General features: G+C 42.5%; 3 protein-coding genes, 1 long non-coding RNA gene and 3 pseudogenes across 4 annotated transcripts; 5 read left to right on the top strand and 2 right to left on the bottom strand.

Annotated features, from left to right (window-relative positions):
- Positions 1-26,877: 26,877 nt before the first annotated feature.
- Esx1 (ESX homeobox 1) lies at positions 26,878-32,918 on the top strand. The gene is made up of 5 exons (XM_040743772.1): positions 26,878-27,047; positions 27,209-27,343; positions 27,567-28,254; positions 29,752-29,797; positions 32,416-32,918. Exons 1-5 carry the CDS (start codon positions 26,963-26,965, stop codon positions 32,767-32,769), a joined length of 1,308 nt encoding a protein of 435 aa, XP_040599706.1. The 5' UTR covers positions 26,878-26,962; the 3' UTR covers positions 32,770-32,918.
- An 18,061-nt stretch (positions 32,919-50,979) lies between these two features.
- Positions 50,980-60,666, top strand: LOC101829716 (annotated as a pseudogene).
- LOC101833605 lies at positions 60,637-62,232 on the top strand (annotated as a pseudogene).
- Positions 62,233-73,904: 11,672 nt separating this feature from the next.
- On the bottom strand, positions 73,905-103,977 carry Fam199x (family with sequence similarity 199, X-linked). The gene is made up of 6 exons (XM_005076710.4): positions 103,509-103,977; positions 89,114-89,333; positions 84,789-84,938; positions 84,131-84,292; positions 82,271-82,537; positions 73,905-80,814 (listed from the first exon to the last, which is right to left on the bottom strand). The coding sequence occupies exons 1-6, from the start codon at positions 103,703-103,705 to the stop codon at positions 80,644-80,646; spliced, it is 1,167 nt and encodes a 388-aa protein (XP_005076767.1). The 5' UTR covers positions 103,706-103,977; the 3' UTR covers positions 73,905-80,643.
- Positions 97,055-97,926, top strand: LOC106021639 (annotated as a pseudogene).
- Positions 103,978-105,599: 1,622 nt separating the features above from the next.
- LOC121140017 lies at positions 105,600-113,013 on the bottom strand. The gene is made up of 3 exons (XR_005876840.1): positions 111,119-113,013; positions 108,310-108,410; positions 105,600-105,773 (listed from the first exon to the last, which is right to left on the bottom strand). It is a non-coding gene; the product is annotated as an uncharacterized LOC121140017 (long non-coding RNA).
- A 1,001-nt stretch (positions 113,014-114,014) lies between these two features.
- Positions 114,015-140,731, top strand: LOC121139780. The gene is made up of 6 exons (XM_040743770.1): positions 114,015-114,189; positions 114,399-114,512; positions 114,834-114,884; positions 117,413-117,618; positions 130,977-131,094; positions 140,628-140,731. The coding sequence occupies exons 1-6, from the start codon at positions 114,015-114,017 to the stop codon at positions 140,729-140,731; spliced, it is 768 nt and encodes a 255-aa protein (XP_040599704.1).
- Positions 140,732-144,179: the final 3,448 nt, after the last annotated feature.

Genomic DNA, 144,179 nt, shown 5'->3' with positions numbered 1-144,179 from the left:
CACACCGTACCAAAGTCCATGGTATGATGCATAGCAGAGAACAGGTTCTGTGTGCCTTTATTAAATAAGCTTATTTATTGTAGTCACCTCTCAATGTTCATGGAGTATTGATTCCAGGGATTCTTTTTATTTAAATTAGAAACAAACTTGCTTCACATGTCAATCCCAGCTCCTTCTCCCTCCCTTTCTCCCTCCTCCCCCACCAATCCCCACTCCGCTCCCCAGGGAGGATGAGGTCTTCCATAGGGGATCTCCAAAGTCTGTCATATCATCTGGGGCAGGGCCTAGGCCCTCAATTCCAGGAATTCTTGCAAATACCAAAATATTTTAATTCTAAAGATCCTTATATATAATGATGTAGCATTCATATATAACCTTTGTGTGTTTTCCACAGACTTATTTATCACTATATTAACTAGAACACCTAATGCATTATAAAAACTATGTAAATGATTATTATACTGCATTGTATAGAAGATTATGACAACAAAATGTCTATACAGGTTCAGCACATATGCAATTGTTTTCCAAATATTATGATCCCAAGTTTGCTGGAATTTGTGGATTTGGGATGTACAAATAAGGAGGCATACTGGGCAGTGGTGGCACATACCTTTAATCCCATCACTCGGGAGGCAGAGGCTGGCAGATCTCTGAATTTGAGGTCAGCCTGGTCTACGGAACAAGTTCCAGTACAGCCAGAGCTACACAGAGAAGCCCTATCTTGGAAAAAACAAGGAGGATGGACTATATTGTTGATAGTCGTCCTATTTATAATTGAGTAAATTTACTATTTATATAAAATGGGTCCTTTATAAGAATAGTATTATGTACCATCCTACGGAAATTTCTTTGCTTTAATCTGCTGAAACTTTGATCTGGTCTTGTATTGATGTAAATTTTTCCTTCCTAGATTGACATAAGATCATCTATTTAGGCCATAAAAACATTTGTGCAAATACTGGAAAATAAGATTGCCTCATTGTGACAGTTTAGTCTGATTAGATATTGCGCAGTGTTGTGAAAGTAAAAGTTGGAGATTATAAATACACTGTCAGAGATATTAATAAGGAACCAGATATCCGTTCAGGCTGCCATCATACTTTATCAGCAGTCAGAAGCGAGGCACATCTTTAGATAATTGTCTCCAAAGTCATATTGCACAGGCACAGCTGTGAAGATATCCTAGAAATGCAAGTTTTTATCATTTCATTTATTGATATTGAGGGAGGGCAGTGTCCCTGTGTGTGTGGAGATGAGTTCTCCCCCTCCACAGTGGGCTCCAGGGAACCAGTTCAGATCATTTGGCTGTATGGAAAGCACTGTCACTCGATGAGCCGTCTCACCAGCCTGCAATTGAGTTTTAATAGATTCAGAATTTACATTATCTAAAAATGGACAACCAAATTGAATGTGAAATAAATAAAAATGTCACATGCAGTCAAATACCAGCATCCAGAGAGGAGTGGCTGGTGCTATCACTTTAAAAACCATCTATCCACATCCCCAAAACATCTACAACTACAGAATTTCTCCATTTAAACAGTGAAAGCTTACATCTTTGTTATCAGTGACTGAAGTTATGTGACCGGTTTCAGATCTTCAAGCCCATTACAAAAAACTGCATATGAATGTCTATGAGTTGTCTAGCACTTACTTGTGAGTTAACAGTCAGAAGGATATATGCAAACATGGTAGACTGATTCTAGTAGATTTCCTGTCGGGAAAGGATTCAGTTCAATTAGGCAGCACAACGACTGTGCCCCCCTCCTTCTCTAGCCACTATCTCTATACCATCTCCTTCCCTTATGAATGACCATCATTTTCCACATTATACAATCAGCAAAGCAACTGTCTAGTTATCCCCTAGAGTCACTTAGCAATTACACCAAAACCTCAAAGACCCAGCATCTTATATGCAAACTGTGATTACAATAAACAATCCTGGAGAATATATGACCCAAAACTCATATCCCTCGCCCCATATTCCACAGTGTCTCATTTCAAATATCCTCCACCCTCCACACAACATTCACACAGCTGATCAAAGGGCAGTGGGTGGTTGCTCCAGCTCCTTGATTTTCTTATACCAAACTAAAACTCCATGAACCCACAGAGAATGTGACATTATTTGCATTTGTAGTTTTCCACATTAATTATTCTGAAAACCTACATGTCAACACATGTGGTCCAAACAAAGAGGCATTATGTACACAGAGACGCACATAACACTTGCTATCTTGGAAACTTGAGAAACTGAGGCAGGAAGGTTGCGGTAAATCCCAGGCCAGACAAAGCAACAGTGTAAGTCTCTATCTCAAAACAGATATATCCAATATAGAGGCTGGAGAGATATCTCAGCAATTATGAGCACAGATTCAATTCCCAGGACCCTTTTGGCAGCTCATAACCATCCAAGTCCAGGGGATTCAATGCCCTCTTCTGGCTTCTTTGGGCACTGCGTGAATGAGGTGCACCAACAAATATGCAGGCGGAACACCCATACACATAAAATAAAAATGTTATATATAACGTATCCTATATATATTATAATGGCAATGATAATAACAGTAAGTGAACAAAATGTAACTTTTGTGATTATTTATTATTTGTAAATAATATAAATGTAATCCTGAGTATACATCAGTCAAATTCAGAGACATTCTCACAAAAAAAATACTTAGCCTGTAGCTTTAAAAAAATCTTATTTTGCATACCAATCCCAGATCCCACATCCTCCCATCCTCCTGCTCCACCCACCTAATCCCTACCACACCCCATCCTCTATCCACTCCTCAGAGATGGTGAGGCCTTCCACGGGGAATCATCAAAGTCTGTCACATCATTTGGGGCAGGACCAAGCCCTCTCCCACCCCACCATGTCATGGCTGAGCAAGGTATCTCTCCATAGGGAAATGGATCCAAAAAGCCAGTTCATGTACTAGGGATAGATCCTGGTTCCCCTGCCTGTGGCCCATAGACTGCCCAAGCCCCCAAATGTGACCCACATTCAGAGGGCCTAGTTTGATCCTACCTATGCTGGTTCCCCAGCTGTCAGTCTGTAGGCAGTGAACTCCCACTAGCTCAGGTCAGCTGTTTCTGTGGGTTTCCCCATCATGGTCTTGACCCCTTTGTTCATCATTCTCTTCAACTGAACTTCAGGAGTTCAGCCCAGAACCTGTAGCTTTTTTAATGTTATTGCTTTATTTCCTCCTTCTTTAACATCTCTTTTTTCCTTCTCATGGCCCTATTTCCAGTTTTATTTACCAGAAAATTCTTAGCCAAAATTTTGCACATTTAGTAATGAGAATGAAATCTCAAGACAATAGTTTTCAAGTCTGGTGAATATAAAGATAACCCATTATTTTTAAATATGAAAATCTGAAGTTATTTTAATATTTTGTTATTATTTTATATGTATGTGTGCTTTGCCTACATGTGTAACTGTATACTGCAAGCGTGCCTGGTATTTGTGGAGACTGAAAGAGGGTGTTGTATCCCCAAGTACTGGTTGTGATCCAGCATGTGGGTGAGAATTGAACCTGAGTCCTCTGGAAAAGTAGCCAGTGCTCTTAACCACTTATCCACCTCTCCAGGCCCCCTGAATTTTTTTAAATGTCATGGTTATGAAAGACTTCAGATTAAAGAAGGGTCAGAGAGACATAACAACTGTGCACATGGGAGACTTCAAATAATAAATAAAATATCACTGAATGTCAATAAAAAGAGACATAACAAAGGGGCTGAAGCTATAACTTACCCTTTGAGCATTTGCAGACAGTGTGAGTCTCTGGAGCTCTGTGTGCATCCTCGGAGGGTGGGGGGACAGTTCAGGACGCTAGACCAGACCTTGATTTCTATCTATAAAGGAAGGCCTTAGAGAGACAATTTAGAAACTGGAGTAAAGTCTGTAGATTAGAAAAGAGTAGTGGTAATGTTCTAGTTTGCATAATTGTACTGTGGTTTTATAAGCCTATGTCTTTGTTTATAAAAAATCCATACTAAATTAGGGATAAAGGAGAACTTATTCTCAAACAGATAAAATATACACATTTATAATTAGAGATAATTATAAAGTAAATGTGATGAATATCAAAATGAGGAGAATCTGTGCAAAGTTTACCATGGAAAATGTTTTCACTACCTTTGCAGGTGTTCTGTAAATCTAAAATTACTCACAAGTTAGGTTCAAAATATCTATGCTCATCCCTCCTTGTTCTTCTAGGCTGTTTGTCCCTCCTATCTTAAAGAGCACCAAATAAGATTTGAAGAAGAAAAGTAACTTCACTGTGATTTCAAAAATAAACCTGGCAAGATTCTTCAAAGTCTGCTACCCCAAACATCTTAAGGACCAATGCCATAAAGGGAAAAGCGACATCTCCACACAAGCTGCCTTGTTGGCTGCCTACCCATGTGAACGCACCACTGCCTATTCTGAGATATCGGTAAAGCATGCCAGCTTCCATCAAAAGCCATTGCCAGGTCGGGTTCTGTGGCACACACTCAGGTCCCAACACTCAGGCTACTCTCTGTGAGTTCGAGTGCAGCCTGGCCTACAAAGCGAGTTCCAGGATAGACAGGACTGTTACAGAGAGAAACCCTGTCTCAGAAAAAAAAAAAAAAAGGAAAAGAAAAATCGTTTCTGCAGGATGCCGTTTGACCACATGAGGGCGTGCTAAAGTTACTTTTTTTCCCCCTGTAACTTAACGAATTTCCAGCGCCGTTGGAGGAAGGCGCGCGGGAGTTGCGCCACTGAGATATCTATTTTCAGGTTTCTCCTCAGCTTCCTGATGGAACAGAAAGGAAAAGACTTAGCAAAGTGCTGGATAGTAGTGACGCACGCCTTTAATCCCAGTATTCGGGGCGGCAGAGGCAGCCAGATCTCTGAGTTTCAGGCCAGTTTGGTCTGCAAAGTGAGTTCCAGGACAAATGGGCCTACAAAGAGAAACCCTGTCTAGAAAGATATAAACGAACGAACGAACGAACGAACAAACAAACAAACAAAAACGTAGCAAAACTCCAGCTTTAGTGTGAGTTGCATGCATTGGCAGCTCCCCTTACCCTATCAGTGAAGCGCATTCAACTCCCTCACACCTCTTGTTCTTGTTGAGCTCTGCCTCCTTCCCCCAGCACTTTGGCCCAAAACAGGAATTCCCACTCGTGGGTAAGACTGATGTCCGTGATAATCACAGCAACAGAAAATAGAAGTGCAGTGAAGCTGAAGCGGTGGTTCAGTGGTTAAGAGTACTGACTGCCTTTCCAGAGGACCTGGGTTCAAGTCCCAACACTCACAAGGCAGCTCACAACTGTCTGTAACACCAGCCCCCAAGGGATCTGATGCACTTTTGGCCTCCCGGAGCACCAGCCACATGCCCGGTACACAGGCAAAACACAATATATTTGCATAATAACTAAAGAATATGTGAAAAATTCAAGACCATCACAAAGTAAGAAGCTGATAATGGTGACAATCGTGCTGGCGGAATGTCACCTCCCTCAAGGGAAATTTGAGCATCTTACCAAACTGCTGACAGAGGATATAGGAACCTTCACTACTCTCCTGAAATCACACCACAAATGCCTAATGGGAGCCTGGCTTCCCCAGTATGGCAAGGAAACAGAGTGATTGGAAGATGCAAGGGATGTGCAGAGCTAAACACTAAAGTTTACAAAGGCTCCCACTAAAATGTACCAGCTGAAAAGGAGATGGAAGGGGCTAGCTCAGAGATTAAGGAGATGGCTCAGAGGTTAAGAGCACTGACTGCTCTTCCAGAGATCCTGAGTTCAATTCCCAGCAACCATCCATAATGAGATCTGGTGTCCTCTTCTGACCTGCAGTCATACATGGAGTATTTATAATAAATAAATAAATAAATCTTAAAAAAAAGAAATGAAGATGGAAGAAAAGGGATCATACACTTCAGGGGGCTTAGCAAGCCCCCGGGGTTATCACAGCCTAAGAAAAATAATTAAATCAAGTGGAGGATATCCATGCACATCTATCATTCATTACTTTGAAGGCTGGCTGGTCCAAACTCAAGGACCACCAGCGATACACAGTGAATTCAAGGCCAGTCAGGAATATACATGGAAAAACCTGTCTCAAAAGAAAGTAAAACGTTAACACAATTGTAAAGCAAGTTGCTTACTCTTTTGTAAGTGCCTTTACTCCATCTCTCCAAAACATACTCTTCCCTGTTTTAAAGAAGAAAGGAGAGATATATTAGTACTCCTGGAATAATTGGCACTACCAGAAGTTCAAATGTATAAAGAGAACTTAATCAGAATAGTACAATTAAAATATCTGGTGCCCATCATTTATTTTAAGAGAAAGTGACTACTGATGTAATTACAAACTCACTAACTATTGTTTCTGTGAGTCACATGGGGTGGTAAACACCAGTAGCTGAGGGTGGAGGTGAGATGTTCTAGGTTACAAACACCTGGAGGGTAAGGAATGTGTGTCTTTCATCAAGGAGCCTGTCATTTGTCTACCTGATATTGCACGTTTCTAGTGTGTGTTTTGAAGGAGGAAATTCATAATTAATTATAGGTTGAGTTAGTCTAAAGGATTTTTAAAACAACATGCCATTTCAAACTGACAAACGTCAATCACGCACTCGATTCTGTAATTCAAAATTATTAGTTAGTTCCAATTAAAACCACATTCCTTAAATTATGAACAAATAGCAACAAACATTACACAAAGACAATCTTTGTGAATGAACTTTCTTCTACACTAGTATTTGACTTATCCTATGGCTTGTCCTTTAATTAACATGAAAGACTTAGGTCTGTAAGAAATGCACTATAGGCATTGGTTCATGCAAAAAAGCAGTGTGCTGTAACAAACAGAAACATCCACATATTGCCAAAAGTATCACAATACTATTTATAGCTAAGCAAGATTATTCAGTTCCTGTCTACCAGGACGTCAGCTTGGTTTTCAAGACTAAACCCCAGGGTTCCACTCCCTGTGACACCTTTCTCTTTAGAGACATACTCCTACATTCCAGTAGATCCTTCCAGTATTTCTCTCTGCCCGGCCCCCTGCTTTGCTACTTCTACAGACATCAGCCATGTCCAGAGCATCCATTTGCCCTCACCCTTATTTCACCACTCTTCTGCAAAAAGATCCTGACTGTATTTGACCCTTTAACTCTGTATTTGATAACCTAACATCCCTTGGCACACGTCTGTATATTCATATTCTTCCCTCCTTTTATGTTATTTCTGCCCACTTGTTGCTCCTTTTCATTGTAGCCTTGCAGCTGATTCTCCGGTGGCATTTAAAGTGCTTTCTCCATCTTAGAATCAAGGCAGACGCTTGAAACCTTGTTGTCCAGTAGAGGGCGCTTCTGATCAGTGCAGGGTGAGTCTGGCAGCTAACTTCCCCAATATTCAGGCTGGCTGGCTCTCAGCTTGCCCGAACACTACACCCTGCTCCTCAAGAAAACTTGCCTTTTGTCCAGGTCAGCACAAGCAACTGAATATAGCAGGTGACGGTACATGTCCAGCTACAGGTGTCCTCCCAACAAGATATATATTCAGTTCATAATCTAACATATAAAAAGGATAGGAAGATAGTAGCATCTGCAGCACGTATTAAATGAGGTGCCAAAATGCCTCCAAAATAGAAATTCCTTTTCCAATTATAGAAAACTTGTTGTGAGCCCTATGCCAAGTGCTTTATCGTTGCTTTAACTTTCTAAACAGTCTGTGATACATGTAGTAGCCATTACTTTCCTCTCTTCACAGATAAGGAGCCTGAGGTTCAAAGACACTAACAAAACTTTCCTATTCCCATAGGTAATATTCAAACTCGATCTTAGTTGATTCAGAACCGTACACCTGTCTACTGTGCTGTACTGTTTTTTGTATAGAAATGCCAACAGCCAGAGGCAGGCGGATCTCTGAGTTCGAGGCCAGCCTAGTCTACAGAGAAAGGCCAACAGCCACTCTCTGAGGATGAGGACGGTAAATGTGGGCTGGCAGGATGGTCGACTGGTCGGGAACCCTAGTCACCTTCCATCCCCAAGACCCACATGGTGGAAGGAGAGAGCTCTGTCCTCTGATCTTCTGTAAACCATGGCATGATCTGTCTCTCCTCTAAATAAACAAATACAGTTTTAACATTTTTAAAAGAAGAATAAGAAATGTGCAAAGTATGGTGGTGTAAGCCTATAATGAAAACACGTTTGAAGGACAGAGAGTTGGTTTAGCAGATAAAGCAGTCTGCCACCAAGCCTGAGCGTCAGAGTCCAATCCCCAGGACACACATGGTAGAAAGAGAGAGGACTGACTCCTGTACATTGTCCTCTGACCTCTCTAGCTGTGTGCCAAGACACAATCACATATGCAGAGAGGAAAAGACATGACATGAATGTAGTTTAAATTTTTAAAATAGGAAATGTGGCCTACATACTATGTGGGAAACCAGGCCTAGTACTAGAAACCAAAAGTTGATGAAGTCACGGACCTTGGCGAAGTACCTACAACCAAACCAGCATAATCTGTAGCTACACTCTAAATATTTGTCCTTATTCCCATAGGTAAGTGAAGACCTCACCTCTCATCAAGGAAACTTTAATTTGCAACATATGGACACCATTCCAGAAAACCACAACCAACCATAATGTGGAGTTGTGCAGTCCAGCGGTAATGAATAGATATATCTACAAAATAACTCCTGCACCTAAGGTCAGGGAACATTGCAGAAGAAGGGGGAAGAAAGATTGCAAGATCCAGGGTAGCAGAAAGTTTGCTGTGAGATGGTGTCTTCTAGGGATGTCACACATCCTCCCCCCATAGAGTCGCACCAACACGACTGCCCAAATATGAGCTGAACAAGGATGACAGCAACAGATATGTCAAAGTAGACAGGGAAAAACCATAAGAACTCAGCCCTGCACAAAGAACTAGAGGTAAGTAAGGAATGTTGCGAGCAGGAGAAAGTCTTCCCCAGGGAAGATCATGCCGATTGGTTATCCAACACCAAATAGTGAGCCCTGACACATGCATGCAAGTAACATTATACAGACTTTGTGGATTGTATCTAGAATTATGTATGTATACACATATGCATATATATATGCATGTAACAACAATAAATGGAAAAGAAGCTATAACTTTGAAAGAGAGGAAAGAGGGGTATACAGGAGTTTGAACACAGGAAAGAGGCATTATATTATGATATCATAAAATAAAAGACCCCATCTCAACAAAAGGGCCAAGAAATATGGTCAAATAGGTTACAACAACATGAGTTGGTTACTGGGCGGCTCTTATTTTTAGAAAGCTTGTTCATGTGTCACCTAATATTGTATTTCTTGCTACATGTGCGTATGCAAGTGTGACTGTGTGTGTATATAAATGTGTGTATGGTATAAATGTGTGTGTGTGTGTTGTGTATGGTATACATGTGTGGAGGCGTGTATATGTGGTATATGTGTGTGTGTGGTGTGTGTGTGTGTGGTATATGTGCATGTATGTGGTGTGTGTGTGCACATGTATGTGTGTGTGTGGTATATATGTGTGTGATATATGTGCATGTATGTGGTGTGTGTGTGTGTGTGTGTGTGTGTGTGTGTGTGTGTGTGTGTGTATGAGGGGATGAGGTCAGAGGATACTGGATGTCCTGCTCTTCCTGTCTCTTCTTATTCCCTTGAGATACTGACCTCTCAATGAACCCGAAGCTTGCCATTTTAGCTAGACTGGCTGGCCAATGAGCTCATGGGGTCCATCTGTCTCCACCCTACAGTGTTAGGGTTACAGGAACATATGGCCATGCGAAATTTTTGTGTGGTTGCTAAGTATTCAAACTCACATACTCATGCATGCACAGCAAGCACTCTTACCCACTGAACTATCCCCTCAGTCCTTGAAATTATAGGACAAAGACAGTATTTGTTCACAAATTAGTGAGTCTCTCAACATTAATTTGAGAAGCTTTTATTTGCAATAGATAATAATTAGCACAGAGACTCGCAACTGGCCAAGCTGCGGAGAATAAGAGACTGTAGAGTGCTCACCCATTAGGGAAATATATATTTTGCCCCTACCCAAGGCTCAGATATCATTGCAGAAGATGGGGCAGAAAGACTGTATGGTCCAGAAGCACAGACTAACTATAAGGAAATGTCTTTGGCAAATATCAGGGTATAAACCAACAGTGGTTATGACAGCATGCCCAAAAGAGTTGCAAGCCCAGGTCAGACCAAATCCCAGCAAGGATAAGGGAGTTGAGCACACAATTCCACCCCTAATCATGGAGCAGTGTGTTTGCTGGCTGATGGGAAGGGATGGGTTCATTTTCTCTGAGACTGTGGCCCCTGGGAGGTCAACCATGCTCCTGTGAAACACCACATATACAAGTGTATTTGGGGCAGTACATATTGGTCCTGACTGTTTTTTTAAAGGACACAGAGTTGGGTGAATAAGGAAGGAGATTGGATCTGAAAGTAGTAGGAGTGAATATGGTGAAGACAGGTTGTGCAAAATTCTCAAAGAACTAGTAAGATAAGTATGTGTTACTTCTTGTTAAGACAGTCTTTGTGGCATAAACCTGTAACTCCAGCACTGAAGTAAGATCATGAGCTATCTAATGAAACCCTGTCGACTAAATTAAAATAGCCTTTCATAATTGTCTTTCTAATAAACCAGAGGAAACAGAAGAGTTCCTCCCACCCAGCTCACTAAAAGAGCCTGAGCACCCTGTGTATACAGCCTGAAAGGAGTGTTTGTTTAGACCAATCACCATAGTTTCTTTTAGATCCATCACAGCCTTGCCAGTAAGCACTAATCCCAGTCATCAAGGCTTATTTTGTACCAATTACAGCCTTATTATTACACTAATTACAGCCATATAAAGTTTGTGTTTAAATCAATTACAGTCTTTTGTTTTGTTGTTTTCTGGGACCAGGTTTCTGTACAGCCCTGGCTGTCCTGAAACACACTTAGTAGATCAGGCTGTCCTGAAACTCAGAGATCCACCTGCCTCTGCCGCCCAAGTGCTAACATTAAAGGCATGCGCCACCACACCCAGTTACAGTCTTGTTTCTTAGTGTCTGTCACAGCACTCTATTAGTCAACCAAGGCAAGTGCTTCTCCCCAGCCAAGGTGAAAATACTTGCAGGGCCATGTAGAACTCATTGAGGCTTATGATGGCCAGAAGTCAGGTACAAATAGTCTTGGCTAAATATGCTTGCATACTTGTCTCCAGGCATCCATGGAGTTCTCAAGACAGCTGTTGATAGCATAAGGGCAGTCAGGCTGGCTGTTTTGACTAACAGTCCTTTTGTTCAGCCAGCCAGGGTAGCAAGAGAAATCCTAACAGCTAATAATTAAGGAGCCAAATTACCCTATTCCCACATCTTTATTTGCTTATGGGAAAACTGACACCAAGATTGTTTACAAATATCAATGTAAAGAACTATCTTTAATATTAGTAGTGACAAGCTTTACAGTTGCTTGGGAGCAGGGACAGTGAGATGGCTTAGTGAGTAAAAAGCTACTTGATGCCAAGCTTGTCAACCTGAGTTCCATCCCTAGGACTCACACGGTGGAAGGAGAGAAACAGTTCCTGCAAGTCATTCACTGACCACACGTGTGCCTTGGCTCATGTACACACACACACACACACACACACACACACACACACACATACACACACACATGAATGAATCAGAAAGGTTTACAATCAAATTATTGCAGTTCTCAAAAGCCTGAGTCCTTCTTCTCCTGACATCCTGACAATAAGAGCCATTGAGATGTCTCTAAGCTCTCTCTCTCTCTCTCATGTGTGTACATAAGCACACATACACATAAATGAGCACTTGCACATTTTCAGTTTTTATTGTTTTAATTTTTTAGTTTATTCTTCTCTCATACAATACATCCAGACCACAGCCTACCCCCACACGTCCCCTCAACTTTCTTTTTTTTTTTTTTTTTTTGGTTTTACGAGACAGGGTTTCTCTGTGCTAAGGAGCAAAGTGTCTTATTTTTGCTTGCCTGAGAGTAGCTGTCCTGGCTCTACTGCCTTCATATACAAGTCATCTACCTAGCCTCCAAGGGTAGCTAATTGTGCTGCTATATAATTTCACCTCTGTGATGTCTGAATCACATTCACAGTCAATCTCTTTTTTTACTTTTTATTTTACATACCAATCCCAGTTTCACCACCCTCTTCCCTATTTTCCCCCTCCCACAGGCCATCTGCTCCTCAGAGAGGATAAGGCCTCCCATAGGGACTCAATAAGTCTATCCTATGACTATGTTGAGGCAGGCCCAAGATCTCACACACACACTGTGTCTAGGCTGAGCAAGGTATCTCTCCATAGGAAATGAGCTCCAAAAGGAGAGTTCACGCACTAGGGATAGAACCTGGTCCCACTGCCAGGGGCCCCACAAACTGTCCAAGCCATCTACTGTCATCTGCACTCAGGGGGCCTAGTTCAGTCCTATGCAGGTTCCCCAGCTGAACAGTCAATTCCTTATGGAGAGAAGGAAAGCCACTGAGAAGAGCCTTCTGTGTTCCTAAGCAGGGCCCCCATGAAGACATTTTGCAAGCCTTACAAACCCCACTCCTTCAAACAACCTAGCAGAATATAAAGTCTTGAGTAGAGGCTTTTGCCAGCCCAACCAAAATTAGGGCTGCTTTTGCAGATGATAGAACTGTTAGTCCCCACCCCATTTCTGAGTGAATCCTGGTACAAGGTTACACAGCAAACCTTACCTGTGAATGCATATTTCGGGGGCTTCTTGCCTGTGGTTACTGATGAAAATGAGAGAGCTTCAGTGAGGCTGCATACCATGCCCACTGCTTCTGCTTGGGAGGCTATCCTAAAAAGCTCAGGTTCAAGGAGTCCTGGGACACGAGACAAAAGCAAAACTGGCGCTGCAAACTGCGATGCCATGTATCTGAGTTAGTACAGGGGGCAAATAAAATGTAATTCTCATGATATTTCCCCCTTCCACGTTAGAATGTCCATTGGTATAGTTATTATCCAGGTCTCGTTCGGGCAGTTATAGTGTAAGGTATTCTTGGGTGCTGCTTCCCTGTCATTTGTAGGAGACACAACCGAAGCAGACTTACTTCTGCTTTGGGGCTGCAACCTGTGGCCTTATTGGTACCTAGGAGCTGTGGTGCCACTAGAACCATCCCTATCTGAGTGGCCAGTGCTCCCATTCAGGGGCAGGATGTCATCTGTGACTGAGTTGCTGCAGAGGTCCCTGTCTGGGTCCATGATTCTGATGCAGCTGGGGTCTGTGTTCATGTCTGTGGCCTTTGTCACCTCAGTGGGCATGGAAAAAATGTATGATGAATCAAAGGACCATGCTGAGCCGGCCCTGACCTTCACTGGCCAAGGGATAGCTGGTCCTGTCCCTGGCTGGATACGCAGCAAGAGAGCTGGCCCCAATCCATCATGGGAGAGCTGGCTCCCCAGCATTCAGAAGAGATGGCTCCAGCCCTCACCACAGGTCGTGGAGAGCTGACCCTGATGGCATGGGCATATGGGAGCTAGCACCACCCCTCACCTGAAGGGGGTGGCCCCAGTGGCCTGGACTGACCAGCTCAACTATCACTCAGTCAGGCCTGAGGTTGGCCCACCCTAACATCTACCCCATCTAGGAGCCGCTGGAGCTCGTGACGGGACTGCTCCTGTGAAATGATAATCACAGGATATCTGAGAGGAGTTTCAGTGAGGATCCAGTGACAATGGTGTAACAGAAACCACAGGCCTTGAACCAGACCAGTGACTCACTGCAGTGAACAAGTGCAAGAAAAGCTGATTGGTGCAATGGAACCGGTGTTTATCCCTAGTGCACGAATGGATTTTTGGAGTGTATTGCCTATGGGGAATACTCTCTCAGCCTAGACACATGGGGGAGGGCCTAGGCCCTGTCCCAAATGATGTGACAGACTTTGATGATCCCCCATGGGAGGCCTCACCTTCCCTGAGGAGTGGATGGAGGATGGGATGGGGGGTTGGTAAAGGGAATGGGAGGGTGGAAGGGAGAGGGAATTTAGATTGGTATATAAAATAAGATTGTTTTTAATTTAAATAAAAATTCATAATAAAGAAAAGCCGATTAGACAAAAGGGTATACTATGTGACACACTGCGGCTCCCAACGCCACCAGGAGGAACGAAGAGGTGTTGGAGAGTCGGGAAAGATGGGGGAGTAAAGGAGCCTTTTTGTTTTGCTTGGTTGGTGGTGGTTTGGTTCTATTGTTTTTTGTTTTGTTTTGTTTGCTTGATTATTTTTGTTTGTTTTGTTTTTGCTGTTGTGGTTTTGGTTTTTCAAGTTAGGGTTTCTCTGTGACTTTGAAGGCTGTCCTGGAACTAGCTCCTATACACCAGGCTGGTCTCGAACTCACAGAGATCTGCCTGCCTCTGCCTCCCGAGTGCTGGGATTAAAGGTGTGCACCACCACCACTAGGCTTGTTGTGATTTTTTTTTAATTTTCGTTTAGGGGTCTGGTGCGGTGGGGAGAGAAGGATATGGGGGGACAGGGAGGTAAGTGGAGTTGGGGTGCATGAAGTGAAATTTCCAAAGATTCAATAAAGAAATTATGTTAAATAAAGAGAGAGACTTCTCTTTGCAGAAAACAGAGACTGTTACAGAAAATCACAACTGGTCAAATGCAGAAGGTAACTGATTGTGGGACATCCAGCTTTAATTAATACACCTACAGCACAACTCCTGCACACGAGGCCCAAGGAACATCTGAGAGGAGGGAGTGGAAAGACAGTAAGAGCCAGAGGACCAGTAACCTTTGGTGGCAGCACAGACTTGGCTGCAGTGGGACCGCAGACCCAGACATGGTCCTTGGCAGCAGCTGGGTCTGGATGTCCCCATTACCCCAGGTGGCAGTGTCGACCACTCAGATCAGCATGGCTCCAGTGGCAGCATGGCTCTCGGACACTAATGTGGTCCCAGATCTCAGGCATCCATGTGACCTTTGATGGTAACAGGAACCTAGGAATCAACACAGACCCTGGTTGCAGTAGGACCACCGACCCAGACATGGTCCTCGGTAGCAGCCTGGGTCCTGACTTCACCATGGCACAGGCCATCCAGACTGGAAGGGTCCTAGCGGCAGTTCAGCCCTCAGACACCAACACCTGAGCTCCAGGTAGTAATGGCAGCCCAGACTCCAAGCCTCTGAGTGGCTTATCACTTTGGATATCACCATGGCCCCAGGTGGCAGCACAGGCCACCCAGATCAGCATGGCCCCAGCAGTACCATGGTCCATGGACAGTGAAGTGTCTTTGAGAAATGAAAGGTGTATTTATCTGTGGAAAGGAGGAGACTACACACTCTGCAAAGAGGGAAAGATGATTCACACTTCCTCGGGTACCAGTGCCAAAGTTTGCTCCCACCTGACAGAAACCTGAGGTTTGGTTTCTCTTTCAGCACAGGGAGGTAGAATGATGGGGCCTTTATTTTTTTCCTGCCCCTTCCCTCAATTTTTTTCAATCCATAAAACCAAGCTAACCAGATACTATATTTGAATTAGCGTTAGGTGATTCCCAAATTCAGAAAACAAATGCTTACAGGAAATAAGTTGCCTAGGTAGTTTCAAAAACAGTCATTTTCTTCTTTATTACATGTTTATTGTAGAAAATTCATAATCCAATCATATATACATATATATATATTATAAAATCACTGATAATCTCCATTCAGGTGCTTCATTTTTTCCTATGTATGCAGTGTTGTCATCACGTTCTATAAATAAATGATAGCCTGAAATCTGTTTATATTCTTTTTTTGACAATATGTCATATTGCAGATATATCTTTGACAATCATCCAACTTTAAGGTTTTTTAATGGCAGTTAGGAGATATAGTTTTAAAATCTATGCTTCATTGTGCCTTGGAGTAAGAAATAGTGTTTTTTAAAATATCTGTATCTTGTGTGAATGAGTATTTCCCTGTATGTATGTGCACCATGTGCATGCCTGGTACTCTTCAAGGCGTGAAGATGGCATCATATCGCCTGCAACTGGAGTTACATACAATTGTGACCTGTGATATCGGTCCTAGGAATTGAACTCAAAGAGCAGCAAGTGCTCTTAACCTGTGAGTCATCTCTCCAGCCCAGACAAGGTGTTCTTTAATGTAATGTGTAAAGCATTGTAAATGTGGAGAGAAGATGCTTTTTATCAACGTCCCCCATAAAGCTACCTTTTTTCAGCACAAAGGATTGGAAATGCAAGACAATCACTCCATGGCCAAGTGACATCCTTATGTTTTATTGAGAAATTCATACATGCATAAAATTGGTTTTGAACAAAACCCACCTGCATTCCCTATCTTTCAGTTTCTCCCCTCTTCTCCCCTGACATGCCTTCAACTTCATATGCTCTCTTTCTTTTAACCCCAAGTAGTATGTGCAAATGGGTGAAGAACCGTCTACCAATATTGCCTTAAAGACAAAGGAACAAAAAATAAAGGTTCCCCAGACCCAGAAAGATAGTTCTTTTACCTGTTGAGACATTCCCCTGGCTCCTCTTTACATTTTTTGCATTTGTTATTTTCTATTTTTTAAACTAATGTGATCTTGGTATAAAATAAAATTAAGATTAAAAGTTTTTCACCTTTTTGATTTTAAAAAATGGGATACATTTATGTTCAGTGAACTCTTGAAAACTATTACCTTGAGAGTCCACCCTAAGTATTAAATATCTAAAACCTTGGCTAAGAATTTTCATCATGCACCTAAAACTAGAAATAGGCACTTAAGAAGAAAAAAAACAGAGATCGTTAAGAGAGGGAGAGGATAATGAAATGCATTTGACATGAACATAGAGTTGGTAACTGGAGGAAAGAAGGAAGTGACCAGTTCTTTCCTTTCACCTTGGGATCAGCAGATCAAAGTGAAGGGTTTGGGGCAGGGGTTTAAAGAAGGGAGTGGAGGTTCAGCAAAAACAAAAAGCACATATGAAAATTCCAAAATGAAAACCAGCATCTTGTATGTTAACTAAAATAATAAATTTTAAATTGGAATAAGTCTCCAACCTTTAATCTCTCTGAGGTCAAGGCCAGCCTGTTCTACAGAGAGAGTTCCAGGCCAGCCAGGACTGCACAGGGAAACCCTGTGTGGGGGAGAGCTGGAAGAAGAGAAGTCTCATGTAGGACTGGGAGTTTGGCCCCTGCCAACAATTTCAGTACCCAGAGCACCTAGGGGTATGAGGCAGGAGGATTGTGTGAGTTTCTGAACAGGCGGCTGACAGCTTGCATTACAGAGTGAAATCCTTTCATAAGAACAAAAAATATTCATTTGCCATTTAAAAAGGAATTTTTTAGCTAAAAGAAGTATTTTAGGGTTCCTTTTTAGAATATAAGAACTGCCAACATCATTCCCTTTGTTCACAGGGAGCATTATTTAGTAAGAGTTACTTCAATATAAGCACTGAGGTAACAGGAAAAAATATCCTAATAAAACGAGGGGAAAATAATAGGGTGGGTCCCCCCCGCGTCCTCCCCGTGTCTGTTTCACTGTCTTTTCTATGGCTCCAGTTTGCACAGGAACAAGGGGAGAAATTAATAGAGTGGGACCCGAATGCATCGTGTCTGTCACCACCGCCCCCCCCCCGCCCCGTGTCTGTTTCACTGGCTTTTCTAAGGCTCCAGTTTGCACAGGCACGAGGGGAGAATTAATAGGGCAGGTCTTGAATGCATCATGTCGGTGCCCGACCCCGTCCCCGCCCCGATGTGTTTCGCTGGCTTTTCTATGGCTCCAGTTTGCACAGAGAAATAATTATTAGGACGTGCCCTGAACGCATGGTGTCCGCCGCGCCCCTTCCCCCGCCCCGTGTCTGTTTCACTGGCTTTTCTACAGCTCCAGTTTGCACAGAAACAAGGGGCAAAACTAATAGCGTGGGCCCCGAATGCATCGTGTCCGTCCACCGCCCCCCTCCGGCCCCATCCGGCCCTGTGTCTGTTTCACTGGCTTTTTTACAACTCCAGTTTGCACATAAACGAGGGGAGAATCAGTAGGGTGGGCCCTGAATGTATGGTGTCCGTGCACCCCCGTCCCGTGTCTGTTTCACCGACTTCTCTATGGTTCCAGTTTGCACAGGAACGAGGGGAAAATTAATAGCGTGGGCCCCCAAATGGATCGTGTCCGTCTGTCGTCCCACACCCACACCCTGTGTCTGTTTCACTGACTTTAGTTACCTTTGGACACTGTTGAAATTCCTAAAACAATTCATGAATTGTCATTTCTGTGCTACTCAGAGTATTGTGAGGACAGTTTGCACTCTGGCTGGCCACCCATCCTGGGATCTGGGATGTAAATTATCCTCTTGTGGAACAGGTCCCTGTAAGCTACCTGCCTACTGAATGCGCAGTGATTGTTTTATTAGAATGTGTTTTTCGATAAGTCAGTGCTTATGTTGAAGAAACCCTTAATATATCAAATAATGGTCCCAGCAAACAAAGGGAGTGATGTTGGCAGTTTTCAATGCAAAAAAGGAACCCTAAAATGCATCTTTTAGCTTAAAAAAGGTGGTTTTAAATGACGAATGTGTTCATTACACTTTATAGATTGAATATATACACAAATGAAATTTAGGTATAAAACTCCCCAGGCATTTAGATAATTGCATCTGAAGAAGCCAATTCACAAGTCTTCTGAGTTGGTGTGGTGTGGTAGTGAATGTAATTCCAATATTTGAGAGGCAGAAGCAGGAGATTCCCGAGCTCAAAATCAGCCTCTGCTATACAGTGCTTTCAAGGCCTGAGCTTCGGGAGATCCTCTCAGAAAGAAAGAAAAACAGAAAGACAGAAAGGAAGAAAGAAAGAAAGAAAGAAAGAAAGAAAGAAAGAAAGAAAGAAAGACTCTTCTATTTCCCCAACTTCACATTCCTTAAATTATATTTTTTTAAAAAATCAGATTGTTCTGATGTCAAGTTACACACTCAGAAATGGAAACCTTACTTGTCTATACGAACCTTTTCACAAGATAGGTAAAGCTCCGTGGCGGAAGACTCCCATGGATGCAGCCACTGTTCAGTTAAAAAAAACATCACGGTGTTTTCCCGGAGAAAATTCTTGGAGATTTTCTCCTTAGAAGACCTACCTGTGGAGGGAGAAAACAGGCCAATGATCCCAGAAAAAGGGAGAGAGAGGAAAAAGAAGTGGTGGTGAGAAAGACAGGCAACCTCCTGGTTTTTAGAAATTGTTGGGTGGACCCTATGTGCCTGAGGAGCAGGCTTCTACAAAGCAGCTGTAAAGAGTCAGTAACCTTGCTCCCAAATGGGCCAAGTTCTAGAAACCAATGGGAGGGACCGTGTAATAGAAGCATTCTTGGGGGGGGGGGGATCATTAAGTATTTATTTACACACTCTGCCGCTGGGTTTATTAAAAAGAAAAAACAAAAAGAGGCTCGTCTTTTTTTTTCCATTTGATTTTTTCGTCGAGGAACTTGAGCTCAACTCAGAGAAAGTCCTCTAAACCTAGATTTTTTTTTAAACCACTACTGCCTGTTTCAAAGGGTGAGAACAGGGCAGCCTCCACTAGTAAGTCGCTTAGTCCCGAGGGTGGTGGCCCTTTGTAGTACCCAAGGCAAGAAATAATAGCAACTTCGCGCTGGGCGTTGGTGGCACACGCCTTTAATCCCAGCACTCGGGAGGCAGAGGCAGGCGGATCTCTGTGAGTTCGAGGCCAGCCTGGTCTACAGAGCGAGTTCCAGGACAGCCTCCAAAACAATACAGAGAAACCCTGTTTCAAAAAAAAATAGCAACTTCGCTGCTGAAGCCTCGACCATTTCCCCACTCCGAGTGATGAACATCCCGGTTTATATGGAAATTGAAATAGCTTTGTTTTCCTCCTTTACTTTTCAGTGGGTCCCGTCTGTCTTTACTAATAAGGAAAGTATATGAAACAAAGCAAAACATTACAACAAGAAAGCCTTTCTTTGAGCCAGGATCTCACTCTCAGACCCACACTAGCCCAGAACTCACTATGTAGAGTCAGGCCTCTACTTCTGTAGATTCATCTATCTCTGTCTTCCGAGTGCTGGAGTTACTGCGTATTCAGTAGACAGGTAGCTTACAGGGACCTGTTCCATAAGAGGATGATTTACATCCCAGATCACAGGATGGGTGGCCAGCCAGAGTGCAAACTGTCCTCACAATACTCTGAGTAGCACAGAAATGACAATTCATGAATTGTTTTAGGAATTTCAACAGTGTCCAAAGGTAACTAAAGTCAGTGAAACAGACACAGGGTGTGGGTGTGGGACGACAGATGGACACGATCCATTTGGGGGCCCACGCTATTAATTTTTCCCCTCGTTTCTGTGCAAACTGGAACCATAGAGAAATCAGTGAAACAGACACGGGGTGAGGGAGAGACGGACAAGATGCATTCAGACCCCATCCTAATAATTATTTCCCCTCTTACCTGCGCAAACTGAAGCCATAGGGGACAAAGGCCAGTAAAACAGACTGGGGGGGGCGCACACGATGCATTCAGGACACATCCTATTATTTCCTCTCGTTCCTGTGCAAACTGAAGCCATAAGGGAAAAAGCCAGTGCAACAGACAACGGTGGGGGACAGATGGACACGATGCATTAAGGGCCCACTCTATTAATTTTTCCCTTCATTCCTGTACAAGCTGGAGCCATAGAAAAGCAAGTGAGCCAGGCCTTTAATCCCAGCACTCAGGAGGCAGAGGCAGGTGAATCTCTGTGAGTTCCAGGCCAGCCTGGTCTACAGAGTGAGTTCCAGGACAGACTCCAAAACAATACAGAGAAAACCTACCTCGAAAAAACAAAAGAGAAGAAAAAAAAAAGAAAAGCCAGAGAATCAGATACGGGCAGGAGAGGGGACAGACAGACACGATGCATTCGGGGCTCACGCTATTAATTTCTCCCCTGGTTCCGGTGCAAACAGAAGCCCTTAGGGGAAAAGAAGCCAGTGAAACAGATATGTCGCCCGGTGGGGGGCGGCGCGGAGGGACCGACACGATGCATTCAGGGCCCACGCTATTAAATTCTCCCCTCGTTCCTGTGCAAAATGGAGCCCTAGAAAAGTCCGTGAAACACATACCGGGTGCGGGGGTGGAGAGATGGACTCGATGCATTCGGGGCCGGTCCTAATAATTATTTTCCCTCGTTGGTGAGCAAACCGCAGTCGTAGAAAAGCCAGTGAAGGCCGGGCATTGGTGGTGCATGCTTTTAATCCCAGCTCTAGGGAGGCAGAGAAAGGCGGATCTCTGTGAGTTCCAGGTCAGTCCGGTCTACAGAGCGAGTGCCAGGATAGGCTCCACAGCTACACAGAGAAACCCTGTCTTGAAGAAAAAAACAAAAAAAAAAAAACAAAAAAAAGTGAAACAGATGGGGGGACTGACAATATGCATGCATTCGGGATGACAGCTATTAATTTTCCCCCTCATTCCTGTGCAAACTGGAGCCATAGAAAAATCAGTGAAACAGACACGAGGCAGGCGAGGCGGTGACAGACACCATGCATTCGGAGCCCACGACTTTTAATTTCTCCCCTCGTTACTGAGCAAACTGGAGCCATAGAAAACCCAGCTAAACAGACACGGGGGAGGGGGGACACGAACACGTTGCATTCGGGGCTATTAATTTCTCCCCTCGTTCCTGAGCAAACTGGAGCCATTGAAAAGTCCGTGAAACAGATACCTGGTGCAGGGGTGGAGAGATTGAGTGGATGCATTTCTTCCCTCATTCCAGTGCGAACTGGAGCCATAGAAAAGCCAGTGAAAAGAGACACGGGGGAGGGGGAGTGAGAGATGGACTCGATGCATTCAGGGCCGGTCCTAATAGTTATCTCCCTAGTTCCTGTGCAAACTGAAGCATTAAGGGAAAAAGGCCAGTGAAACAGACAAGGGTGGGGGACAGACGGACACGATGCATTTGGGGCCCACGCTGTTAATTTCTCCCCTCGTTCCTGTGAAAGCTGGAGCCATAGAAAAGCCAGTGAGACAAGTGGTGGTGCGCGCCTTTAATCCCAGCGCTTGGGAGGCAGAGGTAGGTGAATCTCTGTGAGTTCGAGGCCAGCCTGGTCTACAGAACGAGTTCCAGGACAGCCTCCAAAGCTACACAAAGAAACCCTATGTCGAAAAAACAAAACAAAAGAAAAGCCAGTGAATCAGACACGGGCTGGAGGGGCGGCAGACGGACACGATGCATTCGGGGCCCAAGCTATTAATTTCTCCCCTCGTTCCTGTGCAAACAGAAGCCCTAGGGGGAAAAGCCAGTGAAACACTTATGGCGCCGGGTGGAGGGACGCACGGAGGGACCGACACGATGCATTCAAGGGCCCACGCTATTAATTTCTCCCCTCGTTCCTGTGCAAAATGGAGCCCTAGAAAAGTCCGTGAAACACATACCGGGTGCGGGGGTGGAGAGATGGATTCGATGCACTCGGGACCTTCCTAATAATTATTTCCCGTCGTTGGTGAGCAAACCGCAGCCATAGAAAAGCCAGTGAAAGCGGGCATTGGTGGCGCACGCCTTTAATCCCAGCTCTAGGGAGGCAGAGGCAGGTGGATCTCTGTGAGTTCCAGGCCAGTCTGCTCTACAGAGCGAGTGCCAGGACAGGCTCCACAGCTGCACAGAGAAACCCTGTCTTGAAGAACAAAAAAAAAAAAAAAAAAAAAAAAAGTGAAACAGATGGGGGGGCGGACAGGAACTGTGCAAAGTGGAGCCACAGAAAAATCAGTAAAACAGACACGAGTGGGGGCGGGGACAGACACGATGCATTCGGGGCTCACGCTATTAATTTCTCCCCTGGTTCCGGTGCAAACAGAAGCCCTTAGGGGAAAAGAAGCCAGTGAAACAGATATGTCGCCCGGTGGGGGGCGGCGCGGAGGGACCGACACGATGCATTCAGGGCCCACGCTATTAAATTCTCCCCTCGTTCCTGTGCAAAATGGAGCCCTAGAAAAGTCCGTGAAACACATACCGGGTGCGGGGGTGGAGAGATGGACTCGATGCATTCGGGGCCGGTCCTAATAATTATTTTCCCTCGTTGGTGAGCAAACCGCAGTCGTAGAAAAGCCAGTGAAGGCCGGGCATTGGTGGTGCATGCTTTTAATCCCAGCTCTAGGGAGGCAGAGAAAGGCGGATCTCTGTGAGTTCCAGGTCAGTCCGGTCTACAGAGCGAGTGCCAGGATAGGCTCCACAGCTACACAGAGAAACCCTGTCTTGAAGAAAAAAACAAAAAAAAAAAAACAAAAAAAAGTGAAACAGATGGGGGGACTGACAATATGCATGCATTCGGGATGACAGCTATTAATTTTCCCCCTCATTCCTGTGCAAACTGGAGCCATAGAAAAATCAGTGAAACAGACACGAGGCAGGCGAGGCGGTGACAGACACCATGCATTCGGAGCCCACGACTTTTAATTTCTCCCCTCGTTACTGAGCAAACTGGAGCCATAGAAAACCCAGCTAAACAGACACGGGGGAGGGGGGGACACGAACACGTTGCATTCGGGGCTATTAATTTCTCCCCTCGTTCCTGAGCAAACTGGAGCCATTGAAAAGTCCGTGAAACAGATACCTGGTGCAGGGGTGGAGAGATTGAGTGGATGCATTTCTTCCCTCATTCCAGTGCGAACTGGAGCCATAGAAAAGCCAGTGAAAAGAGACACGGGGGAGGGGGGAGTGAGAGATGGACTCGATGCATTCAGGGCCGGTCCTAATAGTTATCTCCCCTAGTTCCTGTGCAAACTGAAGCATTAAGGGAAAAAGGCCAGTGAAACAGACAAGGGTGGGGGACAGACGGACACGATGCATTTGGGGCCCACGCTGTTAATTTCTCCCCTCGTTCCTGTGAAAGCTGGAGCCATAGAAAAGCCAGTGAGACAAGTGGTGGTGCGCGCCTTTAATCCCAGCGCTTGGGAGGCAGAGGTAGGTGAATCTCTGTGAGTTCGAGGCCAGCCTGGTCTACAGAACGAGTTCCAGGACAGCCTCCAAAGCTACACAAAGAAACCCTATGTCGAAAAAACAAAACAAAAGAAAAGCCAGTGAATCAGACACGGGCTGGAGGGGCGGCAGACGGACACGATGCATTCGGGGCCCAAGCTATTAATTTCTCCCCTCGTTCCTGTGCAAACAGAAGCCCTAGGGGGAAAAGCCAGTGAAACAAATATGGCGCCGGGTGGAGGGAGGCGCGGAGGGACCGACACGATGCATTCAAGGGCCCACGCTATTAATTTCTCCCCTCGTTCCTGTGCAAAATGGAGCCCTAGAAAAGTCCGTGAAACACATACCGGGTGCGGGGGTGGAGAGATGGATTCGATGCACTCGGGACCTTCCTAATAATTATTTCCCGTCGTTGGTGAGCAAACCGCAGCCATAGAAAAGCCAGTGAAAGCGGGCATTGGTGGCGCACGCCTTTAATCCCAGCTCTAGGGAGGCAGAGGCAGGTGGATCTCTGTGAGTTCCAGGCCAGTCTGCTCTACAGAGCGAGTGCCAGGACAGGCTCCACAGCTGCACAGAGAAACCCTGTCTTGAAGAACAAAAAAAAAAAAAAAAAAAAAAAAAAGTGAAACAGATGGGGGGGCGGACAGGAACTGTGCAAAGTGGAGCCACAGAAAAATCAGTAAAACAGACACGAGTGGGGGCGGGGACAGACACGATGCATTCGGGGCTCACGCTATTAATTTCTCCCCTGGTTCCGGTGCAAACAGAAGCCCTTAGGGGAAAAGAAGCCAGTGAAACAGATATGTCGCCCGGTGGGGGGCGGCGCGGAGGGACCGACACGATGCATTCAGGGCCCACGCTATTAAATTCTCCCCTCGTTCCTGTGCAAAATGGAGCCCTAGAAAAGTCCGTGAAACACATACCGGGTGCGGGGGTGGAGAGATGGACTCGATGCATTCGGGGCCGGTCCTAATAATTATTTTCCCTCGTTGGTGAGCAAACCGCAGTCGTAGAAAAGCCAGTGAAGGCCGGGCATTGGTGGTGCATGCTTTTAATCCCAGCTCTAGGGAGGCAGAGAAAGGAGGATCTCTGTGAGTTCCAGGCCAGTCTGCGCGGGAGGGGGGGCGGGGAGGCGGGGGAGCGGGGGTGATAAATGGTCGGACAGGTTGCATTCGGGCCCATGCTATTAAGTTCTCCCCTCGCTCCTGCACAAACTGGAGGCATATTAGAACCAGTGAAACAGACACAGGCGGGAGGGGGGGTCGCGAGACTTGTTGAATTCAGGGCCTGTCCTAATAAATATTTCTCCTGGTTCCTGTGCAAACTGGAGCCGTAGAAAATCCACGGGATGGGGGTACACAATGCATTCATCCCCCCCCATTATTTTTTCCCTCGTTTCTGTGTAAACTGGAGCCATACATTGGAAATCCAGCACTACTGGATCCCAAACCTCGGTTCAAAGCGATTCAGATAAATCTCTTGTGTGAAGGGAAGGGGACTAGACGGAACAAGAGCCTCAGATCCAGGTTTGAAGCACCTGCACACACACACACACACACACACACTGCCTGAAACATCCTTATTTACACCTTTAAATTAAGGCATAAGTTATAAAGTGAAGACTTTGTAATAAAACTTCTAAGTTGCCTAGCCTCTTGTGAAAGAAGGGCTCTCATTTGTGTTTAAGAAAAAAAAAGTGTACATGCTAAGAAACGTGACTGTAAACGTAGGATAAATCGTGTGGTGCCAAACACAGGGACCACAATTATAAAATAGTTTAGTATTAAGAATATTAACACACTGTGAAGCTTTTGGGTACATCTTTTGGAAAATTATAAAGCCCTTTTAAATTTGACTCGCCATTTTCTATACAGGGGGCGGGGTGTGTGGAAAAATAGTCCCAGAAAAAGAGTGAGAAAGAGGCGGGAAGGGCGAAGCGGGAGGCAGAGCACTCTCCTGCCTTTAGAGTTTCCATACTACAGAATTGGAATTTGGCGCGCTTTAGGTTTAATCAAGTTTCTGCAATGAGTCCTGCACTAAGAGCAACCTGTCTCTTCAAGGGTTCCAAATGCCAGGAACCTAAGGAAGGCTCCTCTAAGTATTCTTGGGCGCATTAAGCATTTGGCAGATTTCTTTATGTATTATGGCGCTGGTTCATTCAAAAAACAAAACAAACAAACAAAACTAATGTCTGGGAGCATTTGAAGAGACCCATAAAGTTTCTTGCAAGGTGTTTTTGAATGGCGCCACCCCGAATTCGCTGCATGTTCGTCTACAGTTCAAACTTGCTATGCTTCAAAAAGCTTCGTGAAACCTGATTTTAAATCCACCTCAGATAACCTCCTACTTAAACATAGGTTCAATTCACAGACTGGAAAGTGAGAGTAGTATAAAACCAAAAGTCCTAGTTATCAGTCACCGAGTCCTTGGAAAGAATGTTCCAGCGCTCAAAATAAATAAATAAATAAATAAATAAATAAATAAATAAATAAAATACACGAACCTATTTTTTAGGATGCCCATGTCTTTTCTTTGAGGGATGTTAATGAAAAGGGTCCAGTGCATGCATGCTTCAGAATACTGAGAATGGAATTAGGAACATTGGGTAAATAGTTCGGGTTATACGAGCTCATGCGAGCTCGTAGCAGCTAAATTGGGATCTACCAACCCTGCAATGCCCCTTCCTGCTATTGGGATACCCGTACAGAGTTCAGAAGTTAGTTGGCTGCAAATGGAAACCAGTCTCAGTGCGCGCAGTGAGCTCAAAGTCCGACCGGCACTAACTAATGCTCACTCAGTAACCAGTACACCCCCTACAGGTCCACCCACTCCTAATCGACGTACTCCCATTTCTTACTAGACGCGTCTAGCGGAAGCATACCACGTAAAATCTGAGCCCTACGCCCGGTGACACTATAAAAAGGGGTGTGACTCCTAGAGGAGCGCCACTCTGGTTCGGGAAAGGCTGCCTGCAGGATCTCTAGCCTAGCTCTCCGAAGCAACCGCAGCAGAAGCCAGCAACTCAACCCGCAGCACTCCAGCCATGGAATCCCACACCAATTGTAGGTGCCCCTACTGCACTGACTTTAACAACTTGGAAGGGCAAGTGAAGGAGGAATCATCTCAGGGTCAGTATCTCGACGAGAACTTGGGAAAGAAACCTTCTTTTGCGCGCCCTCAAACTGATGAAGCTCGCCACGGCTCCTTTAGAGTGGTCCCCACTCTTCCTGCCCTAGCACCCTGGACTCCAACACCCCAATTTTTCTTTTTTGCTTTCTTCCTTCTCTAGATTCACAGACTAGCTTGAGCTCCACTATTTTGGCAGGGGCCGACTACGGGGGAAATACAGAATTAGATACAACTGACTACTCCAACTCTGGAGCTGGCAAGGAGGAAGACTTGCAGATAATGAGTCAGTGCCTGGGTATGGGTAGATTTCACTGCAAACTTGTAGAGCAAAGTTAATTCGGGCTCAGCCCGATGTCTAGGACGTGCTCGCAAAGGGCGGGAAGGGGGGAGCGAGAGGCGCGCTACTGGAGCAGTCACCATCACCACTCTAGGGGGAGCCTCTCACCTTTTCCTTGCCGCGCACGCGGTTTGAGCGCCAACGCACTGGCATTTTGTTTGTGCTTTTTCCCTTTCTCCAGATTCTCAGATCACCTTGGCCTCGACATTTCTCGAAGGGACAAACGACCAGAAAAGTGCGGGATTGGAATCCTCTAGTGAAAAATCAGATGTCCCTGTTGCAGAAGCAACGCGAGCCTGGGATGAGGTCGAAAACCTTGGGCGTGGAGACAGCTTTCCGGAGCCCAACATTCAGCCGGAGCAGAAGGCGGCTGCCCCCGTGGCGCTGGCCCCGATGCCACCCCTGCCGCCCATCCCTCTGCTGGCCCCGCTGCAGCCCCGGCCGCAGCCCCCGCTGCAGCCCAGGCCCCAGCCCCCGCTGCAGCCCAGGCCCCAGCCCCCGCTGCAGCCCCAGCCGCTGCCCCCGCTGCAGCCCCGGCCGCTGCCCCCGCTGCAGCCCCGGCCGCTGCCCCCTCTGCAGCCCCGGCCGCTGCCCCCGCTGCAGCCCCGGCCGCTGCCCCCGCTGCAGCCCCGGCCGCTGCCCCCGCTGCAGCCCCGGCCGCAACCCCCGCTGCAGCCGCCGCCGCAGCCGCCGCCGCAGCCGCCGCCGCAGCCGCCGCCGCAGCCGCCGCCGCAGGCCCCACTGCAGCCCCCACTGCAGCCACTGCCTCAACCGAAGCGCCGCCGCTACCGCATCTCCTTCACTCCGCTTCAACTGCGAGAGCTGGAGGCCTATTTCCAGCGCGCCCAGTACCCCGACATGTTTGCTCGGTGAGCGGCTTTTTTTTTTTCCTGCGTTGGCGCCTAGTTCGTTGGCGGGCTCCAGGCTTTGCTGGGTCGTAGGTCTCCAGAGGCGGGAACCACCTAGGGGGCGCCAAGAGCCTGGGGTCCATCTTAGATCTGTCCACTGTGGCGAGGCAAGTGCGCACCACCAGAATTGGCGGGCTGGCGGGAGAGGGTGGGGGAAGGGACGGGAGGACACGAGGGGGGAGGGCGGCGGGCGGGGGAGACAGGGGGACTGGCGGCGAGCCGGTCGGGAGGGCCGGCGGGGGGGAGGTAGGCGGGGGCGGCTGTGGGCCGACCGGGGGGAGGGGGTAGCGGAGGGCCGTCGGGGGAGGGACAGGTGGGCCGGCGTGGAGGGGGGGACGGGGTGGCGGGGGGGGGACGGTTCAGGTGGGCGGACATGGAGTGGGGAAGCGGCGTGGAGGGGGGACGGGCCGGAGGGGGCGGGACGGGCCGGAGGGGGCGGGACAGGTGGGCCGGCGTGGAGGGGGGGACCGGCGGGGACGCGGCGTGGGGGGGGGGAGGATCAAGAGGGACGGCAGGGACGCGGTGGGGGCGGCGAGCCGGCGGGAGCGTGGGTGGCAGCGCGGGCTGGAGGGAAGGGATGAGCATGAGCAAGGAGCTCGCGGCAGAACTGGAACCCGCTTTACTTAAATCTTGGTAGTGTGTTCAGCATAAATTTGGGTCTTTTTGTTTTGTGTTTTGCAGTTTGGCATTTTAAAAATCTTAGAGTAAAAATTGACTTTCCTCATTTAGTGAACTTAAAAACCCTTTGATTTTCCACACGAGTTGAGCACTACAGTGGGTGCCAGCAGGGTGCCGCTACACCTAGGGCTCTTCTCCCACATTGCAAAGTGCTGGAATTTCCTAAATCTGTGATGCTCTGTAGTCCTAAAGCTGTAGGGGAAGGGCCTACTTATTCTAGCTAGGGTGAAATCAGGGGCTGAGATTGGTTGCTTTACATAATGACGACAGAGCCCCACTCTGACTTTGTGGCACTCAGCCTTCAAATTGGGAAGAGAAAAAGAATAATTTCCATTGGGCACACTTGGGTCTAAGTACTCTTTGAGAGTTTACCTCGTCTTCTTAGAATAAATGGAAATATTCAGGTCCAAAGCACCAGTTTGGGGTTGGGGATTTAACTCAGTGTTAGGAAGCCCAAAGTGAGTCCCAAGAATCAAGGTTGGGGAGGTGGGTAGCCCTTTATGGGCAACTGACATTTTGGTTTTTGCACAGAACAACCTCTCAAGAAAAATATTTCGAGGGTTATTCTCTATTGTTCCACAAACAGAAAAAAAGTTATATTTAGTTAGCTAACTACCAGACATTTTCACATATATTCCCCTTTTTAAAGTTTTAAATTGAAGAGATTACTTGTGAATAGGAAGCCACCCCCTAAATCCAGTTTCTCTGTGAATTATAGTGCAGTTTTCTTTTTAGCCACAACTCCAATACTAACCATTACTTTTTTTTTAATCCCACCAGAATGAATCTTGCCCAACGTCTGGGTTTGCCTGAATCCAGAGTGCAGGTTAGTGAATTTTTGAAAAACAGTTAGGTAAGGCAGGTACTCTAAAACACATTTAGGTTATGTTTTGTCCTGGGCATTCTCAAGTTGGTATGTTTCTGTTGTCTTTTCTGTTTTGTGGGAAATGGATTATATATTTGGACTCTGTGTGTGTGTGTGAGAGAGACAGAGAGAGAGAGAGAGAGCGCGGGAGCGAGGGAGAGAGAGAGAGGGAGCGAGAGAGAGAGAGAGAGAGAGAGAGAGAGAGAAGGAGGGAGAGAGAGAGAAGGAGGGAGGGAGAGAGAGAGAGGGAGAGAGAGAGAGAGGGAGAGAGAGAGAGAAGGAGGGAGAGAGAGAGAAGGAGGGAGGGAGGGGGAGAGAGAGAGAGAGAGAGAGAGAGAGAGAGAGAGAGAGAGAGAGAGAGAGAGAGAGAGAGAGAGAGAGAGAGAGAGAGAGAGAGAGAGAGAGAGAGAGAGAAGACTGGATAGATGCATGCTGGGAATTGAATGCTGAGTCTCCCAAATGCTGCTTAGCTAGCTACATCCATGGCATTTTCCTAGTATATATAAGGTTCAGACTCATCCCCAGCCCTGCAAACAAATAAAACTAGAATCGACAGTTTTATATTCTTTCACTGGAAAAGTTATAAATATGTGGTCTGAGATAGGTATCTTTACAGATTCCATTCAACTTCAAGTTTATGAAACTACAGTTCAAGTAACTTTTCTATTCAGAAATTTATTTTTTCCAGTTTTAAAGAGCAAATTTGATTTTTTAAGTTTCCAGAAAAGCTATTAAAAGTCCAAATGTGCCTGTTTTATTTTACTGTGATGTTCATTCTACTTAATGGTGACCTAATTGATCACATGGTCAATGGTTGCAGAAATGATATTGAAGTAAGTATCTAGTTATTTGGATTTTCAAAGAGCCAAGACAATTTCTTACATCTAAGATTTTGTTTTCTTTTTTGGTGATTTTTTTAATGTAAGTTTTCTGAAATCTAACTGGGAAATGCTCTCTGTCTATCTTCTTATCTGTTAATGTAAAATACCTTTTCCATTTATTCAGGTGTTGACAAAATTTCTATTTCATGAAATAAAAAAGGTGACTATGTACAGTTATGGGGAATGTTTAAAACATAATTGCATTACATAAGTATTTAGTAGAAAATCAGGATAGGCTTCTTTCGTCATAGAGTGTGTATGTGATGGAAATAGTTGCATATCTGTTTGGGTGACATACAGGAAAAAATGTCCTTAATAAAGCTGGCCACTGAACTAGGGCATCTTGATGACACAGGCTGGCCTAGCACAGGTTGAGAGGCCAACAAAGCAGATTCCAAGGAAAACAAGTTTTTCTGAGTGACACTCTTCACACAAGCATAAAAGCAAACACACTAGCTTCCACATCTTAAGAATTACCAGAAAACCGAAAGTAAGGAGAGAACATGTTCTGAACTGCTTGGAAATTCACGGCTTTAATTTTCTTTTCCCAGGAAACTTAGAATCCACACTGTCTTCCTTTTTTGTTTGTTTATTTTGCAGTAAAGTAGACTTGCTTTAGGAAACCAGAATTGAGAATATTGACTTAAATATGTCCTCAAAACAAATTTTTCTATCCATTGCCTTTGGTTACATTTAGGAAGATTTGATGGTTGATGCATTTGCATCTTTCCAAACAGACTTTATACTGGAAAAAAATTGAATCCTGAGATGAGACAGTAAAAGTAGTTTTGAACAGTAAGAGGCTTTTGCCTCAATTGGAAATTCAGGTTCAGAGCTTCCAAAAAGAATTAAGTCATTAAAAGCTCCGCTATCCAGTTTGCTAAGAGTAAAAACTAATTGAAGACTTGATTGTACATTTAATGGTTAGCAAGTCTTTGGGGACGAACCTTTTTTTTTCCAACCCTCATTCCCATTGTTGTTTAACACCTTAAAATGTGGATTTGGTCCTTCCTGCTTCTCATTGCGGTATTTTTTGCTAAGGAATGAGACTTGCAGGTCCTAGGATCCCTGCAACACTGTGCAGCAGTTGCTCTTATACGGAATTGCAAAACGAGCAAAAATTAAAGGAAATGACAAGCCACAAAACTTCCAGGACTGTGTGGCTGGGTCTCTTTGACTTCACCACCAACTGTTTCATTTTCAAGTGTTTTTAGAGGACAAACGAACCCTTAAACGTCCTTGGGGGAAATGTGACTAAAAGATCAATAATCTCCTAAGTACTAGTGACCTCAGATTGAAGATAGTAGTTTCTTTTAAACACAGAGTGGTTCTGTTCAATATGATTTGAGTCAGACCTTGCCTTTTTAAACAAGCGTTTTCACCACCATAGGGGCGACAGCATTCCTAGTACAAAGGAGAAGCGGATAGTTCTATAACTAGTTTAACACTTCTTTACCTTGTTTATTAGATATTAGCATTACCAGCAAGGACCTGGTACAGCTCATCAGCTGCACCTCCATCTAAGGCCCAGAAAGTGGTTAAAAATTAGTAACGGGAGAAGAGAAATACAGCAACATTTCAAACTCTGCACCAAGCTTAGTTCACTAGATTTAATTTCAGCGGCATGTATGTTTTTTTTCCCTATTACAACATTAGTTGTCCAATATCCTAACCAAATCTTTTTTCCTCTGATTGAAGATTTGGTTTCAGAACAGAAGAGCCAAGTGGAGACAACTTCATCGGGCGTATATATACAGAAACATGATTCCAGTGGCCATGAGTCCCCCTGTGGGCGTATACGTGGATGGCAATTACGGTCCCATCCCTATTGTGGAGGTTATTTGGAAATATCACCCTGTGCTGCCGCTGCCAATGGATCCCAACATTCTGCCTCTTCCACCCCAGCCCCCTCCACTATTCAGGGTGCCTGTACCACCTAGGCCACCCCCTCCACCTCCATTTCCCTGGCCACCTATGCAACCTAATGGTCAAATTCCAAATGTAGCTATGGGATGCAACTGTGCCCGCAATGGCTACTTTGCAGGTCACTAAAGTGTACATCAGTTTTCCCAAAGTGTTTTCCAATAAGATTTATACTGTTCATAGACATTGTTAAGAGTTACTTACCAGGGCTGGAAAGATGGCTCAGAGGTTAAGAGCACTGACTGCTCTTCCAGAGGGCCTGAGTTCGATTCCCAGCAATCACATGGTGGCTTACAACCATCCATAATAAGATCTGGTGCCCTCTTCTAGTGTATAGACATACATTGAGACAGGATGTTGTATTCATAATAAATAAATAAATCTTTAAAAAAGAGTTACTTATCAAATACCTGTTAAATGAAATTGTATACAAAGCTAGTGCCTTATCCTCTGTATAAAGTTATGATTTTGTGTTCAATAAAAGTTTGGTTTAGCAGCATATTGGCTTTCAGAGTTATACTGTGTAAAGGGTATGAGTGGAAATTGCTAAGGGAATGAAATTTAAACATAATATTGAAGAGGCCTCCATTTATAAAATAGTATCCCTGGGTTACTTTTTGTTGTTTGGTTTTTTATTATTTTTATCTAAATTAAAAACAATCTTATTTTACATGCCAATCCCAGTTCCCTCTCCCTCCCATCCTCACATTCCCCCAGCAACCCCCATCCTCTCAGGGAGGATGAGTCATCCTATGGAGGACCATCAAAGTTTGTCACATCATTTGGGGCATGACCTAGCCCCTGCCCCATATATCTAGGCTGAGAGAGTTTTCCTCAATGGGGAATGGGCTCCCAAAGTCCATTTGTGCACTCGGGATAAATACTGGTTCCACTGCCAGAGGCCCCATAGACTGCCCAGGCCTCCTAACTGACACCCACGTACAAGGGACCTGGTTCAGTCTTATGCTGCTTCCCCAGCTGTCAGACTGGGGTTCCTGAGCAACCACTTGTTCAGCTCAGCTGTTTCTGTGGGTTTCTTGACCCCTTTGCTCATCACTCCTCAACTGGATTCCAGGAGTTTGGCTCAGTTCTTAGCTGTGAATCTCTGCTTCCATCAGCAACTGAATGAAGTCTCTAGGATGGCATTTAGGATAGTCATCAATCTCATTTTAGGGGAAGGGCATTTAAGGTAGCCTCTCCACTGCTGCTTAGATTCTTAGTTGAGGTCATCCTTGTGGATCCCCAGTAGGATATGTTTATCATGAAAATTTCCGAAGTGCCTGAAGCAAGTATACATGGAGTAACACATGTCTCTCTATACATCTCACCCTCTCCGTTTACATTACGATTTTGCTCGGGTGAAAGCATATGCATGTGCCAAGTTATTCAGGAGTGTTTCTGGAAAGGACGCAGTCATTTCCAAGCAGGGTGGTGTTGCAGTGAATCAAAGGAACTCACGACAAACCCTGGACTTGGGAAACATTCTAGAAGGTTACTCATCACTCTTTAAGGGGGGATAGCAGTCAATCACCTGAGCAATCCCCTAATTTCATAAATTAATGTTTTCTAATTTGTGGAGAGGGTGGAGACTGGAGTCATTCTGGTCCCATAGTTCTGCCATTTGAGAGTAAGGAGAGCTAGCTCATCAAGACTGGAAAAGGACCGGAGAGTTAGCTCAGGAGGTAAAAGCATTTGAGATGCAAGCCTGATCACCTGAATTTGATTCTTGGAGCTCCCAGTGGAGGGAAAGAACCGACTCTCCAGATTTGTCCTCTGACCTCCACTCAACATACATCACACATGCAGATATATAAATAAACAGACCATAGACTGGGAGTGGTGGCTCATGCCTTCAATTCCAGCCACTTGGAAAGATGAAGCAGGCAGTTCTCTGATTTTGAGACCAGTCTAGTCTATACAGTGAGTTCCAGGTCAGTCAGTGATGCATACAGGTCCTGAACTTTTTTTAAAAAAGTAAAACAAACTGGGCATTGGTGGCACATGCCTTTAATCCCAGCACTCGGGAGGCAGAGGCAGGCAGATCTCTGAGTTTGAGACCCGCAAGAGCTAGTTCCAGGACAGTCTCCAAAGCCACAGAGAAACCCTGTCTCGAAAAACAAAAAAAGTAAAATAAATTTAAATAATCATAAAATGTTATTGTTCCCTTTCCTTACTCACAGGCAGAAAAGCTGGTTGCTATAGATTTCCCAGATAAAAAGCAGAAATTTCATCAAGTATATATTTTTCTATGTACTTTTATTATTCTTTTAAAAAATCATTTTACATCTCTGTAAGTTCGAGACCAGCCTGGACTACCAAGGGAGTTCCAGGACAGCCTCCAAAGCCACAGAGAAATCCTGTCTCGCAAAAACCAAAAATAAAAAAATAAAAAAAAATCATTTTACATTCTAACCAAAGTTCTCCCTCCCATCCCTCCTCCCATCCCCTTGCACCTCCCCATCCCATATATATTAATCAACCTGGACAGAATCCTAGTTCCTACAGGTGAAACACTGGAAGGAAATCTGTTGGTTTAATGCTGCTCCAAGCAAAGGATGGTATCCTGGGTGATGTTTTAGAATAATTCTTGCAAGGCAGCAGTCATGGATAGAGCAATAAACAGAAAATGGCAGAGCATGCATGAGGTCATAGGTTCTCTTCTCAGCACTGAAATTCAAAAACGATCGGAATGCTGTTTTTTCTATACTGTCATTATGCCAATCTACCCAGGAAGAAAACAGCAGAAACCAAAAAAAAAAAAAAAAAAAAAAACAGCTGAAACCAAAATGCAGCATGGAGGACAGGGAACAGACTCACGGATTTTTGTTTGTTTGTTTGTTTTTGAGACAGGGTTTCTCTGTAGCTTTGGAGCCTGTCCTGGAACTCATTCTGTAGACCAGTCTGGCCTCAAACTCACAGAGATCTGCCTGCCTCTACGTCTTGAGTGCTGGGACTAAAGGTGTGCTCCACAACCACCCAGCTCACAAATTTTAAAACATTTAACTTTGTAAAGTAAGAGATCTATATTTGAATGATTGCCAGTTATTTTATGAACATGATTGTACTATGAAGTTATTGTAAGTCCTTCAGATAAAAGTGTTGTACCTATACCAGACTTCCACTCACAGGAGGTAGAGACTATCATAGTGGTGCATGCCTCTGTGGCCAGCATTTAGGAGGCTGAATTCTAGAAGTCAGGAACTTGCCGAGACAACATAGTGAGCATAGTAAGACTCCTTTCCAAAAAGAGAGAGGAAAAAAGAAAAGTAAGAGAGAGAGAGCCAGTAAGAGAAAACCAGATAGAAGGGGGCTGTTTGTTCAGGAAAACATACAGTTTAGTGTTTTAAATTCGTATTTTATTTATTTATTTGTTTGTTTATTCATTTATTCATTTATTTCTCTCTCACACACAAACACTCATGCACATACATGCACACATACACACACATTCGAACACACATGCACACACACAGACACACACGCCTTGGCACTTAGTGGAGGTCAGAGGACAAGTTGGAGGAATCAGCTCTCTCACTATCTGTGACTATCTGCTGAGCTATCTCACCCAACCAAACCACAGTTTTCGTGGCTCACCCAATGCTTTCATTCCTTTGTTTCCCTCCACATTGTGGGTTTCAAACATCTCTTAAAGCAGTTGCCTATCTAATGTGAAACTTACAGCAAGGATAGCATTACTGTACCATAAGTTCCAACCCATTTAGAGGAAGGAATACATGCCCATGTATGTCCATTGTTGTCCTTTCCAGGTGATTTTGAAATCCAGTCATTCTAATTTCTTGTTGTCTCCCCTCTGAATCATGGGATTTTTGTACAAATAAAAGTTTGAGAACCCCATCATGCCTTGATATTTTCAGGCCCAAAGCCAAACAGTATCCAACAAAAAATTACCACTTTTGGCCTGAAGGGATGGCTCAGGAGTTAAAAGTACTGACTTCTTCCAGAGGACCCAGGACCCATGTGGCAACCCACAATTATCTGTAACTATAGCCCCAGGGAATTGCAAGCCTTTTCTGACCTCTGACAGCACAAAGTACATATGTGGTGCAGATATACATGCAGGCAAAGCATCTATATATATATACATAAAAAGAAATAAAAATTAAATTTTCATAACTGATTCTCATATCCAGTCTGAAACACACAAAGGTAAAAGTTATTTCTTCTCTTGGTAGTTGGGAGAGTAAAAATTTGGATTCCCTTTCACATAATGTATAAGGGCTTCGAGAGATGTGCACACAATTTTTTTAAAAAATCATACAAATGTCAGCAGATGAATGTTATCTTCAGTCTAGGTTTTGAGTGTTCATCATCATCATCATCATTATTATTATTAGTGTGTGTATATGTGCCATAGCACATATATGGAGGCTAAAGGACAGCTTGTAGGAGGTGGTTCTCTCTTTCCACTGTGTAGGACTCAGGTCATCACACTTGACAGTAAGTGTCTTTACCTGCTGAGCCATCTCACTGGCCTCAAACAAGGTTTTGACAGATAGATGTTGTGCCAGGCACAGTGGCACAGCACTGTGATCCCAGCATCCAGTAAACAAAGACAATTGTATCACAAGTTTGAGACCAGCCTTTTCTGCATAGTGAGTTCTAGGCCAGCCATGGGTATTTAGGGAGACACTTTTTTTCCCAAAAGAAGGATTGGGAAAAAGTATTCTAGAATAGCCTCATATAAAACCTTCCTCTTAGAGTGTACTTCAAAATTCCATAAGGCATAGATCAGAAATACATCATCCTAATATAAGGAAATTATTTTTTAATTGTTTAGAAACTAATCATCTTATATTTATCAGTAACAGGTGATTTGTAGGTGTTAGTTTGGACTGAAAAGTTACAGACAGGACCTCAGGAGAAGTGTAAAGACTTGATAATTACACTATCATCTTATAATTCTGGGTGTGCAGACTGATGGCTGAGTAGACAGCATGGGACTGATCAAGACCCCCTGAATGTGGGTGTCAGTGACGAGGCCTAGGCAATCTATTGGGCTTTGGGTAGTATTTGTCCCTGGCATACAAATGGACATTGACTGCCCATCCCACAATACAGGATGCTCTCTCAGCCTGGACTCTTGTGGGAGGGCCTAGGCCCTGCCCTGGATGAAATGACAGACTCTGGAGATCCTCCATGGAGATCCTTACCCTCCCTGGGGTTCAGAGTGGAGATCCTGGGGGACTATCGGGCCTGGTGGGGAGGGTGGAGGAGGAGGGGAGGGAGAGGGAGCTGGGATTGGCATGTGAAACAAGCTTGTTTCTAACTTAAATTTAAAGAAGGAAGGAAGAAAAAAAAGAATAAAACCAAGACAGGAAAAAAATAATTCTGGGTGTGCTCTTGTCCTCTAACGGAGTTTCACACTGAAGAACACAGGCTGGGAAACTCTCACCAGCAGTAATTGTCATCTTCAAAATTTTCAAACACTAGGTAAGAAGTGTTTGAGTAGAAACGACAAGCTTTTAATTATTAAAATTAGATGTATATAACCTGAAAAATTTTCCAAACCGAAGAAATCAGAACTTTGGAGCTCCTAACCTGAAAGTGATTAAGAATCAAAATTTTAAGCTATCATTTAAACTGCAAGTAATTAAGGAAGAGGAGAAAGAAGGAAGAACAGAGAAATGATTAATTACCTATGAACCAAAGATGTGGCGTCTGGAGGGATATCTCACCAGGTGAACAAACATGCTTACTAACAACCTTGACAACCTGAGTTAAATCCCATGCATGCACACACACACACACACACACACACACACACACACACACACACGCCCCCCCCTCGGGAAACACCTGTGCATGCATGCCCACATGTTAAATCAAAATCCTAAAGAAATGTTAAAAAAGAATAAACGTAAAGTGCCTCCCTTGAAATAGGTGGGAAGATTATTACTTAAGGAGGGAAATTACTGTAATTATATAAAAACCAAGAGGAGCCAACCTTGTTTTGAATTGTTTTCAAAGAATAGCCATTTGTCTTGTGCTGTAATCGTGCAGCATTGTGCCTAATATTGGGAATACTGTGGGCACAAGTTGATCTGCTGGAGATTTTTATCCAGTCATTTAGGCCTGGTTTGATTACTTTCACAGTTGTTGAGAATCTCAAGGTAAAGTACAGTGCCTTAACTGCGCTTCCTGACTGAATATTCAAGTTGGCCTCATTGTAATTGCTGTAGCTCAGGGCATCCCATTAATGCAAGAGGAAAAGTTAGTACAAACTGGCCCATACAGTTTGACCAGGAGTTCTCAAACTGAGTGAACAAACTCAGGGGTGGAAACTGCTATCTCAACACACATCTCATCATAAACCCCCTTTTCCCCCAAAACCGTGCAAGATATTTCAGGAAGGAGGATTTAACTGAGACTTCCCTACTGCCCTTCTCAATTTTTCAAGCCATCAGAAGAATGTGCCCTTAGCCCAGCATCTCTTTCCTGGCAAATGTATTCTCCGTTTCTTTTGGGGTACCTTCACACAAGATTACCTTAATTTCTCCTCTGAAACAGATCCTCCTGAGACTCTTAGGGAAAGGTTGACACCAGGACTCCAGCCCTATTGTTTCACACCAGTCTTTTAAGAATTGCTTTTTTTTCTGCTGGGAGACACCTGATTTAAAGGAAGAATTGCAGGGGCTTTAAGTTACCCAGTATCCTCCCATCATTTTATACAGGAGGGATCATGGGGGCGGAGGGGGGTGACAGGGACAACACAATGGTCTGTGTTAGATAGCATACAAATTTCTTACCATAGAAGGCCAGCGTCTGTGTGATCATGTGCTTCCCGGGAGCCAAAGACTGCCCATTGAGGAACAACACACCACAGCCCAGGCATAGCTCCTCAGTGCTTATCCCCTCCATCTGGCCAGACCGCTTTCTTGAAAGAGATTGGAATCTCCTCCTCAAGCTTAGTCACCTGGCCACTTTACCTCTTGGAAAAGTAAACAACTTCTCCTGAAGACATGCAGTATCCTGGTGTCTGTTGTCCAGTTCTGGACAGTAGGGGCTTGAGAGAGGGATGCAATTTGTACCCTCCTCATTCAAAAGGCTTAGCGTGCTCATAATAGTCCTCACTTCCTCCAATCCCCTTGGAAAACTGTGTCTCCAAATTGGCACCACAGCACATAAGCAACAGCCCTTTTGCGCTGTATTAACTGTTTTTGTAAAGTGGACTAGTAGTTTGGAAACTGTCCTTATACGGTTTGTATTTGCTTTGAAATGTGGTTATTTATGCTTTGCCTTAATGAATGCCAGTCTCTCCTTTTCAGATGACAGTGTGGTGTAGTGGAACCAGGACTTAAAGTACAATTGGTCGAAATATAATTTTCAACTGCACCCCTATGGTCTGCATGGCTCTCCATGCAAAGCATAGAGCATAAGGGGTCTGGATTCCCAACATTTACATGCAAGTATTTGTAGACTCTAGGAATACAAAAAGACTTATGAAAGCACATTCCATTGTGCTTCACAAACACAGGGATACAAGCGATTGAAGAGGTGGCATACAGACATGGGTAGCATAAGTAATACACCTAGACCCTTCAGAAACATAGCTACCACAGAAAACTAGGGCTTCTGAGGAATATAGTGTTCAAAGATAATTTTCCATTTCAGGTCTAAGGATTGTAGGTCTTGGTTTAGGGACTAAAGAACAGATAAGATTAAAAAACAGTTTATCCAGTTATCCTTGTACAAAAGATACAAATAAATAGAGCAGAAGTTGTGTTGATCCACCAGAGAAAGGGATCCATGTTTGTGGCTGGGTTTAGGGAGCTCTGTGGTGAATGGGCATGGTCACATAGTTTCTGTCTCTTGGAGGTAGATGATGCAGGCCAGGGAGGTATCGGTGGCCATCTGGGCTTAACAAAAAGGGAAAATGACTCAAGTTCATATACAACCGGGTCCTTGGTGCCTCGTCCTCCACCTCCAGACCCTATCAGAAGGTGGTAGCTCTAGGGTGCTATAAATGTACAGAACTGCCATGTTATATATAATCCACCACTGACCAAACTGTCATCGTGTAGCGTGTGATGTAATATCAGATTTCAATATTTCAATTAAATAGAATCACACTTGTCAAGAACACAGGTTCATCGTGTATTATTTTTAAAAATGCAAACCACCAGGAGATTCTTTTTCTTTCCATTTGTGTCTTTTTACATTTTGTTTTTCATTTATTTGCTTTTGCTGCTCTTTACACTGTGTTGAACTTTGTACCACCATTTAGACAGGAGTTGGCTCACTTCATTCAGACTGCCTATATCTTTTTCATCCACTATTCTAGCAAGGAATCTGTATCCATCCTGAGTCTGTAACACTGCAGTATCATCATAAATAGCCATTCCATGCTCATTTCTGACCCATATTTGGCTTGTGATATTCTGTCCTTGTTCTTCTTCTAGTGAATTATTCAGGTACTGCCTGTTTGGAGCCTGCCTTTTCTTTCACACTCTTCCTGTTTTCTTTTCTCAAGCTCACTTACCCAGGCATCATCTCCACCTCACAAACCTCATGAATGCTTGAAGTATGAATCACTTATTTGATTAGAGACTTCACAACTCACAGCATCCCACTGGAACTTAACTCTTTAGTCAATATATTTTTGTGGCCCTTTTTGTAGATTCCAGGGATAGCCTTTGTTGAGTACCTTAGTTCTTTATCCTTGCTCCCTAATAAAAGTTGTAAAACCAATAGCCTCCGAAACAATACAGAGAAACCCTGTCTCGTAAAACCAAAAAAAAAAAAGTTGTAAAAGTTGGGTGCAGCTGGGCATGGTGTCACATGTCTTTAACACTAGCACTCAGGAGGGAGAGACAGGCAGATCTCTTTAAGTTCTAAGACACAGTGACATTGTCTCAAAGACAAAAACCACAAAAAGTGGAATGCAGAAGTACATTATACTCTTATTCTGTGATAAACATTTAAAAAGTTGGTAGCAGAGTATTCGTGTGTGTGTGTGTGTGTGTGTGTGTGTGTTGGTGTATGTGTATGGTATGTGTCATTTGTTAGGAATAAGGCACGAGGTAGGACCTTTAGCGGGTCCTGTGGCGAGTGAGGGACAAATGGCAGGTGGGAGACAGAGACCTAAAGACAAAGCTTCTGTGGAAAATGGAAGGCAAGGGAATAAGGAGAGAGACTCGAGAAAAAAAGGGAGAGATAGAGACCAAGGAAGACAGAGTTGCATCCTCAGAGGAAAAACAGCCAGAGAGAGCAGCAGTGAGCGGAGCTTGTCTCTTAAAGGGCCAGAGTACTGCCTGCGGAAAGCAAAGGGGTGGGCGATGCTCTGTGCCAGGTTCCCAAGGGGCAAGGCCAGGTCTGCCTGGATTATTACATTGTTTGTATGCGTAAATGCATGCACAGATACTCCTCACTGTATTTATAGACATCAGAAAACCTGATGTGTTGGTCCTTGATTTCATCTTGTTTGAGACAGGATTTCTTTGTTATTAGCCACTGGATATACCATGCTATCTGAAACACAACCTTGCAGAAATTCTCCTTTCTCCCATCTTGCCAGAAAGACACTAAAATTACAGATGCAAGCTACTACAGTTGGCTTTATGTGGTCTCTGGGGACTCAAACTCCGGTTGTCATACTTGCAGGTCAAGCATACTACCCACTGAGCCATCTCCCCTACTCCAACACCCTTGTTTTGACTGCTTATTTATCACCCAGTGTTTCCAGCCAAGTGTCTAATCTTTGCTGGTCCCCCATTGTACATATAATCAACAAGAATAATGATACTGGTAACAACTTTTTCTGAAAGCTGACAATATTCCAAATCCTGTCCTAAGCAGTTTGCATGAACTATGATTACCACTTTTTTATGACCAAGAAAACGAAGATTCAAAGAAGTTAAATAGCTGGGCCAAACCACAGCTGAGACAAGTGACTCTGAAAAACCCCAAAGCAGACCTTCTTACCTTGATCTGTACATAATCTTTGAGTCAAGCACCCCATTCAGTTTGCTAGACTTCTTAACTTTTATAGAAAATGGACAATTTTCACCAAAAAGATAAAAATGAACAAAAACATACACTTTCAACATTGTGCTTTGTTGTTACTTGTTTCCCTTCACCCTACCCTTCCTTTGTTAGTCCCCTTTCTCCCACCAAGTAGTCTTTTCTTGTCCCGTTTACTCCATCACCCTCTTCTCTTTTCTCCACTTCTTCCTCCCTTTATACCAATAGCCCCTTTCTATTCTACACATACCTATGTACATACAAACATAGAGATTTGAACCTATAACTCATATATGAGAGATATCATTCATATTTATCTTTCTGTGTGGGGGTTGTTTTGCTGAACATAATGATTCCTAGGCACATCCATTATCCTGAAAATGCCATGGTCACTCACTCAACTTTACAGCTAGGTCCTCTATCATGTGACTTTGTAGTCTGCCATGCGTATTTCTTTTCCCACTCTTTGACTTTCAACTCAGTCATATGACTTGCTTTCACACTTAGATTCCGAGCAGAAATGACAGCATGCCAATCTCAAAGCTAGACTTTAATATGCAATGCGTGTTTCCGCATTTGAGATATAATTTATATAAACTACAATTCATCAATGTACATTTGCTTCTCTCTTCTCCTCCTTTCACTACTTCCGTCTCTTCCTCTCTCCTCTGCCCCACCCTAGCCGGCTCTTGCTATATATCCCAGGCTATAATTCCAAGTGTTAGGATTACAGGTTTGCACCATCATACAGGGTTGCACAGCATGGTGACAAACTATTTGACATTGCTACAGCAATTTATTTTTCCACATCTTCATCAATACTTATTCTTTTTAAAACCATAGTAATGCTAGTATGTGAAGAACGGTATTTTAGCCGGGCGTTGGTGGCGCACACCTTTAATCCCAGCACTCGGGAGGCAGAGACAGGCAGATCACTGTGAGTTCGAGACCAGCCTGGTCTACCGAGTGAGTTCCAGGACAGGCTCCAAAACAACACAGAGAAACCCTGTCTCGAAAAACCAAAAAAAAAAAAAAAAAAAAGAACGGTATTTCAATGTGCGTTTGCATTTTACTTCTCTAATACATAGTTACATTAATTTTGTTTTCCTGTCCTCACTGACCATATTATCTTTTGAGAGCTGCCTATATAGATCCACTGTTCACTTACCTTATGTGCCTCTGCTATGTTTATCAGAAGAAAATCCCCTGAACATCCAGTTCTTCATCACCCTGTGCCCCAGAGTAATCACACCTAGAGAAAATTTAAACCAATCAACAGCAGTAAAGGAACTCCATACATAGCTTAAAGCACGGTCTCCTAAACTAGCTGCTTTAATCAAACAGCCCGTAATTAATGTATAAAACGCTAATTGTTGTGTCCAATTGAATTTTGTACTTGATTGTTATTCAGCATTAGTTGCCTAACCCTGGAAGGAAGGAAAGTAATTCCATGCCTGTCTGGACTACAGAGTAAGACCTTGTCTTAAAGGCAAAAAAACACACACAGAAAGAATAATTTATTGAGTGATCATTTCTTTGGTCCCTAAGATCACCTGACAGAAAATGGGGATGACAAGATCTCTAGACATAGTTAATAAAATGGAAATACAATCTCCATGCAACATAAGGTACACAGTAAGCAGCTTCCCAGAGCCTTTATGTTTTTAAATTAGCCCAAGCCTTCACAGAGTATCAATTCTGTCTATACAAGGAACGTTGCCAGGGATAGTTAGTCACCCCTGTAATCCCAGCACTTGGAAGACTGAACTAGGAATGCCTTGCCCATGATGCCAGCCAACCTGAGATACATAGTGAGTTCCAGGCCTAGCATGAAACTCTGTCTAAAAATAAAAACAAAAACAAAGATGGAATATTACTCTTTCAAAATCAACAACCAAACAAGCATGCCTTTAAGTTTAAAGATCGATCTCAAGAACTTCTGAAGTTTCTGGGGTACTGTTGAAACGCTAAAAACTCAACTAAACTACCAAATTAGCAGGCAAAAAAAAAATCCAAACCAAAAAACCCCACTAGGTCATCTTAAGTAGAAGAGAAAGTACTTTATTAAAATCTAACCTCTAAGCCACAGCTCCTCACGATGCCTTTTGGCTTAGGTGGGCAGAAATAAACCAGCAGCCTCCCAGTGCCTCTGGGCCAACACCATTATTGTGAGTGAGTACAGCATGGGGAAATAAATGGAAGAGATAAAGAGGCAGAATGGTTCATGGGCTGGGGAGAGAGGCAGGTTTTGGGCAGTGAGGAATGGCCCTCATGCAGCCATGGGGGTCTGTGTTGGTGTCTGTAGCTACCGTTACCTCTGAGGGTCCTGCAGATGCCTGGAGTCTGGACCCCCACCTGTGACTACACTGGTGTCTGAAGAATGTGACCCTACAGAGATCATGCCCATCTGAGAGGACTGCACTGCCCCCGGGGACCAAGGTGACATCAGAGCCAAAACTCTGCCAAGGACCATTTCTGGATGTATGGTCCAACCACAGCCGGGGACTGTTTTGATATCCTTGGACCATGTTGCCATCATGAGCCATTCGTAACAGGGGTTCAGAGTGAAGGCTTACAGCAGGCAGACAGGCGTTTGCTAAAAAGTTCTGATCTGAGGACCGAAAGGAAATAAACTGGCTCACACACATGTAACTCTCATGGCTCTTTTTTCTTCAAAGATGAAGGCTTCCTCCAAAAAAGTTCTCTCTCAAATGCTCTCTTTAAGATTTCTCTCTAAAAGTTCTTAAAAATTCTCTAAAGTTCTTTCAAAAAACGTCTCCAAAATTCCTTCTTCTAAAAGTTCTCCTGAGGTCTCTTTTATCCCACAGGGCTCCCAGTTTTTTACCCCCAGGGCACATTTAACCACTCTCTGATAATAGAGCATGCATATCTCTCAGAGCCAGGAAGCAGGGCCAGCAAAACAGGTGCCTCATGTCCCTCCCCTGGCTGTGACTTGCAAAACTTCCTGGCAAAGTTAAGTCTCATGGGGGATGTGACTTGTAACTCCTGCTGTTAACTGGCTAAAGGGGGCTTCTCTCAGTGCTATATCAAGGAGAAAAACGGAGGCTGTGTAGTGAGCGATCCGGAGAGGAATTCCTTTCTCTGGGGCCTATTTAAGAATACAAAGCACCCAGTATACATTCAATATACAGCCAAATTCATAGTGACAAATATTCTGGAGCTGGTACCTAGAATATTAATTGCTAATTCTGTAATAAATGATAAAGGCTTTCAACACATACGGACGTCAGAGGTCTGGGCTGCCACATAGGGCCATGATAGTATCCGAGGGCTGTCCCTCTGTTTGAGCCCTATAGATCTGAGTGGCCCGCACTACCACCCAGAGCCATGGTGTCATCTGAGCCTGGGTTACTGCCAAGGCCCAAGTCTGGGTCGGTGGCCCTGATGCAGCTGTGGTCTGTGTTGAATTGAAGTTTGTGGCTCCTTTTAACACTGAAGGCAATGAAACCGGGGCCACACCGAGTTGGCTCCGCCTCTCTCTGGTTTCAACACTTGGAAGAACTGGTCCTGCACCTCCTCACCAACTGAAGCACCTAAGGCAGGAAAAGGTGGTCCGGGGTCACGAGAGTGGGAGAGCTGACCTTGCGTTTCACAGGCTGTAGATCGGTAAGGGGGGAGGGGGAGCTAGGTGATCCAGCCTCGAGAACGTGTGTAGGAGATCTAATCCCACCTCTTAACCTGGTGGAGTGGGAGAAGGAGAGAAGACCTCCCCACTTCCATTCCCCCTCACAGCCTGTGATAATGACAGAGCTGGCCCTGAGGTCATGAGAATGGGAGAGCTGGCACTGTCCCTCACAGGCTTCAGCACACAGGAGAGCGGGCCTGACACTTCACCTGGGCAGCTGATCCTGTTGGCTGGAATGCAGGTGAGCCGGCTCTGAGCCTGTGAGAGCAGGAGAGCTGACCTGCACCCCTACCCCCCCACCCCGCGCATATGCCCCCCTACAGCAATCTGGAGGGCAGGCCCTGTACCTTGCCTGCGGAAAATCTTAGAGCTGGCCCTGGAGGGGTGAGTGCAGGTAAGCTAGACCAGGGGCTTGAGAGCAGGAGAACTGACCCTGCTCCTTGCTACCTGAAGCATTGGGTGAGCTAGCTCGAGAGCTCACCCTGGTGTTGATGATGAGGGAGAGCTGGTGGGCTGACAAACCCGGCTACCACTCAGGCCCAGAACCAGGGCTATGTATGGGTTAGCCCAACCCAACACCCAACTCATCTATGAAGGATTGGAGCATGTGAAGGGACAGGACCTCCAGATCTAAAACTACAGGATCTCTACAACACAGGATAACAACAGGATATCCAAGAGGAGTCTCAGTGAGGGCTCATTTTCGATAATGCAGCAGAAGCCAGAGACCAGACTAATAACTCATAGCAATGAAAATTTACTTACAAGTAAAGATGAATGGACAAAAGGGCAAACTGTGTGACACACTGGACCACTCTATAGATTCCACACCAAGAACTGTGTGTGTGTGTGTGTGTGTGTGGTGTGCATGTGTGGTATGCATGTGTTTGGATTTTGCTTGTTCTTTAAATTTTGTTTTGTTTTGGGGGGGTTGCAAGGTCAGAGAGCAGATGTGAGGGACAGGGAGATGTGTGGGATCTGGATGCATAATGTGAAATCCACAAAGAATCGATAAAAAGTCTTTTTAAAGAATAACCTGATGAAGAGGGAAAGAAAAACAGAAAGAGACTTAAAATAATTCTTATTGCCCTATAAAGGAAAAATGTGTGAACAAAATTAGACAAATACAAAAAGGGGAATAAAAATATGAAACCTTAAAAATCTAACCTTTATTTTAAATAGATTTCTAGCTAGTTTCTTTGTTTTGTTTTAAGACAGCTTCCTCATTTTGTAGTCCAGGCTAACCTAGAATACAGGTGTCCCCTTCCCATGTCCATCTCCCAAGTGCTTCAATTGCAGGTGTGTGCCAACATTCCCAGCTTCAAATTCTACTGGGCTTTTTCTCAGGTTTACCTACAACTTGCTGTGCAACCCTGGCTGTCTTTGAACTTGAGATATTTTCCAGCCTCAACATTCCAAGTGCTGGGATTCCAGGAGTATACCACCATCCCTGATTCAAATTCCATTTTGATTCTTTTTAAATCTTGTATTACAGGAGTAGATTATAAATTCCATTCAGTTACTGAAGGACAACTCTGAAAAGCAGTTACTAACACATTACCAAAGTCGGGATGATTTAATTCATTATCACGGGAAGTACAGGGGTGAAGGGCCTAGGCCCTGCCCCAAATGATGTGACAGACTTTGATGATCCCCATGAGGCCTCACCCTTCCTGAAGAATGGATTGGGGGGTGGGGAGATGGGGGGAGTAATGGGATGATGGGAGGGAGAGGGGACTGGGATTAGTATGTAAAATAAGATTGTTTCTAATTTAAATAAAAATTAATTAAAATAAAGATCCAGAACTCCTCTGGCTGGAGACTTGGCTCAGCGCTTAAGAGCACTGGTTGCTCTTCCAGAGGATTCTGGCTCACTTCCCAGCACCCATATGGCAGCTCACAACTGTCACTTCAGTTCCAGGGGATCTGACACCCTCATACAGACAAGACACCAATGTAATGAAGTAAAAATAAATAACTTATATTTTAAAACAGATGCAGATCTCTCTGACTAGCTTGCTCTGTGTCAGCATTGATATCCTCCATCACATTCGATACAACATAAAGCCATCCCCAGATGCAGAGCATACTGTCTCCAGAACTGTGAACTAAGTACACCTCTGTTCTTGTTGAATTACTGTAAATATTCTGTGACAGCAACAGAAAATGGACTCCAACACAAGAAGGCTTCATACCTTCTCTGCCCCTGTTTCTGTATAACAATATGATTCAAGACTGGGGATGTAGCTGGTGTACCAAGCATGAACACAATCCTGAGTTTGATCCCCAGTGCCATAAAAGCTGAATTTGGTGGTGCATGCCTGTAACAGCCAGCACTTGGGAACCAGGAGGATGAGAAATCCAAGGTCATTCTCAGCTACATAGCAATTTGGAGGCCAGCCTGAGAAACACGAGACCCTCTGTAAAAATGAGTGAATAGATACATGAACAATTTTTTTGGTTTGAGGCACCCCAGCAAGATCAGTTTTGTTGCAGTTCTACTTTCTCAGTCTGTACCTTCTTGGTTCACTCTCTGAAGGAGGGTCAGAATCCTGCCTATTATTGAGTCATCTTGCAGTTTCAACGGGACCATATATGTAGAAAACCATATACCACAATGTATACATAATTAAACCATTTAAGTCAAACCTACTGGTGTTTACTGAAAAGACAGGCAGGCAAACTGACCTAAATTTTCAGTGTTTCCATCGACATGAATCTGCTTTGTACATGCATTGAGCAGTTGAAAGAGAAGCATGATGTCTGACAGGTTCTGAAAAGCGGCACTTTCTGGGAGTAATTTAAATTAAGCACCATCATCGTTCACAGATTTATGTTGTATTAAATGAACATAAAAGGGCTTCCAGGCTATCATCTAACACTAATCACTTTTAGTTCAGTCACTTCTTGTCATTTTGTACTTTCCCCGAGCTGTGTCTTAGGCAGCAAAATATTTAAATAATCTTTAAATAATTTACATGTTCTTTCTCTACTCCATCAAGTTCAGCAGCTACAAACGTGTTATGACAAAAGACTTTGAAAAGGGTTGTCAAAAGTGCAAGGGGAAGATGAACTAAGAGATCAAGAGAACCAAAAAACACACATACCCGATTTCAGAAGGAAACTGCTTTCTCTCTTCTTACTGGAGATATTCATTATTTCCATGCACTGATTGTATTTTACTTGGCTCGGACTTTTATGCACAGCCTACAAATGCTTTACCACATTTGAACTCCATCTCCAACACCTCAACCTGGCATCAAGTCTGGGTTATTTCACTTTGAGAGGTTCTCTTCCTCTTCATCCTCATTTTTTAGAATCAAGATCTCAATATGTAGCCCTAGCCTTTAACTCACAGAGATCTGCCTGCCTTTGCCTCCTGAGTGCAGGGATTAAAGGTATTCACCATTCCTGGCCCCTCTTTCTTTTTTTGAGATAGGATATTGACATACAGGCTTTGTCTGCCCAGAACACACTATATAGACCGCACTGGTCTTGAGCTTCAGTGATCCTCCTGCTTGTGACTCACAAATGTTAGGATCATGGATGTATGCCTCCATACCTGACCTCTTCTCTTCTTTCTGTGTCATTTATCTCAAACCAGACTAGTAGCCTATTTCCACTACACCCTATAATTTCCCTTATGCTCACCGTCACCTTTAACCTCTGGGAAGAAATCTCAACATATTATAAATTCTCCTTTAATTAATTAATTCTGATTAACAAATTAAAAATGTCTCCTCCTCTTTCACAGCTCTTAATTTAAATACAATCTAATAAGAAATGCTAGATTCCCAGGACTTTTATGCACAGCCCACAAATGCTTTACCGCATTTGAACTACATCTCCAACACTCAGCCTGTAAGCCTTTTATCATCATGAAACATTTGCTTTATCTCTGATTCAAGCAAATGCCATGATTTAGTATCCATCCAATAAAGCAAAACAATGCAATGAAAAAATAATGTGAATCAGGGATGTAGAATTCACTAGTCATCAAAACTTTAAAAACTAAAGATAAAATTAAACTACTCTATTTTAATTATTATCAAAATATCATGAAAACATATAATAAAATCTTTTTACTTTAAAAATTGTTTTGTCTGCATTTATGTTTGTTTACTACATTCATGCCTGGTGCCCATGGAGGCAGAGGTTGGAGAGGGTCTCACAAGGTTCACACTTGGTTGAGAAACTATTGGCAATTGGTAGAGGGAGCACTAGTTTTCTTTGTATGTGGCCCTACCATGTGTAGGAAAGAGTCCACAAAGTTGAGAGGGAAAATTGGTTGGGTGAGCTATAGGAATTGGGGAGGAGGAAGAAGGGATGGGGTTGATGAAAACACAATGTTTTCATGTATGAAAATCTCTAGCAATAAGGTTTTTGTTTTTATTTTGTCATTTTTTCCTTTTCTTTTTCTTTCTTTCTTTTCTTTCTTTCTTTTTTTTTGTTATTTGTTTTTCGAGACAGGGTTTCTCTCTATAGCTTTGCAGCCTATCTTGGCACTTGCCCTGTAGACCAGGCTGGCCTCAAACTCACAGAGATCCACTTGCCTCTGCCTCCTGAGTGCTGGGATTAAAGGCTTGCTGGGATTAAATGCTACCACCAGGCTGTGTGCAGGAGATTGATGGAGAGGGGAGGTGAGAGGGGGTATGGTAGCTTGCCCGGACTGGTGCCTTCCTGGACCCTGTGGTCGCCAGATCTGATGACTCATGGAGGACAGCAGCTGGGAACTTGCTCCTCCCTCCCTTCCTCCCACCGCGACCCACTGCTTTGCCACAGCCCGCGGGTGTCCCTCTTTCCAGTCCGTCCGGCCTTGCCACTGTGTTTCATACAGAGGTGGCGCCGGTTCGTTCGCCCCGGGGGGAAGAGGAGAGCACCTTCGGTCTCCCACCGCCCCTCCCCCACGGGATGGGTGTAGCTGCGCGGTCTTCCCTCCGCCTCCCAGCGTCCACTCCGCCCTTGTCCGGGTACCTAGCTATCGAGTTCTAGCGCTTAGGTCCGGGGTCAAAGTGGGGGGCGGGGGAGGGGTTGGAAGGTTCGTGGGGAGTGCCTCGATCCTAAAGGCTGGCTCTCTTGGACTCCCAAAACCTCTGAGGACCGCCTTTCCCTAGTCTTGCCACGGTCCGGGAGCGGAAGATTCTGCCCCCCGCAAAAAAAAAAAGAATAAATAAAAATAAAAAAAATAATAGTAACTCGACATCTTGAAGCTGTGAAGTTTAAATAACTTATCACGGGAAGCTGCCGATGGAGAAAACAAAACATCAATTTTAGAGCCAGACGTATATAGCTTTAAATTTAGATGAGCAATTTAGTAGTTGTGTGACTGTTGGTGGGATATTTTTCCTTTCTAAATACTGTTTTTTTAGGCTTTATCTTAGTCGTGTGTGTGTGTGTGTGTGTGTGTGTACACGCGCATGTGTCTATGTAGGGGTATGAATATGTGAATGTAGGTGCCCTGAGGCCAGACACCAAATCTTCCTGGAGCCTCCTGGAGTTACAGACTGGCATGAGCCACTGACATAGGGGCAGGGAACTAAGCTCAGAGCCTACTACAAAGAGCATTCTTGTCTCTTTGCTAAGCCATCTCTCTAGCCCAGAATACTTTATGGTTTCTTTATGATATGCAAAGACGTGAGAAATAATACATTTCATTCTCTTGATAAACATTTGTTCAATGCTAAGCACTGTACTCCATTTTCAGATGAAAAGCTAAATAATCATTGTTTTTAAGCATCTTACATCCAGCCGGGCTGTGGATTAATTCCAGGCTTTAATCCCAGAAATAAATGCAAGTGGATCTTTGTGACTTTGAGGCCAGCCTGATCTACAGAGTGAGTTCTAGGACAGCTGTTACACAGAGAAACTCTGTCTTGGAAAAAAAAAAGAATCTTGCATCCAGTGTCAGTGACATATGCCTGAAATCCCAGCACCTGATAGGCTGAGGCAAGAGGGTTGATAAAAAGTTTGCATCTAACCAGGGCTGCTGAATAAGTTCTAGGCCCACCTTGGCTATAGAATGGACTCTTTCTCAAGAAAAGAGAGGGAGGAAGAGGAGAGAGGGAGGTAGAAAGGGAGACTTACATTTTTCTAGTATGAAATGGCAGACACAGACATTAGTGCAAGTACTATGCCACAACAGGAAAGGAGTTGATGACGTGACCTGAGGGCTGAAAAGAGCAGGTAGGGAACCAGGAGACTCAAGTTAGATATTTTAGGCATCATATGAAAAGTGGGTTAAAGTAGGTTTAAAATGCTAAATGATGTATAGATTGTTAGTGCTGGCCTGCCCTTGGGGTTCTGCTAACAGCACTGCCTGTGTGCACTTACTATGTTCCCCTTTGCCTCTCCTTCTCCCTCCCTCCTTTCCTCCCTTCTTCCCTCCCTCCCTCCCTCCCTCCCTTCCTTTCTCTCTCCCTCTCTCTGTTCCTTTCTCTCTCTGCTTCTCTGCCTGTCTCTTCCACTCTGCTGCTCCTGTCCCCAAAGGCCAGGAGGCCAGTCTCTCCCCTCCCCCCTTTCATGTTCCATTTCCCCTAATTAAAAAAAAAAGCCTCTCTACATGAACTCTGTCGCATGACATCTTTCTCTGGGGTGCCACTTTTTAAGTTACAACATTGGGTCCCTAACCAGGAAAGGCTCTCCTGGCACTTCCTCGTGCCTGAAGTCAGTATGAGGCACGCTGAGACCCTGAGCCCAGTTCTCATAAGACAGCCTTGCTTCTCTGGATCTCTGCGTCCCTCCATCCCAAGCCAGCATGACTGGTGAGCCACTCCCTCTTTCCTACCTCTGGCTATTTCCCAAGTGAGGACTCATTTCTGGAGAGTGGTTTTTCACCTTTTGGCCTTGTGAAGCCCTAGTACCAGGCAACTACAGCTCATTCAAGGGATCAGAGCCCTTGGTCCCTGCCCTTTGTGTGAGGACTCTCTGGGCAGCCTGTGGCTGTCTCAGACCCTGGGTCGTTTGGCCCCCACCCCTTGAGTGACTGAATCACCCGGTGGCTTGTTCCTTTCTTTCAATACTTGCTTGATAAATAGCCATTGAATTTCATTCTGCCTCACTCATGGGGAATAAGCCTACCAAAAAATCCTCTTCCGAGCACTTTATACCTTAATATTTAATGGGAACATTGAAACTTTCTGCCAGTGATCCTGATAGATGGTATTGTCCTTTCACTCCGTTTTCCCCCTCCCCCAATAAACCTCTTACATTAACTCTGTTTGCATGCAGCATGTTTGCTTAGTGGCCGAGCCCACCAAAAGGTAATTCACTTCACCCTGGGACCCTACCTGCTCCACTCTCAATACATCTGCTCGCTTCCACTTGCAACAAATCTGCTTTCTCTTTCACTGGCGGCTTTGCCGTCCATTCAGTATTGGCAATTGGGTCCTGAATGTGAGGCTTCATTTCCTCAGCACAGTAGTCTTCTGGCCTTCTGGCTCTTCTTGAAGTCCTGCTAGTAGGCGACTGTGTGTCCCCCGGGCTCGGAGCCCTTTGCCCCCTGTCCTTTACATGCTGACTCACTGGGTGGCCTGTGCCTGTTTCGAAATCCACTGTCTGAATTCCTGCAATGCTAGGAATTGCAGACCCATGGGTCTTACTTCTCTGCCTCACTCATGGGATCTGTGTCATCATCTAAACCTCCTTGCTCCCATTGGGATGGTTTTTGGAGATCCACTGATTAGCTGTTGCTGCAGGACTACCAGCTGTTGGCCACGGGCTGGAGGTGCAAGACTATCAAACATGTATGGGTGATGGAAAAAGGATCAGGTACTTTAAGCCCTAGGAAGTGGACTTGGGTCCACGTCAAACAGCATTTTGCTACGTCCAGGTGGCACCTGATGCTTCCACAGAACGTGGGCAGTGAAGTGAAACATCCATGCACTCGAGGATGTGGCCAGTGCCCCACCTTTCCCAGGTCCCCCAAAGATGAATGATGCCCTCCAAGTCAGCAGGGAGTAGTCTTGAGAACACAGTGTCCTCCTGTCAGCCTTGCCTGCTACCCCCTTTCTAACTCCTCGCCTTCTTATAATAAATAAAAAGGAAGAATTACAAAGTTGTAATTTAAATGTGGCAGGAGAGAGACCCCATGAGACAGAGGCCACCTGGAGGGTTTTTTTAATTAGGGGAAAGTGAATGGAAAAAAGGAGGGGGGAAGACTGGCCTCTGGTGACAGGGGCAGCAGAAGAGAAGACAGAGGTATGGGGGGGGGAGACAGAGAGGCAGCAAAAAAGCAGAGAGACAGAGACAGAGACAGAGACAGAGACAGAGAGACAAAATGGAACAGAGAGACAGGCAGAGAACCAGAGAGGGAAAGGAACAGACAGAGAGAAAAGAAAACTGGGCAGGGCCCTTTTAAAAGGGAACATAGTGAATGTGCCCAGCTGATGCTCTTAGTGGCTGTGGCTGAGGACATATCCTGTCAGAACACCAATGGCAGGACAGTACCAATGCCTGCATACTAACAGATGATATTTCATTTTTGTTTGCTTTCTTTCTTGTGGTGCTTGGAATTGAAACTAGGTCCTGGCAGTGCTAGGCAGAAGTCTACCATTAGCTATATCCACAGTCCTCTTTTTACTTATTAAGGCAGGAGTTAACCATTTTACCCAGGCTAGACTTGAACTTATTTTATAGATTCCTCAGTCCTTGAAATTGAAATCCTCCTGCCTCGGGCCTTTGTAGCAGCTGGGATCACAGGTCTGGGACACCAAGTCCAACTGAGATTTAGGTTGTTTTTAGACCAAGTCTCAAATTCTTGGGCTTGGTCAATCAGTCCTCCAGCCTCAGCTTCTCAACTGCCTGGGAATACTGTGCTGGAATGCCTGTGCTACCCTACCTACCTATTTTATACAGGTATAACACATACATAAAGGTACAGAGGAAATAAATACACATTTGAAAGGATTGCCACAAATTACAAATGTGTAAAGCACCATGAAGTCCTCAGCAGCACCCAAGGTGTTTCCCTAATACCCACCCTCATTACTATTCCTTTCTTCTCCAAAGACTAGCACCATCTTCACCTTTCAAAATAGTGGCCAGGAAGTCAGAGATGACTCTGTGCTTAAAAGCACTTGTTGCTCTTCCCAAGGACCTAGGTTCAATTCCCAGCACTTATATGGGGATTCATAACTCTGTAACTCCAGTTGCAGGGGTCCTGGCAGCCACTTTTGTTCTCCATGGGTACCAGGCACAAACGTGGTGCACAGACATTTGTGCAGGCAAAACACCCATACACACACAACGCTGAAATAAAAATAAGAAAGATAATAATAATAAGAGAAGCCACAGAAAATAGATTCCATGGTTTTGCTCCTATGTGGAACCTCAATTTAAAATCATACAGACACATAATTGTATAGGTAATTTAAAAATTACATAATTTTAAATTTAGTTTCCGTGCGTGCGTGCATGCGTGTGCGTGCGTGTGTGTGTGTGTGTGTGTGTGTGTGTGTGTCTGTCTGTCTGTCTGTCTGTAGGCAACAAAGCTGGTAAGGACATCACGAGAGGGAAGGATTAGGTGAGAGTGAAAACATCTAATATGAAACACAAGTTGCACTGACTAGGACAGGAAGGACATCAGCATCAGTGGAAGGAGAAAGAGGGGAGGAGAGCAAAGAAGCAGTAAGGGTACAGTGTGGTAGCGATGGCACTGCACATGCAGAGGTCATAATGAAACCCTGCCTTTTACATGCTAACTTAGAAAATAATCTTTTTAAAAGCAGAGACTAGTTGTGCCTGTTCTTGAAACTCACATATTATAAATGGAATTGTACACCACATGCTCTTCATATCTAGAGTATTTTGTTCCCACTCTAACTGTGAGATTAATCCACGTGGTCATTTTCATTCTCCATGGTATAATATGGGACTGTTCTGAAAATGACTGTCTTGTAACTTTGCCAGGGTAGATGTAAGCGTTTCGGGATGGGTCGGGACAGGATGGAACAGGAGTGGGTCAGGTATTCTGGCACTCGGGAGTCACAGAATACTGAGTGTTACACAGCTCAGATGGAAAGGTATCCTGGAGCTCGGGAGCCAAGGACCACCACAGGTTGCAGTAAGCTTGGCAGCTTACAGCCTTGCCTCAGAGAAAGGCTTCTCCGGTGTATCAGCTCAGCTCCGGCAGGTATTAGCTCAGCTCCGGCAGGACAGGGTCTTCCAGCTGCCTAGTGTAGCAGTTTTGCTAGGCAGGAGGTTTCTCGGGCGGAAGTTGCTACAGTTCAGCTCTGCTCCTGGAGAGCTGAGAGCGGAGAGCCGGGAGCCGGGAGCAGAGTGTAACAACTCAGCTCTGCCAAGGAAGGTTTCCCCGGGCAAGTGTTACAGCGCTGCTCGCTCTGCTCTGCTCTGCCCTGCCCATGTCGCAAAAGAAGATCTTCACCCGAAGCTCATCCAAAGGGGTTTATTGGAAGGCAGCTGGACCAGCCAAGCTGAACATACACAGGGTTTATATAGGGATTCTTGGGGTTGGGGAAGTTTTTCCACAGTAGGGATTGGTCCGATTTCAGTGCTGAGCTCAGACTGGCTAGAGCTCTGCTCCGGGATTGGTTACTTTTTTACACAGGATTAGGGTCAGATTTGGCTCTGGTTTCAGGGCCAAAGTGTGTTTCTTTCTCTGGTCCTTTTTAGCCTTTTGGCTCCAATTTTAGGGCCAGGGTACATTTCTTTCACTGACTCTGATTCCAGGGACAAAGTGTGTTCCTTTGGCACTGGTTTTAGGATCAGGGTACATTTCTTTGGTTGTGGTTGCAGGGACAAAGTGTGTTTCTTTGGCTCTGCTCAGGGTGTGTTTCTTTGACTGGTCCCTTTTCCCTACAGTAGATATGAACAAATGTCTGTTCAAGCCAAACAGGCTGACAACAGACCATAAATATTCCAAGTCCAGGTTGATAAAACAAGGGATTTATTGGGCTTACATCTGAAACAACTGCATCGAAGAAAAGCCCCACTGTAACACAGGTGACAATCTCCCCAAAAGCTAAGAATCCAATATAAGATACTATAAGATACGAATGTCGGTAGCCAGGGGCTTGGGCCCTGAGGAGCCTGAGGGGGTGGGGACTTGGAGCATTGGTTCGCACCAGCCTCTGGGGCAGATAAGACCCTGTTGCGCTGTGGACGTGGGCCAGAGGGAGGAGAAAGTGCGTGACGGGGCTGTGAGAGCTGGTGTGGCCAGTGCTGCACGCGCTGCTTGGCTGCACCGCAAGCTAACCTCCAGGCTCCGCGTCCGCTGAGAGCCCAGGAACTGGATCTGGCGGTGCTGCTGTCGCTCCGCCTCCACCGCGGTCCTAGTGCTGCTCGGCTTCACGCCGCCCCTGGCCTGGCACAGGAACCTGAGCCTTCACCTGCACCCTCACGGGGACCCAGGCCGGCCGCCACCCATCTCGGGCTGCTCTGGCACGCAGGGAAGGCCGGTCCCTGAAGAAACTACCTGTGCACAGGGGTCTGGTGATCACCGAGGAGGAGCTGGAGCCCAGCTTCTCCGACAGCCTCACGGTGTGGTATATATCCATAGGAATCTCCTACCTTAGCATCTCCGACCAAGGTATTTTCAAGAGAAATAATTCAGGATTGAAGGATGAAATTTTTAAACAACAACAGGAACTTTTGGACCTAGATTGTTCCAAATACTCACCAGAGTTTGCAAATAGTAACGACAAAGACGATCAAGTTTTAAATTGCCCCCCACACCCAGAAGATGGAAAAGCAGATATTGTGAGAGATGCCCAGGACTTCCGCCAGCAAAGACCCACAGATTTGGGTCTTTGTAGATCTGCTAGATGGTTTACTTAGTTCACATTGTTTCCCTGATCCTGGTTTAGTGTTGAAGTTTGGTCCTGTGGACAACACATTATGCTTTATTCCCTGGCAAATCAGATTGACTGAGAGCGTCTCACCTAAACATCATTTATGAGGACTTTTTCTCAGCCCTTTATCAGTATGCTGCTTGTCAACAGTGTCTGGGAAAGCTGTGGCTCCTGGTTGCATAATATGATGTTAGGCTTTTGCGGAAAAGGACCCAATTGCCTGCGATGTTTACAAAGTACATATAAAACCTTGCACACACCTAGTTCATATTCCTCATAATTTATAACAAACATAAAAAGTATCCTACTTGAGAGTGGATGAGTGTGCATGTATGTGTGTATGGAAATAAATTTACAAATGGGGGCACACGGGAGAATGGAGTACAGCTTTATTCATCAACCAATAAGAGAAACATATATTCACAGCATACAGAAGGACTTCCCTCATCATAGACCTACAGTTGCAGCAAGTAGGCCAAGTCTTAGGAACTGAGAATTCAGATGGAAAGGCTTCAGTTTTTGTGGAGAGTGGAGGGGCGAGGAGAGAGAGCTGGTGGAGTTGTTTGTGGTGGGAGGGGATCATTTTTGTTCAGTCTTTCCTAGTGACCAAACTTTAATTTTTAAGAATAATATATTGCCTTATTAGTAGAAATATTCTCATTGTGAGGGACATTTGGAGATTTGGGATTGTTCATGTTGAAACTTTGCTCACCTACGGAGCAAAGGCCTCCTCAGCTCTCCGTCCATTTCATTTCCACATAAACAGTGGTACTTGACAGTACTGGTCTGGTGTCTGGTCTGGGTTGTAAAGATCATTTAAAAAATCTTACAGCATTGGAGTACAGAATACAAAAAAATTTTATCGAGTTAGGCTGTTGAAAAACAAAAGTGAGTAAATGATAATGTTAAAGATGGAAAATTTCCTAAGGACAGTTTTGATTTCCTTGTGTGATGAATAGTATGCTATATAGTGCCCAAACCATTAAAAAAGTTTCCACTAGCTTTTTATTTAAAATAAACATCTGAGAGAAGTTAGGCAAGGCAGCTTTTTCCCTCAAAAGTAACCTGCTCCTCTCTCGAGTGCTCCAGTAAATTTCAGGGATGACTTCGTATAATGATTAAGTAGGATGGAGGCCTGTATTACCAAAGTCTGTGAGCATAGTTTAATTTTTTCACTTGTATTCTAGAGAACAGCACTGCATCTGACAGAATTGAGTTCTTGATAACATTTAACGTTTTTCCACTGATAATCTTTGGATGGAAACCATTTTTTTATATTTGATGGACAGTTTTCAGAAAACTTTTATCAGCAAGTGTACAGTTACTGATAAACAGTGCAGTTTAAATACTAGGCCTCTGAAAAATAGCAAAGAACCTGGGTTTGAAAAGTATGCCTGGAATTGCTTGTCAGACTCTGAAGAATACATGTTTCAGCTTTGGATTACAAACCCCATTTATGATTTTTGCAATATACTTGAAATAAAATGATTAAAATGAAAAAAGATATGCATGTCTTCAGCGATAGTCAATATTGTTAAACATTGTTCACCCCAGTTGGATCTGTCCTATTTTTGTTTTGTTTTGTTTGGTTTGGTTTTTCAAGACAGGGTTTCTCTGTATTGTTTTGGAGACTATCCTGGAACTAGCTCTGTAGACCAGGCTGGCCTCGAACTCACAAATATCCGCCTGCCTCTGCCTCCCAAGTGCTGGGATTAAAGGCGTGCACCACCAACGTCTGGCGGATCTGTCCTATTTTTAAGCTATGTAAATTATTGGTTGCTTTTTCTTGAGACAGGGTCTCTCTAGTGGAACCAGTAATTTATTCCTAGTGCATGAACTGGCTTTTTGGAGCCCATTCCCTATGGAGGGATAACTTGTTCAGCCTGGATGCAGGGGGAGGGCCTTGGTCCTGCCCCAAATAATGTGACAGACTTTGATGATTTTCCCATGGGAGGCTTCACCTTTTCTGATGAGTGGATGAGGGTGGGGTTAGATGAGGGTGGGGGAAGTGGGAGCAAGGGAGGGGGAACTGGGATTTATATGTGAAATAAGATTGCTTTAAAGATAAAAAATTTTAAAGGCAGATTTTGAATTCACAGACATCGGTTTGTCCCTGAGTGCTGGGGTTGAAAGCCTGCACCATCACACTAGGGATTTTTTTTCTTCTTTTAAAATAATTCCACAAAGTAAATACTTTAAAAACTCTGTATGCTTTAGATTCCACCCATATTTTCCTCTTGGGGATCTAGGCGACCTGGCAGCCCTGATAATGTCTGGGGACTCCGGGGGACTCTGGGGGAACAGCCAGTGTTGCTGCTTGGGAGCCTGGCGCCACCCACCACTAGGAACCCCGCTGCTTTCTCCCAACGAAGGAGGGGGTCGGAGGGAGCTCTGGTCTCGCTCCGCCCCTGTGTTTGTTACTGCGTGGGCGAAGAGCGAGGGTTTCTTCCAGGGGGCGTGGCGATCCGGGAACTTGAGTGCCCTCTCGTGCAGTGTCCCCGTGGCGCCAGGCTGCGGAGCGGAGGAGCGGAGGTCGTGGCTCTTGGATGCGGAGGCGGCAGTGGCGGCGGTGGCTACGGTAAGGAGCAGTAGTGGCAGGATGCTAGGGCGGCAGCAGCAGCAGTTGTCTTCCTCGGCCGAACTCATGACCGTGACCGGAGAGCGGAGCGAGCTGCTCGCCAGCTACGTGGAGGACTACCTCGAGTGTGTGGAGTCGCTGCCCCAGGACATGCAGAGGAACGTGTCGCTGCTGCGGGAGCTGGACAACAAACACCAAAAAACTTTAAAGGAAATTGATACTGTCTTTGAAAAATACAAGAAAGAAGATGGTTCAAACCAAAGGAAAAAACGCCTACAGCAACAACTGCAGAGAGCGTTAATCTATAGCCAACAATTGGGAGATGAAAAAATTCAGATTGTCACGCAAATGCTTGAATTGGTGGAAAATCGGGCAAGACAAATGGAGCTACACTCACAGTGTTTCCAAGATCCTGCTGAAGGTAAAGGAGCCTCAGACAAAGCAAACTTGGATTCTAGTCAACCCAAAAGATTTTCTAGAAGACTTCGAAGAGAGCAAATGGGTGAGAGCCCTGATTTAAGTAACGGGACAAATGGGATTGAAGGCTGTCATGATCAGCCACCAAACGAAAAGAAATCCAAGTCCGCTAAGAAAAACGCTCCAAGGCCAAGCAGGAAAGGGAACCCTCGCAAAGTGGTATTGCCCAAAGAGCAGGGAAGACAACAAGAAAACAATGGACAAAAGTACTGAAACGGCAAAAAAAGAGAGAAGAGCAAGGTAGTGAAGCCATTCATGTTTGAAAACGGTTGTTTGTCTTTTACATAACTGGGTTACTTTCAGAAAATGTTTTAGGGTAAATGCATAAGACTATGCAATAATTTTTAATCATTAGTATTAATGGTGTGTTAAAAGTTCTTGTACTTTCTCTGTGACTTTAATTTCCTGCACTAAATTACCAAGTATTTTAAGCCAGGTAGCCTTGAGGGCACCTGAAGAAAGGAGCAGGAAACGGGGCGAGAGTGGTATGAAGGAACTTCAAGCAGCTTCCCAAACCACACCTATTTCATTTGCACCCCAAACCCCCTTGCTGTATTGTGGGGTAAACGCAAAAGTTTTACTAACAGTTCTGTGTGATTAAAAATTTTTATGTATTGTTGGATTTCTCTGGGTCAAATTATCTTGGTAATTTCAAATATGAACACTATCCTTTTTAGCGATTCTTACTGGCCCCATGTATCCATACACTTGTTAAATCTCTAGTCTTCCAGAAATTCCGAGAACTGGAGAGAGGAGTTACTTGTGGTTCCATGTAGAATAGTGCACTCTTACTGGAGTATTTGCTGCTGTATTTCCTTGGCAGCTTTTGACAACTGTCAATTGTAGTATCTGTAAATGCCATTGTTTTTCAGAAGAGATGCCCTTCATCTAGTGCTTAATAAGAGACTTGATTTGTTTTCATTGGGACAGGTAAAGCTAGTCAGAATACCAAAATGCTGCCATTGACTGGCTCGCACTGGCAAGATTTGGAGTATTTAGCATCATGGTCCAAGCTGAACAATTTAAAGATGTGCCATGATATTTTCCTTGTGACCCACTGCTGGGACATGTAGCCACAGACATGTCAGTGGGAAAAGTGCATATATGAGTCTTTAAACACTGTCTTTTCTGGGCTGGAGAGATGGTTCAGAGGTTAAGCGCACTGGCTCCTCTTCCAGATGGCCCTGAGTTCAATTCCCAGCAACCACATGGTGGCTTACAGCCATCTACAATTAAATCTGGTGTCCTTTTCTGGCATGTAGGCAGAACACTGTATATGTAATAAATAAAATAAAAATTAATAAGCATTGCCTTTTCTGCCAAACAGTTATTTTAAATAGTTTCGCTGGGAGCTAGAGTTTATTTCTATCCCAATGAGAATTATACATTATTTTAAATAACTATATATATATATATATTTGGTTTTACGAGACAGGGTTTCTCTGTATTGTTTTGGAGGCTGTTGGTCCCAAGTTCTGAGCACCTTGCATAGTGTGGCTTACAACCACTTGTAGCTTCAACTCCAGGGGAATGCAGCACCATTTTCTGACTTCTTTGGGCACCTTCATATGTGTGTCAGACACCATATAAACACATAAGAATTTTAAATCTTTAAAAAATACTCTTTAAATTTTAATGATCATCATGATACTATTACTACAGCAGAAAAACTAATAGTTATTTAATATTTAAGATCATTGAATGTCTACCTGGTCATTGTGCACAAATGCTGATTGCTTAAAACACCACACACACACACTTTCCTTGAATCAGGTTTCAAATATGGGACCTACAATGAATCAGTTAATTAAGTCCTTATATATCTCTTCCCTTTTTTTGTTTTGGTTTTTTAAAGGAGATTCTTCCTTTGTTATATACATCCAAAACATGACATTAAAATATTACTCCATGTTACAGAAAGGTATTAAGGCTTTCTATTATTTACATTGACAAGCAAGCACCCCTAAAAAAACAAAAATATAAAAGCCCTAATCTTCCTTCCTCCTCTGACACACTGGCCAGAAGGAACAGAGGCCCCTCTCCAAATGACCAAACCATTCACAAACGCTGTGCCCTGTGAAGATGTGATGGACATGTGGAGAGTAGAATTGGGCAGTGGGATGTGCGTGCGTGTGTGTGTGTGTGTGTGTGTGTGTGTGTGTGTGTGTGTGTGTGTGTATGTAGTATCCCTACATGGGAAGGGAATTCTGGCCTCTCCCTGTCCGCTGCCAACTGACAATTGCCCAGCTCTGTCTCCCTTGGGTGGTCTGCCCACCTAGGCCTCTGGGATCAGTTTGCAGGGCTGAGGGAGGACATGATGCAGGGACATTTAAATGCCATGGGGACTTTCTGGATCACTGGGGACAAACCAAGTGAGTCAGACACTCCCATACCATCTAGGGCCATGGCAGGGGGCAGGTGTGCAGGGTAGGTATGCAGGGCTAGGCTGGCCAGCAGAACAGGGGTCCCCTTCTGCAGTCAGGCTTGGCCTTGGAGCAGCTCAATGACCAGGAAGGCCCAAGGAAAAAGAAAATGAAAACTTGGTGGCTCACGTATTCTGTGTCACTGGGGGTGGGCTGGGGTGCCCGGACCCAACCCAGGGGACTCCTCTTAACTGGAAGGGCAGCTCAAAGAGGCCAGAATTTGGCAGATGGCTTCAGTTCAGGCTGAGGAAGGTGACCAGGCAGCTGGACATGCCACTTGATCTTCTGGGCCCACTTCATGTCGTTTGCCCGAGGCTGCTCTGCCCTCAGGCCCTGAATGAGGTCCTCCAAGAGAAACCACAAGTCTATCACCTCTAGGGGGTAGTTGAGCCAGCCTGTGGTGACACAGAAGTGTTGTCTTCTGGGGCACCATGTGTTGGTGGTGGATGCTATGGTGTTTCCGTTCAGAACAGTGACCCAATAGGGCAGCGGGAGGTGAGCCAAGTTGTAGGCGATTAGACTGAAGCACAGGATCACGGAACACCACTCCTGGAGGCGCTTGCCTGGTGAGTAGGGTGCTGCCAGCTCATGGGCACCTGCATACTGTGCGCCCCAGGGCGGGTTCTCCGCCATCTAGTACTCATTCAGCTCCAGCTGCCGGCCAGGCAAGTTGGCGAGTCCTCGGCGCCCGCCATGGCCAGTCGCCCGACTGGCCTGCAGCGCTCTGCCTGCGGCGCTCTGCCTGCGCCGGCGGGGGGGGGGGCGCGGCGGCGGCGGCGGTGGCGGCCGGGAAACCGCAGCCTGTTTTGATTTTTTGACTTTTGATTTTTTTTTTTGAGATAGTCTCTCTATGCAGACCTTGCTGTCCTGGAACTCACTACATAGACCAGGCTGCTCTTGATCTCACAGAGATCTACCTGGCTCTGCCTCCCAAGTGCTGGGATAAATGGTGTGTGCCACCATGCCCAGCTCTTCGTGTTTCTTGCCTTCCTGTTTCCCTTTGAAATTTTTGTTGAGGAAATTGAGTCATTTATCCAGTTGAAGTTCTGACTATGGATCTTACAAGTTGCACCTTTTCTTCTCAGTTTATTCAAAGTTGAACCAAATACGTAATAGTCCTTAACCGGAGAGCACACATATAAACTAGACCATCAAAATTTATACTTTACCGGGCAGAGAGATAGTTCAGTGGTTAAAAAAGACTTGCTGCTCTTCTAGGGAACCTGAATTTGGATCCCAGCACCCATATCAGTTGAACAGTGCCTGTAACTCCCAGCTCCAGGGGAGCCTACAACCTCTTCTGGCCTATGCAGACACCTATATACATATGACACATACATACACACACACCCCAAAAATATGAATCTTATAAAAATTCATACTTCTTCCACCATTGGAAAAAGTAACCATTTTATATTAGTGCCAGCATTGACACTGATGGCTATTGGGAGAGGGAGAGTCAATTTTCTTCAGGGATAAGGACCCTGAAAGGCTACCCAGGCTCCAAAAGATGGTCCTACAGGCATGCAAAAACAGGCAGCATTAAGTAGATTGTTTTTTTTTAATTTATTGTTTTTATTTGCAGGAGGAGTTGGAAGAAAAATTAAGGAGTTTTCTTCTTCTCTTCTGTGTTTTAAAAAGGAACACATGAAATTGAGAAGGAAAGGTGGTAGGGCATACATGGGAAGAATTAGAGGGAAGGGAATAGAGGCGCGCACATTATATGCAAGTGTGAAATTCTCAAACAAACATTAAAGTGGATATGTTAATGCATGCCTATAATACAAATATATAGGAGGTGGAGATAGGAAGAGCAGAATTTCAAGGTTACCCTCGGCTATATAGAGAATTTGAGGCAAGCCTGAGATACATGAGATGTGCCAAACAGCAAAGAAACAAAAGCAAAAGACTCCCACAGCATATATAATGTAGAACAAGCTGAGAATTTTTAAAATTTTATTTATTATGTATACAATGTTCTTTTTTTTTTGGTTTTTCAAGACAGAATTTCTATGTATTGTTTTGGAGGCTGTCCTGGAACTCTCCCTGTAGACCAGGCTGGCATCGAACTCACAGCAATCCACCTGCCTCTGCCTCCCGAGTGCTGGGATTAAAGGCGTGTGCCAACAACGCCTGGCTGTATACAATGTTCTACTTGCACATTTGCCTGCATGTCAGAAGAGGGAAGAGGACACCAAATCTCATTATAGATGATTGTGAGCCACCATGTGGTTGCTGGGAATTGAACTCATGACCTATGGAAGAGCAGCCAGTACCCTTAACCTCTGAGCCATCTTTCTAGCCCCAAGCTGAGAATTTTAAACTGTGGGTAAGCTAGGTCTGGCACAGGGTGGCAACACCAGACACTCAAGAAGCTAAAGGCAGAAGGATTGCAAATCCAAGCTCTAACTGGGCCAAATACTGAGGATAATACTAAATATTTTAAAGAAATATCATCCGGCTGTTGGTGGCACATGCCTTTCATCCTACCACTCAGGAGGTACAGGCAGGCAGATCTCTATGAGTTCTAACCAGCCTTGTCTACAAAATGAGTTCCAGAGAAACCCTGTCTTGAAAAACCAAAGAAAGAAAGAAATATATGCATTCACATAGGGAAAATACATGATTTATTTGAATTTTTAGCTGAAAAAATATTTCTTTCAAAAACGAAGGAAATCAGTTTGTTTATGTCTGGTTAAACCTTTTTGTTATAAGTATTATAGCATCAATCTTAATTTTTCCTAGCTTTCTATATGACTGTATTTTCAGTGGGGAGAAATATGTTGAGGCCTGTCTCCTCCCTTCTGGGTTATTCTCATAGTAACTGCTGAAAAGGCAGCTTTCTGAATGCACATGAAATAAACTGAATTAATACTGATAGACAAACATCAATGATGAGTCACCAAGAAAACCGACAAATCACAAATTAATACCAACATTAAGATACCATTCTGCCCTTGCCAGGCACACAGCCAGCTCTAAATTATAAGCTAATATGTTCATTCTTGCCATAAGCAATCATTAATTGCATGGTATTTTATGTCCTGCTTGTGATGCCTTTCTATACGTTTTGACACATTAATAAAATACAAACATAAAATAACAGGGTACTTAGCATAAATTTTGAAAGATGTTTTTTTTACCAAGAATACTAGTGGAGAATGTCAATGATATATTTATTACTTTATCTTGTAATGACTAGGACTTAGAATCTTATTACATAACATTATTATAATCTACATACTTTAGAAACAGAGATCTAAAAAGTAAACCTGTTAATGGTCTTTAAAAATACTTCCCTAAAACAAGAGAAAATAGTGACAGCACTCATATTATCAAAGTCATAATTAATATCAAATTACTATCATTCTTCAGACATGAAAGACACTATTGTGGATGTAGAAGAAAAAAATGAGGACTAGCAAGGAAGACAGGAAAAGAAGCCTAACTGTAAGGCAGAATGGCATATAAGGTAAATAAACATAAAGCAGACATTTTAGTAGAAAAAACACATCCTAAAATAAGTTAGGGTTGCCTGAAAATGAAGTAGACAAGAACTTCAGAAGTCCGTGCACGCAAGCTATGGCCAGACCAGAATGAAGTCTTCGCTGATTTTTAACAAAATGACAAAAATGACAGCATGGGAAGGTTTTCCTGTTAATGAAATGTGTCTTTTGTGAGACTCTGGAAATCAGTGCAAAAGTCAGACTGTGTTTCTGTTTACAACTCGTCCTCTTGAGCTTAACATAATGCCTAGCAATTAGTAGGCATTCCACAAGCATTGCTCAATAAATGAGCGAGGAAGCAGCATCTGTTTGCCCTTGGAGAATGAGAAACATCTGACAGAAAGTTGTTTCAGTTCTGGCCAGTTAATGATGCATCAGTTACGTACTGTCAAATAACGAATTAACCCCCCGCCCCATTTCAGCACAACCTCCATATTATAGTATAGTGGAGTCCCTGAGTCAAGACACCATATACGCTGAAATGGGTAGTCTGTCTCAGGTCTTCTCACAAGATTGCCATCATCTCAAGGCCTCACTGGCAAGGATCCATTTTGTAGCTTATTCACCTGACTGCTGTTCTCACATGGTTCTGTTCTCCACAAGATATTGCCACACGCCTCTTTCAGCTCTCAGATAGGAGCTTGCATTATCAATGAGCAATGGAGAGGATGGGCCAAAGTGGTAAACATAACAGAATAAGGAATTCAACCGTTATGGGGTTTCTCCCATAATTTAATCACAGAAGTCACAGCCAAAAAGGGATGACTTTAGTTGTTTTGTTTGTTTGGGGAGATAGGGTCATATGTTCTCTCCTATGCCTGTTATAGCAATATTTGCAAGGCCCAAGAAATGAAAATAGTTTAACTGTCTCTCAATGCATGAATAAAGAAAATGTAGTATACATATGTGATGGAGTACTATATAGCCTAAAAGACTGACATTCTGTCATTTCTAGCAGCATATCTAGAGAACACTACAGTCAAGGGAAATAGATAAGGCACAGAAAAACAAGTACCACACAAGGCCTCATTCAATATGGAATCTAATGGTTACTAGAAGGGAGAGAGTTGGAGGCAGGAAATGCCAAAGGTTGTTCTTTAATTAGATAAGAATAAATTCTGGCTGGGCAGCAGTGGCGAACGCCTTTAATCTCAGCACTCAGGAAACAGAAAAAGGTGGATCTTTATCAGACCAGCCTGATATAAAGAGTGAGTTCCAGCACAGCCAGGGCTACAAAGAGAAACCTTGTCACAAAACAATAAAAAGCCAAAAACAAAAATCAAAAGAGAATAAATTCTGGTATTTTATTGCTCAGTAGCATAACTATAGATAATAATATAATGTACATTTCAGAAAGGAAGGGGAAAAAGGACTTTGAATGTATTCATCATAAAGAAATATTTAATTCATACATATTTACCCTAATTTACACATTTAATAATATATGCAGGTATCAAACCTTTACAATGTACTGCATAAATATGTGCAATTTTATGTGTCAGTTAAAAGTAAATTTCAGTTATGGCTGGGGATGGGATGTAGCACATTTAGTAGCGTACTTGCATAGCATGCATGAGGTCCTGAGTTTAATAAGGCCAGTATATCAGAAAAATAGCATTTAGGAGGTAGAAGCAGGATATCAAGACCAACTGGGGCTCCATGAGACCCTTTCTCAAAAATAACTCACAGAGATCCACTTGCCTCTGCCTCCCGAGTGCTGGGATTAAAGGCGTGCGTCACCAATGCCCGGCCTCTCACAAGTTCTTAAGTGATTCTGATTTTGCTAGTTCATTTACTTGTGTGTGTGTGTGTGTGCATCTTAGTGTGGAGGTATGTACATATGTGTTTACACATGTGTGAAGAGGCCAGAGGCTGATGCAGAGCATCTTCCTCAATCATTCTCTAGCTTATTTTCTGAAGACAGAATCTGAAATTCAGTGATTCAGGTAAGACTGTCTGGCCAGCAAATCCCCAGGATCCAGCTATCTTCCCCTCCCAGATGTGGGATTATAGTTTTGAACAGTTGAGCTGGGCCTTTTTTTAAAATGTGTTTTTAGGAGACTGAACTTAAATCCTCACAATTGCATGACAAGCAGTTTACTGTTCTACCCTTCCTTTTAACTGCAACTATTTTGGTTCCTATAGTAGAATCTTTTGTTCTAGGCAGACAAAAACTGACCCCCATACAAAAACAAAGACAAAAAGCCCTCAAATATGCAGAGGAGCCTAAGAATAAAGCTTTTGCGGTCAACCACTCCAAAGAAAGTAAATTTATAAGAAAAACTTGGGGCTGAGGGTGTAAAAATGACCTTTTGACTTTTGGATTCTGAACTTGCTATATCTATGCCACTAAACAGTTTACAGCAGATAATCCCTGTCAGCTTAGTTAGAATTTTTTTTTACAATGGAAGGAGGGAGAAAAAGGATTGTGCCATGTGCACAGCTGTTCACTGGACAAAGAGCACCAGCATCACACAGGAACTTTTGACTTGAGTGGGGGGGGGAACAACACCTAAGATGGCTTAGATGAACTGACATAGCATGGAACACTCTCACCAACATCTATGTTTATATATCTAGGGGAAAGTCTACCCTCAGCCTGAAAGAGAAGCCTCTCCTTGCAGTGAATGAAGATAAAGGCAAAGACTCATGGCTGCACAACATGCTGAGAATAAAGGACTGTTGAAATCTCAGACAAAACATTGATACCACTTTCTTAAAGCTCAGGAAACATTGTGAAAGACGAGGGAATCTAAGAGCTGGAGGATGGAGGAGGGGCTGCAAAATACCCTTCTCTAAGTGGGATGTTCTCGAGAACCATAAACTCACAGCAGCTGAGCATCTGGCACAGGGTCCACCAAACTGGAACCCTCCTAATGGTCAGCTATGAAGGCAGAAGGGACATACTGCTGATGTACTGGCAAACAACAGATTCTAGGAGTACGGGAGAAACATGCTATCAAATTGTGTACCAACTTGTAAGTCCAGTAGGATCTGATGGTTGGTTCTAAATTCAAGATTACACAGACAGTCCTGATTAAACTTGGCATGAGACACAAAACAGCAAAATAAAATAAATGATAAATAGGGAAAAGAGATTTATAGAGGGGTGCTGATAAGACCTAGAGGAAAATGGGAGAATGTGCGAGTGGGAAGAAAGAGGGGCCAAAAAAACCATCAACCAACCAAACAAACAAACAAAAATTGAAAAAAAACAACAACAAAAAGGAGGGACCAAAAATATTGAGTGTATATGTATGAGGTATTAAAGTGTAAAAGAACAAATGTCACTACTAGAAAAAAAGTAATTTCTCAAGCCCAGCCCTAAACCTACTGGCAACTCCAAGGCTGGCTACCATTATTGCTATAATAAGCCTCCTAGGATTTATGATACACTATTTAAGTTTGCAAACCACTACAGTAGATGACCTACAAAATCTCAAGTTGTATCATTTAACTGTTACTGATACCGTCTGATATTAAAATATAAATCCAACCATCTCAGAAACATTTTAAGAGTTCTTAAACACACATTTCCTTTTATCTTCCACATGATCCTAATCTGTACTATTTGGGGTAATTTTGACTAAGGAGATTTTATTCTGTGTGTGATGTGCATTCATGTCTGTGTATGGGTACATGTGTAAATGGGATGAGTGTATCCTGAGTGCATGGATGGAGGCTCTCACAGGTGTGTTCATTAATTGCTCTCTGCTTCTTCTACTGAATCAGGCGCTCTTGCTGAACTCACTGGTTCCAGCTGCTACACCTATAATCTGGCTTGTATGGCTTTACCTGGGCTCTGGAGATTTGATACGGTCCCTATGCTTGCATGTCAAGCACTTTATCCACTGGTCCATTTCCTCAGCCCATGAAAAGAAAACTCTTGGATACAGAGGCACATGGAACAGCAAAGACAAACTTCAAGTCACTGTGAATCACTATTCCCTTCCTCCTGCACGGGAACTCAAATCAATCTAGGACTTAAAACACCATACAGAGGAAAACAAGTGGGAATTTGTTTCTATATAAAAGCAATAGATGTTATGCTTCAGTACACATGGGAGTCAAGGCCTGGGGAAGTAGCTCAGCTGCTACAGTGCTAGCATAGCATGCACGAAGTTCTGGCTTCCATTTCTACCACCGCATGAAACAGGTGTGTTGGTGCATGACTGCAATCTGAGTCCTCGGGAGGTGGGGTGGAGGCAGGAAGATTAGAAGCTCAAGGACAGTGTTCACTCCATCAAACCCTGTCTTGAAAAGTGAGAGAAAAAGGTGAGAGAGGCAGAGGCCAAGATGTCACCAGAGCTCCTCAAGCAGTAACAGGAAAAGCAATCACTTTAGATTAGTGTCCAACAACATGCAGAATTAGTTTTTGAAATTAGTAACAATAATGGTTATGGTCTTATTGCAAATAAATAGAATGCTTGACATTAGGAAGTATTTTTAAAGACATGATTATATACATGTTAGTGTATATTTGTGTGTGTGTATCACGCAAATACACAGGTGGAACAGACATACATTTATCTTTTCAAAATCACAGACTGAGATGAGATTCAGTCACCCAGATTTTGCTTTTATAGCATTAGAGGAGCTGTTCTCAACCTGTGGGTCTCAACCCCTCGAACGAACCTTTCACAGTGGTTACCTGAGACCATCGGAAAACATATTTATATCACAACTCCTAACAATAACAAAATTACAGTTATGAAGTAGCAGCAAAAATAATTTTATGGCTGGGGGTCACCGCAACATGAGGAGCTACATGAAAGGGTCTCAGTATTATGAAGGTTGAGAACCACTGCTTTAGAGGGTAGAAGGGCTGGATCAGTGGAGGGTTAAAAAAATGACTGGCTGGGATGACAGGGTTGAGGTAGGTGTGGGTATGTGGGAATTCATTGTTCTGTTTTTGTCTACATAAAGTTTTTTTTAAAGATTTTATTTATTTATTATACTGTGTTCTGCATGCATGTGCACCTGCACACCAGAATAGGGCACCAGATCTCATTATAGATGGCTGTGAGTCACGACGAGGTTGGTGGGAATTGAACTCAGGACCTCTGGAAGACCAGCTAGTGCTTTTAACCTCTGAGCCATCTCTCCAGTTCAACTTGAAGGGTTTTTATTGTAAAAAGTTGAGATCACATAAACCCGGTCATCTGCTAATTTTAAGATAAAAGAGTACATAGTGATTATAGCATCCTAATGAATGTCATGCTAAAAAAAGTCACTACTCTATAAAGTTAGTGACATTGGACCTAAAATCCAGTAACTGCCAGCCTATAAAAGAAACCCAGATAGTACAATATAACACTTACCATGAGATGCAAACTAATAGCAAGGGGGTAGAATATTGTCAGAATCAAGAAGCAGTGAGTCTATTAGAATCTCCAATCACAAGAATTAATAAAGAAACACTTATATTTGTAAAAATAGTTTTATTAAATTAAAATGTTGCCGGGCAGTGGTGGCCCACGCCTTTAATCCCAGCACTCGGGAAGCAGAAGCAGGTGGATCTCTGTGAGTTCGATACCAAGCCTGGTCTACCGAGCGACTTCCAGGACAGGCTCCAAAACAATACAGAGAAACCCTGTCTCTAAAAACCAAACAAAAAATAATAAATAAAATGCCATTATATCCTTCTCCCTCCTCTCTCCCCTTCCCAGGTTCATGGCTTCTTCTTAACCATTGTTGTTACTTATACACAAATCAACATATAATGCATCCCTGCTGTGTCTGGTCAGTGTTGCCTCCATGTGTATGTGTCCAGGACTGAGCTGTCAATATTAGATTGTCTTTTAAATGTCTACTTGGTTCTGTGTCCTAACACTGCCATTTACAGATTTATGTCTAAGGAAGATCTCACAGAGAAAACTGCATAACAGTCTCTTTATAACAATAAAAGTAAGAAATTGTGGGGTCAGTGGTATAGCTCCAGTAAGAGCATTGGTTTAACATGTTCTAGAGCTCAGGTTCAAACCTTACCACCAAAACCAATCAACCAGAGAACCTGTGCCTAATTTATCACATTATTAAAACATTAACTCTTTCTCATAGTTAAATGAAACAGTACCAGAGGAATTCTTCCATTAAATCACCACCAGATTCCCAATTCTGGCAGTGGTTTTTGTTTGTTTGTTTGTTTGTTTGTTTGTTTGTTTTTACGAGACAGGGTTTCTCTGCATTGTTTCGGAGGCTATCGGTCCAGCCCGGCCTCGAACTCACAGAGATCCGCCTGCCTCTGCCTCCGAGTGCTGGGATTAAAGGCGTGCGCCACCACCGCCCGGCTTCTGGCAGTGGTTTTAATGAAACAGAAAACAAAATGCAATTCACTTACCCTCTGCCGTCAATCGTTATCACCTTTGTGGGCAGCAGTTCGCAGCCACTAATTATTGTTAAGTTGTAGAATGAGAACAACCACTAGGGAAACCATCAAATGTCTGTAGCAGCACTCTCCATAAGAATTCTCTGTGATTCTGGAACATTTAATTTTTTTCAAGACAGTGTCTTTATATAGCCCTGGCTGTGCTGGAACTCTGTAGACCAGCCTGTCCTTGCACTCAAAGAGATCCTCCTGCCTGTCACCCAAATGTCAGGATTAAAGGCATGCACCACCATCCCCAACATTGTGGAACATTGTTTAGTTTCTGTGTTTTCCCAAACAAAAATTAGCATAGAGCCACATGTGGCTATTGGGAACTGAAGTATTGCTGCATGACTAAGGAACAAATTTTGAACTTTAGTTAATTTCAATTCATTTACACTGTCACATATGTCTAGTGACTACCATAAGGACTGTAAAGTTATGGAGTACCTTGGGAAAGAAACACACACACATACAGGTTTAACTTAGTATCTAACATTTATTAAAAATGGAAGATTACAGACAGCATGAGTAAAACTGCCTTTTTCATTAAACAATCTTAATTAATCTACTTTTGACTAATAAATGAATATAGTTACTAACACAAAACATTCTGAGAATAACTCTATGCCAATCTGTGAAACTTAGAAAAAAAAAAAAGCTAAGATTTTTCCAAAACAGAAAAGAACATAGAAGTCCCTCTAGTGGCAAGAAATAACATTGTTGATCAAAAACCAAAAGCAAACCAAAAACCTACACACACACAAAACAAAAACAGAAACAAACAAACAAACAAAATCAGAATGGCACTTGGATCTATACACACAACTGATCATAGACATTTCTTTTCTGGAAACTTAACTTTAAAAGATTCTACTGCAATATATAAACAAAATAGATTGTTTTTGTCAACAAAAAAACCGACCTACTTTTCACTTAGTGTGTGAATGATAATCTCTCTAGAAATCTGATCTCTTCAAAAAATGTTTTGCTCCTGACTTTTGGGAGACTGGGACTCTCATAAAACAAGTTTATAGACTCTAATAAAACTGTGAACAACAGTAAGGACAATTCTCTGTTAGTGGCAAAAGCTCAGGGATGGGTCTTTGAGAGTAGCTGATTTAGATTATAAAGTGGTAAGTAAGCAGCAAGTGGGATTTTTAAAAGATAGAACGATTACCACAAGTCTTAACACACAAAATGACTCCTTTCGTTCTGATACTGAGTTCTAAAGACAATCCTGCCACATGGCCAGCTTCAGTTACAATCATACTCACTTAGACATAACGGCTAAAATATTTTCATGTGCAAGAAGGAACTCAAAAGAGAAAACAAATATGTTCTAACTATTGTTATCCCCTCACATGGCTTTGAGAAAAGCAAACAGGTTTTATATACACTGTATTAAGCACAGAACGTGCAGAAGTCTGTCGTATATACAAAAGTGCATTAATATAGAATATATTTTGCAGGAATACAGAAAAAGTCCTGGTTAACAATCTGATACTTTACAGTATTTAAGACTACTTGAAGATCCTCCAAACCAGTTAACTTCCTACTTACTTTGGTTATGATATTGATGCTACACAACTAATTTCTGACATGTGGGGGGAGTCCCACAATTTGAAATTCTTAATGATCTGTGAAATGTTTTAATGTACTTGTGTTTACTGTTAATTTTTTTGATACCAGTCCTATTAAACTGCCAATACAAAGATTTTATCTAAACTATAGTACTCCAACAGGAAATTAAATTCACCCACTACAGGAAGAGACACTATCAGCTCCATTCTCTAAAAGCCTAGAAGAACAAGCAACTTCAGAACAAGCCATGGTTGTTCTGAAAAATTCAGCATCTTAAGCATCTTAAGTGTGCACCTGTCATCTGTAAGCATTAATTCTATAATTACCTTGACATAGTCAAAGCGGATATGCCTTAAATAAGCAATTCTTCCCTTTTCCACTCCATCCATCACCACAAAAAAGAACACAGATTTCCACAGGTCCCATTTACCACAAAATGTAACAGAAGAAAACTGACAACAAAGAAAAACCACTACATATTGAAATCAGCAAAGACCACACTGTTTTTTCCAAATTTGGCATGAATATAAAATTAAAATGCAATTTGCCATGGTCTGGTCTCGATTAAAACACCAATAATCTCAATTCAGAAAATAATTGGGCAGGCAGCTGCAAACAAATTCAGTACTTAAGAAATGAAAATTTAATTGCAGTGAGCCAACTTGGATCTTGAACTATTCAATTGCTTTACTCTTAATGTCCAGTTAGAGAAATTGTCAGAGTTCCATCTAAGCCTCATAGAGAATGTACATGATTTTTCAAAGACCAAATTTAAATATTACAAGGATTGTATTCCAAATACTATACTGACATAAATGTCTAACTCAAAGTACCTGAGACAGCTTCTTACACATCTAATAACGTTCACTCATCTCACTTCATCAAGTTTAAATTTACTGCAAAGTTACCATAATAGAGTTTTTACTCAAATATTTATTTCCTAATAGACCCTTTCAAGATGGAATCATCTCTAACTTAAATATGTTGACTGTTAGTGCATTCAACACCCACCTTACTATTGAACACAAAAGAACTATACTATCAGCTAAGCCAAACTGATTTCACCCTCCATCAATTCCAAAGAAGAATTCTTGAAGACACAGTGCTAAGAGGTAATTTGTTAAAGGAGAGAGGATAGGGTGCCCCGACAATTACACAAATGAATTTAAAGAATCCCTAAAACTAACAGAAGAAACACCTAGCTATCTTGGTTCCAGCATTTTGTCTAGACCCTAAAAATCATGTTTTATGATACATGTGACCTAGCTTAAAAAAGTATACTCCCCAGACCTGTCTAGGGTCCAAATATCAGGGAAGCTAAGGGGAAAGAATCACAAGTTCCAGACCAGCCTGAACAACATAGCAAGTTCAAGGCTAGCCTGAAGTATACAGGGAGACCCTGTCTCAGATAAAGGAAATAAGTATCCTGGCCTCAGACTTTTTTTCCAGTGGAAAAAAATAATACATTAACCAAAACTTTACATGAATGCAAAGCTCTTCAATAATCTGGTGGATTAAAACTAATTTTAAGCAAATGAGTCTAAGATCTGAAGGTTTTTATTTCATTTTATATTCTATTACTACTGATTGGTTTTGCTTGCTAATATCCAAACACCATGAGCATTATATGAACCAAATTATCTGAGTTTGGAAAAGCCTGATATTGATGAAAATTACGAAGTTCACCACCTTTAAGGCACATGAGGCTACAGAGAAGCCATGAAAAAAAGTCTGCTAAGAGAACCAAAAACAAACAAGACTTCTATAGAGTTTATGTAATAACATTTTTGGCTTAAATATGAAGATATACAATAAATTTTACATTTTTAAAGCTCATCAGAATCTGGATACCTTTATACAATAGTTTCTTATATTTTTTTCTTTTAAGGGAATTTATCACTTTTAAAAGATAAAAAAATGAGATGTCTATGCACACTATAGGTCACAATTTTATAAGCTGGCTTCTAGGATTTGATTCAGCAATATCTAGCTTACTCCAAAACAGAGGAACTCAACAAAACTGCCACTATCTATTGAAGAATGAAGAAAAAGTATCACTTTACTCTAAGTTCTTGGTAAGATAGAATGAACTAGCCCTTTACAACCTACTACATTCTAGAACACTGCCTTCCTTTAATCATTTGCAAAACTGTATAAAAATACATGCCATTTTGCTTAACTTACTGCTCACACTTTTAAAAGCTGTAGTAAGGACTGATATCCTCTTCCAAGATCTCTAATAAAAAGTCTCTGGATAAATCTGTGAAGAGGAGACTTACTCCACTGTTTTGGACGAACACTGGAGCAAATTTCTGGACTTCTCATGCATTCACTTATTTATCCATACATATTTATAATCTACTTTGATCTTATTCACCCACCATCTTTTGTCCCCCCATTTCCTTTTTCACTAGAGCCTTTCCTCTTCTCAAATAGTACCCCTTCTAATCACATGAGATACATTTTATTAAATCTAGATTCCACATGTAAAAGAAAACTGCAATGTTTGTCTGAGCCTGGTTTGCTTTGTTTAACATGATGATCTCTATCTAGTTCCATCCATTTTCTTTCTGGCTGAATACAATTATACTCTGTGCATATGTCATTTTCTTTATTCACCTGCTATTGGAAACATTACTATGATAAACACGGAAACACAAGTGTTCCTATCATATGTTGAGTTCACTTATTTTGAGCATATACCTAGGTAGGTGGATAATAATTAGTTCCATTTCTAGTTTTTTTAAAGAACTTCCATATTGATTTATACTGGTACAGCCAGTTTATATTAGCAGCAGCAGTATATACAGATTCCTTCCCACACCCTATTCTCACCAGTATTTGCTTTTGGTTTCCCTGACGACAGCCATTGTGACTGGAGTAAGACAGAATCTTAACAGTTTTGATTTGCATGTCCCTGATTTTCATTTACATTGACTGATTAAGTAGGCTTTCCAGTGAAAAGGGAAAAAAAGGTAACTGACTTGAGTTTTTTTTAAAATATACCTCACAGAGATACCAGATTTAATAAATTACCATCTATTTCAACAATTATCTCTGAAATTATCTACATGAAACATCCTAACAGATAACAGACCACAACACATTGACAAAGACAGAAGAGACTTTTGTCTTTTTGTTATTGTTTCTATTTTGGAGGGAAAGAGATTTTAATCTCTATCTCTTAGACCATAAACAAGTCCAGTAGTTCCATTTTTTTTTCTTTTAAATCAAAGTAGTATTTTCCATCTCTTCCAAATAGACTTTACATTCTGGTTCTAAGTGAATCTGGACTTAACAAAATTTCAGGACACATTTCTACAAATACTCAAATCTTTATAGACATTAAAAATCTGCCAATGGCACTTTGGTAAACTTATTCAATAGTGACTTAAGTTAAATCTAAGTTAAGACTTCATGATTTGGGGGAGCACAGAGGAATTGGGCTTAAATTATATCCTGAACTGATTTTGGATTTCCTTCTACGGAGCATCAACAAATTGTGATAAACATTGCTCTGTATCTCATTGCTACCCATCTTCCGTGGAGAATAGGAAGAGCATGTGGATACTTTCTCTGTGGGATTTTGCTACCGCTTAGGGAAGGCAGAGAGTTTAGATGTATTTGCTTCTCTTCTCTGTGTTCTATTTCTGTGCTTCGAAGGGAAAACAGAGTACGCCTTTCATCAAGTATTCTGAGGTCTGACCCTAGGATCTCTTTGGTCCCTCTAAACCAGACTGGAGTACCAAAGGAGGTAGGAGGAAAATCAGAAATACTACTTGAACTGAAAGCACACTTAGTCATGCTTTTACTTTAGTAGAATTCTAAATTCTGACCTTAGTAGGCATTCAAAAATTACAGCCAGACCACAGACCTCAGCCATGCTGCAAGATACTAATTTTTACCCTCAGTTTCAATTCTTTAGCCTTCAAAGAAGCAAAATAAAATAAAAAATTTCAATGTATACAAAATATTAGTAGCACTATGTAGCCATGCTAGCTCTGAACTTGCAATCCCCACCTCAGCTTCCTGAATGCTAGGATTAATGGTATGTACCATCATATCAGGATTAAATTTTCACTTTTAATTTAGTAAAATTTAAGCCTTTATACCAACTGAGCATGAAGAAATTTAAGTTGCTAATCTTTTTGAAGAAATAAAGCTAAACACTGTTTAAAACCTATTAACCTCTGAACTCTGTAGTCTTTTCAAAATACTGAATATACAATCAGTTTGCCTTCTAAATGCTATAATAAAATGAAAGTCAGAAAGCAAGTTGATTGTCAGTAGTCCCGGTTTCTGTCTTCTCTAGCTCATGTGAATGCTCAAAGACACAGAAGAAAAGGAATCAAACTATTTCTAAGTTCATGATAATGAATTCTTGGAAAACATTCAAGAAACTCCATGATTTCCCATTTAGACTTCAAGTCCTATTAGAAACCCACAAAGGTGTTTTCTTTACTCCACTGCTTTGCATAGTCAAAGCAGTTTCTGAAGTTTGGTAGAACACTAAGTGGTCTGTCAGTTAATTTGGAACATTAACCTGTTCCAATGCCTATAAGCTATTAAAATTAAAGATGTGCTGCATTAAAAGTGTTTTTGATAGAGAGAAACATAAATTATCTAGCCTGGAGATTATCTGGCAGTCTAAAATGTAAGGATGCATTGGGAAAGTTTGATTGGTACCAATGCTTAGTTGTAATCTCCATTTGAAAATTTAATCAGCACAGCACTAAGTCTAAAATTGTGCTAGTGTAGCATTATTTTTTTAGTAGTTATTACTTCCAGAAATGATTTTCACTTGACATAAAGTATAGAAAGACAAAAAAACCCACATCTAATTTGAAAGGATTAGGGCCTTTTCTTATACCTTTGCATTAATACTTAATGAAAACGGAACTAAACCTAATGAAGGCACTATTGTAAACAGCAATGCATACCTTATGTGCACCCTCACCTCAAAAAATATTTGCCCCTAGGAACTAATAATTGGCCCTCTTGAAAAAGTAAACTAACAAATCTTTTCATTAAGAAGGGAACTAAGCCAGGCGGTGGTGGCGCATACCTTTAATCCCAGTGCTTGGGAAGCAGAGGCAGGCGGATCTCTGTGAGTTCAAGGCCAGCCTGGTCTACAGAGCGAGTTCCAAGACAGGCTCCAAAACAATACAGAGAAACCCTGTCTTGAAGAAAAAAAAAAGGGAACTGAATTACGGACTCTACCCATATAGTGACAAAATAAACTAATTGTCATTGGTACTTTGAAATTCCCCCAATTGTATATGTACTAGTCTTTGAAAAGCCCACTTAATCATCATAAAGTTAAAGTAGTTAAGACATTTACCAGTGGTTCTTAAATCATAATATGCATGAGAATAAGCTGGCATTGGTTAAAACACAGTGCTACCCCAAATCCATACTGCCTGTGGGTCTGCAATGGGCCTCAGATGCAATTCTAACATCTTTTCAGGTGATGCTGAAGCTGCAGGTACTAGGACTACCCTCTGAGAAACACTGGCCTAAATTATGAATGGTAGGTACATCAGCACAACCCTAAAACCAAACTTTTGGTCATGATGCATGTAAACCAATGGGGACAGAATAATGCTTAGAAAGGATGCCAATAAATCCACCCTATTACATTAAAACATCAACATCTGCTTCATGGTCTTCCTCAGTCACTTTCAAGGACAGCACCTCTTCATTAAGGAAGAGCCCACTAAGCCGCTCCTTCCGGGCCTGCCTCTGCTCCTTCAGCTGCCTCTTGCGAAAGGCCTTCTGCTGTAACTTTCGTTGCTTGGATCGCTTCTGTCAAAGTGAAAAATGTAAAGTCAGTAAGGTTTAGATGTTGCTATAGGCAACCCAGGGTTTTATGGCTCAAATTCCCTATTTTCTAAATTTCAGGAGTCATTCATGTTTCTCCCCAGAGTGATTCTTACACCAACAAGTAATCCTATGGCTTACATATAAAAAAAGTTTCTAATTTTATGGCATTTTACTAGTAACTCTTTGGCTAGGAAGGGTTGATACTCGATCATTTATCAAAGGTTAGGTATGGATAATAACATACTGTGAAGAATTCTATTTTTAAAAATCAAATTAAGGTATAAAGGTATCAACACAGCAAAAATAACATACTAGAGCACAAAACTGAATATAAAATGCAGAAAACATGGTTCAAATCCCTAATGCTTATGCTTTCAAGGTACACTTTACCCCAGAGTTACTAAAAACTTTCCAATGGCTATGAAAGAATCACGCCTTGCTAATATCAGGCAAATGGTATCTTAAAAGCCTATAGGACCCAGCACTCGGGAGGCAGAGGCAGGCGGATCTCTGTGAGTTCGAGGCCAGCCTGGTCTACAGAGTGAGTTCCAGGACACCCTCCAAAACAATACAGAGAAACCATGTCTCGAAAAACAAAACAAAAGAAGCCTATAGGAATCCAGTGGACACTTCGCCCTCATCACTGGTAAACTAGCACCAAGAGAATGACTACATATCCAGGGAAATCCCTTGGTATCCATCAAAGATGGCCGTTTCTTCAACTTTGACAAAACCAAAGCAAAACAAACAAAACAAAACAAAATGGGGAAGGAGTCACTGTGTATCTTCTGATCACCACAACTGGGTTTCCAGAGAGTCAAAGAGATTCTCTTTGCATCTTTAAATTGGCTCTACTCGGTGCCGCTGCAGGGAAGCATTCACACGCCCATGCTGAACCCCATAGCCATTCTTTCACAAGTGCCCAACACTAAGTTTCAACAATGGAGAAATAGAACTGGATTACGAAAAGCATTGTTATACTTTTTAATTAGTCAAGGACCAGTTAAGGTTAAAACATCAAGAAAACAATGAAAACACACACCATGCACATACTCATACCAAAAGCATACACAACAGTTTTAGGAGCTAATGGACAGCAACAATAGCAACATAGTGAGGTCCGCTCAGTAGTGAGCTGCAATCTTGAGAATCAACTATTATTTTCTTAGTTCTGGTATTTCCTACTGAAAATGAACATAAGAGCCAGAGAATATTGAAAAGTGGCTCTTAACCCCATGGCTGTGGGTTAAGAGTATTTGAAAGCACGCGGCCCAGAGTGCTTTCCTCAAAGGCAGAACATTCTGCTTGTTTAGTCAAAACCAAAGCCCACAGGCATCCAGAGAGTGGGGCAATTTTTAGTTTGCAAGAGAGAGAAATGAAAGCGCACTAATGTTAATATTGAGAGGTAAAGTTTTGTATTACTGATTAGACATTTTACTTTTGAATCCCGAATCCGCTCTGCTGCACTTGCAGACAGGTTGCTGTCACTGTGTGCTCGACTCATGTTGGCACTGGAGTTTGAAGCAGAGTTTCCAACACTGGACCCACTGCTGCTTGCAGAACTGACCATGCTGGCGCTGCTGCTGCTGGCGCTGGCACTGGCACCGCTCACTCCACTGGTGCTTGCACAGCTAAAGTTGCTTCTCTTCCAGGCCTCCCTTGTAGGCCGCTGACGAGGGCTATGCTCCTTGATATAGTTTCTGACCTTAGGACACATGGACAAGCACTGGTAAGTATCGCGCCTTGATATTCCGCCCTCAAGACGCTGGAGAAAAAAAAATCATGGTGTGCTTAACCTGAAAAATGCCCAAAGTGCTTCGGGTGGATAAAAGGGGTGGAGGAGAAGGTCGTAAGAAATAGCTAGGCATGGAAATAAGTACCAAGACAGGTGCATTAATTCTAGCACTTGGAAGACTGAGGCTTGAGCTTAACATTACATTCTAGGCCAGTCTGGACTATAAATTGAAACTGTTTTCAAAACAATAATCAAGAGAGGGGCAGGAGAGGAATAGTACCAAGGAAAGGAAGGGGAGATGAGAGGAAGGGGGACCAAAACTCTAGCAAACACATAGACCTATATTTTAAAAATACAAAAATTACTTAGCAAATCAAATCCTATTGGCCTTCAGAATTTGAATTTTAAGAAAAGAACACAGAAACAACAAAATAAAACAAATGTGGTTATACATTTTAAAAGAGTTCCACTAAAGATGAGTTACTTACATTAAAGGTTCCATCTCTGACTAGTGTGCATTTCCCCCCAAATTTTAGTGAGGGGGACCAGGGTATGATTTTAAATGCAACACATCAACTTACCATACTAAGGCAACTAGCTGGAATGTGGAAAAATATTCTCTGTTGTGAGAAATGAGAGATTTTTTTTTCACAAATGCTAAATGCATGACTCCAGAAGTAGAGAATTAAAAACCTTTCTATTAAAGCATGCATCAGAGAAAAGGTACAGAAAAATGTTATTTGGAAGGGATCCGTCCTTAAATTTCACTCTGCACAGGTTGTCATTCCACAAGAATACTCAAACCCTTGGTACAGACGCCTGCCCATGTGCAACTCCTGTTAAGTAGGACTTGAGGTTTCAGGTTTTGTTTTGGCTTTGAGACATGCACTTCATCCCAAATGGTAGGATTACAGTCATGTGCCACTACTTCAGGTTTTAATTAGTATTTTGAGTGAGATAATTCATCTGCTGTAAACTGGGATAGCACAAATCTGTACCTTAGTCCAAATATCCTTGAAGCGGTGAAATAAATTAAGACCTATATAACTCAAAGCAGGTTCTAGATCTTCACTGACCAGAAAGGTATTTCTATGTGAAATACAGAAAACATCCTAAAACCATATGCTCTCAAGCTGGAGAGATGACTCAGGGGTTAAGAACAGTGACTGCTCTTCCAGGGGTCCTGAGTTCAATTTCTAGAAACCACATGGTGGCTCACAACCATCTATAATGAGATTTGGGCGCCCTCTTCTGGCCTGCAGGCATACATGCAGGTAGAATACTGTGTACACAATAAATACATCTTTTAAAAAAAAAGTTTAAAAAACTCATATGCTCTCAAATATTACTGTCTTTTTTTTCTTTTTCTTTGCAGTATTGAGGATTGAATTCAGGGCTCTGTGCATGTTACACTCCACCACTGAGCTACGACTCTTAGCTCAGCATCAATTTTTTTCAAATGTGACATCTCCCAGCAGTGATTCTGGCATATGATTACATATGCCTACATTTTATAAGACGACGGCATCTTCAATAGATAAGCAATCTATTTTTTTTACATACCTGCTTCAGTTTTTCATCTGTGAGACAGTTAAGTTCAATAATGAACTCACTGTCAGTAGGGGAGATCTGTGCAGAAGGATCAATGATTTTAATAATATCAAGTTGCTCCCGAAGGCCCATCTCAGTACTGACTTTACGGCTCAGATACTCAATATATTCCACCTATGTGAAGAAAAAAATTACAACAAACAATATCAATGTTATTATCTGACCTTTACTATGTGAATTATGGCACGTTTTAGACAGTAGAAGAATTATTTTGTCCAAGGCTCCAATAAAGAACTAACCACCGTCTGAATAAAAAAGCTGATTGTTTCTTAGGATCATTGCTAAGATATCGTTAATTCATTTGTTTCCTGGAAAAAAGTTAAAACTCAATTTCAGACTTATCTGAGGAAGGGTTTCTCTGTATAGACCTAGTTGTCCCTGGAACTAATTCTTGTAGACCAGGCTGGCCTTGAACTCACAGAGCTCCACCTGCCTCTGCCTCCAAAGTGCTGGGATTAAAGGTGTGTGTCACCAATACCCAGTAATTTCAGACTTATTGGGCAATTTATATAATTCAGTGGCTATAAAGAGGTAGCAATTAAAGGTTTCACCTCCTCTCCACATGTTTCTTTCGACATATACTTTTAATTAAGAATGTCAACATATTTACCTGCTCATCATTTGTCATTGCACTCCAAGCAAGTTCATCTAGATTCCGGTGCTTGTTTTTCTTTTTAGGAAGCAGGCAAGGTGAACTTGGAATACTGGGTATGACGTCAGAAAGTACATCACTTCCACTGGCAATGTCACTGCCTGGTAACTTTAGAAAAGAAGTACAGGGGTTACGGAAAGCAAAAACTGAAGGGTACATTTTAAATATGGTAGCACATTTTATAGATCAATTAAAAAGTTACTTCAGCCAGGCACAGTTGATTATACATGTCTGTAATCCCCATACTCAGGAAGTAGAGAGGGGACAATCAGTAGTCTAAGGACAGCCAGGGCTAAATAGCCAGTCTCAGGCCACCCTAGGTTATAGAAGATCATGTGGCCAAAACAAAAAATAAAATTTACTTCAATACAAGACAAAGGGTAAATATACAATCAGTATTTTCCAGGTAGATTAACATAGAACCATACCTAGTTTATACAAAAGGACTGATGTCAGAAAATACCCTGTGAAGATACCTCATGAAAATGCACTTTCCAAACCATAAATAAGAGTTACTAAAATGCTAATTTAAGTTTCAATAGTCACTAAAGTTTTTCACTTATAGCCACAATATTATCAGAGCCCATAAAACACATGAGTAAGCAGTACTGAGCTATCACAGGAGCCCTGAGTGATTTGCCACTAACTGGCTTTATTCAAGACACGTGATGCCATGAATTCTTCTCCTCAAGTGCATAGTAACAGCGTAAGAACAACTAAAGTAATTTAAAATATGCTGTTGATATAAAGCAAAAACTCAAGAACAGAAGCATTAGAAAATAAGAAAATAGAAGACAATGTGTAGACAAAGGAGAAATAAAACTAAACCCAAAATACAGAAAACTCAAATCAAATCCATTTAAGCAAGATAAATATCAACAATATATTGCCTCTAAAGAGTGAGTTAGTTTTATTAATGTATACTTGATAAATGAAAACTAAGCAGTGTATAATTTAGCATATTTGAACATGTACATAAACATGAAACAAAAACATGTCATATCAATGTGATTAGCACATAAATATCCTCTAAAATTAACTTAGTATTTTAGTATACTAATAAAAAATAGGTAAAACGTTTTGCTTTCTTAGCAATTCTTAAATTATTTTCATGATTACAAAGCTACATCAATTTTTATTGGTTTTGGGGTCTCTAGAGTTTGCAACTATATTTGACTCTAGATGATTTCTAGGCCTTAAAATTTTCCAAAAGATCAGAACTTTAGAAATAAAAAGTATTATTGCTTTCATATGTATTGAAAGTCTAATACATATATGGCACTATGATACGTATAGGGGATTCAACAGAGTGGAACTCATGTTCATCTCATGAAAATTTTATACTCAGGAAGGTAATGCAATACATATACAATTGCACAATGCAGCACATGATGGATGTACCAACACAGACAGGAAGATCCTTGGGGATCACTGGCCAGTCAGACTAGCTTAACTGATGAGCTTCAGGTCAATTAGAGACAGTATCTCAAAAGATGAGGATAGTATTACACACACACACACACACACACCCTATACTTGGGCTGGAGGGACAGCTTGGCTTGGTTATTAAAGGTACTTGCTGCTCTTGCAGAGGACCTGGATTGGATTCCTGGCACCCACGTGGTGGTTCACAACCATCTGTAACTCCAGTTCCAGGAAATCTGATGCTTTCTTCTGATTTCCACAGGCATCAGGCATGTACATGGGGCACAGACTTACATGCAGACAAAACACTAATAAACATCAACTAAATAAACCTAAAAAATATAAAAATACCTATCCTTTCAAATTTTGGAAATTTTTCTTTTAATCTTTGGAGACTATCTGTTTGGGGTCAGACTATATGATAAGCAGGTAGAGAAAAGCAATGAATAGTAGTTTGGCCATTTTTTTAGGGAGAAGTTAAAACAGCCTAGAACACAAAACGTAGTCCCACTGCTCACTAGAGGTAAGATCTTGTGTAACTTTGATGGCTGATGATTCTTAGGAGAGAGGATCTCAAACTATGTCAGGCTACATGGAGTTCTCAATATGTAGACCAGGCTGCCTTGTTCCTCCTGCTTCAGTCTCCCAAGTGTGCCAATATAGGGGTATGGCATCATACCAGGTGATTTTGTGTGGTTTAGAACATATGTAAAAAAAAAAAATCAAAGGACATCAAAGGCCTACATATAAGAACTAAATCTCTAAAACTCTAAGAAGGAACAGGTAATCTTCCTTATCTTGTGTAAAACAATTAATACAACATCATAAGCACAATAAAGAAAAATACATGCACAGGGCCTTATCTAAATTAAAATTCATTTGCTGTACATGATAGTAGAAGCCTGAAAGATTAGCACTGAGTTAGGAGGTTCCTGTGATGAAGGCTAGCCTCTGCTAGGTAGCAAGATTCTGTCTAAATACATTTTATCAAAGGGCATTATTAAAGTGAAATGCACTTCAAGTGAAAACACAATCTACAAATGGGGAAATTTCATAAATTGTATATTTAGTAAGAAAAAACATAAAAAAGAGTTTATAAATTAATCAGATAATATTAAACATGGGCAAAGGATTTCAAAAGGTATTTTTTTAAAGAAGGTATAAAAATGATGTAAGTAATGAAAAGATGCTCAACATTAGTCATCAGAGAGATGTAAAATAAAATCACAATATGACACCCCTTCACACTCCCTATGATGGCTGGAATAAAAAAGATAAACATCAATTTGGACCAAGATGGAGAAATTGAAATCAGCCACAGAAAGGAATAAAATACTGTTACATGCTACAATATGGTTCAACCTTAAAAACAGCAAAATAGATAAGAAGCTTGACACAACAGCCATATACAAGTGTGTAAGTCCATTTATTAAAAAAGAAAGGCAAATTCAAGGTCAGCAGGATAGCTTAGAGCATCAAGGAACTTACACTGCAGCCTCATAACCCAGGTTTGATCTCTGGAATGTACACATGGAAGGAAAGACCCCATTCTTAAGTTGTCCTCTGACCTCCACGTGCATGTTGTGGTGCGTGGGTGTGTACACACACACTAAAAATAATAGACATTTTAGAGACAAATCTATAGAATAGATTGGCATTTGCCAGATGACAAAGGCAGAGAGAAAGTGAATCTCTGTGCATAACAGATATATATTTCTTTTGTGTGTGTCTGGGGGGTGGTGGTGGTGGTTACAGAAATACCCTGGAGTTAGCAGTGATGCCTACAGAACATTGTGAGTATATTAAAGAGCATAAAAGCATATGTTTTTAAATTACTTAAATGGTGAATTCTATCATTTTTAAAGGTAAAATACTAAACTTTTATCTGAAGTATATTTGCATCCCTATATGCAACAGAAGCTGAAATAACATAAAAACAAAAATGGGGTGGTGAATTATTTTTCCACTTTAAAACCTCTTAGTTTGGTGTATATATAACATATACACATATATATGTTTACACACATAAAAAAACCTTAGTTCACATATATAAACAAAACTGAAGCCAACTAGAAAACATAATGGATACAGCTCTGAAAAAGAATGAGATACTCCATTATCTGAAAAAACTCATAAAGACAAATATTGAATGAAATATTTATATATGAACACACATACTATGCATTTATCAATATACACCCGTACCTGTAAAAGCTCTTCACAGTGGTAACCAGAAGACTTTTTGGGACTTTTAATTTATACCTCCCTGTCTTATTTAATAGTTCAATAAAAGTAGTTTTAACTCAAATAATAACTGAACCCTTTTTAAAAATACAAGCTTACGTATTCAGGTGACTTTTAAAGTAGCAAGGATTCAAGATTATCTGTTGAATAAAACATGCAGTATATGTAACCTTTTTTAATGTCATGTTTTTACAATCATAAAATGGATGCTCCGTTAAAGCAACATATATTTTCTGATATATCACACTCACTATCATGCAGTATTTTTAAACAACTTGCCACAAAGACATTTACATATTACATACGCCATAAGAAGAAAAAATTATTGTGGATAGAAAAACATCTACACACAAAAAGAATACCAAATGATAAACTACAGTATACTTCTGATAAGAGAACCAAAAACTACATGCCTATGATAAAATGGTTTACCATATTTGATAGTTAACATAATCTGACATGTGTCTTCTAAGCACATAAATGCTATCAATTATGACATAGGGAGAAATACATTTCCATAGTAAAACCTGAGCAAGTTCCTGGACAGCCAAGGCTACACTGACAAACCCTGTCTCGAAAAACCAAAAGAACAAAAGAGGAAAAAAACAACTTACCTGCCACTCAAATTCACTATCTGACCAATCCCAGTAAGTGCTGATAGAGGAGGAGACATCGCTGCAGACACTTCCCTCAGGGAAGAGGTCAAAAGAAGTGAAGTCCTGATCGTCTAACAGGGAATAGCAGTCATCTTGATCTCCAACAGAAACTGATGAAAACAGCTCCTCACTACATTCTGAGCTGGCCACGCTTGTTCCACAAGAAGTAAGGTTCCACCTTCAAAACAAGAGGAATCACATCAGGAATCCCAGAACCCACGCAATTTGAAGACACTAACAAAACTCACTTATGATATTTGTGACAAATGTCTTTTGCAGTATGAGGGCACTGTAATTATTTTTTTAAAGCCTTTACCCTATAAAGAAATATACTAAGGGCTGGAAAGATGGCTCAGTTACTGTAAGGATTATATGACAACCCATACAGAAAACTTAACACATATAAAAAAACCAGTAAATACATGGCAGTTAGTACTACTATTAAAGAAAAATGTGAGCCATTTCAGGCCAGATAAAAAAGAACACAAAGTAGACAGTCAGAGCTCAAGGTCCTCTTAAATGATTCTTTTTTAAGTTTTACGAGACAGGGTTTCTCTGTGGCTTTGGAGCCTGTCCTGGAACTACTTCTTGTAGACCAGGCTGGTCTCCAACTCACAGAGATCCGCCTGCCTCTGCCTCCAAATGCTGGGATTAAAAGCTTGCACTAACACTGCCCTCTTAAATGATTCTTCTCCTCTCCTCTTTGTGTGTGTGTGTGTGTGTATTGTGTGGCAGTAGTATAAGTAATTGAACCTAGAGATTCACACAGGCCAACAAACATTCGATAACTGAGTTATATCCCTGGTTGCCTTTTGATATTTTTATTTTAAGGATGGAGTTCACTAAGTTGCACAGACTGGAAAAGAACTCAGTCTACAGCCCAGAAAGGTCTTGAGCTTGCAATCTCTCTGCCTCAGCTTTCCCAATAGCTGGGATTACAGTCCTGTAACATCGATCCAACTGAAATTAGCTTTTTAAATTTATATTTATTTGACCAAAGAAAAGTTCTCCTAGGATAGGCTACCTGAAAGGTAACTACTGAATCAAAGAATATGTACAATTCTAACGGTCATGGCACATTTAAGCAAAAAGATTTCTGGTATAGGTAAGACAGTTCAGAGGGTAAAGGAAGCCTAATGACCCAAGTTCCATCCTTGGAGCCCATATAAAGGTAGAAGCAGAGAACTAAGTCCACAAAGGTGTCCTGTGTGCTCGATGGTGTCTGTGTCTGTAACACACACACACACAACACACAACACACACACACAGAATACATGTATACACATACAATAATGAATGAATACATTTTTAAAATATATAAAACAGCTTTTGTTCAATTTCTTTAAAAATGTATGTCTGGCAAGTTGTGGTGGGGCATGCCTTTATTTAATCCCAGCACTCAGGTTCAAGTCTAGCCTGGTCTACATATCAAGTTCCAGGCCAGGCAGGACTACATACTGAGACCCTGCTTCACAAAAACAAAGAAAAAATATATCAATTATTTCTGTTATTTGTGTCAGTGTTTTATTACTGCTTTTATGAGTATTTCAGACATTCAAGGATATAACATTTTGTCACTAGTGTAGGGAAAAAGGGCCAGCCAAAGAAACACACCCTGAGCAGAGCCAAAGAAACACACTTTGTCCCTGCAACCAGACCAAAGAAATGCACTGACCCTGAAACCAGTGCCAAAGAAACACACTTTGTCCCTGGAATCTGAGTCAGTGAAAGAAATACACCCTGGCCCTAAAACTAGAGCCAAAAGGCTACAAAGGACCAGAGAAAGAAACCCACTTTAGCCCTGAAACCAGAGCCAAATCTGATCCTAACCCTGTGTAAGAGCAGGAGATTGAAATCTGACCAATCCCCACCCTGGAAGCCCTATATAAACCCTGTGTCTGTTCAGCTTGTGTCTGTTTGTGCTGCCAGGCCATCCTCTGCCACTCTGTCAGGGGGCAGCCACTCTCCTGGATTCTTCCCTCCCAATAAACCCCTTCAACGAGCTTTGGGTGAAGACCTTCTTTTGCAGCGGAGCAGAGACGACCCTGGGCAGAGGGTCAGAGCAGAGCGAGCAGAGCCAGGGAAACCTTCCCCTGGCAGAGCAGCTCTCCACTCCTGGGAGCAGAGCTGAACTGTAACAACTTCGCCCTGGAAACCTTCTCCTGCCAAAGCAAAACTGCTACACTGGGCAAACATCCCCAGCTGGAAGCCCCTCTCCTGCTGGAGCAGAGCCTATACACTGTGGAAGCCTTTCCCTGAGACAGGGCTGTAAGCTGCTAAACTTACTACAACCTGTGGTGGTCCTTGGCTCCCGAGTTCCAGGATACCTTTCCACCTGAGCTGTGGACTGTGACCCCCAAGTGCCAGAGTACCTGTCCTACCCAATCTGTCCAAAATGCCTACAACTAGTATGTGTTATGTATCTTGCAATATATAGACCTTTTTCTTTTGTAAATTTCCACGAGTGTTATTGTTCATTAAGATCAGACATAAATGAAAGTTGCCTTGACAGGAACATTGGAAGTTAATCCTTAAAATAATAACCAGTGTTTTCAATACAAATAAGCTCCTGGAATAGTGACTTCCTGAAGAAAGTCTATTATTAGGTTGTTCCATATCCTTCATTAAATCCAGCTTTTCTTCAATTATATAATTTTGAAAAATTCCTCATCTGTTCTGTATGACTTGCAAAATTTAGGCAATAAAAATTGGATGGTATATTTTCCTCCCAGGTGAAGGTAAAATATTATAAAATACTGATATGCAAACACTCATGTAATTTAGTTCAATAAATAAAAGAGCAGATGTCAATAAACTTTCATAAATACAAAATTCATCTAAGAAATCTAGAACACTTTCATTTTTGCTATTTTGTGTATATATATATGTATATATGGGAGGAATTTACATATATATGTACATGTGTGTGTTTAGAACAGAAGACAACCTTGTGTCAGTTTTCAGGGACTGTGTTTTTTTTTTGAGACAGAGTCTCACTGGTTGGAACTCACCAAGTAGGCTAGGCTGGCTGGCCAGTAAGCCTCAGGGACATGCCCATGTCCCCGTCTCCAATATTAGGTTACAAGTACAAGATGCTGCACCAAGTTTTGAGTTCTGAGGATTGAACTCAGCAAGTTTTTACTGATTGAGTCATTTCCCTGGACCCTAAAGCATTTTATCTCTTTTTGTTTGTTTTTTCCCTTTGGTTGAGACAGGGTTTCTCTGTAGCTTTGGAGCCTGTCCTGGAACTAGCTCTTGTAGACCAGGCTGGCCTTGAACTCACAGAGATCCACCTGCCTCTGCTTCCCAATCTCTGGGATTAAAGGTGTGCGCCACCAACGCTGGGCCTGTAAAGCATTTTCTAATCTTACTTAGTTTTATCTTACGGTTACTAGGTAGATAATATCCTCATGCACAGACATGCATGTAGACAAGACACTCACATAAAAGAAAAACAATATTAAGGTATCATCGAAAATATAAGCTGGAGAGAGATTATGACACCTAACATCAACCCTTGTACGAATGAACACATATACACATAGATGAGCAAGTATACACATACGCACTAATAGTAATAAACAACCCAACAGAATAAACCAAATTATCAGGTCTCACAATGAAAGCTCTAAATAGCTATCAGAAATTCTGTCCCAGGTGAAGCAATATAGTGAGCAAACTATTTTTCATTGTCCTCAAATCCCATGTGACTGCATACCACTCCCTACCTTTGCTCACTCACCTCTTCAACAATTGTTAGCGACATGTAGGTGCCAAACACTATCTGCAGTGGTGGGGGAAGCTGCTACTAGTTGTTTTTTATTAGAATTGCCTTTCAGCTTACAAAAATCCTGTGCAAACAGGTTTGCCTCCCTGAGCAATAATGACATTCTTCACAAGAAGCCTGTCACACTTAACAATCTAATAAGTCAATCACTGACAAGAGTCAGGCTGCTACTTGCTTTTGTACTCTTTCTATGGTCCTCAGGTTTTCAGACTTGCAGATTTATAGCAAGACTCTGGAATCTGGATTCTCTCAGACATCGATGATTTTTTTTATCAGTAGCAAGTGAAAAGGATTCACAGCTAAAACAAAGATTTTTAAATTCTACATATGTATAGCTAGTTTAATTTGCAAATATAACTCTTCTTATATTTAGGCAAGGCAGATCACACAAAGTAAGTAAAACTTATCCATTTCCGGCAGCTGGTACTATATAAACAAGAGGTCTATAATTCCTCTTCTACTCCCTCCCCCAAATAGAAACTTAGAAAACAAAAGATGCACTGTAAATATGTACAAATAATATTATTTTATTGGCTGTACAGGGTTTCTCTGTGTAGCTCTGGCTGTCCTGGAACACTCCATAGACCAGGCTGGCCTCAAACTCAGAAATCCACCTGCCTCTGCCTCCCCAGTGCTTAGATTAAAGGTGTGTGCCACTAGTGCCTGGCAAATAAAATAGTATTATTTTAAAAATATAAAATAAATGCCCCCCAAAACATGCAGAATAACTGATATATGTCAAAACTGGTATTTTCAAACTATCTATTGAAAACTAGAGTACTGGGCTGGGGAGATAACAGAGTCAAAGTACTTGCAACAAAAGCCCAAAGACCAGAATTAGAATCTCAGAACCCATGAGAATATTTATGGTAGGGATTATTGTCCACCTGTAATTCTAGCATTCTGCAGACTGAGACAGGGAATCCCCAGGACAAACTGGTTAAGACAAATTCACTGAATGGGTAACCCCTGGCTTCAGTTGAGAGATCCTACTTGAATGAACAACATGGAGACAAAAACAACTGTCAACATGAAGACACGTATTCACATACATGAACACACATAAACACACACACATACACAGGAGAAAAAAACAGAAAAGTATACAACATAATTACAATAAATGGTTCACAAATTAAATTATATATATATATATTATATGGCATATAATTTAATTTGTGAACCATGTAGATAGATAGATAGATAAATAGACAGATAAGTATGTATATGGAGAGAGAGGCTCCTAATCCTGTCTTATTACTTAAATAGGTTGAACATCCCTATTCTAAAAATGTAGAATTTATAGTTTCCCTGAAACCCAAAACTTTTTGCTTTTTTCAGGCAAGCTTTTTACCATGAGTAGAAAATTCCACCTCCCCACCTCACATGATGTACTATAGTCAAAATAAAGGTGTAGTAAAAATATTATATAAAATTTGCTTCAAACTATGTCAGCAGTAGATATGTGAAACATAAATTTAGTATTTAGACTTTGGTCACATCTCTAACATATCTCATTCTGTATGTGAATAGTGGGACACACACACACACACCCCTCTCAGAAACACATCAGATTACAAGTATTTCAGATAAGCATTCCTCAATCTGTATTTGTACAAAGAAAAAAACACAAAAAGAAACAAAGTGTTGACTATGTTCTCTATAAGAAAAGAGGCATGTGTCATCAATTTTCTATGAGTTTTTGCAATAAAAAATTAAGTAAGATTCTTGTAATTTTAGACTGTTTCAATATTTTTGAACTCTCAATGAATGCCCAGTGTGTGTTCAGCCCAAAATCTATCAAATTTATGAGACTTTATACTTTTCAATTACTCCTTTTTATGTGTATGTGTGTTTCCCGGCATGTACGTGTGTGTTCCATGTGCATGCCTGGTGCCCATGACGGTCAGAAGAGGGTGTTGGATCCCTTGGAAACTGAGTTACAGACAGTTGTGAGCTGCCATGCGGGTTCTGGGGATGAAATGCTGGTCCTGTGGGAGAGCAGTCAGTGCTCTTAACTACTGAGCCATCTCTTCAGCCCCAGTCCTTACATTTTAGTCCACTCAGGCTGCCAAACACCAAAATTCAAACTTAATATTACTCTCAAAGGAGACATTTTACAAACCTTTAAGAGAAAAAAATGTTGACAAAAGTCACAAAATTTATGATGTTTGACTTTTTAAAATTAAGCTTGCTGTTCAAATTTTAGTTTTGGTTTTTTTTTTGTTTTGTTTTAAGAGAAAAGCCAATACCATTTCTTCCCAAGGCTGTACTAGATAGAGTACATATGGACTAAAGACTTGGCTATTTTGATAAGCAGTCATTTAAATGCTAAAATTAAACTGATTGCTTTTACTTGTACCTGTGATTCCAGTACTCAGCAAGCCACAGTGGGAAAAAGTACTGTATTAGTTTGAGCCCAGCCTGGGCTACATAAAACAAATTCAAGAAGACCCTAGGCTATACAGTGTATTCCAGATCAGTTTGGACTATAGTGCAAAAATACTATGTTAAAAATAAAATTAGGGGGCTGGAGAGATGGCTCAGAGTTTAAGAGCACTGGCTGTTCTTCCAGATGGTCCTGAGTTCAATTCCCAGCAACCACATGGTGGCTCACAACCATCTACAATTCAATCTGGTGTCCTCTTCTGGCATATAGACAGAACACTGTATATGTAATAAATGAATAAATCTTAAAAAAATAAAATAAAATTAGGGGGGCTGGAGAGATGGCTCAGAAGTTAAGAGCACTGGCTGCTCTTCCAGAAGACCTGAGTTCAAGTCCCAGCAACCACATTATGGCTCACAACCATCTGTAATGAGATCTGGTGCCCTTTTCTGGCCTGGAGGCATACATGCAGACAGACTACTGTATAAATAATAAATAAATATTAAAAAAATAAAATAAAATTAGAAAAAATTTTAAAATTTAAGCTCTTTTCTGAGGGGAGGAAGGATGGAGGTAAATATGGGAGAGAGGGAAGAAACTGGGAAGAAGACGGAGGGGAAACTGCAGTCAGTGTAGGGAAAAGGGGCCAGTCAAAGAAACACACCCTGAACAGAGCCAAAGAAACACACCCTGAGCAGAGCCAAAGAAACACACCCTGAGCAGAGTCAAAGAAACACACTTTGTCCCTGCAACCACAACCAAAGAAATGCACCCTGATCCTGAAACCAGTGCCAAAGAAACACACTTTGTCCCTGGAATCAGAGCCAGTGAAAGAAATACACCCTGCCCCTAAAATTGGAGCCAAAAGGCTAAAAAGGACCAGAGAAAGAAACACACTTTGGCCCTGAAACCAGAGCCAAATTGGACTCTAACCCTGTGCAGGAAACTAACCAATCCCTGAGCAGAACTCTAGCCAATCTGAGCTCAGCACTAAAATCTGACCAACCCCCACCCTGGAAGCCCTATATAAACCCTGTGTCTGTTCAGCTTGTGTCTGCTCATGCTACCAGGCTGTTCTCTGCCACTCTCCTGGATTCTTCCCTCCAATACACCCCTTCAATGAGCTTGAGCTTCGGGTAAAGAACTTCTTTTGCAGAGGCAGCGGAGCAGAGATAAGGCAGAGCAGAGCAGAACGAGCAGGGCTGTAACACTTTGGCCGGGGAAACCTTCCCTTGGCAGAGCGGAGTTGTTACACTCCGCTCCCTGCTCTCTGCTCTCCAGGAGCAGAGCTGAACTGTAGCAACTTCGCCTGAGAAACCTCCTGCCTGAGCAAAACTGCTACACTGGGCGAACATTCCCAGCCTGAAGACCCTGTCCTGCCGGAGCAGAGCCCATACACTGGGGAAGCCTTTCCCTGAGGCTGGGCTGTAAGCAGCTAAGCCTGTGGTGGTCCTTGGCTCCCGAGCTCCAGGATACCTTTCCACTTGAGCTGTGTAACACTCAGTATTCTGTGACTTCCGAGTGCCAGTATACCTGCCCGATCCTGACCATCCCGAAATGCTTGCAGTTGGGATGGAATATGAGGAAGAATTTTGTAACCCTAGCATTCAGGAAGTAGAGATAGGAGGAACAACACAAGTCCTAGGCCAGCTTGGTGTTCATAGTGAGTTGGGAACTATATAATAAAATTGTGTATTTAAAAAACAACAACTGGAAGAGAAAAATGGCGGCGCTGAGCCTTCCCATGCTGCTGTATGGGCATGTGGGTTGCAGAGCCTTCAGTGACGTGTAGGAGCCTTCAGAGGACACGTTCCTGCTACTGGACAGATGCGCTCAAGGAGGCAGCCGAGCTACCTGGAGTAGAAATATGCCTTGAAGTAGGAGCAGGGTCTGGTGTGGTGTCTGCATTTCTGGTCTCCATCATAGGTCCTCAGGCCTCGTAAAGGGGCACAACAACCCCCAGGCAGCTGCCTGTACCCTGGAGACAGCGTGCTGTAACACAGTCCACTTTCAGTCAGTAATTACAGATCTGGTCCAAGGCTCGCAGGCCAGATTGAAGGGGAAAGTTGATTTGCTGGTGTTTAACACCCCCTCCCCCATGGAGTGACTCCTCCTGAAGAGGCAGGAAGTCATGGAATAGAAGTAGTTTGGGCTGGTGGCAGAAATGGTAGGGAAGTCATGGACAGATTCTTCCCTCTGACTTCAGAACTTCTTTCCCTAAGAGGGCTGTTCTACTTAGTTACCATAAAAGAAAACAATCCAGAAGAAAAAAATGCTTTTTGGTTTTTTGAGACAGGGTTTCTCTGTGGCTTTGGAAGCTGTCCTGGAACTCGCTCTGTAGACCAGGCTGACCTCGAACTCACAGAGATCCGCCTGCCTCTACCTCCCGAGTGCTGGGATTAAAGGCGTGCGCCACCAACGCCCGGCCCCAGAAGAAATTTTAAAATACTGAAGACAAAAGGTCTTCAATGGACCACAGCACTTTGCAGGCAAGCAGGCCAAGAACTCCTATCAGTCCTCAGGTTCAGCAAGTCCCAGTGTCCCAAGAGCCACCAAAGTACTCGAGAACTGCCTGAAGCTAAATCCACTCAGTAGGCTTGAGACTGATGCCATTCTTTGGCCAAGAAATTTTATCAGAAATTTGTCACAAAGAAAAAGGTGGAGTCGAGGTTGTGGTGGCACAGGCTTTTAGTCCCAGCACTCGGGAGATGAAGTACACAGAGCAAGTTCCCAGGATAGCCAGGGCAACACAGAGAAACCATGTCTCAAAAAAGAAAAGGTGAAACTGAATAAACAGCTAAGAATACTAAGAATACTGGCTGCTAGTACAGAGGCTTGAGGTCCAATTTTCAGCACATACGTGCTGGCTTACAATCACCAGTCCCAAAGGGTCCTGCCCTTTTCTGACCTCCATTGTACCAGCACACACGTAGTGTACATACATAAAGTACAACACACATACGCTGAAAACAAACCTTAAAAAGAAAAGGATGTTACGTTGGACCATGTTGTTTTTAGGGACTCAAGTATATGGGTATTTCTGTATGTGTGCAAGTATATGTGTATATTCTGTTTATAATTTACATTTTGTTATATTTATATATGGAAGGATGTTTGATTTAGCATTAGCTATAACAGCAAAGTAATATTTGATCACCCTAAATGTCCAACAGAAAGGATACTAGTTAAAATAAATCCCAGCTATCCATTTTACTGAACATACAGTCATGAAACTAGTCATTGGAGAGCCTAAGCCAGAGGTTCCATGGTGACTAGTTACAACCTAATTCGAAGAAGTGGCAGATGAATTTTATCCCATACATGATATTTTGAAAAGACACCTAGGGCAGAGTATTGATGTGTGCACATAACAAAGGCTTGGGAGGTAAGCTGCAGGAATAAAAGAACTTTCACTCCTTAAAAAAAAACACGAAAAAACCCATGAGGCTATCAAGATGGGATAAAGTACTTGCCACACAAGCCCAATGCACCTTCAGGTCCATGCCTACATGGGAAAACTGCAGGTGGTTTAAAAGACACAAAACTGGAGACGGGGATGCAGTCCACGTTAGAGTGCATTCCTTAACTATCATTATCCTCTACAGTGAAAATAGGAAAAGAAGATAGAAAACAGATAGTGAGATTTTTGTACTCAGTGGTGCTAAATATGTGGCTATAAAATCTCACAGCTGATATGGGCCTGGACTTGGTGGTACACAGTTGGAATCCCAACTGCTGAGGAGGTGCAGAAAGAAGAAAATTTTTGTGGCCAGCCTGTATAACTCAGCATGATCCTGTAAGATCAACAAAAAAATATGGCAAAGAATATATAATAGTAGTAGAGTACTTGCTTAGCATGAATGAGGCTCTAGAACAATCTCTAGTTCTGTAAGAAGCAATCACCCAACTGAGTCATTGATATATTCAGTAGCTCATTTCACATCCTGCCAGAAAGGTACACAAAAGTCAGGTATTGTCCTCACCCACACACTTTTCACAATAGTTTATGTCGATGAAAGATGAAGGGAACTCATCTGCTGGTTTTATTATCCTTTTTCATCTTATATTTGAGACATAGGAATTACCAATAGTTAGGAAGGAAGCAAGAGATAGAAAGGTAGGTAAATGAAACCTCTTTTTACAATGAACAAACCTCACTAAAAGAAAATGTCTTAAACATGCATATATAACACTGACATTTTGTTTATAAGTCTCATTTTTGACTTATTAAAATGTATTCTACTCTTCTAAAATTCTAGGCAAACTGTTGTAATTTAAGAAAAGCAGCACGAGGGAGAAAAGATGCCATTGCAACTAGCCAGACAGTGAGTTCCTTAATAAAGGCATTTACTTGTGAAGGAGTTTACTTTCCCCCAAATCTAGACTGCTGGTATGACAACCTATGTCACAGATGAGATCCAACCTTAGAGGCCGTTAGTACTAGTGCCCTGACTTCCTGGGTTAATGAGATCGTAGACACAGCCTGGGATCTGATAAATGAGAAGGCACACACTGTCATCATTACAAGGTCCTTATCAAGGGCATTCTTTAAATAGTCTGGTCATTTTCTTATCTGGTAACGAACAGGAAGCAAAATAAAGATAAACCAAATATCTAACCATTGACAAACTTTCTACGTGCAATAAAGTTAATTTTATAATGACTAAATTTTAAGTCAAATTTTCATACTCAAGTATTCACATGTGGTATATGGACTGTGGCATGACTTGGCAAATGATGTGAAGAAAATCAGTGATGCATACAATTCCAATATAAAAGAACTCACCAAATTAAATTGTGCTCACATATATATGACTTAGTTGTTCCCTTCTCTCTGAAAACAATGGACTGCAAGCATATGATCTCCTCAAACACCATGTTGTCGAAGAGCAAGAAGGCAGAACATTGAAGAAGAAAAGATTGAAAATGAACGCAAGCCAGGTATGATGGCTCACACTGGGGAAGTAGGAACTCTATGAGTTAAGGGCCAACCTGAGTTGTATGGTGAGGTCCAGGCCAGCCTGGGCTACAGATCAATAAAACTTGCTAAAAAAAAAAAAGAAGAAAGACACAAAGAAAAGAACCAGGCCATGGTGGCACATGCCAGCTCAATTCCAGCACTCAGGAGGCAGAGGCAGAGGCAGGTGGATCTCTGTGAGTTCAGATCCAGCCTGGTCTACAGAGCGAGTTACAGGACAGCCTCCAAAACAATACAGAGAAATCCTGTCTTGAAAAAATAAAAAAGTAAATAAAAGTAAAAGGAAAGAAAAAAGTCAAGTTATGCTTATAATCTCAATACCTGAGACAGAGACAGGGAGGCCACCCTTGGCTACATGAGTCCCTATCTCAAACATCTAGCCAAACAAACACACATTAAAAATAACAACAGCACTCGGGAGGCAGAGACGGGTGGATCTCTGTGAGTTCGAGGCCAGCCTGGTCTACAAAGTGAGTTCCAGGACAGCTTCCAAGACAATACAGAGAAACCCTGTCTCGAAAAACCAAAAAAAAAAAAAAAGCAACAACAATAATAACAAAAAGGCAGTCTAGGGCAAAAATTCATTGTACAAATATTACCAACTCCTTTCTCACCTACTTTCCGATGAAAAATAACACACAGCTGGGATTCCTGCTTACTGTTCCAAGTCTTGTGAAAAGTTGGGTTGAAAAGGAACATTAGAAATGAAACAGTCAATCCAGGTTTGGTAGCTCTTACGTCAATCCTAGTACTCAGGAGACCAGGACAGAACTGTCTCAAGTTCCAGCCCAGCCTAGACTACAGTATGAGACCCTGTCTGAAATAAGCAGACAGGAATTAGGAGAAATGATGTTTGGTTTCAGAAAACCGAGCCTTAATAGGAGCCTTGAATGCTGGGAAAGAATGTGTGTGCTTTTCCAGAGCAGGCCTCCTTTTTTCTTTCCTTTCCTTACGTTCTTTCCTTTTCTCCTTTCTTTTATTCTGGTTTTTCGAGACAGGGCTTCTCTATGTAACAGCCCTGGCTGTACATGCTCTTAACCACGGAGGTATCTCCCCAGCTCCTCACCTCTCACCCCTTCCCTTACTGTAACCAGATTTTGGCCGTGCTTATCCGCAATTACCAGAGACAGCACATTCTGAAATTATTTAAATTTACTGGGTACATAACTTCATTTAGTGCTTCAAAAATTAAGTGCCTTAAGCACACTTAATTTTGTCAGTTTTCCATGCATGTAAGTTCTGTGACCACTGATACCATTATATCCTTCAGTTCTTTTTTTGTGAGACAGTTTCTCTATGTACCAGTTTGGGCAATCCTAGAACTCACTCTGTAGACCAGGCTGGCCTCAAACTCCCGAGTGCTGGGATTAAAGGAATCCACCACCGTGCCCAGCGATTCCTTTAGTTCTAATCCAAGTTGTATCACTGCCTCCAAAGGAGTAGTCTATGACTCAAAGTATCTGACTAGGAATTATGGTCTTTCTCTCTGGGCCTCAGTTTCTTCTGTGTGCAATAAAGATTTACATTTTTTGTAAAAAACTCACTGTCATCTAGTTTTAATTCTAAATGATTATTTTGCTATAATATTGTTTCCCAATACTGTAAATTTACCTTTTTTGTTTTGTATTTTTGTTGTTTTTTTGGAAATTTACCTTTTAAACCCTCATTATATATATGTAAAAACATGAGTTACACAGTAAAGACAGATTGCTTTAAGGATTGGAGGGGAATATGTGCAAAATACTACAGATGGATGTAACCAAACACACATAGCAAACCTGGATCAGAAACCAGAACTGCATTCCTTATCTCTATTATCCGTACATAGTCGGATGTTCTCATCTCTCATTCACACTCTACCAGCTCTCGTGTGCATGTTGGTGTGTATAAAGTTGAGGGGCTGGACACATGGCTTCATGGTTAAGAGCATGGACTGCTCTTGAAGCAGACCCAAATTCTCTTCCCAGTATCCACATACTGGCTGTTCTCAACCACCTGTAACTCCAGTTCCATGGAGTCTGAGGTCTCTGGCCTCCATAGACACCTGTACTCACAAGCATATGCCCACCCCCAACACAGACACACACATACACAGACACAGTTTTTAAAATAAAGTAAACCATTTTCAACATTGAGGCCGAATTGACAACCCCTTTCAAATCGCCCAAACTAGATATAACACTTAAATGCTTGCATGTCCAGAACACTGCCTTCCAATATAATAATTTACATGAACCCTCTGAAGAAATTATTTGTACAAATCAGTCCATCCTACACTTGCTCTACTTCCCTTACCAGGGATGCAAACCACGTGGTATGTTTTAGGAACGAATCTTCCAAAGTTTACATTTGGGGATAGCCAATGATAGGCAAGGTGTTCATAAAGGAGAGGAAAAATTGACTAGTTTCTAGGTTAAGGGTATAGTTCATAGGCAGAATGATTGCTATCAATCCACAGTGATTCAAAAAAATCATAAATTTGAACTGAATAAATTACAGTTAGCTTAGTTGGACATCACAAATATTTGTAATCCCAGAAACTGGGAGACAGAGGCCCGGGTTCAGGAGTTCAAGGTCATCCTCACTGCATAACCAGTTTTGCCTATAGACTACATAACCTACAGGAGATCCTGGTTTCAAAGCAACAAGAGGGGGCAGGGGAGGGAGACTAATATTGTAATGCTCCGGTACAATTTGGTTTAGGGCCAGGTTAAAAATTGAGAAAAGAGGAGGTAACGAGCGGTAAAAGTGCTTTCTTACATAAAATCCACAGATCGATTTTGGGCTCTTAAATCTAGTCTATAGTGTACCGAAAATAAAAGGGGTTAAACTTTTACAGATGAACCTAAAAATCAAGAGTTGGGGTTTAGGATTCTCAGCGTACAGTTGGGGGCAGGGGTCAAGAAGAGGTAAAGAGACGATCTGATCTAGAAGAGAGGAATCACTAGAGTCCAAAGAGGAAAGGGGGAGAAGAAACGAGGCGCGGGGAAGCCGGTCTTAGGAAAAATCAGAGGGCAGGGGGTGAAAACTGGGAGGAGCTGGAACGAGCTTTGGTCAAAGGAAGATGGGGGAGGGGGCAGCTCGCTGCTCAGCCCAGCACGAGGGACCAGGAGTAGAAGGCAGGAGCGCGACCCGGCGTCCTCCGGCCGCCTGCGGGGCTGCGGGAAGTCTGCCCCTGCTCTGGAAAGAGCTCCTTTACCTGTTGGTGTGAAAGCGATGGAGCGGATCCGTGCGATGGCAGGAGGAGAGCTGGCAGCCGAAGTCACTGATGTCCAGGCAGCCGGGTTCCTCGCTGGGGCAGGTGCCCACCCCACGAGGGGCTCCTAGGAGTGGGAAGGGTTCCTCTGGGGTTAGAAACTTCTCATAGGAAGTGGTGGCCGACGTCTCGTCCGACATGGTGGGAGATGGGCCGGCCGGCCGCCTCGGACTCCCGGGCTGGAGATGGGCTACTCTGGCGCTCGCCCCTTCCCCCACGCTAACCTGTCCGCGGTGGCCGCTCCCCCCTGGGTGTGCCCACCACCGCAGCCGCCCGAGGAGTGAGGGGCTCTGCACAAAAGTCGTTAGAGGCCGCAGGGACCCGCCGCCCACCCACTCCGCTTCTCTGAAACCCCAGAAGCCGCCGCCGCTGCCGGGCCCAGCGAGTCACTGCGGCGCCGCCGCCCGGCTCGGCCGCCCCGCCCACTGCGCTCGCCGCCCGCTGCGGTTTCGGTCCGCCCCGCGGCCGCCGCCAGCTACACGGCGGCCCCGAGCCGCTGCCCTTGCCCCCTGCCGGAGTGGAGGAGGAACTGAATGTAGGTGGCTGAAGCCCAGGGCGACCTGGCTGGCCTCGTGCTCTACGTGATCCGGGATTCGGGGATGCTTGAAGGGCCGATGCTTCAGCCAACCTCCTCCTTGTGCTTCCCACTCGCACTCAAGAACCGAATGACAGCCAAATAAATACAACTGTAGCCCTTAGGACTAGGGACTTAGCCAAGGTCACACCGAGGGAGTATGAGAAAAACGAGTCCCAGGTGCCCTTGAACACCAGCACGCTGAACCACCCTGTCTCGATTGTGCTTGTAACTGAGTTCCTGAAGTATGTAAGTCTGGCCTAAGCAATGAGCTGTAAGGGAGATGGGCCATAGAGAGAGGGGGGAATATTCCCCGCTCACTTTTAAGTCACCTCACTCCAAAACCCCTGATATAGACGCTAGGCTACTGAGAGCTGCTAGACAGTCATGTTCTTTTGTGTTCTGTGCTTTCTTTCCTGTGTCCTCTGGAATGTCCTGCCAGTCTCCTCTGCTAATCCTTAAATCCCCAGCTCAAGCGCTATCTTCTCAGGGAAGCCTTCTCTACCTCCCAAAGGAGACTTAACATACTAGTCCCGCAACCCTGCTTCTGTTGAGAGTATGCACCTTAATTCGTTCGACTTAAATCAACTTACAAGGTATCACATGATGCGCCTTTCTCATAGCAATTCACTTTTATCTGTTCTAGACAAGTGATTCCAAACCTTGGAGGCATGCTTTTGTCTTAATATTCAACTTCTTACATGCCCCTTTAAAAATGTATATACACATCCCTGGTTATCCTTGAGGGAAAAAATCTGACTAATCCTGATTACAGGATCCCTAAAAATAGGAAAATTGGAAACTCAAGTTCCTTACATAAAATGATAAGGTATTCGTATACGCTCTACGCACATTTTCTAAAAGACTTTAAATGATCTCTAGAGTGTATAAATGCTATAGAAAGTTACGGTAATTTGAAGGATAACAAAAATCTGCATGTTTAAAACACATGTGTGTATCACTGTATGATGAGAAGTGAACCTAGGGCCTTGAGTATGCCTCACAACCGTTCAACCACAGAGCCACACCCTCAGCCCTTTCCCCTACCGATATTCCCCTCGCCAAAGTGATCAAATCCAAGAATGTAGATTTCACAGATGTGGATAGCCAGCCCTATGTTCTGGATGCAGGTACTCACATACGAACTGAATGTGGCTGTTTTATTTAGATTGTAAGAAAATGTATTGCTTTGAGAATGTAGGTTTCAAAATTATCATTTTTTAAATCTAATTGGGTTGACCAATTTTAAAACTGTGCAAACGATGGTGGTTTGCATATAGTCCCCAATGCACCAATCCACAGAGGTCTGTCTGGGACTAGTGAGGCTGAGTGAGCCATAGCTTATACAAAGGAAGGTTTGCAGTATTTGACAATAAGCGCTGGGAAAGTGGAGTCCTTACATGATCTTATTATGCAGCATTCTGAGGCCCAGGAGCATACTCTGTCCAATAACTAGTATGTTTACATTTCCCAGGGAAGTTTTATTTCAGCAAATATCATGAGTCATATTATCTTCTTCAAAAATCTTGTACTCGGTATGTAAGTTTACTTTCATATTGAATTTGTAAAAGAAGCCGAGAGTGCAGCTAGGCAGTTTTTGTTCTCAGATCTCTCCTGTGTACTGTGGATTTTGCCTAAATTAAAGAAGAAAATATTAATAACTCAGGTGTAAGCCAGACATATTACTCATGCTTAAAATCACTGCATTCAGAAGGCTGAGGCAGGATGGTTGCCAAATGTTTAAGTCCAGCCTGGCTGCACTTTAGGGCCCTGTATACAAAATAAAAGAATATCTTCTCTATTGTTCAAGGTGTCACAATGATGCATCAACTTCTCATCTATGGTTATTTGGACCTCTATGTTTTGAGTATTGTTTAAATCTGCATGTCAGATTTCTTTGTACTTCTTGCTGTATGACAATTTGTTGGAACATTAGAAGGAGCAATGGATGTGACAGGAAATCACACATCTAAAACTGCAAAACAAATTTTTGTGATGACCATGATTGAAGTTATAGCTAAGAATGGTGCTCAAAGCAAGGGAACATGGTCCAGACCTAGACAGAAGTCTGCAGAAATAGCTATGAGATAATTGTCCCAACTGTCCAAGGTAAGGTGTAGTCTCAGGGATCAAAGCACCACCTTTCAATTTACTCACTTATTTTTCTTTTCTTTCTTTTTTCATAGACACAGTCTCCCTGAAGAAGCAACCTCATATCCTGAAGTAACTATTCTGAACCAAGGCCTTTTCACTTTCATGACCTTGTAGGGCAAGGAATTCTTTTTTTGAGTTTTTCAAGACAGGGTTTCTCCATAACCCTGGGGAGTTTTTCAAGACAGGGTTTCTCCATAACCCTGGGTGTCCTGGAAATCACTTTGCAGACCAGGATGGCCTCAAATGGCAAGAAATTCTTTAGTCTTGAGTGCTATCCTGGTAACTTCAGGCATTAAAAGGTTATTTTCATGCAGTTCTGGAGGCTGAAAGTCTGAAGTCTGGGAAGGCCATACTCATTCAAGAGTTGCTAGGAGGAGAAACGGTTCCTTTTCTTTTTCAGTTTCTGGTGGCTGCACATACCTTCTGCCACTTGTGACTTCATCTTTACAGTGCATCTTAGTCTTCCTAACATTTATCTTTGTGCATATTTCTCAGATCTGCCTCACATTTGAAACCACAGTGTTATATAAGGCTTTAGGGATAATCGTATAATTCCGTATAAAGTCCTCCAATCAAAATCCTTAATGGAATCTACTATTTTTGTTATATACAGTAATACTAAGAAGTGCCTCTACCTTTTAAGAGAGCTGCTATTCTACCTTCCACAGAGCATGGTTTAAATCACTTGTTATTCTCTGAACCATAACATGTAGAGCTTGCCTTCTCTTGAGTACTCTTGTAAGGTATGAAATTACAAGGGCTGCAGAGACAAGGAATGAGTTCATGATTTTGATCAAGGGTTTAGAGTTTCAGGTATTTGTTGTTACTGTGGTTTGAACTCAGTGCCTTGCACATTCTAGGCAAGTGTTCTACCACTGAGCTACATCCTTAGGCCTGGTTTTAGTCATAGAATCAGAGTTCCTCCTTCATTTGCAGTGTCCTGCATTTCCTGTTTCTTTCTTTTAAAAATATTAATGTATGTATATGAGTGACCTATCTCCATGCACACCAGAAGAGGACACCAGATCCCCATTACAGATGGTTGTGAGCCACCTTGTAGTTGCTAGGAATTGAAATAGAGACTTCTGGAAGAGAAGCCAGTCTCTTAACCACTGAGCCATTTTTCCAGCCCCCTTATTTTTTCTTATAAAGCAAATGGTATCAAACTAATGAGTTCAGAGACAAGTCCAATGATAAAGATAATTTAACATGCTTTGGCAGAATAATTATAAGGACAATAATTGGTTAATTTCCAATGATGACTTGAAAGGCAGAGACAGGATGATTAGTTACATATGTAGTTTTAGGCCAGCCTGGCCTAAGACACCTTGGCTCACAACAAAACAATGATATCATTTTATTATAATCTCAAAAAAGCAAAACTAAAATAAAAAAGTAACCCCCCCTTTTTGTTTTCTGGTGTTAGTAATTGGACTTGGGAATCTGCATATTCTATGCTAGTCTTCTACCATGGAACTATAAACTCCCAGCCCTTGCTTTTATAATATTTTTTTAAAAATTTTAAATGTGGGTGACAGTTATGTGACTTGATCTGTTGGGGAGGAATCCTCTGGAACTGACACCAGGACCTAACCCAGGGTCATTCCCTATGCCTGGATATTTTGCTCAGCCTTGGGGGAAGGGCTTCCTGCCTCAACTTGGTATGCCAGACTTTGTTGACTCCCCATAGGAGGCATTACCCCCACAGAGGAGTGGATGGGGGTGGGAAGAGGGGAAGCAGGGGGATGGGAGAAGGGGAAGAAGAGGGAACTGGGGTTGATATATAAAATGATAAATAATTTTTTTTTGGTTTTTACGAGGCAGGGTTTCTCTGTATTGTTTTGGAGGCTGTTGGTCCAGCCTGGCCTCGAACTCACAGAGATCCGCCTGCCTCTGCCTCCCGAGTGCTGGGATTAAAGGCATGCGCCACCACCGCCCGGCATGATAAATAATTTTTTAATAAAAATAATTTAAGAAATTTGAGACAGTCTTGATAATTAAGTTGCATTGACTGACCTTAAATTCCCTATTTATTCTTGGTAAGACACAAACTCGTATTTCTTGCCTCAGCCTTCCAGGTTGCTGGCATAGAATACAATGTTTGCAAATGCATGAACCTTAGAATAGAAAATATAAAAATGTACAATTACATGCTATGTCACAGGTATATCAAATATATAGGAAAATACATTTTGAGAGACTAGCAATAACATCAACTAAAGAAATTTAGTTATTCTCCAGCAGGTTCAAAAAATATTTATTCCGCCGGGCGTTGGTGGCACACGCCTTTAATCCTAGCACTCGGGAGGCAGAGGCAGGCGGATCACTGTGAGTTCGAGACCAGCTTGGTCTACCGAGTGAGTTCCAGGACAGCCTCCAAAGCCACAGAGAAACCCTGTCTCGAAAAACCAAAAAAAAAAAATATATATACATATATATATATATTTATTCCAATCAAATATCCTAAATTTGCTATGGATGCCTAACAAAACCACTGACCTAGGGTTGGAGAGATGGCTCAGCAGTTAAGAGCACTGACTGTTCTTCCAGAGGTCCTGAGTTCAATTCCCAGCAACCACATGGTGGCTCACAACCACCTTGAATGAGATCTGGTGCCCTCTGCTGGCATGCAGGCAGAAGACTGTATACACACACACACACAAAAAAAAAACAAAAACAAACAACAACAACAAAAACACTGGCCTAAGAAATATTAAATTAAAATGAATAAAATACTATGGATCAAGTGCATATTTATTAATAGCTAAAACTGAAATTATGATAACACTTTACTGTGTTTGCCTTTTGTCATCAAGCAAAGCAACACCAGAACTCAGAAAAACTGATATCACTAGGTATCTCCCACAAAAACAGTTTCTAAAAATTGTATAACACTTTAGACACATTTAGTGTGGACAATGCTGGCCCTTTCTTGACTTTCTCTTCTGATTGGTCAGCACTTCCTATGCCGTCATCAACAGGAACAAGTGACTATAATTGTTTCCAGCACCTCTATTTTGTAAAATAAAATAATCAGTTTCTTATTTGCATCCACGAGCCTCGGGAAATATCAAAATGGTTAGTACTGGTAAAACGCTGTCTTGAATGGTGTTCTATTTACATTTAGAAATCAGCCTTAGCCAGAAAATAAAGCTTGTCGGGGAACTTGAGCAATTAGAGATTGGCTCTTACTGGAAAGTAACAGAAAACAGTTAAAACACAAGGTTTTATTATAATCAAGAACCACACCTCTTTCACAAAGGAGAAAACTATTAGAACTACTACGGGAAGACTTGCAAAAGTCCCAACATTCCAAATAAGTACAGTTTTTTAATTTAACCGTATTTTCTTTTTTTCACAATCAGATTTTTGGAGGGCATGAGGATGAGTATTTTTTATGAACAACAAAACATTTAAATAAATTAAGTTACAGTATAACAAAAATGTAAAGAAATAAACAAGCTAACTATGAGAGGTAATACCAAAAGGAATATTTACAAAATACTCAGAAATGGGTTTTCAGCTAAGACTGGGTCCTTTATATAGATGAAGGTTATTACGGAGGATAATCCCAATGAAAATTATTGTCCTAGGTCTTTTATTGTGGGACAAAATTGGTTTTGATTAATTGAGATTAACGTGGGTAACTATATAAAGTCCATATAATATAATATACATGTTGGGGAAAAGATGAATAAGAAGTCAGAGATCATGAAATTTTCATTATTGCAAATGTATATTTTACAAATCAGATAATTTTAACCTGTATTTTCAGTCTTATCATTAGTCCTAACTAATATGTGTATATATTTATAATATCTCCACTGATGTTCATAATGAGGGCTGCTTTGTTTTGTGAATAATAATTTGTCATATTAGCACTGGAACAAAAATATTGGCGACTGGTTTTTAATCAGTGCTAGAACAGTTGCTACTATGTCTGATTCCTCTGGTTCAAGTTCCCCCACAGTTAACCAAAGAAATATGTCTTGCTATATAGCCCAGGATAGCCTGAAACTGATGATTCTCCTGCCTCTTTATGTTGTTTTTACTTTTATTTTTTGAGTCAGGCTTTAAATTGCCCATTCTGCCCAAGAATTTAAGCTGAGGATGGCATTGAACTCCTTATCTTCTAGCCTCTGACAATGAGTACTGGAAATCACAGGAGTGTGCCACCAGGTCCATCTGGTAAGGATACATTTTTATCACTGCTTTTGCCATTATTTGAGGAGAGGCTCTGGAATAGGTTATGCAACATGAACTGTTATTCTTAAGGAATCATTGTACCTTTAACCCTCACCATCAGGCAGACATTGGACACAGGTGCACAGGGTCGTCTTACAGGCAGGGAATCTCCTCAGTGGAATGAAATTCTCCAGAGAAAGGAGCAACTGGAGTTATCAGCTATTTAGCTGTTGGATCGGGGCCCTCATACTTTGAAAAGTATCTAAACTGGTCATCAGCAGTATGTGTCCTTACAATGTGGAATGGCAGTACATATTACAACACAGGGACAGCCTTTAAGAATCATACCTACCACATACTACGTAACATGAATACAACATGCATTATATATGGATTTGTTTCAAAAGGTAGGTCATGATTACAAGCAGAGATACTTTAGTGCATCCCCCTTTCCAGTGTATCATTTAGGGACATCTTCTTCGCTCACCTATCCATGTTTGTAAGCAGGAACACCTGGTACAGAACTCTGTGATCATGGCAAGTTGTCCAGAAGGAAAATAACTGGGTTGGTTAGGGAAACTAAGGGGAACTAAAGAGTCTGGAATAGGGTTCTGGGATGGAAGGTGAACAGAGCACTCACCAGTCTCCTCACTTTCTGTGTTTCTGGTGGTCAGTGAGACATCTTTCTCTGCATGTCCTCCTGCTGCCAACACTTTGCATTTGAAACAGGACTCCCCCATTCTCTTTCTTAGATTCTGTGACTAGACTTCTACTGAACTGACCTTTCCAGTTTGACAATAGCTAGAAACAAGGAGAAAGCTGTGTGAAAAGGGCCGCTCATGCTATTCCTGTCCCTTACCTACCTAAAATTAGCCACTTTAATGCAGAGCCTTGCAGCTTCATATGTGTGATATTGTTGGATGTTGCCGTATTTACCTGCAATTCAAACTCGCTTTCCTGGGTGTGCAGGCAAACAGGCCCTGAAATGCCAAAATGGGGTGAAGGTCAGAAACTATAAAATTACTAAAGGATGGGGACCAGGTAGTATATCTCAGTTACCTTCAATACATGAGGATTTATCTTCTCCCTTCATGTGCCATAATTACTGGTCCTTCCCTAAGAAGCACTTTGGACTGTCTGGGGGAATTGGGAATGAGAGCAAATGGAAGGAAAGCAATAAGAAAATCCTGGGAACTATGAACTCTGGTAAAATAATCAAATCTTTTAGTTTTAATCTTGGAAAAACAGGACGCCCTGTGTTCTCAGGGATGAGCCAACAACATTTGAAACTACAGACTGATACTGTAGAAATTGATACCACATTGGCTGGAGACAGGAGAGTTTATTACACTGCTAAACAAACATCATGGTCTATCCTATATGGTCCACAAAAGTATAGCAAGGCGAGGATCTTGTACTTTTGTTTCCAGTAGCTTGAGGTAAAATAGGCAGTGTTGGACCAGGCAGTGGTGGCACACGCCTTTAATCCCAGCACTCGGGAGGCAGAGGCAGGTGGATCTCTGTGAGTTCGAGGCCAGCCTGGTCTACAGAGTGAGTTCCAGGACAGCCTCCAAAGCAATGCAGAGAAAACCTGTCTCGAAAAACAAAACAAAACAAACAAAAAGAGGCAGTATTGAGGTGTGCATGGCATCAAGGGAGTTGGTAGGTGAACTGTTAGTGAACATTGTTATTATATTCCTACCCTAGGCGACCAGTTTTCAGGAGATAGATGGTTCTTTATTGGTGGCTATCCTTGTATTCAAAAGAGAACCCAGGTACCTGACCTGTATGTATACTGATACAATTCTTCTGTGTGTGGGGGGTTTAAAAGACTTTATGGCCATTTTTATTGATGACATTTGAGAAGTGCAATGGTCTCTCACTGAGCCTGGATGTCATGGATATGGATTTACTGGGTTTTTACATGAGATCTGGGGATTTGAACTCAGGTCCTTGTGCTTTCTTGCAGTAAATTCTCTTACTGACGATCCACCTGAGTTTATTTGTACTAAAGGATAGGCTCCAATCATTCCTCATTAGTGACAACTGGCAGGACATTCATTTTGCTGCTAGCAGACTGAAATGAATTTTCAAACCTGCTGTTTCAAAAATCAAGACGATTAGATGACAATGTAATGGGAAAGCACTAGCCTATGATCCCTGAAGTCACGGAATCAATTTCTGGCACGGAAAAAAGAAAGACAAAATTCCCAAAAAACAAGTGCAAAAGGAGAGCAATGGGCAGCATATTTAAACTACCACCAAAGTGTTATTGTGCGGTTTAAGCAACGATGGTTTTTGCACTGCCATATTGTCTGCTCTATAACTCCTCCAATAGCCATTATTATCTTTAATATTCCTGGGCAATGGAGTTAAGTGAGACTGTTATTCCATCAATTTCAAGAATTATAATTGCCTGGTTCTAGAGAGATGGCTCATCAGTTAAGAGTTCTTGCTCTTGCAGAGGGCCCATATTTGATTCACAGCACCCACACTGTGCCTCACAACCATCTGTACTGTCCTTTTCTGGTCTCTGTTGTCACCAGGCAATATGTGGTACACATGCATACATGCAACCCTACATACACAGCAAATAAAATGAGTAATTTTTGTTAAATTATGGGGCTGGAGAGATGTCTCAGTGCTTAAGAGTGCTACCTGCTCTTCCAGAGGACCTGAGTTGGATTCCCAACATCCATATGCTGGCTCAAAACCCTCTATAACTTCAGTTCAGGGAATTCAGCACCCTCTTCTTTCCTCTGTGGGCAAGACACCCATGTGGTACACTGACATAAATGCAAGCAAGAGACCTATACATATAAAATAATTATATCTACTTTGATATACCATTGCTTAACTTTGTGCTACAAAGTGTTTCTATTCTCACTAGCACACTAGTTATAGATACTGCTAGTATATTCATTCTATAGAAGAACAAGTCAAAAATTGAACACCTTAATTTGCCCAAGACACTATGTGGGTGACGATTCCAATCCAGAAACTGCAGTTCAAAAAACCCCTATGGGCCAGAGAGATGGCTCGGTAGGTGAGAGCCTGAAGGCTTTGGTTCCATCTCCAGATACAAGGTAGTACCCAACAATCAATTCCTGAAGTATCTTCTGACACCCACATGAGCGCATCCTGGCACACTTGCCCACAAACACAATAAATAGCCCCGACACTTAAGGCATTCAGTTGAAGTCACACATAAATGACAAAGATGGGAACGTGAGGGTAGAGTTGAAAGCTCAAGGTGAACATCTCAGAAACGGCACACCAAGAGACAGATTAGTCCAGCAGTTTAAATGAGGCATGATAAACTATCCCATAAGAAAATGAATTTCAACTTCAGAATGATTGATAACTTTGTGAATCAACCTCGAGCAAAACAGAAAGGGACAGGCTAGTCATTTTATATGCTTAGGCATAAAATATGCCCAAGCGGCAACAATGAGCTGGCCCGCCGACGCCTAAGAGAGTCAAACCGTAGCTGGAGGTTGGACCAGGTTGCGGATGCCGGCAGGATACTCGGCCGGATGGTGTCCTGTGTAGCACCGGAAGGATGCCGTGAGTTTCTCAGGGGCTGCAAACTTCCCAGAGGCCTCTGGAACTCGGGCCAGTGTGGCTACTGCCGCTGCCGCTGCCGCTGCCGCTGCCGCTGCCGCTGCCGCTGCCGCTGCCGCTGCCTCCGGAGGCCACAGGGCCGTGTCGGTGGGCGTCAGGGAAGAGGACAAGGCGGGATGTCGCAGCGCATCTTTTTGGTTCAAGGCTAGAGACGTACAGTCATAAAAAACGAAACGAGGGGGGGAACTGAAATGTGGGGGAATAAGAGACCGAACGAACTCGCGGCGACTGTTGATGACGCCACAAAGGGGTGTATCGCTGTTTCCGGGGTGCTGATCTCGGTGTTTGTTTTTTAGGTTGTTTACGGTTAGCGACTAGCAGGATGCCAGGACGGACGCTGAAAGACAAAGCGAAGCAACAATCTCCGGAAGAAAGTGTCGCTGGCCGGTACTCACACCTGTGTCGCGTTTGTATGAAATGATCTGGGCTCTTAATTTCAGATTTATCCGGCCTCTGGTGGGATGGTTGTTTTGTGGTACAAATTATGAAATGCTGCCTCTCGTTCGTTCTGTGCCTTCCCTATCGACTGTGAGCAGGGGGAAAATTAGGCTTTATTTTCGCACTTTACATTATGAAGTTGTCATTTACTTTTGAATGGGAGCAATTATAGCACAAAGAGGGACCTGGAGACTGCCCTGGGGGAAGGATTGGCAGGGTGCTTTCTTCGACCTCTTTCTAATCTTTTGGACAGAAAATAAAGCGAAACTTTACTCCAGACATTTTTTCCCTAGGTGCTTTTAGCTCCCCGTGCATCTGCTTGGCGGGACTGGCAAGTGGAGGAGGTTAGTAATACTTAAGGCCCAAAGTGATTTATTGCTGGTGAGACAACACTCTAAGCATTTGGATTTCTTCTGTGCTAGTTGTTTTATTAGTAAGCCAAGTCAGTTGACAGCGTGAAATCAAGTCAGTTGACAGCGTGAAATACTGCACTCATCAAAACCTTAAGCATATTTAATGATTCTGAACAGTCCAACTTGCTGCTTTATCAATGAGAGAACTAGATTGTACGAGGTAATCCAAGTTACTATTTCTTAACTTTCTCTGAGTATCCTATTTATCTGGGGGACTTCTTAAAACATGGACTCATGATCTTCGCTAATTGAGTCCTTTTATCAGTTTTTATGGAATGTATTCCAGAGTTTAATTTTTTTGTTTTTTGGTTTTTCGAGACAGGCTTTCTCTGTATTATTTTGGAGACTGTCCTGGAACTCGCTCTGTAGACCAGGCTGACCTGGAACTCACATAGAACCACCTGTCTCTGCCTCCCAAGTGCTGGGATTAAAGGTGTGGGGGGGGCAGCAGAATTTAAATTTCTAACAATTTCCAAGAAAAAGTATGGCCAGAGGAACACTCTTGGAGAACTGTTGAGTTACCATTCCTATCCAGTCTGTGTCTCACACGTGTATCAGCATAGCTGTCAATGTGGCCATTTCTAGATCACAACTTTATGCCGCAATGCCAGACATTTGAAGACAGCCTGGAACAGAGCTCACATGTAAACTTGAAAGTGTTACTGAAGGGCAAATTACCAAGTAGTGTTCCTGCTGACCTGGGTCAGAATGCTCCCTCATAGTAACAAAAATATTGTTTATTATTTTATTAAAACAGAGGGAATAGCTTCTCAGTCTGTCTCTGCCTTTCCCATAGCAGTCTTACAGATTATAGAAAAAAATGAAGCAAATATCAGGAAATATGTGTCTATAGTTTGTTTGAGCTATGGACTCAGGCTACCAGAACAGAGAAATAGGTCTTCCTTCATGTAACAAGTACCAGGTACCAGCATCTTTGGGTTGATGTAGGGAAAAGGGGCCAGCCAAAGAAACACACCCTGAGCAGAGCCTTTCCTTGAGGCAGGGCTGTAAGCTGCTATGCTTACTGTGACCTGGGGTAGTCCTTGGCTCCCAAGTGCCAGAACACCTGTCCATCTGAGCTATAACATTCAGTATTCTTTGGCTCCAGGGTACCATAATCCATCCCTGTCCATCCCATCCAAATAATCAAAATGCTTACAATTACCACTGCCCAAATGCTATTTCTTGTGGTAATTCTAATTCCTGGGGACTCATACCAGCGGGGAACTCTAGGAATTCTAGAACACTCCCAAAGGACTTTGTTTATATGTGACATGGAAGAATTTTTGTGTGTATGTACATGCATACTGATGCCTGTGTGTGCCAAAGGTGAAATCTGTGTCCTCCTTTAGGCATCATCCACCTTAGTTTTTGTTTTTTGAGTTGGAGTCTTATTATATAGCTCTCTCTGGTCTCAAACTCTAAAAAGATCTGCCTGCCTCTGCCTCTGCTTACTGAGTGCTGAGACTAAAGGTGTGTAAAAGTTTCATCTTTTTTTTCAAAACAGGGTTTCTCTGTAGCTTTGGAGCCTGTCCTGGAGCTTGTTCTGTAGAGTAGACTGGGACTAAACGCGTGCACCACCACTGCCCAGCAGTTCACCTGGCTTTTTGAGGCAGGGTGTCCTACAGACAGGGATTCACCAGTTATGCTAGTCTGACTAGCCAGCAAGCTCCAGGGATTTGCTTATGTCTGCCCAGTAGTGGTAGGACTGAGAGAGCTGTCTCCTCAGCATAATAGAAATAGCTTATCATTAATAGAGCCCGGTCTGGTTTGCCTGTCATTTTAGCACATTGGAAGCAGAGGAAGGAAGATCACAATTTGAAGGCAAAATGGGCCTATATAAGACACCAGTAGTGATATTCTTGCAGCCTAAGCTCACCAGAGACGACCACCTAGACACTCTTAAAGGTGAAAAGAAAGTGTGTATTGCCAGCTCGCAGCTGCACAGGGAACTTGCTCAAATCCTGCAGCCCTGAGCCTTATGGGCCTTTGAATTTTATGCACAAAAAACACATCCTGGTTACATTTCAGTTAGCAAGAAGCAGAACTACAGAAGACAGAAAGCAAGGTTCACAAGGGACTTTCTTGGAACTACAGACTAGGTCTTTAATGGTCTAGGAGTTTGTTTCCATTTTGGCAGGTGTTGGGGCCTACTTGCTGCGTTTTAAGATCAGAATGGTGCCTCAAACATGGTGTCAGTTGTGCTAAGGTCTGTTAGAAGTCTATTGAGATTTTTTAAAGCCATTTTTCTTCTGCTGCATATAGAGTTGAGTTCCTTATAGATACTGACATCAACCCTCTTAGTAGTTAATTTTTCAGTTTTCTTACCATCAGGATGTTGTCTCTGTACTCTTAATTGTTTTCTTAATTGCTCTTCAGAAGTGCCTTAATTTGGCATAATCCTCTTTATCTATGGTTACTTGTAGCATAAATTCTACTTGTTCTTAATAAAAATCCAGATACTGATATTGGCGTTAAAGCTGAAGATCAGAGAAGCAAAGACCCAGCAACTAGAGAGTTGTCATCCCAACCAATGCTCAGACCGAAGGGGCGATCCTGTCCTCAGACTTCATCTCCAGACTGCATCTGTCTCCATCAGACCTCAGACTGCACTGAGCTCCTGTCTTCTCCCGCTTTGTATTACTCCCTAGTGCTGGGATTAAAGGTGTAGGATCCCAAGTGCTGAGATCATCTTTCTGTGAGCTCTGTTTCTCTTTTAGACTGGATCAGTCTCGTGTAGCTCAGGGTGAAGTTGATCTGTCTCTGTTTCCTGAGTACTGGGATTAAAGGTGTGGGCCACCACTGCTTGGTCTTTATAGCTAACTAGTGTAACTGCTGGGATTAAAGGTGTGTGCCACCACTGCCTGGCCTCCATGGTTAACTAGTGGGGCTAACTTTGCACTCTGATCTTCAGGCAAGCTTTATTTGTTAGATCATAAACAAAATATCACCGCAATTAATTTTGTTGCTTTGGGGTTCAAATCTAAATTCTTTATACACAATGTCATGCCATTTTCTTCCTTCTTGCCTAATTGTCTTACAGTTGGGGGTCTTATATTTGGTTTAACAAACCAAATGGCTTTGTGTTGTCGAAAGTATCAGCTGAGCATATAGTTTTTAAACCTGTAATCCTGTCACTTGGGACTGTTAGGCAGTAAGGTGATTGTGGGTGTGAGGGCAGGCAGGGATGCATGTTGATGTCCTACGTAAAAATAAACAAAAAACAAACACACAAAAGTACAAACATTGTGGAACAGTGGGGATTCTATACCAGGAACTAAGATTATAAAACGTCTCTGCTGCTTAGGTATATGATGAAAGTTAAAGAGGTACAGCTTCAGGATTAGCATGATGATAGTACATTGAAATCAAGGGTTGATTCAGCAAGTAAAATGGGTCACGATATACTGCTCACTGAGGAGGGAAATGAATTCCCATTTTGGAATGAATGATAAGATGCACCTTAGCCAGGCAGTGGTGGTACATACCTTTAATCCCAGCACTTGGGAGGCAAAGGCAGGCGAATCTCTGTGAGTTTAAAGCCAGCCTGGTCTACAGAGTGAGTTCCAGGACAGCCTCCAAAGCAATACAGAGAAACCCTGTCTGAAAAAAAAGAGTGTACCTCAAACACAGATTTGGGGAAATGTTAACAAATATGAAAGGGGTAAGCTAGGCATTTTGTATGTTTTAGTATAAGAATGCTTGTGTGCAAGAACCTGTTGGCTCACTCAGGAACTCCACAGGGTCAAAGCAGTAAAGTCTCATGAGGAAGCATATTGCTATTTCTAGTGTTGATAGGATTGGAGCATCTTCCAGTTATTGGTGAGTACCTGACAGAATCTAAGGGAGGGCAGCAGTGGACAGACTAAGGGAAGATAAGATCAGTAAGAAAGATATTGCCAGCCAGAACACACATCTGTGTTGTGTCTGGACAGAATGAGTTTAGTGCCTAGGTTTCCATTTCCGATGCTGGTAGACAGGTTCGGGTCCCTTAAAACTAGCATTACAGACAGTTGTGAGCTGTCATGTGGGTGCTGGGATTTGAACCCAGGTCCTCTAGAAGACCAGTCAGTGCTCTTAATCGCTAAGCCATCTCTCCAGCCCATCTGGTAGACAGGTTCATTTGTGTTTTTTAAAAAAGTACTAGTGGCTGCTTTTGTGAGTACTGCCTTTGAAGCTCTTGATGAGCAAAAGGATAGCACTTTATTTTTGCCCTCTGCAGCCTACCAGTTTCCATCTGCTTTGCAACACTGACTTATAAAAATAATGGTTTGGAGGCTGATCCACATTGTGTCAGGAAAACTTATCCTGAATCACTGGGCTGCCCTGTAGGAGTCTGGGACAGGAACTTTGGTGTGGTGCATAAACATACTTTGGAAATAAAATAAGGTCAAACTTTCTTTCAGGCATGTTTCTGATAAATTTATGTTCCTATGCACCATCATGAACTGAAAGGGTATAAGTTTTGTCCCCAAACAGCTTAATCCTGGTCAGACCATTTGCCTATGCAATAGCAGGATGCCTGTAAAAGAATCTATTTTACTTGTTGACACATATGGTTTTCCACTCCACAAAGAGCCCATAATCTCTAGTTAGGGCAGTAATGCAGGAACTCAGGGATGGGCTTATTCTCATGATCATTTGAAATTCACAGTTTTCCCCAGTCAATTCAAACTCTCAACTGTGAACTGTGTATCTGCCCTAAACTCTAAACACATTTTTAATTCCTTTGAATAATCCAATCTGCTGCTTTGTTCACTAGAGAAATAACTGTAAGTTTAGGCAGTTAAAGTTAGTGCTCCTCAAATTCCCCTGTGCCTCCAAACTTTTGTGGTTTACACAAAGAGTATTGGATTGTTCAGTTGTGGGGTGGGCACCTGAATGTGAATCTAAAATAAATTCCCTGGAGTTGCCACTAATGTTCTCCTGATACCTAATACTGAACTGAAATTGGGGGACCTGAAAGTGTTACTGGAACCCACAGCTATAGGGCCTGGCTTGGATGAAAATGGTCTTCCACATGAATATAAATACATTGATAAAACCACTGTGTGTGTGTAGAAAGAGAGAGAGAGTGACAGAGACAGGAACATGAATTTTAAAAGGCTGTATTTTTATTATTTTTAAAAGTATATGCATTGGTATTTGATCTATATGTGTATGGCATGTTTGCAGATGCCTACAGAGGCTAGAAGAGTGTGTTAAATACCTTGGAGCTGAAGTAATTTGTGCTTGTGAGCCACCTGATGTGGGTGCTGGAAACTGAACTCAAATCCTTTGGAAGAGCAGCAAGTGCTCTTAAGAGCTGAGCCATTTCTCCAGCTCCAATGAATCTTAATGTACCTATAGTTTGGGCAGGATCTGGGGAACCAGAAATTGTCAGTTTGTCTCCCCATTTTCCTTAGTGGTGTCAAAAGAGAAAACAAACTTCAAGAAAACAGGCACTGTGGAACAAGCTGTGGATTCACTGATCAGAACTAGGAAACTAGTATTGCTCTTGGTGCCAGGAAAAAGGACTATTGACTGGGGTTCATTTGTATTCATGACATTTCCTTCAGTAATCCCGATTCATAGTTCCCTTTACACAGGGCTTCTGTATGGAAGGACAGATATGAATGATAGAATACTAGAAAGGAAGGCAAATACAACGTCTTGTTTTCACATTTGGTACTTTAGTTACACTATCTCCTTGTACGTTGAAAAATTACATATGCATATGGAGGCACAGTATTATACGTGTTCAATATAGAATGATGAAATCAAGAGAATTAACTTACCTTACAGCTAAAATACTGGTGTTTCTGATGTGAACATTTGAATGTTTCCTTAGAGATTTTGAAACATTTGACAGCCTGTTGTTAATAGTAGTCCCCGTCCATTGCAGTAATCTCAAAGAGTCCCTCCCATCTAATTGAAAATTCAACTCATTTTACCATCTCTCCATTCTCTATACCTTCCAGGTACATCATTCAACTCTGCTACCATGAATGTGATTGACTTAGATTCCTACAACATGTGAGAAGATAGAGAATTGGTCCTGTGCAGGCCTAGCTGATTTCACGTCATGAATATTTCATCTATGCTGCTGCAAATGAAAGAGTTTATTTTCTTGGGTTTGGCACGGTAAGTGCATGTGTGTGGGCATGTGTCTGCCCACACATGTTTTAATGTAGGCACATGTACACTGCATGCTTTTGTATGACGGTTTCCTCCCATTGAAACATTCTGTGCAGGAGGGATCAGGAAGTCTTGTGAGCCGACATATGTCTGGGCAAACAGAAAACTGAAAGATTTTTGAGGGCCTCACTAGCAGTATAAGAAGGAGTAAACAACTGCTGGGCTTGGAGACTGGAAAACCTAAGTTCAGGGGAAAGAGCATCTCCCACTATCAAGCTACCTGCAGCCTCTGTGAACATCACCCATGCTGAGATGGGCTTCGGTGATGCAGTTGCTTATGAGTTCTCCCTGCTCCTTGTGAGTAACCCTTCACCCATATTCCTGTTAGTAACTCCAGTAAAAAGTTAGTGGTTCACCAAGTCAGACTTTAGACTGTTGGAGGTTCCCTTTCTGAGGTGAACAGATGTGTGTCCCATTTATTGTCTCCCCGACAAATGCCTGGCTGGAGGACAATCTTCCACATCATTCTTTAGGTAAATACAATGGTATTCTTTAGTTAGGGTCCCTCATTGACCTGGAACCTCTCATGTAGGTGTAAGCTCTAGGGATCTGCCTGTCTCTATCTCCCTAGCCCTGTGCCAACATTTTAAAAATACACTTATTTGTTTTATTTTATGTGTATGAATTTTCTGTTCACATGTTTGTCTGTGGACTGTAGGTATGCCTGGAGGTGAGGGAGGAGGGTTTCAGTCCCCTGGAACTGGAGTTACAGACAGTTGTGAGCCACCATGCAGGGGCAGAAGAAGTGCTCTTAAAAGCTGAACCATCTCTCCAGCCTCATGGGCAGCATTTCGTGTGTGTGTGTGTGTGTGTGTGTGTGTGTGTGTGTGTGTGTGTGTCCACATGTCCACTCTAGAGGTAGTGAGACCTAGGAGCACAGATCAGATAAATGGCAGACTACAGTCTCATGCAGTAGTCAGCTTTATTTAGAGCATCAGAGGATTTATACTCTGAGGGTTAATAAAAATCACAAGTTCTCATAACTTCAGGCTGTATACAATCACAAGGACAAGCTGCACATGGCAAAATCATGTTTTTCCACAGAGGCAGATAAAGAATAGTTTAAACATCTAATTGAATAACAGCAGCAAGCAATGATGAATAATCTGAAGTAAACTCATTCCTATATGCTACACCTGGGAAGAGCATGAAACTGCATTTCAAGAACAATTCCACGTTTATTTTGTTGTTTTGGTTTTTTGGTTTTTCGCGTCAGGGTTTCTCTGTGTCTTTGGAGGCTGTTGTGGAACTAGCTGTTGTAGACCAGGCTGGTCTCGAACTCACAGAGATCCTCCTGCCTCTGCCTCCCAAGTGTTGGCATTAAAGGCGTGTGTCACCAGCACCTGGCACAATCCCATGTTTTGAAGGAACCAAGGTCACAAGACTCTTGTTCTTGGAGTGTTCTCAGAATTTTCCTCTCGCAGCTCCATTCCTGGACTGTGTTCAGACTGTGTGTGCATACACACACACACACACACACACACACACACACACACACACTCTGGAGGTCAGAGATTGATTTTGGATATCTTCAATGTCATTTTTTTTTTTTTTTGGTTTTTCGAGACAGGGTTTCTCTGTGGCTTTGGAGGCTGTCCTGGAACTAGCTCTTGTAGACCAGGCTGGTCTCGAACTCACAAAGATCCGCCTGTCTCTGCCTCCCAAGTGCTGGGATTAAAGGCGTGCGCCACCAACGCCCGGCTTTAATGTCATATTTTTTTGAGACAGAATCACACAATGAATGAAGAGCTCATGGTTTACTTAGTCTGCTGGGGCTTCTGTTGTCACTTCTGTTATCACTTCAGCACCTGAGCTGGTTTAGCCTAATTGACACACTCCAGCCCAATGAGAGGCTCTGTTTCAAAGGATGTGGATGGCCTCCTTGAGGATAACACTAGGGTTCCCTTGTATTTTCAGATACTGGTACACATGTTCACTCTTGTGCACACGAACATTGCAAAAATTATAGCTCCTACTTCTGATGGACCACTACAGTCTGTAACTCAAACTCCAGAGGATCAAATCTCAATCTCTCTCTCTCTCTCTCTCTCTCTCTCTCTCTCTCTCTCTCTCTCTCTCTCTCTCTCTCTCTCTCTCTCTCTCTCTCTCCTCTCTTAAAAAAAACCTTTAAAATGTTTTCTTGTTTATTTTTATGTGTATTGGTAGTTTGCCTGCATATGTGTCTGTGCACCACTACTTGTATACAATGTTCATTGGGGTCAGAAAAAGGTGCCTGATATGTAGGAGCATGAATTAGAGGTTGTGTGAGCCACCAAAAGTGGGTGCTGGGGATCGAACCCAGATCCTCTGGAAGAGCAGCCAGTGCTCTTAACTACTGATTCATCTCTTCAGTGTCAGCATTTTTTTAAAGGTAAGTTATTGAGTATTATGCTGAGCATGGTGGCATGCAATTTCAACACGTAGGAGGTGGTCCAATCGTATCAACACCAGAAATAGCAATATGCTTCCTCATGAGACTTCACTGATTTGACCCTGTGGAGTTCCTGAGTGAGCCAACAGGTTCTTGCACACAAGCATTCTTATGCTAAAACATACAAAATGCCTAGCTTACCCCTTTCACGTTTGTTAACATTTTCCCAAATCTGTGTTTGCCATTTATCTGACCATTGGAGAGGCTCTTGACTTTGTATTGAAAACTTCAGAAGGCCACCTTCTAAAATCTTCCTTCAGGGTTCCAAAAAAGGGAGCCACACATAAGGAAGGAACTAAAATCTGAGGGAAAAAAGAATCTACTTACAGCATAATATTTCCATCTTTGTCTCTTTATTCTTTATCTTCCAGCAACAAAATGTTTCCAGTTTTGTATCATTACCTCCAGCAATTCTCCAGCCTCGGTGGTGTTCTGGAATTCTTTTGCATTGTAACAAAGATAAGAATCTTTACATAGGGGGAGTTCTGGTTGTTAGCTCAAAGTGAGAGTGGCTAGCGAATGTCCTGTGAATTCCTTAAGGGGGAAGAAGGTTAAGAGATTGAAGCATCAGGGAATTCTAGAAAGGGAGACTAGTGTGCTGCTCTACATTTTTAAGTGGTTAGGTAAAAAGCTAAAAGTTTATATTAAGTAAAAATTACAAGTAAGGCAATGATTGTCTCTTAACTCAGCGGCTGCTTTTCTCCCGGTGTGCATAGGGAGCCTGGGATAACCAGGAAACCTAGTAAACAACAGGATGCAGGCAAGCAGTTTTTGCTATGCTGTCTGCACTTTTTGTTGTGGTTTCCTGCTAGAAGCTTTTTAGCATCAATTGCTTAGAGCTATAAGTATAAGTTTAATTTGCTCAAGAAATGGAACTTGGCCCTTCCAATGCTCTGGCCTCGGTGGCACAGGTCTTCAGGAAAGTCGTCGTCGTCATCGTGCCCCCCCCCCCAGGATGAGCAAATGCGATGATTACTTTTGTCATTATCCTCTCAGGGGAAACAGGAAGAAGTAGTATATCTCTGAGCTAAGCTCTTGGGTAATGAAACAAGAAGTTTGAGGATCTTTTAGGGCCATGTTAGGTTTAGGTTCTTCTTCTCAATCTGCCAGTGAGATAAAGCTAGGTCATGCTTATTTTTTCTATTCATCTAGGCAAGTATGAATCAAAAGCTTTGAACGTGTAGTAATTCTATGTTCTGGATATCTGGGAATGTCTTAGATTAAATGCTTTTACCTCGGCCCTAAACACTGACCAAATGCCTGCCAATAAGGATAACTGCAGGAAGGCAGATCTCTGCAATTACAGTGGGGAGGGCAACAAGGACCTGATAGTGGGAAACAGGTCTCGCGCATAACTAAGGGATGTATTCAGTAAACTAAGACCTGCTATTGGAAAACAGGTTTGACACATAGCTAGGGAGTGTAATCAGTAAACTCCAAATGCAAGGGAGAAATTGTTCCAGTAAATGATCAGATAGTGCTGAACTGTGGGAAGTAAATCCCAAGTTTGTTGCAGAAAGGAATAAGCTACAGGAAGACTCTACAGCAAGAAACAGGCACTTTTATTCACAAGACTATAACATCAAATATGACCTTCATATTGGTTTAAAATGTCCACACAGAGTGTGGACTCTAGTGGGTCGTCTCAGAAAATGCTGGCTGTATAAACTTGTGGTTTATAGCAACTTTGATAGGAATTGGACTTTATTCTTCCCATTTCCATCCTGTTTTTCATTTCATATCAAATACGGATAATTGGAACACAAAGAGTAAGAATAAATATGTTATTTATCATTTGAATCTAATTCTTTTGTTCGACCCAGACCCCAATCTTGGTAAACAAGGACTGACCCCTGGCATTTGCTGCCTAATAGCAGTGAACTTCTGTGATAGGTGGTAGCATCAGGTCTTGGGTACCTAGAACACTAATCCTACAAGTGCTACAGTCTGATGTGATAAAAAAAGTGGGATTCTGTATTCCTTGTTTCCAGCTGGCATTAAAGCATTCAAATAAGCATATGTATTGGGATTCCTCAGTCTTTAAAAAATAAATAGGTATGTGGTCGTGTGCGTGCCATGATATGCTGGTAGAGGTCAGAGGACAAGTTGGTAGAGTTGATTTTATTCTTTTAGCATGAGTCTTGGGGATCCAACTTAGGTCTTCAGGTTTGGTGACAAGTGCTTTTGCCCATTGAGCCCCATCTCACGGGCTTTCCTCAGAATCTATTGCAGTTCTTTGGAGGCCCAGTAAATTGGTATTTCTTAACTTTTAACTCAGGCCCAGGTTACAGGTTTTGATTTGGGGTCTGATGCCTTTGGCCATAAGTTTGCCTGCCTGCCTGCTTGCCTCTTTGCCTGCCTGCCTGCCTCCCTCCCTCCCTCTGTCCCCCCTCCCTCTTTCTGTTTTTCGAGACAGGGTTTCTCTTTAGCTTTAGAGACTGTCCTGGAACTCACTCTGTAGTCCAGCCTGGCCTCAAACTCACAGAGATCCGCCTGCCTCTGCCTCCCAAGTGCTGGGACTAAAGGCGTGCGCCACCACCACCTAGCTGTAAGTTTTTCACAGCCCTTTGGAACCCTCCTGGTGAGTAGAATCTGCATGTTCTCTTTTTTTAGGCTCCTTACAGGCTTTTGTGTTTCTTCAGGATCAACTCTTCACCCTGTCTCGTCTGTTATACTGCAGCCTTACTTCCTGCCCTGGCCACTCTGGAACTCTTCAGCAACTTCATATTCAACTGACAGCAGTTAGCCGTCTTTCTTGACCTGATAACTTCGTCTTGGATGCCCTTGTCCATCACTCTCTGCTGCTGCTCTGTGTTATGAACTCAGCCAGCACTACCAAATGTGAGTAAGGAAAGGCTACTTGAGAAAAGTTGTTTATTGGAACTGGTGCTACAACACCACAAGAAAGCATAGGAGAATTTGTCTAAGCAAACTCAATAAGTGGACTCCAGCAACCTGTTTACACAACCAAAGCCACTGAGGCTTGTGATTCGGAACATTAGTAGCCTCATAACATAATAACAGTGACAGAAGTCCCCTTCCTTGAACATCAAGGGAAGTGTACTCTCTCTGGTCTAGGTAGAAGCAGTTTCAGGGTCATCTAAGTTCCACCAAGGCTTGTGATAGCAAAACATCTGGTGCAGTCTCAGATAACCCTGTGTACATTCAGGATCCTCATTGATCTCAGATATATTTTGTGTAAGAAAACCTACTGAGGGCCACCAGACTACATTGGTGAAGAAGTCTCGCACAAGTTCCTTGAAGTAGTGATTGAACAAGTTTTTTTTTTGAGACAGGGTTTCTCTGTAGCTTTAGAGGCTGTTCTGGAACTCCCTTGGTAGTCCAGGCTGGTCTCGAACATACAGAGATCCGCCCGCCTCTGCCCCTCGAGTGCGCCACCAACGCCCGGCTTGAACAAATTTTAAAAGCAGAATAAAGATAAAAGTATCCTGCTGGAAGTTTTCCTTCAGACCTTGGATATTCCTAGTTTGGTCCCTTGTGCAGCCACTTGGAGAGAACTGAGCAGTGTGCAAGCACAAACTGGTCTTTTGTTTGTTTGGTTAGTTGAGAGTGTTTCCCATATAATGGAAGGATTGAAGTTAGGGAATCCGCCTAACCCAGCCACAAGGTATCCTCTCAAAGGTGCAGCCTATGTATGACCTTGAGTGAGGTCAACACAGTGCAGGACTCCCAAATTGGCTGGTTTGAACATTTGACATATTTGTGTGCACTTTCATTTTGCAAAGAACTCATTTCATACCAGGGAATTGTGTACCTACCATAAAATTTTAATTCTTCTGAATCATGCAGCCTTCTGCTTTGTAAGCCAGAAAATCAGTGCTATTGCAAGCAGTGTACGTCAGTAATTCTCAAACTTTTCCATGCTTCTGAATCAGCCACAAAGTTAGTTAAAGCAGTGACTACTGGGTCCCCTACAAAGGGAAATACTAATACTACTGAGCTTAGGATCACACTAAGAGTTGTTATCTAAACCAGTCTGACCTAAGTAAACCGTAATGTCTAACCAAAGCCCCTGGCTGTAATGCTTTGACTTTGGTCAGAAAGCTCTGCTTCATTATCAAAATAAAAAAAAACACTTATTAGTGTGTGTGTAAGAGAATGCATTCATGTGGGTAGTCATAATTTGTATGTTACCACAGGGAAAGAGTGTGGTAGTCAGAAGAGAAACTTTATGGGCTCAGTTATTGTAATTTAAAAAGCAGGCAAGAGAGAAAGACACCATATGACAGAGCTCACGCGGAGGGTATTTTTTTAATTAGGAGAAAAGGAATGGGAAAAGGACGGGGGAGACCGACCTCTGGGTACAGGAGCAGCAGAAGAGAAAAGAGAGGCAGAGAGAGGGAGTGTGGAGACAGAGACAGGCAGAGAGGCCCTTCAGGCCTGGAGGAAGTGAGAGGGAGGTGGGAGGGCAGGGAGGCAGAGGGAAAGGGAGGGGGAGGGGCACAGAGGGGGAGGGGCACAGAGAGAGAGACAGAGAGAGAGAGAGAGACAGAGACAGAGAGAGAGAGAGAGAGAGAGAGAGAGAGAGAGAGAGAGAGAGAGAGAGAGAGAGAGAGAGAGAGAGAGAGAGAGAGAGAGAGAGAGAGAGAGAAGACAAAGCTGGGAGGTGGGCAGGGCTCTTTAAAAGGGAACATAGTGAATGTGCACAGGTGGTGCTCTCAGTGGCTGCAGCTGAGGACATATCCTGTCAGGGCCCTAAGGGCAGTCCAGCCCAGATGCCTGAATACTAACAGTCCTACCTTTAAAAAACAAAAACAACGATACAAAAACAAAACAAAAGCAAAAACTTCTTTTGGAGTGGAAAGATGGCTCAGCAATTAAGGGTACTTACTGCTCTTGCAAAGGACTTGAGTTTGATTTTCAGCATCTGAATGATGGCTCACAACCATCTGTAACTCCAGTTCCAGAGGATCTAATGCTCTATCCTGGCATCTTTGGGCACTGGGAATGCAAGTGGTATAGAAACATACATTCAGATTTAATATATGTGGGCATTTTGCCTGTATATATATTTATGCACCATGTGCATGCCTGGAAAGCCAGAAGAGGACATTGGATTGGAATTACAACTGTTTGCAAATCACCATGTAAATGCTTGTGGGTCCTCTGCAAGATCAGTGCACGTAATTTCTGAGCCATCTCTCCAGCTCTCTTCTACCTTCATGTAGATATGGGACTAGGCTATTTTGCATTCCCTTAATGGAATTTTAAAAAATGAAACTGAGTTCATTTAGAGTTGTATCCAAAATTGGGGAGTGAAACATTCTCAGTATTTTTGGCCTTGCCAATATCAGTTTTACAAGTCATAGAAGAGTTTATATGCACCTGCAGATTTAGGTATAGACTAGGGAGGCAGGGGTACACAGAATTGGAACTACTAGTAGCCTGGGAAGTCACCTTTTTCCTTAGGACTTCTGCTCAGGTAAAGGAAGTTCTTTGATTATGATAGGAATAATGAATATGAACATGAAGCAAAGCAAGTGATCTTATTTAGTAAGTGTGTAGATAGAAAGGCATATGGAAAAGGCAGTATATAATCCCAAGACATGTATGGGCTTCTCAAGAGAGAGTTCTTCTTATCTGTCTTTAAAATGACTATCTTTATTTGTTAGTTTGTTTGTTCTTGGTATTTATATGCTTTTACTCGTTAGCAAATGAGCCCAACATAAAGCCTTCACAGTGGCATACGCAATAAATGTCTTCAGCAATGGGGCTTTGCTATCAGTGGGATTCCCACGGGACCCCTTTGACCAACAAGTCAATTAGATGTAACCCAGTCCTGAAGCTTCATTGGGTGGCAAGAGATGGCAGTTGGGATTCTGTCTCCCCTGTTATTTGCCAATTTCATTTAGATCACCTTCATACATGTATATCTTTTAGTGAGTTTCTACTGTATTAGGTTTCCATACCACCCCTCAAATGCCCCTTAGTTTTAGTTGTTTCTCCCTGCATTCCCTCACACAACTCCCTCTCTCTTACCCCTCCCTACTTGCTCCTCCCATTGTAAACCTCCTTTCCATCCATATCTATGTTATTTACCTTTCCTAATGAGATCTGACACTTCCATCTAGTCCCTCTCTCTATACTTACCTTCTGTGGCTCTAGGGATTGTAGCTTGGTTATCATTGACTTAACAGCTCATTTCCACATGTAAGTGAATACGTAACCGTATTTGTCTTTCTGAATTTGGGATATCTCACTTGGAATGATTATTTCTAGTTCCATCCATTTGCCTGCAAATTTGATGTCATTTTTAAAAAATGACTTAGCAATACTCCATTGTGTAAATGTATCACATTATCTTTATTGATTTTCCTGTTGAGGGATATATAGGTTGTTTCTAATTTCTGCCTACTATAAACAGAGCATTAATGAACATGGTTGAGCAAGTGTTGTTGTGGTAGGATGAAGCACCCCTTAGGTATATGCCCAAGAGTAGTATAGCTGGATCTTAAGGTAGATTGAGTCCCATCTTTCTGAGGAATTGCCACATTGATTTCCATAGTGGTTATATGAATTTTTACTCCCACCAGCAATGGAGGAGTGTTCCCCTTAGTCCATATCCTCTCCAGCATGAGCTGTCACTTTTTCTGTTGATCTTAGATATCCTGACAGGTGTAAGATGGAATCTCAAGGTAGTTTTGATTTGTATTTTCCTGATGGCTGTTGAACATTTCTTTAAGTATTTTTCAATCATTTGTTTCCTCTTTTGAGAATTCTGTTTAGATCTGTACCCCATTTTTAACTGGGTTATTTTTTGATAGCTAGTTTCTTGTATTTATATATTTTGGATATTATTACTCTATTGGATGTGGAGTTGGTTAATTTTCCTATTTTGTAGGCTGCTGCTTTGTCCCATTGACAGTGTCCTTTGCCTTACAGAAGTTTCTCAGTTTCATGAGGTCCCATTTATTAATTGTTGATCTTAGTGCCTGTACTATCGGTGTTTTGTTCAGAAAGTCTTTTCCTGTTTCAGTGAGTCCAAGGCTATTCCCCACTTTCTCTTCTATCAGGTTCAGTGTATCTGGTTTTATGTTGAGGTCTTTGATCCACTTGGAGTTGAGTTTTGTACAGGGTGATAAATATGATTCTATACTTGGATTCTTCTACATGCAGCCATCATTCTTTTAAAAAACAATTTTATGTGCATGGGTATTTTGTCTGTATCTATGTCTATATACCGTGTGGTGTGCGTGCCTTGTTCCCCTGGAAGCTGGAACAGGGATTCAGTTCCCCTGTAACTGAAGTTATAGACAGGACAGTTGTAATCTACCATGTGGGTACTAGGCCTCTGGATGATCAACAAGTGCTTTTAACTACTGAGTCATCTCTCCAACCCCTTCTTTGCCTTTTCATGTCCCCATAATTTTCCATGGCTTTTTATCCTGTTGCAGACTCAGGTTACCAAACAGGTCTTTCTCCTGGTGCCAAGCAGGATTCTTGCTGTGGATTGTTTCACTGACAAGTCTGGCATTTCTTGGGATTCCTTACTAAAGGACATCTCTGTGGATGGTTAGGCACATAGCCAGTGGTGAGATCTGAGTGAAATTAGCCCAGAGACAAAGACAGATGGATTTTGTTGCCCACTGCATAAAAAAACTTTTCATCTGTATCTCCATGAATGTTAACAAGTATGTTAATGAGGTTCAAAGTGATGTTATTTTACTTGTACACAATGTGGAATTGTCAATGTAGGTAGTGAGAATCATCCCAGATATTTGATTATGCCACTGAACACTATTACAGGTGAGCTTTAATGAAGTATGTTAGGGAGCTTATGAAGTAGGGATATTGAGTAGCACACACTGCACATTTAATGTGGGCTTAAAATTAAATATGAAAAAGTGTGAGCTGGTTTACTTAGTTTTACTTAAATAGCTTCCTTTTCTAAATGTAATGGTTAAGGTGCTTTATCAGTTGTATTGTTCAGAATTCACAGTGACAAGGGCTAATATAGTTAAATTCAAGATCACAGACATTAAAGCCTTGAGTAAACAGTTCATTTGTTGGAGATGTCTTTAGGTAAAGGGGCATTATTTTTGCAGGTAACTTGAGTTTCCTCAGTTGTGCTGAAGTTTCGGATTCTGGGGTGAAGTGAAGAACCCTTGTTAGCTATCTCCACTTTTCTCTGTGGTTTTAAACTTGTCTCAGAATTCAAGCAAATTAATATAGCCATTACCTTACATACTTAGTTTATCTGATATGAACATTAGAAATATACTCATAGTAATTTATGAAGTCCAATACCCTCTTATTACCATAGTGATCATGCTGATGAGAGATCTCAAAAATCATTCCCCTAGGGCTGGAGAGACATCTCAGCAGCTTAGAGAATTGGCTGCTCTTACAGAGGACCCAGGTTCAATTTCCAGCACCCACAAGGCAGCTCACAACTGTCTGTAATTCCATTCCCAGGGTATCCAATGCTTTCTTCTGGCCTTTGCAGGCACCAACCAGGTATACATAGGGTGTACAGATGTACAGGCAGTCAAACACCCATACACAAAAAATAAAAATGATTTTAAAAAATCATTACTCCTAATTGAAACTTTGCATAGTTTGACCATCTCTCCACTCCCCATAACTTTTCAGTTCCCTATCACCACCACTCTTACTTTCTGATACTGCAATGGATTTAGATTACACCAAGGTGAGAACATGAAGTACTTGCATTTCTCCAAAAGCCTTGCTTCATGTAGGAGGTAATTGTAAATGCTGTATCTTGTGTTAACTCATTTTCCTTTGAGAAAATAGCCCCACTGTGAAGTCCTGAATGACTTGGAATTGGCTATGGAGACCAGGTTTGTCTCTAAAGCATAGATGTCCTTCTGCTTCCCAAGTACTGAGATTAAAGTCCTGCACAAACACACCCAGCTCTGTCTCAACTCTAGAAGCACAGACCTGAGTCCAAAACAATGGAAACCAAAGAAATAGGAAGCTGAATTAATAAAAAGAGTGGACTAAAATTAACAAGGTGGAAATTGGTTTGTATAAGATAAACTAATAGAGAAGTTTTTTTATTTTTGCTCCTGCTGAGTGGTCCTTTTTGATCCAGAGAGTACAGAATGAACAGAAGTGGACAGTTTTGGGACTATTGGAAGGGGAAGTTATCCAGTATATTCATTTTAGATACTCACATATGCTTTTATCACAAAATCTTTGAAGCATTTCTTCATTTCCTTAACTGAGTATGTTGGTGAAGATAAGAGATTTGTAGAGTCTAAGTAAAAGTAGAGTAATATTAACATTGGCAAAGCATTCTGTGGCTAAAACGATGTTTCTTATTATCATAGTGCAAAGACCAAACCTGTGAGGAAGTCCCAGTGTTTTGACATGGAGGTGGGCACAGGAGGTCTATCTGACTTTAAACTAGCAAAACATAAACGAGAAGTGGGAGGAGTATATGTAACATCCACCAAAATGTTATTAGTGATAACATGAAAACAATGTGTAAGCACTGTTCTATCATCTGCAACTCCTAATTTAGCTGTTATCATTCATTATTTACTCCAACAGTATATTCTGTGAGAAGATAGCACTGTCAATTTCATAAATAGTAATTTCTAGTTCAGTATATTGGTTCTCTTTTCATTAGTGCATTGGAGTGTATTGCTAGTACGCCTATGCTCCAGAAGAGGAAGCAACGGAGTAGCATGCTTCAACTTTTTGCTCAAGATAGCATGGTTTAGATTAAAAAAATGAGTGGAGTGTCCAACCTAGAAATTATGGTTTTAAAAAGACCCGGTGCTTCAGGCATGCAGGGAAACTTAGCTATGAGACACAAAATTGGGAAACGGGGAATAGAAAGTTACAGATTCACGATGATCACATCAGAAATGACATATTGGAAATAAGGATTGGTCCAGCAGCTTGCCAATAAACTGCTCATGTAATAAAATTAATTCTCACATCAGAATGATTGATAAGCTTCCAAATCAACCTAGAGCATAATTTGGTGGTAGTGGGGGTGGGTTTCAACAGATGAAAAAGGGGGCAGGCCTAGCCTTTTGATTTAGCATAATGATGCCGGAGTGCAAAAACGAGTTGGCTCGCTAACGCCCAGGAGCTCCTGGGGTCAAACTAGAGTTTCTGGGGTGGCTGGGGAAGCGGGAGGTGGCTCCTTCATGTTGTGTTTGAAGCGTACTTGTAATTAAGACGTCGGGGAGGGATCGGGGTCAGTGCGGCCAGTGCCATCGCTGATGCGTTCAACTAAGGACCCGTAGAGAGGGGAGCCAAATTGAGGAAGGACCTCAAGAGCCGGGTCTAACTCGGCGACTATTGATGACGTTCCTTCAGGACTATTGATGTTTCCGGTGTTCGGATACCGAGCATCTTCGCTTTTTTTTTTTTTTGGTGGGAGGAGCACAGCGAAGTGGTGTAAGGATTGTGAGCTGCTGGGGAAGGTTGTTGCGGGCAAGAATCTACACTCCGGGGGATCTCATTGGGATGAATTTCGTGCATGACCTTAGGTCTTTCGTTTCAGACTCCCGCTACTCTGGTGGGAAGTTTTTTTTTTTTTTTTTTTTTTTCTGAGTACCACTTTTTGTGGCTTTTTTTTTTTCGAGACAGGGTTTTCCTGTATCGTTTTGGAGGCTGTCCTGGAACTCGCTCTGTAGTCCAGGCTGGTCTCGAACTCACAGAGATCCACCTGCCTCTGCCTCCCAAGTGCTGGGATTAAAGGCGTGCACCACCACCGCCCTGCCTTTTGTGGCTCTTTATTCTTGCTTTTTACGGTCTGCTTATTTGTCGTCTGATTTGGGGCTCAGGCACAAACGAAGTTTAGAGGGTGATCTATCTTCTGTTAGAAAAACCTACCACCAGAAAGAAAGGAAGAGAAGCAAAAAACAGACTGACCAACATGCTGCAGACACCAAGCTGCTCTGGGAATGGGTTTGAATGGACCTTTAAGATAGTTTGAGGAGGCTTTGGAGAGTAAGCTTGTTACAGAAATAATACCACTTCATAGTGAGAAATCACTCTGCCCACTTAGATGGTAATAAAAGAAAAGCCTGGACAGCTGTTGTTAATGCTCAAAGAAGAGCAGGGCTCCAACAGAAGACTTTATTAACTTTTGTACACCTCAGGCTTTTTTGCTTTACATTCTGTGTAATCCTTAGATTTTTTTTTTATGTCCAGGACCCAGGTTACATTTTGAACTGTTTAAGAGGCAGGAGACTGCAAGTCTGGCCACTTGGGAAGATTTACACAGCAAAGATGCTGCCAGAATTTTTTTAAAAAGATTTATTACAATATTCTGCCTGCATGCATGCAGGCCAGAAGAGGGCACCAGATCTCATTACAGATGATTGTGAGTCGCCATGTCGTTGCTGGGAGTTGAACTCAGGACCTCTGGAAGAGCAGCCAGTGCTCTTAACCTCTGAGCCATCTCTCCAGCCCAGATTTTTTTTAAGTACAGTAGTGTTGTTGTTTTTTTAAATAGTTGTCATCCAGGTTTATCTTGCCAACCTGACTGAATTAGGCATTTCCTAATAAGAGCACAGAGCTCCTAATTGCCAACCAGGACTTAGTGGTGTTTGTGACCCTGACCTGCCCACTCAAGATGCCTGTTGGAACCATGTTCTTTGGGGGTGGATCTAATGTCTGGTCAGTCCTGGTGAACAGAAATGTAATCCTAGCATGATACCTTTGCTTATTTCAAACAGGCTTGGTTAGCGCAATACTTTGTGGTGTTTTGGAGGCAGCACTCCCTTAGTTAAGTTCTACTTCATGTCCTTTAATATCTCCTGAGCAAATCTATTAGTAAGTCCTTTATAACATCAATTCTGTTACTTTGAATTTCTTCCACCCCAGCCTCAGTGGATAAGAGTTGTGTGTGGGCAAACGAGGACCCTCATTCAAATCCCTAACTCCCACATAGAAGGCTGGAAGTGGCCTCCTACACAGGAGGATCCATGGGACTTGTTGCTAGCCAGCCTAGTAACAGGTTCAGTGAGTCACTCCATTTCAAGTGAATTTTGTCCATAGTGGAGAACAGGACATCCTAAAACCCTTGGCCTCCATGCACAGGCACACTCTTACACACACACACACACACACACACACACACACACACACACACACACACACACACACACACAGAGTGAGAGAGAGAGAGAGAGAGGGAGGGAGGGAGAAGGGGAGAGAGAGGGGAGAGAGAGAGAGGGAGAGAGAGAGAGAGAGATTAATAGAAATGTTTTAAAGAGAAGCCCCTTTACTTGGGAGGTTGATGTAGGAGGAGTTCCAAGAGTGGGAGGTTATCTTTTGTTTCATAGTGAGTACTAGCCAGGGCTCCATAGTAAGGCCCCCCCCCCCCCCCGTCTCTCTGTGTCTCTGTGTCTCTGTCTCTCTCTCTCTCTCTCTCTCTCTCTCTCTCTCTCTCTCTCTCTCACACACACACACACACACACACACACACACACACACACGAAGATGGAAGGAAAGGAAGATCAAGGGAAAGAGGGAGGAAGCATTGGAATTGGAGGGTAAATTTCACAAAATATCCTCCTGGCTTGTTTCTTCCTTATGTTGTCTCCAGATGCCACTTGTTGGAGGGCTAAACACCACTGAAGGCCTAAAGTAGTTAATTGGTGGGCAGATCATTTTCCCATGTAACAGTGGGACCCTCTTGGAGAATGAGTCTTAACTCAAGGCAAATACCCCATTTAGCCACTGAGCCTGGGATTTCACATGAGGACATTGATGCAGGGCTAACCACCTCACAGGTCAGAATACATGTAATACTTCTGTGCTGATTATTTGGTGTTGCAAGCTTAATTCCCATCTAGTGATTTGGAATCACCTAAGCCTGCTGAGTTAATAAGAGAAGCAACCAGATAGCAGATAATCTAAAGCAGTGGTTCTCAAACTTTTGTGTGTCTGAATCATCTGGATGAGTTATTAAAATACAGATTGAAGCTCTTAGAAAAAAATCTGCACCCTTGTTAAAGATTCTGCAAGGCTGATTGATTGCTTTTTGGAGAGTTAGAGTGGTGCAGATGTGGAGTCAAGTTATCCTGAACTATTTTGGCCTCTTATTGTTCGTTTGCTTTAGTTTTGGTTTTCGAGAAAGGGTTTCTCTGTGTAGCCCTGGCTGTCCTGGAACTCACTGTAGACCAGGCTGCCCTCAAACTCACAGAGATCCACCTGCCTCTGCCTTCTGAATTCTGGGATTAAAGGCCTGCACCACCATGCCCTGTTTTTAGCCTCTTTAGTAGCTATTTATTGCCCACGTTCTTGTTCGGTCTAACAGCTTCATTACTTTTAGGTAAATGCTTTTAGGATTTCCTAACAGACCAATAGCTTTCACCAATTCAAAGGTTAATAATGAGGCATATAATAGATTTTTCTACCTTGCTTTAGCCTGTCTTCTTGAAAATTACCTTGATCTGCGACTTTCATTTGTTTTATTATTAGAATAACTTCGTAACCGATCATCATGTTGGAACATGGTATTCAGGGCAACCTGAGCCTATGCTCCTGGGTCATGATCACTCAAACTTGACTCCAGGATAAACTGTCTCTTACTCTCCATGACACAATTGCTGTAGTTTTGCATTGACACTGGTTTCTATCAGTGCAGTTACTTTTTGCTGTCCTATGATGGGCCCTGAATTTAAGTTGCAAATACCATAGGTTACTATGTTGGCTCGTGGGCTATAATTAGAGAACTGATAGTCTAAGTAGAAATGACATAAGAAAACTTTTTGTTTGTTTGTTTGTTTTTAGACAGCTCTGGCTGTTCTGGAACTTGATGTGTAGACCAAGCTGGTCTCAAACTCACTGAGATTCGCTTGTCTCTGCCTCCTAAGGGCTGGGATTGAAGGCGTGTGGCACCACTGCCCGGCTGATGTAAGAAAACTAAGCTGGAAGACTGGGGATGTAGCTCTGTTGGGAGAGATCTTGCTTAGCGTGCATGAAACCCTGAGTATTCCCATTCCCAGAACCGTGTAAACTGAGGGCACTCAGGAGGTGGAGGCAAGGTGGGACTGCATGAGACCCTGTCTCAGAAAACAAGAAGAGTCTGAATGTGTGCCCACATTAAGAAGGAAAGAAAGGGGCTGGAGAGGTGTCTCAGCAGGTAAGAGGACTTGTTGCCCTAGAAGAGGACTAAATACGATTCCCACATAATCCCCTCTTCTGGCCTTCTCCAGGCATGCATATCCTGCAGACATACATGTACACAAAACACTTATATAAACACACAAATCTTAAAAAATAAAAATGAAGATATTTACAGTGTTTTTTTACTGAAACACAGGGTATAGAAAACTCACCTGTCGCTCTTTTACTCTCGTCTTCCTCTCCATCTCATATTCTCTCTCTCTCTCTCTCTCTCTCTCTCTCTCTCTCTCTCTCTCTCTCTCTCTCTCTCTCTCTTTCTCCCTCCCTCCCTCCCTCCCTCCCTCTCTCTCTCTGTCTCTCTGTCTCTGTCTTTGTCTCTCTCTCTCTCTCTCTGTCTGTCTCTCATCTTATCTCTCTCTCTCAGGTTGGTTACCTCTCACCCCCCCCTTTCCTTCCCTGTCCACCAATAAGCTCCACGTGGGATTGTTGAAAAAAAAAGAGAAAAAAGAAAACTCACCTATCTTTCTCTGGCATACACATGGCAGTGTTACAGCATACAATAGATCAAGTGAAAGTCCAGAAACATCTCTGGATTTAGCTGTGTATCAAGTTACTGATCCTGGGAAGTTGCCTTTTCCTGGCACCAGCCTCTAGGAATTTAGAAGTGAGCCTTTTAACTCTAGCATGGGATTTCATGGAGGATACCAATTCCTGGGGCATTTTGCAAAACTGCATTTGTAAGAAAGGCTAAGTGCATCCTCAGTGGTAGGCTCTGAACTAAGTCACAGGTATGAAATCAAATAGGTATTTTGGTTTGTTTGCTTGCTTGCTTGCTTTTATTTTTTTACATACTGCATAGAAAATATCTTGTTGATTTTAGTTGTGTTATTTTATCCACAAACTATACCCAGCTATTGGATAATAAATTAAGGTAATCAATGTGACAATCACCTGGAATACTGTTCTGGGGTGGGAGCATTTGTGATGTACTGTTAGCAATTTTGAAATACATAATATGTTGTTAAGTATAGTTTCCATACTAAGCAATAGGTCTCTTCCTCTTTCTGTGTGTTCCCACATTTTGACTACCTCTTCTTATTTGTATCACTCTCTAGCAGAGGCTTTTGGTCTTTTGTTTGCTTGCTTTTATTTATTTTTTATAAATAAATATCACTGCCATTCTTCATCTGTTTCTAAGAACATGATAGTAGATTCCTCATATATTATGCAATATTTGTCACTCTCACTTTGCTTTTAAAGTTACCCCCTCCCTCCCTCCCTCCCTCCCTCCCTCCCTCCCTCCCTCCCTCCCTCCCTCTCTCTCTCTCTCTCTCTCTCTCTCTCTCTCTCTCTCTCTCTCTCTCTGTCTGTGTGTGTCTGTGTGTGTGGTGTATGCAGATGCCTACAGAAGCCAGGGAGGGTATCAGACCCTTTGGAGCTGGAGTTATAGGTGGTTGTGAGCCACTTGATGTGGATGTTGGGAACTGAACTTTGGTCCTCTAAAGAACAGCAAGTGCTATTATCTACTGAGACACCTCTCCCAATCCAGTGTCTGTTGTTCTTTAAAGGCCTGTCACATTTCATGCCAGATTTCATCTGTGTTGTTGAAAGGGAGAGAGCTTTTTATAAGAAAAAAAGTGTTACATTCTGTAGATGTGCCCCATTTTCTTTCTTTTTTAAAAATACTTTTTTGTTTTGTTTCCTTTTTTTTTGTTTTTTCGAGACAGGGTTTCTCTGTATTGCTTTGGAGGCTGTCCTGAAACTACTCTGTAGACCAGGGTGGCCTCGAACTCACAGAGATCCGCCTGCCTCTGCCTCCCGGGTGCTGGGACTAAAGGCATGTTAGTGGATACTAAAGTTGGCTAATGTGGTGGCCAATGAATATGGGGATGTATGTATCTCCTCCATATACTAATTGCAAGTTTGAGTGTAGAAAAAGTGGGGTGGGGGTGCAGTCAGTGGTAGAACACTTGCTTATCAGTGGAAGGGCCTCGATGTAATCCTTCACATGACACAAAATTTAGATTTGACACATTATATGGTTGGTTTAATTTTTAGGAAGTGCATGTAGTTTTCCATAGTGAGACTACAAATTTACATTCTCTAGTGAGAATACATGTTCGTCTTGTCCACATCTTTCCCAATACTCAGTTTTTTGTGTGCTAATTTATTTAGTGTGTGTGTGTGTGTGTATGCATGTATAATGTGTGTCATAGCAGCCATGTAGAAGTCAGAAGATGATATGTAGGAATTGGTTCTCTCTTTCCACCATGTGGGTCCTGAGGATTGAACTCGGGTTGTCAGGCTTGGTGGTAGATACCTTTACTCACTGAGCCATCTCAGCAGCCCTTTTTGCATTACTGATAAAACTCAGGGTCCTGACATGCTGGGCAAGCACTCTGTCATTGTGCTACAGCTCTAGCCTCTCATCTTTTTTGATGATAGCCATTCCAACGCATAAATACAGACAAATCTTCATTTGGGTGTGTACTTTGCTATGATTGGAGAAATCACCCCTCTTTGAACCATATAAGCCAGCCTTTTGGTTCTCCTGATGAGTCAGCTTCCCCTGGTGGTGTAACAGAACTAATAAAACGCATTCCCCAGGGAATTATTTGCAGTCTGCTTATAGTAACGTGGTGTTGTGGGATATCCGTACACTGTATGACGATATATTGCTGTTACTGGTGTGAGTAAAAAAAACTGAGCTGGCAATAGCTAGGCAAAAGGTATAGGCAGCACTTCCTGGTAGAGAGAGAACTCTGGGAAGAAGAAAGGCAGATTCACCAGCCAGGCTCAAAGGAAGCAGGAAAGCAGGGCATGCAGTATGGAAGAGAGGTACAAGCAATGTGGCAGAATGTAGATTAAAAATATGGGTTAGTTAAGTTATAAGAACTAGTTAGAAAAAAAGCCTGAGCCATGGCCACACATTCATAATTAATAAGAAGTCTCCACATCATTATTTGTGAGCTTGTGACCCAAAGAAAAATCCGACTGCAGCGTGGGCCTGCAGTGGCAACAAGAAAGAAGCAGCCTCAAGAAGCTGCTGCCGGCAGTGTGCCAAGGTGGCCCGCTGCTTGATAGCTGAAGATGCAGGCCTCTCAGGTTGGCAGGCCAAATTACAAATGTGATGCGTGACAGTGTTGGGCCCCAGCCCCCACAGGGTCTCTGTGAGTTGCTTGTCAGCCAGTAACCACAGGTGCACCCTGTATTCTAGTCCTTGTTTACACTGTCGGCCTTGCCCCACTGGCATCAACCTCTAATCATGGAAACACAAACTCTTACACCTGGGGTTTCTCCACTGTGCTGTAAGTCTGTATATAAGGCTGCTACCCCTTGTAATAAACACCACACACACACACACACACACACACACACACACACACACACACACACACACACACTTTCTTTTAACACAAATGGCTAGACATTTTGTCTTTCATTTAAATCTCCAGGCTTTCACCTTATACATTAGACTTGCTCGTGGCACAGGCACCACATGACAGCTAACGGATGGCCAGCTTAAAAGTTCAAAAAGGCAGGAAGAAGTGGGTTATGGAAGGAGGGAGGGTGGGGAGCTGAGGCTGAAGACAGGTAGAAGGCTGTAAAGAGCCAGAGAAGGTAGAACTTGCTGGTTGCTAGAAGAGTTTCAGAGAGCGGTCAAGCCTCACAAACCATAAGCCTCAAACTGGAACCCTGGCTGTTATGAAGATCTACTGAAAAGCTGCAATGCAGGCTGCTGCCAAGGGCAAAGAAATTCCTTGCTTCCCAGGCAGTCTTGTCCTGATATCTCCTGTGTTTAACACTAGTCACAACAGTTCCTAGCTGGGCCACCAGGGGGAGTGCTTCTCCTTGACAAGGTGGAAAGGATCCTGAACCACATAGACTTCCCTGCAAGTCAAACATTCTCAAGAGTTTGCTGTATCTCCTCACATAGACAGTCTGTGGATCTAGGTGTGCATTAGGCGGGGTACTAGTGTCGAGAGGATAAATCAGTACCAGAGGAAAAGCGAGATCACTCATCATGGAAAGTCACGAATCATGTCACAGACTGACATTTGTGATGACAAAAGGTCCACCCCATACAAAAACTGCCTTGACTGAGGCTACACCTTTAGAAGCCAGAGCAAGCACCTAGAATAACCGTGTGGTTTCCTCCGTGCATTTGCGGAGTATTCAAAAATAGCAATACTGGTATATAGGTAGCTTAGCAGGGTTAAGGCATCAAGCTTTCCCTTAGGGCAAGCAGGGGAACACAGGAGAAAAGGAGTTTAACAGCTTCGAGTTAAAGGATCAATGGTCTTGCCACTAATGTCTTTGCCTATCAAAGGGAAGTGAACATAAGAAGGAGTACTCATTATCAGAACTTACTATAGTGTGTTGTCATAATCCCCCGCCCCCCAGTCACAGCCCTCACGAGGCTGACACAAAAGGTTCAAAATTCCAGAACAGCCAGGGGGTACATAGCAAGTTCCAGGCCAGCCTGAACCAAATAGCAAGGCCCTTTAAAAAATAAACGTAAGAAAACTACAAAAGCAAATCAGCATCAGCAGTGATAAGAATTTTAACTGATTTTGATAATTAACCAGTGTCCCACGGAGATAAAGATAGTATCACTTATGGGCAATTCTTCATATGTCTATTGTCCACATGTATATATAATTGTCTGTTGAGGGCTATTAACTTTTAAATCGGAGCATGTGTTTTCATGCAACCGAGTTCTGTATTTTTAGCACCAGCCTCTTACTTGGTGTGTGCCTTGCAGACACGTCCTCCTGCCTGGACATTGTTGTCTCTTTACTCTGTTTTGGTATTTCGTTGGTTTTGGTTCAATCCTGCCCTCAAAATAATTGCAGAAACCAATGTCATGTTTGTCTCCAATGAATTTTTTATGTTTCTTTTTTCAGTTATTGGTAGTTTGTTTGCCTGTAGTGAAATGGAATTGTTTGTAATGTCCTTTGGTATATGCTTGGATGATTGAACAAAGGGAGTTTTCCTTCAGGGTTGCCTGTATCATACAAGTTTAAGATGACAAATGACCCGTTTTCAATTAAAATCCCTTTCTGACTTATATTCAAGTGGCGGTCATTTACAGTGGGACACTTCTTCCCACTTGGGTCATCCACAAGATGAAAGGGGTGTGTCTAATTTCTGGGAAAAATATATTTGTGACAGAATAATTGACAGAGAAACATTAATTATAAGAAGGAAGAATAGAGATGTATGGTAGGCAATGTTTTTCTTACCTACAAAAAATCCTCTCCTCCGAAGAGAGTCATTTATTTTAACTCAGGGACACAGAATTAGAAATGCAATTGCAGCTGATCTTTATTTGAAGTCTGCCTTCTCACATTGGCCTTAAACAGTTTCCTGGAAGGAGGCAGCCCACAGTTACACACATCCTTGAAACCCTCCCACCAACCTGAAAATGGTCAGGACACATTTCATTAATTATAGGCTTCTATGGGCTCCCTGCCAAATCTCTCCCCAGACAGATTACAAAACAGATTAAACCCAGCTCTAAACACACAGATACAAGCAGGTCAAACCCAAAACAACAACGACAAAAGAACAAAGCCCAGAACATCCAAACTGGCCTACGTAGGTCTGTCTTGCCAGGAAGACACTGAGACTGAAGCCATGTGTAAGAGCTGAGGACCTCCCCGGAAATGCCAGGTTGGGAGTGAAAAAGTCCCTGTAGAAGAGCTCTGGAATTTGGCACTAGGGCAAAGACCTATACTTTCCTCTTCAGGCACTTGGAGGCCCCTGGTGCCTATGGCTAAATCTTTACTTTCGTAGCTCCTGATTTTTGCTTTATCATCTTTTAAATTTTTTAGGTAATATATTTAATTTAGGGCTTCACACCTGTTAGGTAAGTACTCTATTACTGCCGAGTTGTACCTCCAGCTGTGCTTCAATCATTTCTGTAAGTTGTACCACTGCTAGGGACAAGGCAGAAAAACTGAGAATTTATTTCTCCTCAGCTTTGGTCAAAATTCTAATTAAATTCATTTGCTTGTTTTACATAGATTGATTTTTTAATTAATACAGGCAAGCATTTGGGCCCAAAGCCAGGCTTTATAGCTGGAGGTCCATCAACTGGATGGACAGTACCTTGGAGGTTTTAGATTTCAAGTGTGTGAAATAACCATGTTATAAGCCAGTCAGCAAGACAGGCAGGCGGGTGGGTGGGCAAACAGACAGACAGACAGACAGACAGACAGACACACACACACACACACACACACACACACACCCCTCTACCCGTTGAAAAGCCAGCGATTTCCCATGATGAGGGGCCCTTTTCCTCTGGTACTGATTTCTTCTCTCTTTCCTAGTCCTCTGCCTAGCACACACCTATTCCCATGGACTGTCTGTGTGAAGAGGTAACACAAACTTGTGGGAGGTTTTGACGTTGCATCGCTTTGTTCTAAAAGTGACTGTCAGGTAGGAATGATCGAGTCTTATGGAAACATATCTCTCAGGGAACATATTTGTGAAGACATTTAGCTTTTCAATGTTCTTTGGTCACTCCT

The sequence above is a fragment of the Mesocricetus auratus genome, unplaced genomic scaffold (assembly GCF_017639785.1).
Source record: "Mesocricetus auratus isolate SY011 unplaced genomic scaffold, BCM_Maur_2.0 Super-Scaffold_100003, whole genome shotgun sequence".
In the NCBI taxonomy this organism is placed as follows: domain Eukaryota; kingdom Metazoa; phylum Chordata; class Mammalia; order Rodentia; family Cricetidae; genus Mesocricetus; species Mesocricetus auratus.
This window is presented reverse-complemented; position numbering and strand designations above follow the sequence as displayed.

Coding starts and splice junctions, on each gene's coding strand:
- Esx1 (XM_040743772.1), top strand. CDS start 26,963: ATGGAATCCCACACCAATTGTAGGTGCCCCTACTGCACTGACTTTAAC. Junction 27,048..27,208: donor GAAGGAGGAATCATCTCAGG/GTCAGTATCTCG, acceptor TTCCTTCTCTAG/ATTCACAGACTAGCTTGAGC. Junction 29,798..32,415: donor TGCCTGAATCCAGAGTGCAG/GTTAGTGAATTT, acceptor CTCTGATTGAAG/ATTTGGTTTCAGAACAGAAG.
- Fam199x (XM_005076710.4), bottom strand. CDS start 103,705: ATGTCGGACGAGACGTCGGCCACCACTTCCTATGAGAAGTTTCTAACC. Junction 84,293..84,788: donor CAATGACAAATGATGAGCAG/GTAAATATGTTG, acceptor TTCTTCACATAG/GTGGAATATATTGAGTATCT. Junction 80,815..82,270: donor AGCGGATTCGGGATTCAAAA/GTAAAATGTCTA, acceptor TCACTTTGACAG/AAGCGATCCAAGCAACGAAA.
- LOC121139780 (XM_040743770.1), top strand. CDS start 114,015: ATGGTGTCCTGTGTAGCACCGGAAGGATGCCGTGAGTTTCTCAGGGGC. Junction 114,885..117,412: donor GGGACTGGCAAGTGGAGGAG/GTTAGTAATACT, acceptor ATAAAAATCCAG/ATACTGATATTGGCGTTAAA. Junction 117,619..130,976: donor CCCTAGTGCTGGGATTAAAG/GTGTAGGATCCC, acceptor ATCCTGTTGCAG/ACTCAGGTTACCAAACAGGT.